The sequence below is a fragment of the Pieris rapae genome, chromosome 8 (genome assembly GCF_905147795.1).
Source record: "Pieris rapae chromosome 8, ilPieRapa1.1, whole genome shotgun sequence".
In the NCBI taxonomy this organism is placed as follows: domain Eukaryota; kingdom Metazoa; phylum Arthropoda; class Insecta; order Lepidoptera; family Pieridae; genus Pieris; species Pieris rapae.
Window position 1 is genome coordinate 7,619,987 of NC_059516.1, and position 144,179 is coordinate 7,764,165.

Consider the following 144,179-nt stretch of genomic DNA (forward strand, 5'->3'; position numbering starts at 1 on the left):
TTTTTTATTTTATTCTTATACTTTCATGTTTTTAATTGTACTGAGTGATTATCATGCCTTAAATATTCTAACACAAAATGGGTTTTGTATTATGAAATAATATTTTCGTAGAAAACGATTTGGACTTAGATTGAATGATGTTTTACTGTTGTGATAATAATAATTACATACATTAGTTCGTCATTATTATTATCTTATTTAAAATACACGTGGAGCAAACTAAAGGGTTGCTGTAACATGAAGTACCTAATTAAACAAGTACCAAAATCCGATATCAGGACATCGTAGCGTCACGAGCCCCAACCACCTAATAAAGTAAGCAGTCTCACGTTCCTAATTAGACCGTTAATTATAAGCCTTTCATGGGAGCCTTAATTTCAACATAGAACACTATCTCGGGCTTGTATTTTCAACTTGTTATAAGAAATTTCGTACATATTTAAGAGATTGTAACAATTTTTGAATTTAGAACACCTTTGAGTCTACAGATTTAAATTGTAGGTTAAACAAAAAATATATACGATCTTTCTTTATTTTTATCATAAATAATAATTAGTCAAATCTATTCTTTAAGCAACATTCAACACATTTCACACAACAACATTTCAAAAAGGTTAAAAATATTTTATTATTATGTATGTAAAGAAGATCAATTTGTTTATTAGCTTACCGATTTTAAACGGAACTCGCGAGTTCTCTGACAGATCGTATGTCCATTGGCTTTTTTTTTTTTTTTTTTTTTTTTTTTTTTTTTTTTTTTTTTTTTTTGAATGGAATCTCGCTGTTGGCCTTAAGGGCCTTTACAGCTCAGCACGGGCTGTTTGGCGAGCTTAGCTCAGCCGGAAAGGGGGGGTTTCCCGCGACTCGCGCAAGGGCGTCTCGAACCTCGGCTTGGGCCGTCGCGGGGGGGTCAATCGCCTGAAGGGCAGGACGGAAGCTCACTGGAGTGAGCGAAGTGCGAAGTAAAGGTCCTCGCCTTCCCCGGTGAAGGCGGTTTTTTACCCTAATCTGTCTATTGCTACTGCTATTATTATTGGCCGCGCGGGCGGCTTTTAATTTATCGTTAGCTACTGTGATTGGATCATCCGGATCCGTTAGTACGTGTCGGGGCCTCCTACGAGCCTTTTTAGTCGGGAAGGGGTAGTAATTGATGCTTTTACGCACCAGTGGGTTGGGATGGTGTTTAGCCTTGTCGAAGTGGCGTTTGGACGCCAACTTCATCCATTGGGCTATGGTAGGGAGCTCCAGGTCATAGTGGAGATCGACGTTTCTCACGTAGAAGGGTGCGCCGGTCGCGATTCTCATGAAACGCGACTGTAGCACCTGTAACCGGTGGATGTACGAGGGGGCACAGTGCGCGAAGACTACGCTAGCGTAAGTCATGCACGGTCGGACGCAGGCCTTGTACAAGGTTACCTTGTGTCTAAGGGACATGTGACTCCTTTTATTTAGGAGGTAATGGAGGCGAGAGAGGACAAAAGCGGCCTTCTTGCGAACGGCGGCTACATGCTTACGAAAATACATGCCGCTGTCGAGCGTGACTCCTAGATATTTGACGGACTTTTGCCATGGAATGGCTTGTCCGTAAAGGGTGACCTCTTTTTTGAGGAGAAATTTTTCCCGAGTATTAGCGTTAGCACCGGGGTTGCCCCTGGCAAAGAGAACTGCAACGCTTTTCTCGGGATTTAATTGGGAGCCCCATTTCCGGAACCATTCGCCTAGCGACGTGGTTGCGGTCTGGAGTCTATCCACGATGACACCTCTGTCTTTATGAGTGGTATAGAGAGCGGTGTCGTCGGCATAGAGGGCTAGCTCCACATTCGGAGCCCTAGGGATGTCGCCGGTATACAGCGTGAAGAGAAGGGGCGAAAGGACCGAGCCTTGCGGTACTCCGGCCCTGATTGGACGAGGAGACGATAACGTTCCTTCCACGCGATAGCGAATTGAACGGTCGGACAAGAAGTCGTGTACGATACGCACGAGTCTCAGTGGCACTTGAAAGTGGTAGAGCTTGTAAATCAAGCCGTTGTGCCACACCTTGTCGAACGCCTTCGCTATGTCGAAGAAGAGCGCACCCGTGGCTCTCGGTTTCAGTGAGCTGTTCATCCCTGAAAGGATGTGCTCCGTGATCCTATGGACTTGATGGACGCACGAGTGGGCCGGCCTAAAGCCAAACTGCTCATCGGGGATGAGCCCCTTCTCTAGGGCATAGTCTAGGAGGCGCTTTTTCACTACCTTCTCGTACAGCTTGCTCAGCGTGTTGAGAAGGCTGATAGGGCGGTAACTGGTGGGATTGTTACGAGGCTTGCCCGGCTTGTGAATACCTATGACAATGGCCTCTTTCCACTGCGCCGGGAAGGTGCAGTTTTCGAGTAGGCAATTGAATATGGCCACTAGCAAGCATATCAGATGGGGCGGGAGGCACCGGAGGACCTTATTCGAGATGGCGTCGAGACCTGGAGATTTACGAGGCAGTGAACTCTTGATTAGAGTTTTGACCTCGGCGATCGACGTAGGCGGGAGCGGCTCGGGAGAGAGGGGCAGTGCGACTATGCGTTCGACTTCGCGGTTCACGTGTTCGACGTGCGCCGGGTCGCTATGGTCGAGATACGGCGTGCACTGCTCCACTAGGTTGACGGCTAAGCACTCGGCTTTTTCGTCGTCATCGAATGCGTCAGGCAGATTTGGACGCTTGAGAGGGGGCATAGAAGCCACCGTGTCGGTTTTAAGGGAACGCGCGAGAGACCAATAGGCCGTATGCGAAGGTGACAATTCGCTGGTAAGACGGTCCCAGCGTTCGTTTCTTATTTCACGCATGCGCTCTTTGACTCGGCGCTGCGAGGCGCGGAGTGCTCTGCGGTTATCGTCGGTCGGCGCTCTGGCGAAGGCGCGAGTCGCCGCGTTCTTCTCGGTCAACAGACGCCTCGCGTCCGGGGGAAGCTCCCAGCGTTGAGCGAACTCATCTGGGACCTTCCGGGACGATTCGGCGACCTTGGTCTGAATGTAATTTGTGACCGAGGAGATCGCGTCTAACGCGTGAGCGGACGAGACTAAATCGTCGGGGATGTTAGAGAGGTCAGAAGTTTCGACGGGCTTGAGGGCCTCGTCTAGCTTCTGCCAGTCGACAATGGACTTGTACCTCTTCTCTTGGGTATTAGGTGGGCCGAATTCAAATTGAACCGGGAAATGATCTGAGTCTAATTCGTGTAGCACTTCTACGCTACGCGGCTGTAGTGCTACGTTTCGTAGAACCGCTACGTCTAAGACGTCCGTTGAGAGAAGGCCGTTACAAGTTATGCCGCGACGAGTCGGTTGAATGGGGGCTATGACATTGAAATTGAGCATGTCAATAAGCCTACTGAGGGCTCGCCCGTTAGGGTTTTCTTTTGAGCTATTCCAGTCCCCGTGCTTGCTATTGAGATCCCCGACCAATAAGACCGAGGGGCCCAGCGCAAACAGAGTCCTAAGATCGCTCTCTAGGATGTCCTTAGATGGAGGGAGATACACCGACACGATAATAATCGGCTGATGACCGGTCATAGCCACGCGTAACACAGAGCACTCTATGTTTGTTAGCGACGGCGGGTCTAGCGGCGAGCAGTGAAGCGCACGTCTATAGTAGATGAGCGTTCCGCCTTTCGCCGTAGGTCGGTCGTTTCTAACCGCGACGTAATTCGCGAATCTAGGTGCGCGGACGCTGGGTTTAAGAAACGTTTCCTGTACGAGGAAAATATCTATTTGGTGGCGAACGAGGAAATCTCGGACCAAATCTGCCTGCGGCTTGAAACCGTTTGCGTTAAATGTCACTACGGACAGCGATCGAGCCTTGACCCTAGACGTGGTCGTAGCTATTTCGGTGTGTTAGATTGTACAAATTGCCGCACAAATTGTAGTAGCAGGGCATGCTGAGAAACGACGTCAACCTTAGCGTTCACACCTTTAGCTGACGTATAGGCTTCGTGGAATGCAACCAGGGCATCCAAGTCTAACGCGCCTACAACGCTAAGCGCAAGATTAAATGCGCTGTGAACTTTTGCGGACTCCGCAGATGCCTCCGCGGGAGGGCGGGGGGCTTGAGGAGGAGGGCTCGCCTTAGGGGTGGTCCTCTCCGTTATGGCGGGTGTTGGCGCTGGCGCCTGGGAAGGCGCCGCAGGTGCCGCTTTGGTTGGTAGAGGCGGGAAGGCCTCTGACGTGAGCTGGGGAGGGCCCTCCGTTGCCGGGGGCTTGACCCAGGGGCTATTTTCGGGCTGCGGGGCCGGCACGTAAGTGGGCTTTGCTCCCAGGCCACGGCGGGCCGCGTCACGCCCCGCCGCGCGCCTAGACGCCGGCTTATGCGCCTTGGGGGCTCGAGGACAACCGCGATAATTCGCTGGGTGCCCCCGTTGCCCGCAAAGCACGCACACCGGCGGCTCGGCGCACGGAAGTGTGCGCTTGCAGTCCGCGGTGCCATGGTCGCCTAAGCACTTAACGCAACGCGCCCTGGCGAAACAGTTACGGGCTGCGTGCCCGTAGAGTTGACAGCGATGACACTGTCGTGTAAATGAATGTTTGAGGGGAGTTTCGACCCTCAGTCCGGAGAGCTTGCAACACTCTCTGAGACCGAATATCTTTTTCCCGCTCGGAGTGAGATCTAGCACTACGAGTACCATATCGTACTCTTCCTTGGTAGTGCGTTGGAGCATTCTAAATACCTCCCTAACGGGGTACCCTTGCTCAACTAAGTCGGTTTGGACTATCCCGGAGTCTATTTCCTTCGGAATGCCCTTGACAACTACCCTGAGGACGCGCTCCTCGGGTAGGGGGAAAGTATGTCCTCCGATACCTTCAGAGCGAAGGTGGGAGGTTAAAAAGCGGTGGTGATCCGACGAAAACACCTGTACGCATAAATTATCCCGCAGCGTACGGGCTTTGTAATTTATCGACTTAGTGTCGAGGAGCTTAGAGAGGGCGGGCCATACACCCTTGTCCCTAATGTAAACGGGCGGCGGTGTTTTAATACGGTCCGCGGGAGCGGACGGCGCGGGTTTTCCCGATAAAAGGGAGCTAAGATCCCTCTTAGGAGGGCTTGAGGGCTGAGTTGGCCTCTTGGCCGGAGGACCGCCTTTAGCCGAGCGCTTTTTCTTGCGCCCTACCGTTTCGAAGCCGTCTGACTCGTTCGACGACGTTTCGTTTAATGATTCCGCCCGGGCGGATTGAGTCGACATGCGCGACGAAGGCCGTGATTGGCTTTTTAACTCATCGCTTACGCTTTCCGCACGGAGCGGTGAGCGCGAGCGCGAGCGAGACCCTGATTGGTCGGTGCGCGAGGTGGTACCGCATTCATCGATGCGCGTGCGAGAACCGGATTGGTCGATAATTAATCGCGATGCCTTCGCGGAGGCATTTTTATTATTTACCTTACGCGGCGGCGGTGACGGCGAACGCGGCGAGTCAGCGACAACGGACTCATTAAAGGCCCGAATAACGTCTGGATAACGTTTGTTTAAAAAGAGCATTAAACTGCTCATGTCAGGTGGGTCCTCGGACGCCATTCTGAAGGCGGGAAGCCAACAGTTTGACGACGAGTGTGTACCTAAGCCTACTGGTAGTGAGTACCTAAGCTAGTGATTTGCCCTAACGTGTATGCGTCTCCGCTGGTGATAGCGGAGGTGTGGTTTGTCACCGACCTAACCAGCCCGTAGGAGTTTGGGTAAATAGAGCCCCTACGGATGTGACAGGACCCGTCCAACAGTGGACCTGTTTTTAGCCGGTTGCTAGGAAAGTAGTTGGAGTACCTACTCCCTATCGCGTGCCTACTAAGAGGCCCGGCCGCCAACAGGACTTGGAGGAAGCGGAGGGGCTGTTACGCGCCTTGAAAAAGGCACGGTGATTGCACCCCGGACAAAACACTCCCGCACAAGGCGTTAACCGACAGATAACCGTTTGGCACCGTTAGGTGGCTATCTGAGCGGCCGCAGGTAAACCCGCGATCATAAATTGCAGCCTTCAAAGCCCGTTGTCCACCGAAGGCGCGAAGCGACCAATGAGAGCGCAGCAGGCGGCAAAGGCAGCAGTCGGAGAGCGCGTGCGCACTGTACACAGTGGCAAGCGGCGATGACTCACACGGAGCGAGCGAGAGAGCACTGGAGCAGACGTCCGCACGGGACGACGGTCGGTTGTATGTGTCCATTGGCGGGGGACGCTAACCATTTCATGCTCAGTTCTTTAAAATATTTACTAACCCAACTAACATTAATCTTATACTAAAAATCACAGAAATATCAATACCACAGAATGTTCTATTTTCAAATATGGCGAGGTACCGCAGACTAAGCACATAGTCCCCAAAAGTGGTTACTGGGCGTACGGTCGAGCAAATCGCTAAATAATAGCAGTCCCTCACCAGGTGGACTTGAATCATTACTCCAACTGTAATCCTGGAATACAGGCTGATTTATTGCGGGCCCAGACGGACGAATTTACGGTTTCCATAAAAAATGCAGCTTAGTTCCTCTCAAGTAAATCATACTTTAGATGTGCTTAAGCTTTTCTTGTATTTAAATAAATTGGATTTTTTAAAAATGGAACTGCGATTTTCCCCTTTAACTAATATGCAGTTTAATCGTGGTTAACATTTTTTTTTCTATTAAAGAGGTTTAATGTAGGATATTTACATGTGGGGCACTGTTCTGATTAATTTATAGTTTTTATACCTATAATGGGCATTCGATACCTATTAAGCCATACCTATAATATGTTTTAATGGTAATTAGAATAGAAAAACTTTTCTACGTAATCTCCACAATTGCTATTATAATAATAAAATATTAAAATTAATCAATCCAGCGTTGCTTGATAGCCTATGCATAACTTCATAGCATAAAGGTCAGATAATTTATAATAATATAAAAATAATATCGACGTATTAAATTCCTATCCGATTAAAATATCTTTAAGAATGTTTACAAACATACTTTAATACAGTTATAAACTGCTATTATTCCAGCAAAGCAGTAACTTACCCACTCGAAATTTATTCACGACGTACAATAAAACTCTTGCTATGACGCGTATGCAAATAAAGCTGAAATTTCGCTAGCAAGGCATCGAACCCCATATTCTTCGGCCTCGTATAAACTTCCTGTTTGGCACGACAACACGACTACTCCTCAATATACCTGCCAAGCTGTATTATTCTTCCGAATCCACTTTTATTTTAATATTCTTATGTAATGTGAAGATTTAAGCTAAGATATTATTTCTAAACAATTTTTATAGGTTTAAATAATAGAATAAATTAAATTACTATAATATAGAAGATTTTGGTAATCTATGATGAAGAGTAGTCACTTCGCGTTTAGTGTAGGTACCAATGGCAGAAACATATTGGATATAATATCCAGGGCTCTTGAGATTTGACTCCCGATTCTTACATATAATATTTAAAAAATATCACTTAATTATTTCTATTTTTGATTTTAAAAATAGAATTTTGATAAATGATTTTCCCTGTAAAAGCCTTTTTCATCTATCACTTACTACACTCATTGGCGATATAACCTATTGTATCACCTTACAGCAAATTGTAGGTATATAAAAGTAGTAGTGTTTTTTTCTAAGATTTGTAATTGACCGTTTCTTTCACAGTACGAGAAAGTATTAATTGCGCTCACAAGTAAATTTCAGTTTATTATATAAGTGAATCTGAATAGATTACGTAGCAGTTTTAAAATATTATCTATATAAAGATATCTAATTGATTTTCAGTATAATGGTTAAGATTATGTCTTCCATAATAACAATGTTTAGAGCCACGGAAATTATGTCGATATTGAACAGCTGATAGGTCAAGCTGTGTTTTCATGACCTTAAAGGGGAATGACCTCAAGGTTGAGTTTATAAAATGATATTTATATTGTGTTAGGTATGTTTGAAGAATTTGTGTAGCATAATGTGGGACTTACTTATCTCTACTGCTCGTTATGAGATTAGTTCGTTTTAATTCCAACAGAATATTGTTCTGTCTTAATTTTTAAGGTTGTAATAAAAATACAAAATATACAGTAACAGAATTTTATTCAATGCAAATTTTGCACTAGTTGATATTGTACAAAAAAATTATCGCATCCCATTCAAATATATATTATAAGTGATAAATCGTATAATTTTATACAACATTTCACACAGTACAATCATCAAACACAAACATATAAATCATTTCAACTAGATTTCAAGTTTAAGTATTTCTCTATAATCTAATTAATATTAATTATTATACATTACTATAAATTGTGCCTAACTATTTACGTATGAAATGCTTCAAGGACCAATTTTACGTATATAATCATGAGCAAGTTTAATTAAAATAATAAATGTACTGAAAATTATTTTTACTAATTGATACAAGAATTATATAGTGAACCAAAACTATCGTGTTTGTAATTTATTTCCGAAAAAATAAGGCTTGTAAATTGAAATTGTTATAGTTACGGTATTTGAATCAATTTAAAAATCGAATTCGGATTAATCAAATATTTTCAAGTCTCGATAGTTTAGATGTATTCGATGAAACATGTTCTCACTGTACAGACAAAACATAGAGTATCTAAAACCATGATTCTAATACATACCCCTATTTAAATGAGAAAGCTTTATAAATATGTATATAATCCATTTATTTACAATATATTCAAAATAAGTCACAAGAAAACTTAGGCTTAGATTCTTTCTAAATAAATACGTATTAAAATCCATTCGTATGTATAAAGGAACTCTGGGTTTAAATTATTGTAAAAAAAGAAAAATGAATAATTTGGCACAATGCAATATTTAAGAAAAAATACGAAAGAATCACGGCCAAATTTCAAACGACTTTTAATCTACATTGTGATATTACACGTACGTATGTTATAGGAATCCAAAAATATTACAACTACTGTATCTTAAAATAAATTATATTAGATATAACTTAATTAAATTAGCTATTCGTATACTGGGCACAACTAGTTTTGTTTGTCATTTAAGTGAGTAAGCTAAGAATAAGTTAAGCTATCGACTAAGTAAATGGAATATTTTTGTAATAAAGCCTTTTTTACGTATTTCGACTGGCAAATGTGACGTACGCTACGTATCAATAAGCGTTATTCATATTTGTATTGGTAACAAAATTATTGATTTTATACCATATTTGTTTAATACGTCACATTGCCAAAGGTTTTCCACAAACATTTAATTATAATATAATAAAGATAATTCTGACCGTATACAGACGTTGTACATGAGTTTCAGATTAAATATACACTAGTAAATATTTACATATTCATTAACGCATTCTGACCATTGAAGTGAAGCGCGACCAAGCGTTTATGAGAAAGCAACTACTTATACACCAATGGTTATCGTTAAATGGCAAGTCATCAGAAAACCTGACCTATTTGTACATTTATTCAAAATTGAAGCAATAATTCCATACAATTCGAGCCGAGATCGCGTTTAGCAGATGGAGTGATCGATACGGTACGATTCGCACGATAAATAAAAACACAATTCTATTTGAAGCTGGAGGCAGCTCGGCCGCGTCTCGTGTACCTCAGCAGGCGTTCAGGATTTATGCTGGCTGATGCTGAACAATATATCACGACAACGCGGGAACTCGACCTATGCCTAGTGGAGCCACCGTATCAGATTAGCCTGACTGATAGCAACTTTGCACTCGTACACGCCCCCTTTAAAACCTACCTCTCACGATCGAATGCTAATTAATATTAATCAATATTAATCATTGGGATTAACATAACTCAAGCTAAGCGATAAATAAGCGGGCTGTACGTGTATTTTTTATATATAATTTATAGTCGACGATATTATCGCGACTGGTTCTTTTATTTGTGAAATAGTGATACGCGGAGTGCTCGCTGAGCGTTACTAACGGGAAATTTTTGACAATAAATCTTCGGTAGTCGATTGCCTAAGCGATCGTGTGGGCTCAAAGGAAAATTTATTCGATATTTGACTTTGATATTTTGACCTCGTGATGTGAAATTGTGTCAGGCGAGTGGACACGAACGTTGGCTATATGCCTTAACAAATGCTTATTTTGAACAGGTTAATAAATGCGGTTCTTCAATTGGTATGATACAATTTAAGTGCAATTGATCAAATAACTTCGTGTGTCGAATTAAGCCCGCTCTGCGTTTAGGCCTACCAAGCATACATGTTTATTAACATGACGACCACCTGAAACAAAAGAAAAAGCAAAATTAATATGATGTTTGGAAATTAACAGTGATATGCAAAGAATAAATAAAATAATTGTGGAACTCGATTGGGAATTCGAGCCTTGCGGGTTCCATATTTAAATAATAAGTCATAATTGCTACGAGTCGTTGATTTTAATATAAATTAAAAATCTTGACAACTACAAGAACTATTTTAAATATAGAACTCAATTGTACTTTTACATTGAATTTCATTCATACATTGTAAAACCATACAATGTCCTACAACAGCCACACAATCAAAATCTTATTTTACGCAGTTCTAAATTTAAAATCTCATAAAATACAATAAGAATAAAAACCATCGTATTCTTTATCATAATATTTGCGTCACTTAATTTAATTTCGCATTAATTTAAACGATTTTGATAAAGGCCGTATCTGTAGCTCGCAGGCTCCAAGTCTGAAATTAAGATGTAACATGATGCGAGAACGAGCAAGAGCTGCTAGATTTATTGCTATACCACTTTGCATATGCTGATTTACAGAGACCAAGGATATCCATAGAGCTGTATTTAATATTCTTTACAGGAAAACTTAACTTTTATTTGGCCTTCAAAGCTGTAACTAATATTTAATATGAACGTATTTGAGTAAAATAGGTAAGTAGGTACTACGACTACTGACCATGGCTTCCGCGTAATAATTTAGTTTTTGTAGCAATTAAATATACTTATATTATATTAAAGCTGATAGACTTGGAGCTTCTGTTATAGGTAAATATGAATCTATCCATTATCAGATAATATTGGAAGAGTAGTGCAGACCCGCTTCTACTTCACGTAGATAAATAATAATAAATCATTTATTTACAAGCAAGCGGAACATATTTTGGATCTATCAATTATAAATTCCACACAATCACAAGAATGATGTCGTTTAACAAATGCACTTTAAATTGCTTAAAAGTGAATGAAATCGTTGAAGACGTGGTGCTCATTTTAGTGGAATCAAAATCTCTTAAATCTTTATACATATAGGCGTTATTATATCTAAAATCCTATTTTATACTTCTTTATAGAAAATAAGACAAACGGGACGGATTGAAGGGCTCATCGGATGTTAATGGATACCGCCCATGGACACTCTCAATGCCATACGGATCGCTCGTGAATTGTCGGCATTTAAAAAACGGTATTCTTTTTTCTGAAAGAACCCTAAGTGGTTATATTGTAATAACAGCTCCATATAGATGGCGTATGCTGATGTAGCCGATTCGCGCGGTATAGCGTCTCGGCTCGTCCGCACTCAGCAGAAAGAAACAACGAAGCTACGTATTTCCAGTTTACTTGTACATATAACTCAACACTATCACAGATTAAATAACATCTAAATCTCTGCAATGCATGTATGTGTGCACAATAACTGCACTTTAATGCGCGCTGGGTTTGTTTTGTGAAATCAGAACTGGATGGGTTGATCTAGACACAGAAAGTTAATGAGGTGATATACGAATTCATAATATGACATAATTAGATTAATATTGTTCAGTTGGAATTGTGATGAAGTCTTAATAGTAAGTGAAGATGTGCCTAGTGTTTAGAAAGTTTTTTATTTATTTCAAATGTTCTATATAGTTCCGATGGTTGGCTAGATTTTAAACATTTATTATTACTTAATTATATTATGTAATATAATGTGAAATAATATTTGTTCAATTCAAAGGATAAATTTAGGTTATTCAGTAATTATTATTAAAGTGACACTGATCACTGTACCTTTCTTTATCGTACTTTCCGTATCGTTATGAGTTTTAAGTTTCCATTTAGTTTTAGTTATTATTACTGTTTTTAGCTTTACTGTGGTGTTTAATTTTTTCCCTTGCTAGAATGCTTATGTTCTAATATATGTAATTGATAATGTATACAATCACATGAATTCACGTTAAACAAAATCTTTTATTTTTCTATGGTAAGTAATATTGTTAGGTATGGATTAGAAAACATAATATACCTAATTTCTGAAAGTAACGCTCTAGTACAATTTGTTACATTAGAGGCAAAAAGCTCAGCCTCTACCTTCAGCAGAAAGTAATAAAGGAAGAGGACGCCAACCGAATAATTGATACTATTATCTGTCACTGTAAGGGCTGCCGCATACACGAAAGCGTTTAAGTTTGTACACAGTTATACGAAAATACACGTTGAACTTTTGAACAAAAATGCCACAATTCGTGAATAAAAATTATGAGCCAATTTGTAATTAAATACCATAATTTTCCAATTCACCTTTAATTTCACAAGAAATCTTTTATACTTATTATAAAATGCTTGCGCTTAAATAATTGGTATATTAATTTTTATTTCATAACCATATGAGTGAGATTGAGTAATACACAGGAAATGACGAAAAAGCATACGCATAAATCAAATAAATTAAGTTTAGTCGAAAAGCGAAGCAATTAATTCGCACCCGTCATACGACGTTTGCAGGAATCCCTAAATAGAGTTGCGGTTAATGACCTAGACTGTATCCTGAATGTCTATTTCTGCTCTGGTCAGGAACAATGAAAGAAGGCAAGCGCTTCGTCAAGTGAGAGAGACCATAAATCGAGTAGGACGTGCAATTTGTTGAATTACAGCATGCGCCCAGCCAGCCACCGGCCCGACGCGGAATTAGCTCCCTCGGAGATAAATTGACGGCGGCCCGCTAAATAAATTATTTGGGAAAACCGAGAAAAAACCGGCATCTTCCCTTGATAAGGGTTGCCTGGATATAATGAATATCGACCGTCTGGTCCAACAAGTACAATTGTTTATACAAATATAATGTCCGGAATAAACCGAAATCTAGAGAAGAATTAAAGTATTAAAAATAACGAAAATAGAATTCAATTTAATCGTTTAAGTATATACAAAAAAATGTTTTAATGTATATGACTATGATTATTAATTTAACAATAACATGTATTTTACTAATAAATATGTACTTAAATGTCAGTTTATTACCTATCTTTATCAAATATAAATCAATAAAAGGCCTACGAAAACATTGATTAAACGAATTATAGCTACTACCATTTGGATTCATATGTTTTATATATGCAGAAATAATGATACCACGACTAAAAATATATTCTATATGTTCAGCGTGTTAGTGTTATGAATATTAATTAATAGCAATTAAATGTTTGACAGTAAAAATCAATAAAACGAAAAAAACCCACACTACCGGTTCAATTTCCACCTTTAAAAGATTTATTGGCCGAATCGAGCTTTAATTTAAATTCTCATTTGATGTTTTGAGAGGTTTCAAATTGTATCTCAATTGTATTTCATCTTATCGTACGATCAGAATTAAAAGATGTATTAAGATGTTTCATGCGAAACAAGTGCTTGGAACTTAATCAGTGAATTATATCATGGTAAATTAACACGCTCACGATAAAATCTATAAAATATAATTTGTATATTTACTTTTTAAGTATTCATCTTAATGGGATCATTTAAAAATTGATTTTTAATAACTAAAAATATGGATGGTTTTACAAAATGCGCTATAAGCGACAATAGATTGATATTTGTACATAAGGACGGTGTGGGTCAGGCACAGACGGCTGATCACCACCTTACTTAATTCCTAATACCTGCTAAACGTTTGTCGCACCGTTGGTATATACCTAATGGATAATATTAAAAAAAAAAACAAAAATTACCTGAAGATCTTTCATTTGTTTCACACTTTTTTATACATTTTTAAAAATGACCCGAAAAAGTGGCTTCTACCGACAAGATTAATGTAGATAATAATCTGGTAGTTATTATTAAACAAAAATAAAAATCAGTATATATTCTTAACAATTTCTTTAAAGGTCATTATAATCTTAACAGTGTTAGTGTTTATAATCTAAAGTCTATTGACATAGGGTTCCAGTTGCTAACCGTTTAATGTCTATAAAATCCACTTTTGGCAAATTAAAGTATGAAACATCACCGAATTATTTATCTGATAATCACAAAAGCTTACGACACCCTTTCTTTCAACGAGATTAATCTTACTTGTATATTCGAGATTTAGCTGGCAATAAGAAAGACATATAGGTGGGCTTAGAGGGGGCGGGCAAATTGTCTCAGATTCGGCCCTTGTGAAAGGATTTTATTACATTTGTTATCACATTTCAAATTATGGTTGGAGAAGAATTAACTAAATTAACAATAAATTAACCTAAACTGTGATGAATTAAATTCAAAATCAGTTAAATTATATAACTCGTTTCGCTGAAAATGTAAAAATATCTGCTTACTATAAAAAATATTTTATTGCTCAAAGAATATTTTAATTATTATTGGTACTAAGGTTTATCCATGTAGACAAGTGACAGACCCTTACAAATATGTAAGCAAAATCTTATTATGAATCCTTTAAAATAATCTTAAAAATAAATGTCGCCTTTCAAAACGCTCTCGATAAGCCGCCATTTGAAATAAAATTACATAACACATTTCTTTAGCTTATTCCATTATAAATGTACCTTCGCGGGGTGTTACCAACCCCTGCCCATTAATCCATCCCCTCCAACGTATGCTGTGACGGGCCCGAGTGAAACGCCATTACTATTTCGATTATCCTTTCTACCTGCCTAAATTTCTCAGCTAAAATATTTTAATTTGTACAGCTGTTGTTGTGTATAAGAAAAATTTAGTTTTCAAAAATCGAATGATTTTTTAATGCCATCTATTTGTTTGATTTGGAGATGGAAAAGTGCAAAAGTTATTGAAAATATGTTGGGTGTAAAACTGAGCTGGGTTTTCATTTATAATCGATACAGTAACAAATATTTGGACCGTAATCCAACTCGTTCTCTACTTAGACCATTAATCAGGATTTTGGACAGTCAAAGCTAAAATTTTGCAGCCAGCGTAAATTTCTTAAAACATGATAGTTCTAACAAGCTTTTAGAAAAAAGTGTTTGAATTCTCAAAGGGTTTTTGAACCAAAGCAAATAGCAAGTGAACCAATAAAGATTTCGTTGTATTTCTTAATGTACCAGCTGTGCTCGGAGTTATGAGCAAACGTTTAACCTATCGATCTCAGACATAAATCACTACATATCTCTCAAGACGGCGACCATTACGCAGAACTGTTTAAAAGCTTAAATATGTCCTTTGTCGCCACTATGAACTTTCACACTACGCATATGAATATTATTTTTAGATGCACCGACGCTATCCTCCTTTTTGATACTAATTCTGTACGCTTTCGTCGGCATGTGGAATGAACATGGGGTGATAAACTTAAAGGACTCACAGATTTCGTGAACGATTTAACCGTTAAACATTACGCAAACTCGGCTGTTAATAAATCAATGCAATAATTCATTGAATGTATGACGCGATGTTTGCGTATAATGTAGACTATATTAAATGTCAACAGTGCATGAACATTTATCACGTCCCTATTTAAAAGCGTAAAAAAGATACGTAAAATAATTTTGTTGCCAAATATTGAAACGAGAAAAACTATTTAATCCGAAAAGTTTTGTAGGTTGAAATAAATCTGTGTGTCGTCGTCGATGCCAAAGAAATAAGAATTGAGTTGGCAATGGGGTTACCATAATCCGTCAGTGCTCGGTGTTGCGATACAACGAGAAGTATGCGCTATTAATTACAAATAATCCGTTTCTTGTTATAATTTATTGGCTTATTTATCGCAGCGTCGCCCGGAGCGTACACTCGGTAGAGATAGTCAAAACAGATAAATGCATATTCAATGACTTTATAGAGGCTTTATATTATTAGCTGTTAAGTAAGCAATACGAGGTTCTGAAAAAATATTAGCGAGTTATTTATAAGCAAATTTTAAAAAAATCTAAGCGAAAACTGAGCGATTCAGAGTGGTAATTTACTAGTAAAGTAGCTAATAATATATTTTAATGGATATACATAATATCAAACACTTGGCATGACGCATATCTATAATTATCTAACTATAAATCCTTGTCATAGAATGAATGTAAAGGCTAGTTATGTAATTATCCCAATTAATAAAAGTAAGCAGCCTGTGTTGAACAATTAATAAACAGATGGAAGACGATAAGAAATCAGAAATTTCTAAGACTTTAAGTGTAAAACATGCACTACCTATACCTGAAGGTAAACGTTATAAGTTAAAATATTTTTATATGTTCTTTTACGAACAAAAATAGTAGCTTAGCACGTATGTTACTTTAGGTTATGTCATTATATATATACAAGGTTATATAGCATTGCATCTGTCACAAGTGATGTGCCTTGTTTTAGGGGTTGAAGCTTTACAGTACATAACATTACCTAGACTTAACATTTTTGTCATGATTTGATGACATGACATTGGTCAATGTAGAATATCCTTTACCTATATTTTCCTTTACTAATTTCCTACTAAAACTGACTGAATTTCTAAGTATTCTATTACATCACTGCTCACAAACATGTTCCACTCTTTTCCGACTTGAAAAATATTTTAGTTCAATCGGAGCTTTAGAATGCCCGCTTCCATGGCCTATACAGTGAAATATATTATTTGAAGTATTTATATTAAACTGGACACAAAATCCTATTAAATGTAAGCATAGCACGTTATTACAATTCCTCATTCGTGAACAAACAAGGGAAAATATAAAACAATTTCTCGGAGCGAAGATTACTCCTGGGATGTGATCTTTATTACCACGAATCACGTGATACAACAATAAACTATTTTTCATCTCAAGTTATTTAGTGAAGCGCTGTGTTCACACTTTTTATTTTTTCCCTCTATTTCCTTAGAAAAATAACAATCAGACCCATGTATCAACGTCGCTGGAGCTCGTTACCGAAATCACGTTTATCATAGATCACATTTGTCTAAGGCTTTAGATTTTAATTGTACGTAGAAGAGCGTAACACGCTTTATTGCTTCAAGGAATATTGAGTCTTTTCTCGTTTAGAAAAAAGAGGAAAATCGCGTGAGAAAACTATGGTTCTGAAGTGAAATTATAAGAAAGGTTGGAGAGAAGAGTCGCGAGCCACACACGACGAATTACGAGCGAACTCGGGACGCGAGCTTGAGTTATGTGACCGCGATATATAATATTTATGAATTATGCCTTATATTTCGTGAAATTCCTTTTGTTTAAAGTATTTTTCATAAATCATTTGAGGGGATGAAATAAGAAGAAACAAAATTACATGACAAAAGACTTCAGCTAAAAGATAAAACTGAGGTAGCCCCCGTAGAGTAGACTATTTTTTATATTGTTTTTAAGGTCTTCATAGAAATTATGAGCAAAAATCTGCTACTTTCTCAGGAATCAAATCTTGCTAAATTCTGTATCCCCCTAGCATTCTGTATAGCAAAAACAAATGTATAAAATTAAATTACAACGACTAAACTTTTATAAAAACTTAATAACCAATAGGTACACTTACTTAATTAATACTCTCCACAAAATTTGTAATTAACATAAATTGTAATTAAAATTGTCTTATCTATGAAAATAAAACGAGTTCTTTCAAAATGATAAATAGAGGTGATAAATATTAAAAAGCTACTTGCATTAGTCTAGGAATACGTAACTTGTTTCTACGAGTATTTGTCTAAGCAGAAGCTTCGCGGAAGGGAACACATTTAGGCTGTTTATACACCCGACTTTATCCGCTATTACTTGATCATAAATACTACAAAGAGTATAACGATAATTTGTCTATTATATGCCTTTATGTGGTACTTCTAATTAAATCGGTCTTACAATGAATTCAAAATAATTAGATAGACTATTGATTATTCGCGGGCTTTTCAAGTTCGTCATAACAGATTCAATTCTTTTAATTGACGCTTTTTGACTTATAATATAGTTATTAATCTTAATAAGACGAGACCGGTACTATAGTGACCTTAATTACGCAACTACAAACACAACTACAAAAAAAAAAAAAAAAAAACAAGATGGCGCTGGCCTGTAAACAATAGCTCCGTGTATTTTATTGTTTATAAATAGTTTCATTGCATTATTTCAATCAAAAAGTTAATCAGTGAAGTTTGTAAAAGTTATCTTTGTGATGGTAATATTAAACAAGTACTTCTTTATGAAACAGTGACAATATTAACAATAAAATGTTTGGCCCCTAACATTTTACATAAAACCATATTTTGCTTAAAAATACAATTCCCAATCAATTTACAAACTTAAAAAGTGACAACCTTACCGGTGAAGTGCTACAAACTAGTAAACTGCAATAAAAGTGAAGAAACTTAAAAATTAAGTGAATCCTTTGTTCTTCGATGTGACTCACGTCAGTTGAATTCTAACGTTTTTTCAACGCAATTTACACAAATATAAATATAATAGTTAACTTCGAAGCATACGTAATAGGCCTGTTGGCTAATGGTACTATCGACTTACCTCAGATACATAGGTTACTATTACGTGTCCTGGTTCGAATCACGTCGGTTCAAGCCAAACGTCTGTTAATCATATTTTCATTTTTTTTTTTTTTAAATAATGGAAAACGACTATGTTACCAAAAGAAGAAAGCAAAGAAGATCTATTGAATCACTTAACATTTCATCTAGTTCTGCTCAATCAAACTATGACTTTTCTGATCCAAGAAGTTTACCAGAAATATCTACGAGAGGTTTAGATGAACATTACGAATTACTGGAGCAAATAAAAAAATTAAAATTAGAATTAGATTCAGCACATCAAAAAATTAAGAACCTATCACTTGAAAATTCCACCAAAAGCCTTGAAATTATACAACAGAAGGAAACTATAAATAAACTAAAACAAAATTATTCTTCACCTTCCAATAATATTACTGCCAACACATTACCACAAAAGCAAAACCAAGAAAATGCAGAATCCGCCTGCAGTCACTGCCCTTCCAAATATAAAGAACTTAAAAAGCGCAGTATACAAGAATTCCCACCAAATATTGAAAACCACAATCAGAATATTAGGGAGCTGCCAATAGATGTCACTATAAGAACAACAAAATCAGATATTCAAAACGACAATGTCAAGACGGTAAATGGTCAAGCAATAGAAAATCAACCCAAAATAATAATATTTGGGGATCAGCAAGCTTGTGGCTTAACACATAAACTAATAAAATCAAGATCAAATATGCAAAAGGAAAATTACAAAATAACTTCGTTTATAAAGCCCAATGCTACTAGTGCACAGATTCTTAGTAGCTGTATTGGTGAGATTAATAAGTCCATAATTAAGCCCAAGGACATTGTAATGTTGGTAATAGGTGCAAATGATAAACGGCCTTATGCCTTCATCGCACAATTGTGTAATGTGCTATACCAACTGCGACAGCAAAAGGTGTTTATAACAAATGTACAGTATAATACTCACTTAAATGTAAAATTAATTAACTTTCATTTAGAATCTATAATATCTAATTATAAATATTGCCACTACTTAAAAATACGCCACTCGAAATACGATAAAAACACACCCTATTCTCATACAAAACACCTCTTCAATTTATGTGATAAGATAAACGCGGAAATCGAGTACATTCGATATTATACACAGCATAAGACAAATCTCAACAATAAATCCATCCATAGTCACACAAACTCAACTCGCACTGTACAATTAAAAATAACAAATTTTTTTAAAATGCCAAGTACCAATATTATAAATAAAAACCAGCCTTCCGGTGAGAATTTTTTTCGTTGCAACTAATAAGCAAAATAAATTAAGACTCATCCATCAAAATATAGCAGGGTTGCTTAACAAACAAGATCTGATTAATATAGCCATCATAGACCTGCAAAGAAATTTAGGAAATGTAGACATCATATGTTTCACAGAAACTTTTATTAAACAAGGTAGTGAATCCAACGTTAAGATAAATAATTATAGATTAGTCTCTTCATTTTCTCGGCCTAACCAACGCCGAGGAGGTTCGTGCGTCTTAATAAAAAACAATTTAAAATACAAAGAAATTTGTTACCCTAGACTCGCAATACCTCTTCAATTCGAATTTTGTGGCGTTGAAATAAGTAAATATAACTTAATAATAATATGTATTTACCGGACTCCTAAGTTAGATGTAACACCTTTTTTATATAATTTAGAACAACTTTTAAGTAACCTATGCAGGAAACGCAACAAAAAACTAATATTATGTGGAGACTGGAACATTGATATTTTAAAAAATGATAAAAATTCCCGAGAACTTATCTCTATTCTTCAAAATAATAATTTACAAAATCATATAAAGCGCCCAACACGTAAAAACGCCTGCTTAGACTTAATAGCAAGTAACATAAATGACACACAAGCGAGCCTCCACTACTTGGCACTTTCAGACCATGAGACCGCACAATCGCTGACTTTTACACTCGAAGAAAACGAAAACTTGAAAGATATCCCAAAGTACTGGTATATATACAGACGAGAACTCAATAGAGAAAACACTAATACATTTATGAGGTGTCTATCAAGCCTTACCTTCTCGGACGTATACAGCTCCACAACAACAAATGAAGCATTCGATAACTTCCATGACACTATAACATTATTTTACAATTTGTGCTTTCCGATCTTAAAAATCAAAAATACATTCAAGCCTATCAAAAATAGATTCTTTACTAAAGCGCTAAAAAAATGTTGTATAAGAAAAAGAACGTTATACCTAAAATATCATTTAAATAAGCACAATAAAAAACAAAATAAGTCTGCATATAATAAATACTCATCTATCTTAAAAAAATGTATACATAAATCCCATCAACTTAATAATGCAGAATACATAAATTCCGCAAAAAACAAAACTAGAGCAGCCTGGAATGTAATTAAAACTAATACACGAGACATGACATTTAATTCAGGAATAGAAGCAATTAATATCGATAACAAAACATATGAATCACCGCATGAAATATGCAACTTTTTTAATGACTATTTTACCTCACTGCCTACTAAAAATAAAACAAACAATTTGCCAGAAGCTAAAATCCCTCTAAACCATAAAAGTATTTTTCTTTCCCCCATAAATAACACGGATATACTAAAAATTATTACATCGTTGAAAAATACAAAATCTACAGGATACGATAATTTAGATACCAAAACAATTAAATCATGCGCATTATACCTACTTGATCCACTGACATACATAATTAATCTATCGATAGTAGAAGGGATCTTTCCTGAAAAACTAAAAATATCAATTATCAAACCATTACATAAAAAAGGAGCAAAAACACAAATGACTAATTATAGACCAATAACTTTAATTCCCATATTATCTAAAATTTTCGAAAAAGTCATGTATAATAAAATAGAGAATTTCTTTTTATCATACGATATTCTAAAAAAAGAACAATTTGGCTTCAGGAAAAATCGTTCCACTACCCTTGCGTGCTTTACCCTAGTTAAACAAATTACTGAATGCTTAAATCATAAAATGCTTGTAGGTTGCATCTTTTTAGACATGACAAAGGCTTTTGACTTTGTATGCCATGAAAGACTTTTAAAAAAATTAGAATGCTACGGAATAAGAGGTAATGCCTATAACTGGGTGAAAAGTTACCTTGAAAATAGAATGCAATATGTGGAAATAACAAAGATTTGTAAACTAAAACAAAAAACCTATAGATCCAACTATAAGAAAAATGAGTACGGAACACCTCAGGGCAGTATTTTGGCCCCACTACTTTTTCTAACATACATAAATGACCTCCCAGATGCTATACACCAGAACTGTATACTATTTGCTGATGACACTACACTTATAATAAAAGGCAAAAACTACCAAGATTTAAAAAACAACTTAATTAAATCTCTAGACGACGCCATCAACTGGATGAATTCAAATAACCTACAAATAAACATGACCAAAACTAACATAATTCATTTTCAGACATATAACTCTAAAACACTAATAGACGTACAATATAAACACAATAAACTGGACATAATGAACGAGTGTGTATTTTTAGGTATAACGATAGATAAATTTTGTAATTGGAAATCACATATTGAAAAATTACAGAACAAAATAGACCGTTTTGTTTTTGTGTTAAAACGACTAAGGGAAACTGTTAACCATGCTGCGGTATTAGCTGCTTATCATGCATATATTGCATCTATAATTAGATATGGAATTATAATTTGGGGAAATTCAGTCGAAGTGAATAGGGTATTTAAGGCCCAAAAAAAATGTATTAGAGCAATTTGTGGAGCAAATTGCATCGATAGTTGCGTGCCTCTATTTAAGAGACTCAAAGTGTTATCTCTTCCATGTATTTATATATTAGAAATGTCCCTGTTCGTACACAGAAATATACATATTTTTAAATCGAATGTAGTAAGTAGTAGACATGGGGAGAAATTGGCTGTGCCAAAAATAAATTTAGAATTATTTCGGAAAAACGCCTTCTGTATGGCAATTAAAATTTACAATAGATTACCGAAAGAACTTAAAGATCTTCCGACAAGAATCTTTAAAAAGCGACTTAGTGCATTACTTTTAGAAAAAACGTACTACTCAATAAACGATTATTTGTGTGAGACATGGTAATTTATATAAATTTAATTATGTATAATAATTGACTTAATTGATATGAATCTGACTAATAATGTAAAATCTAAACTAAGATAAATTTGCGCGCCACTGTGTGTGGCAGAATATGCGAACGACTGACAATTGTACCACCTTGACATTTTATACCATATTCGTGCAATAAATAAATTATTATTATTATTATTATTATTATTACGATACACTTAGTTTCATAGTCTAATTCGTACATATTGAGCGCTGTCAAATATGTCAAACTGCATACAGAAAAAATAATTTGATAGCTCTTGAAACTAGGTTTGAATTTGGCTCACTAGGAAATTGATTTTTACTGCAGATACATATTTAGTCCAAGTCTTTACTCAATTGAACTTGCTGTTATTCTTAAGTCAAGATTGCACGTATAAAATCGCAAGTGGATGCTCAGCCTAGGGTCGGTGAAGTTAGGCGGGACAAGAGCGCAACAAGAATAATACAAAATGTTTTTCATTTTCTTTATGTCACCCCCGGCAGTCGTAAAGGCATTAAGCGTGACCAAACTTTTGTTTGATACCAACGATGTATGCGATACCTAAGAACATGCGCTTAGCAAAATAAAATTATGTTTAAACTTCCACTATCATACTTTACAGCAAGATTGTCAAAATGCAAGTATACTAAAGCGTTGTATGTGGTATATGAGACCCACTTACTTAGATAAACAAGCTGAGAGCCAATGTGCTACTATGAGTGAGTAGCCACTGAAAGAACCATCGTGTCGTTACACTGACGATTTCAAAGCTTAGTCATAAAATTAATGTAACATACAAAAATCTCTGATCAATAATCGAACTTAAAAAGAAAGTTCTATATTTTTTTGCGTAATCTTGCATTCTTATCTTAGTGTGTAACAATAAAAATGATAAATTAACACCCAAATACGTGTGCCAGATAATTTTGTAAAACAATCCCGACTTTCTCCAATCTTTGTAGGCGTATACGTAGATTTCGAGTTTTGTCACGAAATGTAATCTTTCTTTTGGGGGACACGAAGATGTATGGATATTGAAGAATTAACTAGATTCCGGTGATAAAAATTTGGAAATGGTATCTTTGAATACACGTGATAAAGTCCTCGTGGGTGGCCGATTCTTCCAAAAACACATTAACAATGAATTAATTAGGTAAACAAAGCAGTCATAATTATTTAAAAGAACAATTAGATAGTTAATTGCCCGGTAATTTTATAACGTTCACATCATTATTAAATATGATTTGTGGCTGCTACTGTTTTCTACTAAACACCTATATTATATCAATAAAACTGAGAAGCATGGCCATAAAAATAAGACGAACTCATAATGATTGAGTATTAAAATGCTAATTTGGTGGCGTCGAGCGAAGAATGTTAGTGTCCACTTAAAATGTATAATTAACGTTGAAAATCTACTTAAATATGACATTAATTTTAAAAAGGAACACACATTTATTTAATTTTTATACTTTGATTACGTTTAATAAGGTATTTTTAAAGTTAAAGATCAAATTAGTGACTTTACACCTTATAATATAGTCGTATATCACTTAATTTACTGTTAATGGACATGACGGTAGAGATAATTAAAATGAATTGTTTGAACAATATCTGTGAACCCTTCAAATTGGGTTCCCAACTATTGGGCGGTTCGGTAGTCTCAGTAATTACTACAGTGTTTACACGCCCTTACATCATTATCTATAACGGCTATTTTATTTTATGGATTTAAAAATATGTATTTCTTGAATAATTTTTATGTTAATATAAACCAAAAATGATAGATAACTTATAACTTTAAAATTACTTAAAACTAAATATTATTTTACAGAACAATATTAAGAAGTTAGAAATTTCATAGTTAGTATTGTTGCGTTCTTTATATAAATATTGGACACTCACCTATATCTATATCAAAAGTTCGATGGTAGTTCTAATACGAGAAACATTTACAATCACACAACGATCTCTCATCTCCGGAGCAACAAAATTAAATGAATTATAAAGTAACTGTTCTGTGCATCTGCACTACCTGCAGTTGAATAGCCGAGATATTTTATGACCATTCTAATTTGTGCAAACCAAACAATCGAATAAAAAACATAAAAGATTTTTAAGTTCGACAATTGTTCGTAACAATAGTTTTATAACAAGAAAGTACACGGCTTTGTATAGAAAGAACGGTTTAGAAATTTAAGTTTTTTAAGGAGAAAGCATGCTTGCATGAAAGTTCTAGGAAGTAGCTGGTATGGGGATGTGCCAAAAAGAGATAAAGTCGTTTTATTGATCTATACGGACATAGACCAGTGTGAGTTGAATGGAACGAAGATAACTTGCCGCCCCAAAATCATTCATCCTTGTTAGACGCCCGGATTTTTATATCGCCCCATCCCTTTCGGGCCACGTGACCTAAGCAGGGTGTAACTCACCCTACAGCGGCCATAACTTACTCATACCGATAGGCGGGACGCTTGCGAAAATCATGTACACTATTAATATTTTTTTTTTCTTTTTAAAAAATTAAAAAAAATTATTAAATGATAAATATTTATACGTCAAGTTTTATGAAAAGTTTATCAGACAGTAAATTTGAATGTAGGACGAGTTACTGAATCGATTTAAAACATTATTTTACCAGAAATCTACATTATATCTGACCATTTTATTTCATTGTATTTATAAAAACATGGCCGTCATTAAAATGTTCAATACATATATTTTTTATTTAATTTAATAATAGTTCTGGAACCACAAATTTAGCCGGTATTATTATAATTGTAACAGCTTGGACCAAAGGATGTCAAAATAAATAATCCGATTATAATTTTTGATGCAATAACCAAATTGCATGCCATAAATAATGACAATTTATTACTCTTTCATGACATATTTCGTCTTCTTCCCCCACAAATTGTTAACAATGTCTGTCCTCTGGGTCCTATACGATACTTGCTTTGAATAAAATAAAAATCTGATATCTTTCTTCTATAAAGTTTTATACCAAAATATTCGGAGTAAAAAAAGAATATATACAACTTTCGTCAGTAATATTATGAATATATGCCATAAGAATATATGCCATAAGAATATATGCCATAAGAATATAAGCCTAAGTAAAAGTAATTTAATTTTCATAACAATAAAGAAATACAATGACCTCAAAGAAGCTGTGATGCGGCAAAATTTGAGCCGCTGAAATATCGCTACAGATTTTCAGTGTCTTTTAAATAAGACAAAATCTGTGAAAATCTTTATTAAAAAAAATGAACAGGTTAATAATAGAAGTAAATAAAATCACTGCATAAAAATATGTAAACGATTTTTATGTGTATACACAATTAATTTAAAGTGGCAGTAAGCCCCAATCTGTACAAGGTGTTAACCGATCGTAAATGTCGAACGAACGATCACGATTATCGTAAAACGTCTCGTAAAACAAATAATTAGCGATCGTTAAACTTATGAGGGCTGTATCTCTACTTGGTCGTATTCAGTATAATAAATATATCAGTAATTTTTAAGGTTTTCAGTGTATTGTTATAAGTATTTATTAGTTTTTTTACTTGCCAATATGTTTAACCACAAATATTTAATTCTTTAGAACGTAAAAAACATTTATTTTAATTAAATTAAATTTACAATAACTAACCTTTTGATAAGAGATGTATGTTTATATTTTACTCAATTATAAATACATTAAGTACTACAGTACTAGATAAACTTTACAAATATGTAAGGTTACTTCAATATTTTTAATTATTAATGCGCGTACGCACTAAGACGCTCACAGCGCCATCTATTATGGAGTAGAAAATCATTTTTTTTTAAGAAAAAGTTTGTAGTAAAGTAGGTAAAAGTAATTTTTAGGTAATTATTATTTGACACTTCATCCAAAATATATTAATATTTGATGCTTTTTCCACAACGATAATTTATAAAAAGTACGAGGTGTAAGCTTAACAGAGATCATAACATAGAAATAATGTGTAAAAAAAGTTGTGTCAACTACATATAGTGAAGTATTATCCTATCAATTGTTTGTCAATAAATAGAAAAGCAAGTGCGTCACATCCATGTGCCTTTATCTAAAGATTTTAAGACCTCCACAAACTAATAAAGCTTGGGAATAACGAGAAAACATCCATCTCATAATAAAAAGCACGATGGTGGTAATAAAGTGATTTATCCCATAAAATAACAGCTGATCGCTTTGATTACGCACAATACGAAGGAACTCATAATTTTACAACCAATTTACAAACAATAAAAGTCCATCTTATGCACACATTCACCCTCTGATATAACTCCATTGAGAGGCGAAAGCCGCAGCTCATAACTTTTATGGGCACTCCAATAAAACCATAACTCAATAGAAATCAGACGAAATTCTTTATAACCCGATAATAGAGGGCGCGTGTAATTTTGTGAACAGCGCCATCTCTGTTAGAAACGATGAACTTTTTAAGCGTCCACTCGAATGTTGACGCGTCGTAAAATAAAAGATACTTTACGACCTCGAGTGATGACGCTAGTATAGCGATTCTGTTACTAATATACATATTATTTTTTCAAACATTTTTTAAAATAAGTATTGAATTTGTTGATTATTAATGGCATTGGTGTCTTACTGTAATATATTCATAGACAAATATCTTGTTACTATATAATTCTTGAATTAACTAATTACAGAATTCAACAATTATATTGTAGGTATCAAAAACAACAATATGTACCGAGAAAATTGTTATTGTTTACAAATTTTGATTGATTATTAAAAAATGAACCACTATATTATAATAATTTATTTTAAAATGTATTGCTTATTTCTCCTCTATAGTTTCCATTAATGTCTTATAATTGTCGATTATAATATTATTGCGTTTCCGAAGAGGTGTAATAGCGCCATCTCTGACATTATAGCTGAACTTTTATGGTCCCAATTGAGAGTAATGGCTTGGCGAGTATCGAGACCATAAGAATAAAATGTGATGGTGATTTTAACTCAACTGAAACCTATACGATTTGCTTTTTTCAAACAAAATATATAATATGTAATATTGTGTATATTTAATGTATACTCAGAGGAATCAAATCATGTTTAAAGTAAATAACGAAGTGTAGTGTGCTAATTGATGATTTATGCTTTCGATGGTGTGATTTTTAAATGAAATATTGATTATAGTTGATAATAGATGTCGCGACTGGTCCCTTACGTAACTTATAGTGTAACAAAATAATTACAAAGCGTGTTAAAGCTCGGTATAAAAATAACTTTATATTCGTAAAAACATATCAGTCCTAAGATTTATTAGTATTTGAGAAAAGTTATTAAATAAAAATGAGATTATTAAGAAATATGATTTCAACATGTGTCTGTAATAGATACCTACTCAATATTTATACTAAATTGTAAAAGATGTTTATAGTATCTGACTAATGTATTAAATAAAAATACTAAGCAATATACCTAATAACAGCAGAAGCGTTGTGTTTACTTATAGAGAAATTGATTACTGATATGAATTTAAAACTTCCGAGTCTCTCGCTGACTAGTACCTACCGATTGCAGTAAAGCTCTTGAAATCTGGAGCTATAAAAAAATGTGATAAATTCACATTAATATCAACTGTTAAAGAAATTTTTATTTTATAGTTCTACCGTATAGACAATATTACCTTCAGATATGTACACCATCCTTAGTAGTACGACACAACACCGCTTAAGACCACTCACACAATTCTAAAAAGTTGTAGGGTAATTATACAGTGGGAGGGTGACAAATCCCCTAATAAAACAACAGAGAAATAATTCCGAGGATAAATCGCCCTCGGTGTGAATGGAATAGCAATTATATGCTTGAGTTGTTCACTCCTTCTAATCGTTACTATTTTATTTTCCCTCAGAGCCTGGACTGAATTGTTATAGAATTATTGGAAAAAATATATATGTTTAAAAAGAAACGTTTACTTTCACTTAAGAAATAAATATACCTATTCGCTTATTCAGTTGTAAAGTTTGTATATAGCGTCTAAGCTTTCTTAGTAAATAAGCAATTAAACCAGCAGGGTCCTCAGCTCAACCAAAGAAATTAAGTTTTAAACTTTGTAATTTAAAAAAAATGCAATATATATGTATTAATTCTAAATTTAATTAAATACATTAAAATTTTCATATAAAATAATTCTCACATAATACGGAAACAGATGAGATATCTTTATCACACAGCACCCAGAACCCATGCACTTATTCAAATTCAGCGATAACACGATATATTATTCGTAATAAATCACCGACGCATGCGCAACGCATAAGAATTAACTAGATATTTCAATTAACCGAAGATTTATAATTAATTTATTCGCTTTTGCTGCGTGGACGCGCTTAGTGGGCTCCCATTTGTTCTGGTTTGCGAACTTTTACGTTTTTAAAGCTTTGTAAACTAGAATGTATTAAAAAAACTAATTAATAACAATAACAAGATTAAAGTTTCTGTAAGTCGCTTAGTTTAGTGGTTTATTTCTATAACGTGTAGGCCGTAACAGATTATGAACTATTTATATTATTATAAGCTTTAAATTATAAGTATCTAAAATTGCTTAGTTATTAAACTTATATTCTACGATAACTTGTAAATAACATACCAATTTCTTATGCAATCTGTGCCTGCTTATAAAACTATAAAGAAGAAAGATTCCTTTTTTCTGTACCTGTAATGTATGTTTGTTTTTACGAAGAATCCCTGTCTATCTTTAATTACCTCAAAATGTTAAGCCATAAGAGGCCAGGACTGGGAAGTACATTCGTTTATGTTTACTATAATATAATTAAAATGAATGTTAAATGGAAAATTAATTTATAAAGGTCACCTGTATGACTTGAACATCTATAAGGTTATAACGGTTATCGTTAAACATTTAAGATAAATTTCAAAAATCGAAATGTTCGTTAATGACCCATAATTTTAGCGATTTAATCAAAATTGATGTTATAGTTACTTCAAAAAGTAACTGGTTATCTTGTGACATTATAAATAGGCGTGGTTCGTGTACTGGGAAAAAAAACTTTCGAAAACACTTGTTTTGGGTTTTCAAAATCGGAAAACCATTTCGCTGTTTAAAAATATTATTTAATTTGGTTTTATTTGGTAGGAATAATTTACGTACGTCGATAACTGTTGCCCACCTAATTATGATTGTACAATTGTTCTGAACATTTATTTAATAAAAGATTATTGTAAAAAAAACTTAAATATGTCTATAACAAATATTTAATTAACATTACCAAACTATTTTTACACTGCCAAACCGATTAATTGCTTATGATCATTAAATAAGACTTCAAAAATAAATTTTATAACACCTACCAACCTTATAATTAACTACACTGATCATATTTTAATTTTGTAACTTCAGAAACGTCAAAATATCTTAATAATATTACTTTTTACTACAAGTTTAGATTTTTATTTAAGCAACCAAGCCATGAAATGAACATGATATCATTTTTCACCAAAATGGTGGATTTAAGAATTAAAGAAAAATCCAAGTAATATTAATCAATCGTAATCAGTAAGTATAGCTAAGTTGCTATATAAAATGATTTAACGAATTCTTAAGTTACATGAAAGAATTCATCCTATTTATAATTATTGTAGGATGTACTAAGTGAATAGCTTGCATTTAAACAGACAAAACATTCAATTATTTGATTTATCTCCAAATAACCTGCATAGGTTTTATAGAGTTAGTTTTATAGTGTTATAATTATCTCTTCACAGCTATAAGGTAAATTATTATTCAGGTACAATTGCAGTGACTGCAGTTTTCAGTAATTTGGTCGGAGTGTGATCTTATTTAACTTAAAGCTTCTTTTAATAAATTGATTATCACGTCCTCGATCAATCAAACTTCTCAGCCTTACAATATAAGTTATATTTGCGAATATCAATCCTTGATTGCTGACAAATCTCTTTGTTTTAAAGACCATTTATTCCCATTACACATTGTAATAAAAGGAATAGCAGTTTGTCAGAGCAATGCACGAGCTTTATGGCATTCAGTGTGGTGTCATAAAGCGATAAAATAGAAGTTGGGAGCGCGAACAAACCAATAGATAATGAAGTTTTATTGGTCAGTTTTACAACAGTCCCTGGGCGACAGTGAGGCCCAGTAAATGGCTGTCCGTACACGCAATCGCCCCCGGATTGGTGTGGGATGGTACAATGTAAACACTGCAGACTTGCAATTTAATTTTGTATTACAACTAAAAGATGCAACTAAATAGTTTTCATTGAATTTAGAGTAGGTACTAAGAGCAGACTAAGTCTAATGGCTAAACGCGTCATTATCATTCCCCCACACTGTTGTTTGATCTGTGCACAAAGTGCATTTCTATGTGAACATGTATTTTAAAATTTTATGTGTGCATCACGCAGTCATGGAAATTGTCAGAAAACTTGAGCTATTAGGATCCAAAAATCGATTTTAGCAGTTTTAGCAGTCAATTCGTCTTGCAGTTTCGATTTACAAATAAATGCTTTTGGCAACGTTGTCTGTTATTTGACTTATTTTCTCGTTATAATATGTATTTCATGAGTCAAAAAGCGTTATAATAATATTAACCAAAAAACATTCAATGGTCTCAGAAGCGATCTGTCAACTGGATTTGGTAGCCAAAACTCTTGTCGGTAGCAACAATTTTTTGTAACTACGTATATTTTAAGAGCCATTAGCCATCTTTTTATAGGGACATTTTATCGCACTTTTTTGAAGTTTCATATATAAATCTTTTGCTATATAAATCTTGGAACATACCTAATGAAGTAACAAGCCTAATTTATATCCTTTCAAAGTCCGCAGATTTATCGCTGTGACGAGATAAAGGACAGACAGTCTGTCCATGTAATCTTTCTTATTCTGGTTTAAATATCAATTTACTGGTTTTGAAAGGATAAGTGGCTGAAAATTAATTCTGTTGAAACACCGCAAATGTTTTTCACTAAATCGATTTTGGCTTCTTTCAAAAGACTAAATAATATGATATACATATTTATTAGATAGCTTCGGGTATTATTTTGTACCGGAAGAAATTAATAAACCTTTCATAATATGGATTTGTTTAAGTACATAATTAACTTTCGAATATTAAGAAGGTCATTGCCACTGAATTCTATTGTGTTATTTGACTGTACAAGGCCAGGATTCTAAACCATTTGTAGTAGCTACACGCTAAAATATTGTAGAACTGTTTTCGGGAAGCGAATTCGACAACTGTTTCTATCACGGTACCGCGATGTTTTCATGTTTCGAAGAATGGTAAGCAGCAACTCCAAATTATTTTGGGTATATAATTTAAATATCTACTCTAAAACATTTCATTTGTCTCATATATTGTGCGTTAAGCTGACTAAATACTAAATCTGTTTGAATACGTGTCTTCCTCTGTTATTTGTATTAGGTAGTGTGAAAGTGTAACTTATCAACAGCAATTGTAACTTTATTGATAGCTGCAATTATGGCAAAGTGACTATTAAGTAGGCAGTATGCGGCTGAGTTGAGATAGCGAGCTGGTTTATAGCCTCTAGTGTGGTCCAAAACAATTAATGGATCCCGCTGAAAACTGCTTTCAGAAGTTCTATACAACAATTGATTTATTATATAATTTTGAATTATATAAAAAAATGCTTCCTCAACCGATGTTTTTTATCATATAACTGCTAGAATATTTGCTTATGTAGTCTACATGCATTAAAACATTATAATGAAATAAATTGGCACTACAACCTTTTTAGGTCTGTGCCTCAGATTTCTATATCTATTCATAATTTGTAAATTGTACAGGCAAGTAGGTGACCAGATTCCAGTGCCCGACACACACAGTCGACTTTTTGTGTCTAAGGCAAGTTTCGTGACGATGTTTTCCTTCACCGTTCGAGTGAATTCTAAATGCGCACATAGACAGAAAGTCCTTTGATGCACAGCCGAGGATTGAATCTTCGCAGGGACGAGAGCCGAACGCAAAACTAACTACAACACCACAGCTTTTGCTGCTATATATAATTAAAACCATTTATTTCAACCAATGGACCGTTTGGTGAACCAGTATTTTAATCAAATATTACTTCAACTATAGCCGGCAAACGTTTTGAAATTCATATAAAACTTCATAAATATATACATGTATCAATATTAATTAAATTTATTCAAGCAACTCTATGTATAGAGGCATTATACAGAAGCAGGCTCGTGCGCGGGTACAGTTAATTAAATAAATTGTTATCGATGAAAGCCTCAATTCGTCCGCGTACGAAAGTTCAATGACCACAAACACACCACAATTTTGTACTAACTAGGACATTTTGCTATTCAAAGATATAGCCTCCATCTGATAGGTTTCCAGTTTTGAAAGACGTTGTTAAATGATATCCTGGGTTTATCAAATTTATGGGCATCGTACGTACAGTCAAGTCGTGTGCGGTGGGGCAGGCCGGGTGACGCGATAGTATCACAGCACGAATGTACTTGAACAAGTACCCACAAGGGCTGGATTTTCTACTTGCTAAGAGTCATTGTTTATGAAGTATTATTTATTTAGTCACATATAGGTACAATAAAAAATATTTATTGATGCTATTTTTATGTATGAATTTTCATGTACATAGAATAAAGTCAGATGTATTTCTTTGTACGGGATACAAGTTAACTACTGCGTTAACTTGCGTAAGGGTCAATATACTGTGAATTCTTGGTGTATAATATTTTAGGTATATAAACAAAAGACAATTATTAATATACTTACTTAATAATAATAATTAAAATTATATATAAATACGTCATTGTTTCAATGTAGGTATTTTATTGGCGCAACACTATTCATCTTGATTAGTATAAACATGATTTTTTACTTATTAACACAACAATGCAGTCAATAAAACAGTATAGTAATTGATTATTTGCACCTAGATATTGTCTAGATCGTGTGTGAACAAAGTGTAGTTAGTGAGATAAGATTACCTGCGATAAGGCAAACTATCCATTAGTTAACTAAGGCTTGTAAGGATGACCTTTAACTATGATCCCTATCTTCTATTACTTATCTACTAATTAATTGAACATTTTAGCTATACAATGCTATATTTTATACTACGATATTTAAAATTTATTCGGATATTGTTATAATACTTAGTATATAAGTAATTTAATCATTAATAAATAGTTACCTAATTACATATAACGTTAATTCGTTATATAATGACTCTGCTGTATTTATGTCATATAATTTTAATTGTTTGTGTCAACCTTAAATTGCAAAGACTTTTTATGTCTATATGACTTTCGAATGCGTTAACGGTTTTTAAAAATTTGTATTTTAAATGATGCGTAGGTATATTTTAGATTAGATGCGTGACTGTTTTCTATCTAAAAGTTCTTAATACGGTTCAACAAATTGAATTAAATGTATGCGAGTTGACGAACCTCATTAATCTGGCCGCTTTCTCGCGCGAGAAATAACTTTCCGTTAAATTCTCAAAAGTGAACGAGTAAAAAACGCCATCGCTAAATAACTGATGGCTCGCGTCTGGTGACCACATAAGAAAGATCACATCTCGACTCAGCTGCCTCGGGTATATAATGATATATGCACCGATACATACGAACAGGTTCCGGGAGCCTTATAAAATTGCAATATAACCGCCGCTGAATATCGATTAATAAAAACCCTTCGTATATGATTAATCGATTATGCATTATTCAAGCTATCGGCTAATTAACTTACGAATTTCATGAACTCAAGTTGTGAAATTCAGTTTTAAAATATAGGTAGGTATGAATACTTTTTTGTAAGTAACTTTAATTTAATAGCTTAAAATAATTTATTTATATATTAAATTTTGGTCTAGTATGTATTACTATTAAATATTTAAAAACATTATTATGATATAATAATAATAATAATCGAGCGAATGTTAAATGCGCAAAGAAAGAAAGTCTATTGGTGCACAACCGGAATCAAACCTACGATCTCACGCATGACAGTCGCACGCTGAATCTACTAGGTCACTACAATCTTTACTATTATTATAATGAACTGTTAAAACAAACAATATAATATAAGGATTAGTATAATTATAACTAAGAATTAGTATAATTTTGGTGTGGATTTAAATTAACTAAATTGAGTCGTTTGAATATTAATGTTGCGTCGTATTAATGTGGCCAATAATATTTCTTATCGGACCAAATAATTATCAGTTATCGTTGAATTGATTTAGGTGGAGGACCGAAAAATGGCGACCATATATGTATGGTTAGCAAGTAAACAGTAAAGGTTGATTTTCGCTGTTAATTTTAAAATTTTCTTACGTTTGATGTGAAATTGTTAAGCAGCTTTGAAGTCTTTATATAGAGTGTAGTAGTGGTATAGAAAAGTAAATTCTTGAACGCAATCAGTATTATGTAGCAGGCATTAGTAGCCACGTCGTATTTTTAATTGAAGCCCTAATTTAATGACTTAACACGTCCTACGTATCAGCTATTTGACATTTCTCGACATCAATAACGTGTCCAAACATGAAGCAAAGTATTTCTGTGGACCTGTTTTACTGACCGTACGCCCAGCTCGACTCAAAGAATCCACTTTTTAGTGTCCGTTTGATGTTTCTTACCGTATTGGGAATGCGAGATGGAACTGACCATAGTAAATTTAATTAATAGACGTGCGTATAATACTCGTGATGAAGCCATTACAAACTTCACCAAATAAAAGACTACAAAGTATTTGTATTCAAATGTATCACTCCCATTGTCTAGCTCTGTTTAAGGCAAGCGATATAATTAAAATTTTTGGTATCGATTAACGAGGACGACGCAATGAAAATAATCTTAATGAATTTTTCTTTAATGATTAACTGCTTACAAATATTTATTAATTAATGTTTAATTTGCGGTGCATGCGCCGTTCACGTTTCGACTATAAAGAGACGGTCGGGAAAGATCAAAGGGCTCTCGAAACTGGCTTAGTAAATTAAAACATTGCAAAGCAGCTATCCATAGATGTCTCGCTCGGGCGATTTCAAAAATGGCGTCGCGGTTCGCCCTGTGACGAGTAAGTTTTTCGCAACCGTCTCCACTCGATAAATAATGCCGCGGTCTTTGACAAAAACTCACCTAGTCCTGTTCGGTGGCCGGCGGCGCCCTCCCGCCCTCTCCACTCGCCCTTCACTGCCTCTCTTTGCCCGCACTCCATCCGAAGCCTTTTTCTGCCCTTTCCGAGGCGCCGGCGCATTCAACATCCTCACTTTCACGATTATAACCCTAACTATTTACACGGCTATGCGCTAAAATAATACCTACTTATATTTATGGCAATTTGTTTAACTTCACCAACTATTACAACTGGAGGAACACGATCACGTTACACTATACTTATGCGAGAGTATTGAGGGGTGATGGCGCGGTTAGACTGTTTGCACACGACTCTGGTACGAAACGATAATCTAACTTAATATGACTCTTACTTAGCTTTAAGGGTACGAGACCGGGTCTCTTTGGTAGGCATATTAATTTGTACAATGTTATAGTCCATTTCACCGCCAGCGACGGCCTCTGCTCATATTCTACGATAGAGCTACACTATGATACACGGAAGAGATTTCTACAAATTGCACTGGTTTTCCAAACGCGAACATCTAAGACGATAGCGCGATTTAAAATATATGTAAATAATTCAATAAATCAACAAAAAAACAACCCAAAACACAAAATAATACGACCCGTTTCTATTCTAACATTAACAGTTTATTCGTCATACAAAAGTGAACATGTCAAAATCGAGTTAATTAATTTAAAAAATAATCACAACAACCGAACAACACTTAAATAACGTAAAATAATTACAAACAATTTACAAACACAAAGGGCTAGGGATTGTTTGTATTGCATAGTGCAATCGTATCACTGTAATTATTATTATTATAGGTAGTACGCGCGCACCTAATGCTCGGGATGACCCTGTGCTGCCGCCGCGGCCGCAGCCGCCGCCGCAGCAGCCTTCTGTGCTTGCGCCTGTTTCTCTTGTTCATTTAACTCCTTTATTGCCTGTATCTCTTTCTTTAACTTCATCCTTCGATTCTGAAACCATATTTTTATCTGTCGCTCCGTGAGACAGAGCGCGTGGGCCATTTCGATACGTCTCCTTCGCGTGAGGTAGTGGTTCGTGTGGAATTCTTTCTCTAATTCTAACGTCTGATATCTTGTGTACGTTTGTCTCCCTCGTCTTCTGAGGCCATTTGCTCCTGTAACAAAAAGAAAGAAGTTGTGGTTATTGATTTAGGCGGATGTTAGGTTGGAGAAAAAAAGGTTGATGTGTGATGTCGGTGCATCGTTTGATCGTCATTGAATGGGTTTCCTGTCACCGTGTATTTGAAATGACGTAACAATTGCTTCTGGAGACAGGTTCATTTAGTCTTTAGTATCAATATTGATGAACGTTGTAGCTTGTAAAACTGGTTCTATTTCTAAAACCATATTCAAATAAGCCTTGTTAATAACAACATAAAATATTCAAATCATAAAAGTAAATAAGGTGAGATAAATTGACTGAAGAGGTGTTCATTTGACCGTGTTTGGTATATAACAGGTTAATGTAACGAATGTTATTAAGCATCGTTGGGGCCGGTTACTGGAAACGACGCTGAATTGGTTCCCGAGAATTCGATCTGAGATAGCCGGCTACAGTTTGATGGCCGCGGGACGTGAAAATTCGTAAGTAACAACGCAAATAATATACAGAAAAATAACAAAGAATTTAAAATTAGGAATACGAGTAACTAATTAAGAACATCGCAATTTGTATAAAAGCAATGAAGGCTATAGTAAAATATGTTGGGTATATAATTATTCGATATCCAAATGAAACATTTAAGTGCTGCATTCGGTTTTTATGAAGCCAATGTTGATAGATTAAATTTCAACGATCGAACGGAAGATAATATTCATATACGAATAAACCACATAAATAATGTGTCAAAAAACCAATCGAGATGTTAAAAGACTAAGCACTCAAGTAACACGTTGCCTTTGAAGTTGATACAAAAATAAAAGCACTTTAGAACGAGGCCGAAGAACGCTTCTCACAGTGTAAAAGGGTTGGCAAGCGATTTAATGGCTTAATTATCTCAAGTGGGAGCGGGCAGCTTAAAGACCACAGTGCATGTATGCGTTTATCTATTATATTGAAGGAGTTCAAGTCACGGGGGATATATTTATTGAACTCAACTTTAAAATATATAAGAATCCTAAGCTTGAGCAACTAGGATTTATTTTGCAATTAATTATCGTCAACCTCAGTTCTTAAATTTAAATTTGGAAGACGTGTACATTTTGTTTAGTCTCGTTAACTCTTTATTAAGAAGAACGGATGCGGAAAGAAGCATACACTTTTAATAGTTATTTTATCATCTATTATATTAATCATTTATTTATTATTAACTCACAACTGGTATTGTTTCAAATATCGAACACGCCCCGTACAATGCGCATTAATACAAAATTCTTATATTTTGGCGGAACTTTAATTACGAGAATTAAGCTATGTCCGTTTTCTAAGAGCGTACTTTAAGTGCAGCCTTTTTAATAATTAACAAATTTATTTCAGCCAGAGGAGGTGGTGCTTAATTGAGTGACGCTAATTGCCTAAGCCGTAAAAGCCTCCGCCACGAGACGTAAATACTGAACCTTTTCTTTGTACGTTGTAATAGTACCTACATAATTTAACCAATTGACAATGTTCATTTATTTAGAGTCCACATGAATGAGCAAATAATAACAGTATTAGTTTATTTATACACTTCATATAAAACTGCAAAATATTCCGTTTCAAGTTTTTCTGTTTGACTTCTGACAACGTCAAAAACTGATAAATCTTCTGCAACATTGTAAATGCGTCCAATTAAGAGAAAAGGCAATCGCTTTCTCAACGGATGTGCAAACACCTTTTAAACAAATAAATAAGAAAGACATAAATACATATATGTATGCAAATAAATATTTTTTTGTTTATGCAATTAACGTCAGTGGTTTCTGTCAATTTGCGTCTTGTAAATTTAACTCAAAATCTGGCGTTCATAAAAGCAATAAACATGACACAAACGACTTCATTAAGACGTTGGGCGGGACTTTGACAGGCAAAAAAGATGTGTGCTGCCTTAATAGGTAAATAATGACAATCAAATGTTTCCGTAAGCTACAAACCAGAAAAATCTTCTGCACATCTGTATCGAGTTCCGGCGTTATAGGTTGTGCCACCCTTTTGCATTTCATTTCTCAAGGAAATGTTCAAATTACATCAAAGGTTGTATGTAACTTAAATAAGAGTAACAATTGGACATAAATAGGAAACAAAATATTAAATAAATAAATTTGATGTTCTTGAACAAGTGTCAGGACTCGGGACCAACCCGTTTTGCAACACGTGTAGCGAACAAAAGAAACTCGCCATCCCCGCTTTCCCTCAGCTGGGCGACAAAGGATTGCGCAAGTTTATATTAGTCGTAAAGAATTTTGAACTAAGATCTATAGTCTGTAAACCGCTCGTAATTCTCAATGGTCCCGCAATTGGGGAACATTTGAAACAACTGTTGTTTGCTTCGATATTTTAATTGTTCCTAATTCATAAAACTTTCGTGATTAACACCCGCTGCGTTGAAAACCGAAGAAATTTTTTTTCGAAACACGTGAAACATGTTTGGCAGGATGCGCCTATTTATTTTGTGGGTTCGTAAAACAATAATCACGTGTAAAGAGTGAATTAAGAAATAAAGGCGTTGGTGTTTCGTATAATACTTAGCTTAATATGCACTCATGCCTACGCTTGTAATTTTCTATCATTGAATTATGTAAATTAAACGCGCTACGAAGATTAAAGTCAATATAGACGTGTATGCAAGTACTATAGAGTTATGTAGCCTTATTCGTTATCTGGCCTTCATTATATCGATATGAATCTTGAAATAATTTGATTCGTCCATATAAAAAATTACACATGTAGTAAGGCTTTCACGTAAAAATAAATTAACGATCAATTTTCACGAAACGTGTTTTTTAAATCAACGAGGACAGAACGGGTTTTTATATCAGCCTCTTTCCCGAATTTTGCTTATTACATATTCAGAGGTAACCAGTTCACTGAGATAATAACTCTTATTGGTAAGACGAATCGAAAATTACGAAATGAACACCTTCAACGACACTGAGAATCGAGGTACCTAAAGGCGTACATATAAGTAATACATGAGGTAGCTACAGGTAACGTAACGGCCTACCTGGGTGGTCCAGCCTCAGTGATCAGATGATACATAATAGCTATAAATATGTATAACATTTATATCGGTAAAGATTCGTGTCGCGGTCCCTTTATTGACTTGTATTAAGTACATTGTAAGCAATTAAAGTCGTGCTTAATTTTAATTGTTGTTTTTGAGATTGTGTTATTGATATATTTTTAGATGAGAGTTTTCGTATAATTTACTAGAAGTAAAACTGTGTTAACGAAACATAAATCGGAAACACATGAAAATACGTGATAAAGTTGATAAAAAAACAATATCTTTTAGCAATCGGTAAATACCAATAAGCAAAAATCAAGCCAGAAACCAATAAGATTTCTATTAGATTATTTATCGTATAGAGTTTTCACTGCAATGAGAAACGGAACGAACTCACGTTTAATTTATGATAGTTACCATAATGCCGCTATCTGCACACTTCCAATCAGAGCACTAGATGTGTATCGAGAGACTGCTTGTTATCTCAAAAACACAATATGAATAATACATTAGTCACCAGCACGGAATACTTGAGTACTTAAATTGGCAAAGCTTAATTGACTCAAAGTTGAAAATGAAACACTGCCAACGTTTTCTTACCTTCGATCGGGAGCTTTTTGTCCGATATCTTCCCGCCACGGAATCAATTTAAATCGCTAATATCCTTCTCTAGATGGAGTGTACGAAAAAAGGAATGAAAATTTGAAAACAATAGTGAAATTAAGTGCCTCCGAGATAAACAACTTCTTCTGTTGATTCGATCTCGGACGTTATTATGACATTAAGTTAAACTATCCGTTTTTTAACAATTACTTTATGTTCATTGAATTTTTACTGTTGAACGGTTATTTATGACAAATCTTCGTGAAGAAATTTCATAAATTTTGAAATATAAATGAAGGTAATAAAGCGAATCGGTATTCAAGTCATAAATTGCACGTTAGTGGTTCTTAAGTTGTTTTTCACGATATAATTTCAAGTATTATTTAGTTATAACGATAAAATCATTTTCTTTAATACTATAGCCATTTTAATAAGTAGTTATTGTATATAGAGACTTGTTAGCTTTACAGTTTTATCATTTTATATATTGAAAGGAAACATTCAATTACAATACTGTTGCTAAACATTCACTTACGATTTATGTACCTACTGAGTTATTATAATAATTGCAGGCCATGCAACAAAATTCCGAATCGATTAATAATAAAAATTATCATATTCGTTTACGGTCGCCAAAATCTCGAATTCCTTGGAAAAATTAAGTAGCACTCACAATAAATGCAAATTGCTAATTGATGGCTATAAGGCCCAGTTACGTGATTTATGTTAAGCTCGTAAAACGTACATAATGTATATAAACACTGCCCTTTACATGGCAGTATGTTTTATTTATATCACGCACGTAATAAAGTTACGCCTCCATCGGCCGCAATTAATAACTGGAGATATTAAACTTTAAACGTATCATACAGATCTTGGATATGTACCCCCAACAATATGTGAACCCTTTTGACATAGCTCTTTGATACTGGACCCATATTACCTCATAGATCAGGGCCGAAAGCAATAAAAATTGCCCATCCCTCCGGGATTAGGACAAACCCTGACGTATGTGGCATGTAAAATCCTGAGACTTTTTCAAGGGGCCCATTTGAACTTATTTAAAAATCAATTTGGTCCTACGCCCTCGATACTAACATAAACCTATAAGCATTTCCTTTCGATAAAATACAAATCAATATATTCGTTACTCCAAATATATGAGGCATAAATCAATAACAGCGTACTGATACAGAATTTACGAGATCATTCAGCTTATAACACGAATAACATAATGCATGATATCTATATTCAATTCAAAATTGTAAAAGGGAGCGTGTTATTCGAAATCGCACAAATATTATTTCGAATTATTGATGCGAATAATTTAAAGCAAATCATTGGAACCACGTTAACAAGATGCAGCTGTTATGCATTTTGAAAAACTCGTTAGTCCTCCAAAATAGAATATGAAGTGTCACTCCTTCCCTAATAAATCAGGGGTGATTAATGTTAGTTAGGAACGAAACTCTCCGTGTGACGGGGCAGTACCTCATTGGGTGGCGCGGACGCCATATTGCTCAGAACTTGTAGCTGTCAAACTTTGAGTTATTGCTGGTCGCCTTTCTTCCTTCGGATTAGTCTATGTCTTATCTTACATTAACGAGATAAGTACGAAAATCGCGGGCGTATCACCTACCTGAGAATTGAGTTTGTAAAAAAAACTCCAAGGGTCCGATTTGATTTCATGGATATGTCTGATAAATTTACGTTTTGTTCTGGAGGTGTAAAATTATAGCGCTACATTGACTCCAAAGGAATGTATTTTGATTTATATTTTGACGTAAAAGCCAAAACATTAGTATCTATTGTAAAAATCAATTTATTGGCATAATAAATGTGACCGTTGTATCGCATAAATCTGATTTAAGATAATTTATATTTTTCGAGTTGGTTGCTATCTCTATTATTTATTCCCAGTAGAGGAAGGAAATATCTTGAAACAATAGATCCTACATTACAGTCGAATAGAAGATTTTAGTTTACAGCTTTGATTACACAGCGAAGTTCTAAGTAGACGTTTTGCCTACCGCCCAATAGCACATAGTAATAGATCAAACTGATGTAGTCTTTAAATTGATTCAATAGAGTCGGTTATTCTCAGAAGAAATTTACGTGAGTGAAGTGATGGAGAAAACCTACAATTTTCGATTTAACGTATGTAATATAAGCACATAAAGGCAAATCGTACAATTTTATAAATTGAAGACCGTTGTTTTATGTTATCAGGATGGCTATGAAGATATTGTAACCAGCATAAATCATATAACTGTTTTATTATTATTATCTATATAGCAATCACGTATTTTTAAAGGGTTAACAATTATTGTCTACGTTTGGTAGATAAACATTTCATTATATATTTACTTAGATTTAAATATGTTTTACAGTGTATTCACCTGATATTATAGACTTCGCATTTAACGTTTGCCACGGCAAGTTTCGTTAGAGCAAGTTTCCCCACTAAGTTTAGACTTGGCAAAGAAACCACAAAAGCTCAACTTAGTAAATCTTCAGATATATGAACTAGGGAATTTAATAGACAATAATTCTTTGGAGAGTTTCATTCCTATTAAATACATATTTTGTTTACTTACCTGTTATTTTTAATGAAAATCTATTTTACGTATCATATTTGCATTACGTATATTTTTTTAATAACGGAACATACAATTTTATTCGTAAGTCATAATCTGTTAGTAGGCAGTCAAATAATTAGTTAGCGTTGAGTTCAAAATTTAATCCCCGAAGGTATCCTAATATACCTTATTTATTATATACCTACCTATATTAAGATACATATATATTTTATGTAATTCAGAAATTTAATTTCGGTAAAGCTATGGATTAATCTTGTTATTAAACAAGTAGTACATCATGGGTAAAGTATCACTAGTAATAGTGTCAGAAAGTATAAGAGAACTGCATTGTATGTGAAGAGCATCCTTAACAGTTTAAAATAATATATAAGATAGTTATGCGAAAGTAAATACAGTTTGCATTATGCTTAAATGCAAGTTTGGTCGTTGAGGCAGGGATTTCGCTAGGATTTTGTCTGCGTTTGAAATAAATTAAGCAGATCTGCAGTCTGAATGCGTTGAGACATTGCAGTTTTTAGTCTAGAGTTATAGTCTAGGAACAAATAAATATTCCAAAAAACTCTCTATTTATTCGAATTCTTAAGTATATTGAATTTTTTTGTAAACATTGTTAACAGCAGCTGTGAATACCTAACATACGCAGATGGGAATGAAAATTACTTCAGGCTTCTACAAGCATATTTTAAATATGCTATTAAATTCATATAAAACTTATGTGAACTTCATATCGTACGTTAATTAATTACACACCGATTATTATTATTTGTTTTACTTATGAATTTAAGTCATTTTAATAAACATATTTTTTTAATATCACATTATTCATAATAAAAAAAATTTAAGAGCTAAATTTTGGAAATTCACGTTTATGTATATGTTAAAATTGTATTTAAATTGAACCTCAGCTGTATATCACTACTTTTTGGCAAGATTCTATGACCTTCACAGCTATATATAATCTTTATTATAAATTAAATAAACCATAATTCATCACTACCTCAGGTGAAAACTGTCCATAAGCCGTTTGGCGTTCTTTAAGCTTATTGTGTTTATTAATAGAGAGTGACATGATTATAATATGTACAGATTAAAAACCCTAAAATGTATGGTAAAGCAAAGACATCGTTACATCACGCAGGCTATAAAACATCCGCCCCAAAACCTGTGTCAATAAAGATAAAGGAAAACTAATATCAAAACAGGAATAGGTACGTGATAAGAAAACATTTATTCCCTATGTTTAATGCATGATTTGTCATAATTTTCCAGCCTCCCTTGTCTGTCCGTTGTTTTGTATCTAGCGGGGAAATGGCCGTTGATGATTTATAGCTTATCTTATTTATTTTAAACGAGAAAAATCGTTTAGGGGAAGAATTGTATGTCAGGTTTATTAACAGGCTGCTGCGACGGGATCACGCAATTACACGATCTACTTGCTTATTTATTAATGTTTACTCAAGCTTAGGCGATGTGAGTATTTATTTTATATGAAATTCAGAAATGTATATAAAAGACAAATACTTAATTAACAACTATTAAATTAAATTACCTGTCAAAATAATGAATACAGCTTTCATGATTATTTTAAATTTGAATAACGAAGATTCAAAAAAATATTAGGCGGTTGGTATTTGGTTGGGTTTAAACTGCAAAACTGTGCATCAAAAGTTGGCGATAAATAACAATATGGCGTCCGCTGCCCCGTGTTTGCTCTCGCCCACATAATCCGTTCATGCGCCTGTAAATCCATCCAACGATGTCCCGTACTACACTAAATCATCATAAGAGAATCCCTACGCACACATAGTCTTTTACATGCTTTTAATACTTGTATTTAAATTCTAATAAACACTCATATTTACTAACCATAGGTAAACATTTATTTATCTTAAAAAAAAACGTTCGGAAAAATTGCAGAATCATTATCAGATCGTTCCCTGTCGCGTGGCACCGTGAAAAACTACTCAATATATTCCAATGGTTTTGTTCGATTTTCGCAACGCTGCCACCGTTACTGAAAAAGTTTGCATCGTAATGCAATCGCGTGGCATTAGTTTTGCAGTTTATCAGCGCGTTCTCGCCGCTGCAAAAGCTTTGAGGGATTAATACAGCAGCGCAGTGGAATAAATTGTTTACAAAATACAAGCTACGCTGTCTCGTAATTATCATGCATTTTTACATTAAGAGAATTTCTGTAAAAACCGCTGACGCACAGAATCTTGTAGATTTAAAAATTAAATTTCGCATTTTCCCCGTATGATAGAACAAAAAACTCACTTTCGAGCAATTATGTGCACTTAGCTGAGCCGGAATTTCAGTACATCAAAAATAAAATGAAGTTGTACATGAATAAAAAGTTGACTAAACAACGAGTGTTCATGCAATATTTGTTTGGACATCGCAATTTTTAGTTGAGGGCAGTGAGCTATCGCCGCAATTTGACTTTTTGGTCGATTTATGCGCGCCACTCCGCGGAAAGCGGGCGAACAAGCGGAATTTGTTGCGGGACAGGGCTATTTTTTAGTTTTCCGACTCTTTATATCAGTCACATGTCTAGCCGGTGGATTGCGACGGTGATTGATATGTTTACGGTATTGCATCGCATGGATAACATGATGCATGCGTGCGCAACAAAGCTAAATTGTAGTATTGATTGCAGCAAACTTGCAAACTGCATGCGTGTTTGTAAACTAACTTTTACACTAGACTTTGTATGGAAAACTTGTCACGAATAATTAAACTTGGCGAACAGCTCTTTCCCCAAAAAGAATAAAATATATTTGAATAGATCATCCAATCGTCTCATATTTATCGACACGAAGAGGGTATATTTGAGTTACAAATAAGCAGTTTATACCTAGAATGTTCTACATAAAGCCCTCATAAAAAGACAAGAATATACACGTTTTACTAGAACTAGTCACATTTACATACGAGTTTCGTAACAATAGCTTCTGTGATCAGTTAAGTTTGTTAGTACTACGTCAGTAGTGGACATGTAGATGAGGCGATAGTGGGCCGCCAGCGTCGCAATACTAAGCCGTTTTGTTAAAGGAAATTGTGAAATATATTCAACGAGCTCTATGTAGATATAAGAAATGTATTTAGATATAAAATTAAATTTATTTTTGTAAACTATTTGTAAAGGGCACGGAGTGAATACGTAACGTCAATATAAAATATTAGCGTCTAAGTTTAGGAAGAAAACGTCAGTCTTACGAACGGATAACCAATGCGTTAAGCAAAGGTTCCATATAAGAATCTAAGAAACATAAAAAACTTAGGAATACACAGATATTATGTAAGAAGGCTAATAAAAGAAACAGACAGAATATTTGCTTATATATCTAATACATATAGGCAAAAGTTTCAAAACATTCAGTAACTTTTATGATAAATGGTTCATTGGCGTGTATTTAAAATTTACAAACTTGATGAGAAAACAAATAAGGTAGCGAATAATAACATAAATTTCCCTTACGTCTCCCGCGGGAAGCATTCATCCCGGAAGGTCTGATACATTTTTAACTGTATTTTAAATAACATGTTTTCTTTTAAACAGACTGCAAATTAAACTTCAAGTTGAAATTAACAATTGTAAAACGATTATTCAGAAAAACTGTTTTAAAATATTTCCCTCGCAAACTTTTAAATCCCATTTGGAATCTTAATAACTTTTCTTTTTATTTCCGTCTACGCGACAAATTATCACTGGCCAGTATGAAATAATATGACAAGATAAAGAACTCTTTCGTTAAACATCGTTTGGATTTTTTCATATTTAATTCTTAATTTAGTCTATTGGTTAAACGTAATTTAGAAAAAAATCAATATTTCTTTGTTATAAATATTATATTACAAAATTAGGCATATATCCTGAAAAAGACGTGCGGGATTGTATTTGTATACAGCAGTGCCTTAGCTTGGTTTAGTCAGAGATAAACGACGGGCTTGAACAATATTTCATATCCAATGTCTACAAGATACTCCACTGAATCATAGTATGCAAACCGACCTAGAGATTACTCATGTTTCTTTCGTCAGTCGTAATTTGCAGTAATGTTTAATTCCTCAACAATTTATTGCCAGTACTTTTATTGCTGTAATTATTTTAATTGCATACTATTTTAAAAAACGAATACTTTGTTCCATGTTTAAAATTAATAAGGAATTAATATGGGTATGTAAGTGTCTACATCCCAATAATGTATTATCATTACTCTCTCGTAATTTTTCCTTGTAAAAAATTTGATTTCTTTTTGGAGTGTTTAAGATATATACTAAAATAAACATTAGTTAAATGGATAGAATATAAACATACATTTAAATGACAATATATGGTTACCTAACAGAGCTTGTGGCATGCTATTTCTGATTGTGCTCTATAATCTATTCTTAGCTAGACAAGTATGGTATGGCGACTAGATATATGCGATCAAGAAAAACAATACCATTGCATCCTATTACCTTTTACGTGTTGTAACTCGAAATGGAAGCCTTATCCAGTACTTTCAGCAAAATATTTATATTAAGCATTAAACATTACATTCTTGGGGTCGTGCATTCAAACCCACTAAGAACTTTTCTTTATATGTATAACTTTTTCATATATTGAGCACATAAAAATCAACTAGGTTTGTCCCAATGAAGAGCCAAGGCTCACAAAAGATTGTAGCTCTATTTGATATATTAATCAATAATGAACTTCAAATATATTTTAAAATTTAAAGATTATTTAAATGAGAGGAATTGCTTTAATTAAATTTGTCAAAGATGTAAATGCGTAAATATATATTAAACCATAGAGTATGCATTCAGTGTTGTTAATTTGTCACAGTGAATTAGCCACGGACGGGGTAAGTGATAGCCTTAGCATGTTGCACCCTGCATGGCGCCAATATGCTCGTAAATGTCGTTACAGCACAATTTAATACCTAACTATCTGCCTAGATGCGTATCTGTTTATGTATTGTAACTAATCAATGCTGAACAATTGAACACATTTAACATCGTAATTTATCTTTGAAGAAAAAATATTCAAATTTCGAATATATACACAAGAGTAATTTTTGCATTGGTGTGAATCATACCAACTGCATTTTATCTAGGGAATACAGAAGTGTAACATGTCAAAACATTCGATTTTTAAATTTTTACATAAAAACATTGTTATAATTGACATTGGGTTTTTTTACATTCGTGTTTGTATTAGGAACAAAAACTGAATGTTTGCAAAAATGTTATGGCCATTGTACTGTTAGAATGAACCGTAAAAAACTATAAACTCCTTACCTTTGTGCACAAGATAAAGGGAGAAAGTTGCACAACGAATGGTCAGCTTTCTAAAATTCTATATTGTTGAACCATTGTTCAGGATAAAACTCTTTAAAGGAGTTACCGTTAAGTCTATTGCCTTGGGACAAAAAAAAAGCATTATGCAATAGCGAACTCATGCAATTAACCAGTGCCATTTACGTTATAAAAAGTATTTAAGCAAAGGAAGATAATTAAGAGGAATAAACAAATCGATCAATATTGTTAAGCTCGTTTTAAATTCATAATGTGAAGGCGCTAACAGTGACCATAAACAATAGTCAGCGTGTAATGTAGACATTTATGATTGTCGAGTAACATGACAATAATGCATCAACTATATCAAGCCTCATTGAGCTAGATGCGCGGTGCATAAATCATCGAATCGGACTCGAATAAAAACTACGCAATGCGCTTTCATCGAATGGCCTTTGTTTTAGATCGGAAGCATAAAATCGATAAGTTTTAGATTATACGATTGTGCTGTGCGCTTTTATTGCGGCTTTAAATAATAATTATTTTTTATCTGCTAGAATGTGTATAGTACAGTAGTGACGAGTTGGCCTAGTGGCTTCAGCGTGTGACTCTCATGCCTAATGACGTAGATTCGATCGCCAGCTGTGCACCAATGGAATTTATATATAGTATGCGCATTTTACATTCTCTTTCGGCTTTATTAGACCTAAAATTGATCACGGAACAGATTAGGAAATCTGAGGCCCAGACCTAAAAAGATTGAAGCTCCTCTGATTTATTTTTAATTTATAATACCTAGTAGATACATTACCTACGTGTTTGCTCGGATATCCTGCCAGTCGCAATGGCGTACGAGTTTATCAATAATAAATAAAATATATATATATAATATGCCAAACAACTTTAGATATTGTAATGAAATTTATTCATTTTATTTATGATTAACGTTTGTTGTTACAAAAACAAAAAGCTTACAAATTGAGAAGAGTCATAAATATTGCGAAGCGCTCGTCATAACTCTCACGAAGGCTGGATATAGTGCCGTATACAGAATTTCCACCTAATAAAAGGCCATGTTACGTGTAGGGAGCGTTAGACACGCAATTAAGGGGCAACCAGTTTAATCAGACACACCACCCGCCCTTGTACAAGGAGAGCAGGGTCAATTTATATGAAGTACTGTGGGCCAAGTTTGATTGGTGGGGCACAAAGTTTCACGTTCAACGTTAATTAGCGCGTGCCTCACGTTCTTAGGTTTAGGTAGATATTTTGGAGATAAATGTCTACAATGAAAGACCTATACAAAATTCATTCGAAATTTAAAAATAAAAGAAACAAAACATCTAAAATTGATAACAGATAGAAACTTCTTTGACGTAAATATTACTGGCCGGAATTCCATAATAAAAAGTATAAATCATGTAAATTAAGACAATATACATATTGATCCCAATACGCAGTTAGATAGGTAATTTGATGTTGAGATTAATGTGCGTGACAATTTATTGTCAATTATCGATAGTAACGGGAAGGTGCGATCAATTAACACAAAGGCAATTGCAAGTTACAACTAACTAGATATATGTGGTAATATGTTAGATAGTGTAATCTCACTGGCTGACACGATCACTATTTATATAGAGGTTTGCTGATATGTTCTTGCATGCAGATATTATAATTCTCAATGTAGGACAATTCATCATCAATTTAATAAGAATAAATACACATTAGTCACCAAAATGTATTAAAGTACTTACATCGTGTAACAGTCAAATGCACTAATTTAAATAATTTAAATAAGGAATCTTGTGTTTTTTTAATAACCCCTGAAGTCAAAAAGCACAGACAAATTTAAATAAGAATCAATTAAGTGCTGTTGTTATAGAGTACTGTACTTCCATATTCGAAATTTAAATTTTAGTTGAGAAAGTATTAATTTTCTTAAACAGAATTTATATAAACAAGAGTCAATATTTCGTAGACAAGTCATTGATTGTGAACTGATTCGGGCTTGGCTCTGCTTCTGAGGTGGAAGGGTAAAGTTCGAAGGTGGCTATTAGATCGTGCATGCATGACTCCGAACCTCGTGCTTGTGACGTTTGCTTGTATATTTTTGCTTTATTTCCTTTGACAATTTGAAGTTATATTAAATACGGCTTAATCATTATTTAAATCTTATATAATAATCGTAGTAATGTGATTATCATTACTAGATATCCCTGAAACGAAAGATTTTTTTTGTAAAATATTTATTTTTATATTGATTTAAAATTATTTTGAGGCTTATCTAATATAAGGTGATACGGCCGCCCAAGAACACTCACATTACCAGAAGGCTCGCAAGAGCGTTGCCGGCCTTTAGAGAATTGGTACACTCTTTTTTTGAAGGACCCTAGTCGATTTGTTTCAAAAATTTTAAGTAAATCCTAACTAAATGCAGTATTCACAATATATTTAACCTTCATAATAATTAAAAATGAATAAATATAAAATTAAAACTGATTTTAAAAGTTTGGTTTCTGTTCCACAGGCATTTATTATTAATACTAGATTTATTTCAGTTTTATTTAAATCATTAATAGTTTACGAAGGTGACCAATTAAAAAAAATTACGGAGGTAATCAAATAAAGAAATGTAGATAATTTATTCAAAGAGAAACATAATTTACATTTTATATGTATCTTAAAGATATTAAAATGAGTTATTAATATATTTTGGGCAATGACATAAGAAACGTATGTTCCATCAATATTATTGTATTTCCTATAGGATGCCTAAATTTAGTTAATAAGTTGAATTCATATGGTAAGATGTTTATTCCATTATAGGCTGCACAAACAAGTGAAAAATCCACGTTGAAATTTATTTATGTACGTTTACAATGTAACCAATTTAATATGAAACTTAAAGACACCAATTAATTTTTTTATGAATTGCTGCCAATATAAATAAAAAGGATCCCGGCAAAACAAACAACACAAATAAGGCCTGACTTTTAATAAATGTAAGGTGCTGAATAAAGTATAATAATTACTTTTTACTCATACATACTAAAAATGCAGCTGTTCAACTTATATGAAGTTACCTATTTATAATAACGCTATACACCTTGCAATATACAAAAATGTAGATACAATATTTTACATAAACCAAATCTAATGAAGTCCTTATCTCGCACGCCAATAAACACGTCCAGTCTAACTCGATACATTTAAAGGCGAATTTCACAAGCATTAAAATTCAAGTCGAGAATTAATAAAGAGATAAATAAATTTAAGAGCAATGGGAATGTGGGCCCGCCGTTACCAGTCCGGTTCGCTTTATGTGCATATCGAAGATGGATGGCGGGTGTTCGCGGCTCGACTCCGCGGGGAGGGGGATATGAATGCCGCCCCCCGTCTCAACCCTCCGCCGCCGTGCCGTAATGGCCGCGACCACGCAGCCCCGTCAGACGACAAAAATGCCATAATAATGGCCCCTGAATACTTTTTGCTGCACCGCTCCAAATACCCACTCCGGATCCAGTACGTGATAACTCGTCGGTCATCTCCCTTTTATTGAGAAATTCGTCAGTTTTATTTCCCGCAAAGAAAAAGGACATGTCGAAAGGGATGGAATCCAGTTGTGTCATTTCAAACACTTGATAAGTATCGCTCGGGCGGTTTTTCGATGGAGAAATTCAGTGAAGCCCCTTTCGTTAGTATTCGATGAATGCTCACTTTTTATTCGGCTTTAGGAGTAGAGGGTCACCTTCGAGATGCTTTAATTGCGAACCAATAAGAAACTTTATTTCTTCTTGATGCTGAGCGGGCCTTGACGTTGCCTTATTTGTGAAAATTAATTCCGTATAAAATCCACGCCGAAGAAAGTTTAATGACCATTAGGCACATTAGATAAATATTTTTATATCTTTATTTGACGTCCTTGATCAATGTAATAAGGCTTATTGAAAAGCTATTTGATGAAAACTGAAGCAATTATGAGTCCCGTTTCAGTTTAATTGGTCTCACGGAAGCGATCGTGAATCACGTTCTCTTCGACAACCAAATCAGGGACTCGATCAAAATTCAGCAGCAATATGTTAAGAACTTACCCAACAGCTAATTAAAAGCAACGATCTGCTAATAATTGGTGGTGTTATTATCTCAGCGGCGATATTGGACGTCACAAAAGGCCCCCAATTAAAAATTTCCCCGAAGTAGCCCGAAAAGAAAACAGTGTTCGTTGCAATATTTTTTTAATATTCGTCGAAGTCTTTTCATCTATATAACTGATACCTTGTTTCAGTATGATAAAGCCCGTTTACTTCCAATCTTTATAAAGGTTGAATATACAGTTTAGACTAGAATATCCTAACTTCCTCCTACCATTCTTCACCAGTTTAGACCTCTTCAAATGTTTTCCGAATATAGTTTACAATTATAAAATCTATTTTGTCCAAAATTAGGGTTGTGATTGCGGAAGTGTACACAGCATAGTAATAAAAAAGATAATACAGGTTTGATCAAAAACTAGTTCGCGCGTTATATGAATCATGACGTGTTCCCGAGAACAATCACCGGAATAATTCATATTCCGTACGCGCTGCAATCAACATCGATTTATGACGGGATTCCGTTTTGCTCCCAGATGAATTTGCTCTTCACGTCATTTACTTACAATATACTGTATTGAAACGTTTCTTTTATTATATTCATTTCATTACTTTTTACAGTTCTTAAGGTACTTTTATAAGCACTTAAATTTTGTAGTTTGTAAACGTAAATACGGAAAATAATGAGAGCTACTATCTTCCTCACTATTAGTGGCATAGTTTGTATTAAAAGATCCCCTATTTAGTTCCCATCGGCGGCTTATTGAAGGGGTGCCGAGCTTGGCGACACCTGTATACGTTATTGTGCCACATAAATTCTCCGTCCGCGATTCACTCGCGCTGCAGCATCGTCCATGGTTTATTGAACTCTGTATCAAGATAAGGCGTGTATTCCACATAATAGCAGTGAAAATATCCTTCATTTTTCTTCGTTTGCATTTCCTGCAAGCGAGACATCGTGAGCGAGCCCTCGGCGGCTCATAATTAATGCAATTCAAATCACTTCGCCCACGAGGTCTCCAATTTATTTGTAACTGGTGCACCGCCTTGTATGGTAAACGATTGTGCATGTTGCTGTACTACTGAGTAAATATTTCGCTTTTAGATCAAGCATATATACATCGCAGCGTAAACGTATGGCGGCTTATTATCACACAATAAACTCTATCGGGAATAATCTCGATTCTCAACGGTCGTTCGCCTAAAATGTTTATTTTCTGCGCTAGGAATGGAAATGTCGCCGAGTCTGGTATGAACGGGTGCGCGGGCGCATGAGAGAAATAGAAAGGTCTCGTTCTAATGAGGCGCGAGGCTTTTGCCCTCACGCATACTATCACTTATATATTTACGCCCCATTTAATATGAATGTTTTATAATTACCAAAAGGATTCTATTACCCATGACCATTTTATGTAGAAACTTTACGATAATATAACATAAATGTTTATGAAATATAATTTACATATGTATAAGCTATATCTACCATTACCTTTGAAGTTTCCGACGAAGAATTGTAACACAAGAAGTACGAAAAAATAATGATTCAAAATTAATTATAAGAACGAAATGGTTAAGTCAAGTTTAATTAGAAACGTTAAACCTAAGCACTGCTTAAGTATATAATTATCTTATAAATTTTTATCTATGCATATAATATAAAGTATAGTTCAGTACAGCCGATAAATCAAGATTACTAAGTTTCAAACAAACGTCGCAGCCGCTATGTCGTATATCACTCTGACCCAATGACATTAGTGAGGTGCGTCTCTCTAAAATATTTTTAAAATATCTGCTATAAATACATTCTTCGTATAAAATCGTATAGCTTAGTCTCTCAATGATAGAGCAATATGTATGTGGTAGTGACGTAAAAACAAAATTGCTTCTTGAGCAATTGAACATAAGAGCCGCATTAGAGAAAGATGGATATAATTTTCTCTACCCATAAACCCGGGAAGGGCCATAAATATTAGTAAATAGGTATTTCGTACGCACCAACTAACCTTATTCGCACTAGCTTTTAAATAAATTGCTCGGCATAACAATAAAACCGTCTAGAACCTTTCACACATTCTGATGTGCCGAACTCCTTCATTTGTCGAAGGCTCGCACGCAGAGGAAATATTTTCCCAAATCCATACGGCCTTAAGGATCTCATAAAGCAGTGGCGCCCTACGCGAAAGTATGGAAGTAAGATTTATTTGGGGACTTTGGTCGCAAGCCCGGGGCTTTGCTATGATGAATTGACACTTTTTCAGAGTTGCCTACAAATTTCAAGTCGAACCGAGTACGAACTCTGAATGAACAATGAGCCGGAGACTTTCCGCCGTTTATTACCCACAAAGTTTTAAGTGTCTCTAATGAGGTAAGCTAGTCATAAATTTTTATTTATAAGATTAGTGGTTCTTAACGGAAGTAGCGTAACATATATCTGTTAATTAAATCAAATTAATTCAATTATTTCAGGTAAATATTTCTTATAATTTTTGAAGGAGTTTTGTGGGTGTGAGATGGGGCGATAAGAATTGTTATTAAATGAACTCCGTAACGACTTAGTTATTCATATATTAGACCACACATGAGTGGGGTGACGTGCTAGAGGCAACTAACAAAAAGTATGAAAATTATAAACACAGTGCCATGACTCGGCGTCACGAAATCTGCCGCATTCTTGCATATCAAATACCGCTATGATTTCAAAATACAACTTGAAAATAACAATGTTATGAGAGAACTCAATTTGTTTTAAACAATTTCCTTTCACCACACATCATAATATTATCTTAGAAAAATTCATCTCATTGTCTATAACTTTGTAAAAACAAGTTGTGTTTTTTTCGACTAAATTATAACATTTCAATGCTTTATGTTCAAAAAGAATTTCAGCCTAACACATAAAACGCGTGTATATTTTCTAATAAAATATTCTTAAAATAAAACAGGTTATTCTGATAATGATGACTTCATTCAGTCGGCAAAGCTTTAGGCACTCGTTAAATTATAATAATAAGCGGGTGTGAGCTCATTCCATACACGATCTTAATAAAGACATTACAGAAATGTGATTTTAGGAATAGCTAGATTCAGGGTTAAACACCATAACCAATACCAAAAAAAAAGATACAAATGTGCCGAAAATAAGCTAAACTATAAGCGTGATATGTAGTCTTATTCATAAGTTAGTTAAGTACCTACTAGAAGACAGCCAGAACATCTGTATTTAAACAGAAAAATAATTCGAATATATTTAATCGCTTAGTAGTCTATTGCAAACGTGTAGAGGCCGATAGGTTATAAATAAAAGCGTATAACTATAAATATGTTTAATAGCTATGATCAGCATTGGTCTAATTGACTGCACCGCACTATAAATTGGGTTTTCGCGTACCAAAACAAACAGCCAAAACGTAGGTACCTACGACACAAAACGTAGCGGGAGCCGTAACCGCTGATTTAAGCGGCCACTACACAACAATAGTTGCTTCGTATGAATAAAACGATATACAAATTTAATCAAAGAGAAATCTATTAGTAAAATGAGAAGCACGGAAGGGAGCGCACCTATACATATTCAACGAGGTACTGCATCACGAACGGGCCAATTTATGCGGCCACTCTTGAGAGTATCGTACTTTAGTTCAGCCATATGTAAACCTGGACTATTTCTTTGGCCGATCAGATTGTCACCTGGTGAACCGGGAGCGTTTATTTATTCTATTCCATTTCAAAACCTATTTCGAATCTCGATTTAAATAGTGCGTTATTTTCGTTCGCAGCTGTAACTCAACGCTTTTAATTTAGTATTGCCATATATGGATGACATTTTACTTTTATTAAGGAAAAAGCGTTTAGAATTACAATGAAGATATAAAACGACTCGTTTCAATGTAAATAAACTGGTTTAAAAAGTAAACAAGGCAGGAAAAGTTATCCAACATTTAAAAAGTTGTAAGATAAATTCTGGGCTGCATTAATGTTTCATCGGTTCGTAATATATTCGTGAAACAAAATAAAGATATGACAGCGTCGTGATAAAGTGGATATATGAGTTAAAAGTAGCACAGTTGAGATGTTGTATGTTGCGCCAGACAGGCGCTGTGGTGAGGATCGATGTTTCATCTGGGACCAAAGTTGAGTGTATTATGTAATACTAGAAACTTCATTCAAAACTAAGTTTCAAGATTTACTAACAAATTAGTACAGCAACGGTTATAATATATGCGTAACAGTTAATGTCAAGTTAGTATTACTCTTTGCGTACCAATGTTAATTTTTTGGTAATAGGACGGAAATCTCATCTGATATTATGTGATACCGCCGCCCCTATACACTCATTGCCAGAAGGCTCGCAAGGGCGTTGTCAGCCTTTTATTAGTTAAGACAAAATAAAAAGTGTTTTTATAAAGAGTACCTTACTCAAGAGGAAGTGTACCACAATGCTCTATAGGTATTTCTACCAATAATAGTTATAAATATAAAAATTTAATAATTGCATTTAAACAAAGGATAAAAGAAGTCGATAGAATCCAATTAACAATTTAGTGTATATTCAAATTGAATTCAGGAGTCGTATCGCTTTATATGGCGGTATAATAGCGGCCTTAGACATATTTGAATATCTTGGTTAACATCGGAGAGTGGCCATTGTTGCCTGCCCCAAGTATGGACTTAATTAAGAAGGGAATAGGTGGATCTGAAGGCATTTAGATGGTCGCCACACGAATTTAATAATGTTTGGTTTTCGAATTCAATAAGAAAAATGTTTGTGTGTGTGTGTTGTATTCAAGTATTATTTGCTTAGTTTATCTCATTAATATTTTCACGCATTGTATTTGAACATCATAGATTTTAAGACTAGACTTTATAATTTTAAAAGGCACATAATGTAATGTAGTACCAACTACAAATTATATTTTATTAAAAATTTACCACTGTATCAACGAAATATATATGTATATTTATAATACTTGAGTTAAGAGTTTAAAACTTAAGTAGGTAAGTATGTGGGTTTTTTTTCATACCTACACGATTATCATTATTTTTTTATATCACAAATTACATTAAAAATATATACATATATACCTATTTATATTAAATTCAACGTATCTTAAATATGACAATATGATTATATATCTGGCATAGTATTGTATTGTGTAGGAAATATTTCTAAATAAACTATGGACCGGAACAAATGATGCAGAAATTAATGTAAGGCTTTATACGATCAATTACGCACATTATTATTTCAAAGAAGGAATTATAATTAAAATAGTTTATTCGAGCTGCTCAGCTAAGCTTTTTCTGTAAGAAAATATTTTGGTACAAAATAAACGCGTCCGCGTCGTAATTTTTTTCTAGTTAGGATATACCTACATGTCCCTATTAATACATTTATTATTTAATTACCGCCCAGCTGAGCACTCCTGTCTCTTTTAATCATATCGTTAATAGTTATTCACAGAAAGAGACGAATAAGTATTACCTTATACATTATATTGTTTTTCTTTAAAATTTAAATACTTACAAATCAATTGATTCATTTCATTAAAAAAAATTATTGTAATATATTACGAATGCTACATGACTTGAAAGAACTGAAGTTAAGAATCCGTGGAACTAATGTTATAAAATAAATTGTTCTAATAAAAGTATTCTCTGGCTTCAATTGAGATAGAACAAAAGATATTTGCGAAATTTATTTGTGCGTATTGAATCGCTGTTCTTATATGCTTGTGGCACGCGAGCTCGCGGACTTTACTGCAGGGATATAAATTAAATGCTTACGTTTCGCTCCACTAGTTTAATTAAGCATCTTCTCCATTGTGCCTCTATGTGCGTACACATTCAACATGTCGCCTATCCCTCGGGCTACCTCTGACATACCTCTATATGCCGACTATAAGTTCATAGAATATATTGCCGACTATAAGTTGCAGTTATTTCGGTATATATAGTATATAAAATTATTAATCTGCGGTTTTATAATTTAAACCTTATTTTCTGACGTCTTAATACTATAGTTTTGTTACTCCTTACTACGTACTTCCGTACTACATTATCTGTCAGTACGGAAAATTTTGTATCAACACATCTTAATATTAATGTACCTACTACTTGGATACCGGCAAAAATTAGCCAGTCAAAATGTATGATCAATTGCCAGTATTTTTAGTATAATCTCAAACGTTATAGAAACCACTGTAGATATACATGGCTACGGTCTACGCGCCGTAGCACCTACTTGTACTTTGTTCTTAATAAATTTTAATCGCTAAAGATAATCACTTCTGTATTTTCCTATTTGATTTAGAAAGGGACAAAAAGTCATTTGTATGTCATCAGGAACAGTAAGTAAGGTTTATAGTTTAAATTAATATATACGTACCAATATTTTTAAATTATTCCTTTACACTTATATTCACTAACAACACAAGTATTCAAGCAGATGCTTTATCCAAAACTAAAAAACATCAAGCCCTTGACTCTGGTTTCGAATACAAAAGACTTTTTTATCTAACAACCGCGACTTTCTCTCGCACAAGGGACCGATATTGCTCAATACATTTTTACAACTTTCTCTATGCACAATTGCATTTGAGCAACTAAAAACTTTATAAAAAGTTAGTAGAAAACCAGCAGTCGTCCTATTCGAACGGACAAACGTAACGATACTGAAAAAACGGTATTCCTTTATCCAAAAATCTCTAACGAGCTTAGTTTAGGCAGACTTTTGTGATGTGATCTTTTTATTAAGTTTTATGAGATTCGATGTAACCCTTTCAAAAAAAACCGGTCGTTCTCTTCACACAAACTGTGTATGCGCATGAGTGAGCGTGATAACTATACATTTGACACTATTGCTAAATGGAACGGAGAACACGTTAGGAAAATAATTTGAATACCGAATGCGGATGGCTTCTTTTATCTGTGCTCTTGGCCGCCACAGTAAACAACATGTTAATTAAGGTATGGCCATCAATTAAATATTGACTTTTAATGTTTAATAATGATGTATTATGTATGTGTGTTCCTAGTAAATTTGTAAGCAATTGTCAGAAATTGTCGAGTTGTTTTAAGTCCTATTACAAATAGAGAATCGAAATGTCCAATAAATAAATGAGACGGAAACGCTTACTCAGAGCGGACAAATACTGTTTGGTAACTCATAATCCGGGGCATAAATCGGTGCGGTCAGATCCCGCACATTCGTATCTGGGACGATGCATTCGTTCACTGAGCGAAACACCAAAATTTATTGGGTTAGTAGTTGCCTAGGTCGATAAAACTGGCAAGCAAAGTCAGAAGGTCGTAACTCTCATATCGAGGAAAAAATATACGACTTTCCACAAAAAGAAACACAGTGAGATTTTCTCTGTTCTTGTCTAAAGTCTGTATGACGGAAGTTGATTGCGCAGTGCAATTTTGTGATATCTTTTTCACTCGTTTAATGTTAAGGCGACATACGGACGTTATAGTGTTGAATTAGCATATTTATTGATAGTTACGCGACAATATACATTTATCTCGGCCCATTGGGATCTGTTTAGGATATTTTTAGTCTATGATTTTGGACGAAACAGAATTTGTTTACTCAGTATAGATATAAATCGCTATATTATCTTAACTGGTTTGGAAGAAAAATAGACGTGAACTACATAATTATATTACTACAAAAATACACAAAACATTATATCTGTCTTCTTATAATAATGCTTGATTATATTAAGTACCTATAAAAATACTTAGTAAATGACTACCGTACGTAATAGGTATATAGTATAGGTATACTTATATACATTAATATTTTGGAAGACGATGTTTTATGTCTTATAAAAATAGAATCTCGCCTCTTGAGTTCATACCTACATTACGCAAGAGATGTAGAATCAGCTGTTCAGCTATCTGGAATGAACCTACACTATGTAGGTACGAAATTTTTTTTTATCTAAATTACAAAATACCTAGTTGACATAGGTATTTTTTTTAAAACATTTGAGTCAGATATTGAGCAGTTTGTTCTTCATTATAATCACCTTATCAGCCAAATATTTACCTTACTATATCTAAATATTTAACGCCGTAAGTTTTCCGTACCTGAAAATAGAGAAAATAAAATTTAACAATAATAAACATTTACTTAAAATAACCTCGAAACAGCACGCGCTCTGCGATACGATCCGTCATTATAAATAGGTAGCGTCTACCTGCCTTCGACACATAGCCCTCACATACACATACGCAAACGCCTCAGACGAAACCGGTCTACAACGCTGCCAGCATACAAATGTACCCATCTCCCATCTTTTATTAGCATCATGACATCTATATATATCTATCTCGCTCTCACGACATGACTAACTTCACTCCGTATCGCGCGACTGCCAATGAGAAGCGGTCGCGCCATCGCCATATTGAATGACGCGATTGACCTGCCATCTAACTGAACGAATGCCAATGACGCGTTAAAGTATTTCTCATTTGTTTTAACCAATTTTCATAGTTTTTCAAATATTTTCAGAATGTTATAGTGTAAATATTGTGGTTACAAAGTGTTATAATGGTATTATATATAAATTATAAAGTTATTTTGTACGTAGGTGTGTTAAATTGAGTGTGTTTGGGGGACGCCAAACAAATTTCTCAAGATGAAATTCAGAATTCATGTTTTGTTTACAAGTGGAGGATCATGAAATGTTTAACAATATGGCGTATGATAAACATATAAACAAATCAAAAGGTATTCCAATAAGAAATTTATGTAAAAACTACAATAAAAATGTTATGGAAGGAAAATTAGGTATCTAATTAAATATTATAATCATCATGGTGTTAAAAAATGTAGTATTTTTTATAACATCCTTTGGAATATTATTACAAACGTTAAAATAATCATAGTAATCGTCAGAAAATTGTTAGTGTTTGACATAATTTTACAAAAATCTTTCAATAGATATAACTTTTAATGATTTTTATAACTATTAAGTCTGGATTTAATCAAACCCTTTATAATATAATCTATATGAAATTTGTTTTTTTTAATTCTTTAAATCATTCGATAAATGACATGAAAACATCTCTCCGTCGGCCGCGCATGCGTAGTAGAGTCCGCCTACTTAATTAGGTAATTCTTTTAGTAGGTATATATCATATTTGCCAATTTCATTAAATGAAACCCATTTTCAGTGCTTTGGAGTTTGTATATTTATTAATATTAAGTTACATTTATTTTATTAATTAATTAGTGTAGACAACTGTGAAAAACAAATTACTACTATATTGGTGTTATTTATGTGTACATAGGTTTCATTTTAGGACTGAAATCATTGCTTTTTACCACTAATAGACATTGATTTTTATAGCATTATCTTACATTTAAATTATATTATTGAATATATAATGGAACTGTCATTGTCCTAGAAGATAAATCAACTGCATAGTTTTCAATTCCCTGATCTATCTCATTTTACCACACAGACACAATTTGACATTTAATCTGTATATTAAATAAATAAAATTAAACAAGAGGATGTATAAGTGCTCTTATTTAAGTTATTTTTCAATGTGATTTAACTGTTATAGGTACCTATATCAAGTATTGTACTTGATAGTAAATACAAATAAAATATCTTCCTTTGTGGTTTATATAAATAGTCAAATCGAATGAAAACATTGTAATAACATTACGTTTTAAGAAATTAATTTCATCCCATTAAAATTGTGAATTGTAGCGGAAAATGTAATTTTTCTCAAGCATTTCATTCAAAGTCCGGTGAATATTCCTTGAAGTTGCAAGTTAGATAAAGATAAAACTCAATGTGCAGTAGTGCGATATTGTGAAACTTAGTCGCGTTTAACTTTCAATCTTAAATTGTATTTTGATTTATGATTTTAAGGAAAAACTTTAGATTATTTATCCTAAGGTTCTTTTAATGGTTTTACTATCTTAGTATACCTAAATAGGTATAACACATTATGTTTGATTATGAGATTTGATTTGGATATTTTATATATTGTAACGTAGGTATAACTTGGAAGTACATATATAAGTACTAATATAGATAATAACGCGTTAACAGTTTAACATTTTTATAATTCAATAGTTTTCTACGTGAACCTAACCAGTTATAGGTATAATAATTTTTCGTAAAAATGTGCGTGTTTGTTATATAAACTGTTTTACTATTGTAAGCTATTTCTGTCTTGTTCATAGTGCAAAGCAAGCTTTGCAGAAATAAAATACGCTGCCAAGTCTTCCTTAGCAAAAGAAGTGAACTGAAAGCCAAAGATTTACTGAAAAATTTTTGGAAGTAAGCCGGACTGCATTCGCGGTTTAAATTGATAGTCTTACAACAAATAACATGAGATTATTAACATTTTATTTTTACAAAAGCTCTCTGTTGATATTAAGATTTGTAAAATTTATTATTCCAAAAAAATCTTAAAATATTTTATACAACATTACCTAAGAACACTCGCCTTAATTTAAACAAATGTTTGCGCTAAGCCTACTTAAACAAATTTACAACGACCGTTACTCTTAAAGGTGACCCAAATTACCATGAAAAAAAGTTTAACAGCCCTTTATTTCAGTACAAACAGAGGCTGTTGGTGGAATCCCGTGTAATCCAGGCCACTTATCACGCGTGCAAAATGCAAATTCAAGCCGGGCCCAAAATTAACGAAACCTCACGCCTGACCGATGTCACGAAAATTGTCAAAGTTCTGTGAGCTTATCGAAGAGCTTTGTGCTAAGACATGTTATCTGTATGGCTTAGTTTGAAAAGGTGTAAATAGTTTTCTATAACTTGGCAACTCAGAGGATATCGAAGCGTGCGTTAGATGTATTATGTAGCAATTACTTGATGTGGTTTTGCCATTTTTACTGTACGCCACAAACGTCGAAGCCAGTTATTCCACTTCATTACATAGTTAAATATAAGGCATATATGGTGATATTGAATAGTAAAACATCATTAACGCAGACACTTTAAAACGAACTTTAATTTGCAAAAGCGGTTTTAATATGTTTTTCTATCTGTTATTATAAATCGTCAATATACATCGACGCGTGTGGAATTTATTTGTAATTTACTTATGCAACAAGTAAATTGTGGAGATGAAAATTAATATAGGAATTATTCTTTATCCAATAGTAGAGTAGCAGAATAAAAATGTAGAAAGGGATATTTTGTGATAGAATATATTTTTACTTGATCTTGATTAATACGCAACTTCCCATAGTTGAACCCGTTTAGAAAGTTTCAAATGGCGCCATAATCCGAGCACTTTAAGGGTATATTAAGACATAATTAACCGTAATTTGAGATGAAACATTTTATCCGCAAGCCCAATAACGGCTAATCTTCGGCCATTTTACCACGGCATGGTCTGCCGAATCCCGAAGCTTAGCGCCTGTTTGTTAGTAATACGATTTTAACACCTGCGTTTAGACTTATGTAACGTGTGAATGAGATTGTATATATTAATGTAAATAACAAATTTAGCCCTATAAATAGATTACATCAATAGTGTTATAAATATTTTTAATAGTAACAACTACGTTTATAAGTCGCTTATTATAACATTTATATATTGAAGTTTATCTCATCATATATACAGGAAATATTACTAAGGTATATTTTCTAAAATTTGTGACAGTTTTGGTAAACATAATGTTACTAAAATAAAAAATACATATAATAAAAATACTAGCAGTCTTTGCTTATTGTTAAGCAAAAATATAAAATAATAAAAAATTACACCAAAACAGCGGATTAGGTATGAGATAGGCAATTAAAAAAACTTTCTTTATTGAATAAATTATCAAATATGAAAATATAAACACGACATTTATAATAATAAAAAAACAGTTGTTGCTAGAGTAGTTTTTTTTTCAACAGCATAACGATGTGAATTTTTTAGCTGTTGCTTTCTCTTAAAAAACAGTATTTTGTGTACAGACTACAACTTGTGTATTTATGAATTGGGTTTAAGTACATTTAGCTCTTAGCGCTGAGCTTTTGAACGTTATTGGAACTAAGCAATCACTAAATTATGATAAAGTTGACATGTGATAAGAACATCAATGTTTACTTTGAGTAATTAATGACTAATGAGATAATTGTAGAATCTGTGTTGCTTATAATTAGATCACTACGTCAAACTGTCAAGCCTTTCATGTTAATAATTTGCTCGTGTCTAAATAGAAGTACTGACTTGATTTTCTTTTAAATTTATAGAAATATTCAATACAAAAGTTCTTGCAGTCATTAGCGCATACATTTGGATATATGTCGACAATTTCTTTCGTTATAATCTTACAATTAGTGTTGGGCGCTGTGTCTTAGTTTATGGGAACTCTGTATAAAGTAATAATAATATTTAATATTGCGTGACTTATTTCAGTGACAGAATTGTGAATTGTAACAGTGTTACATTTTATGGGATTCCGTTTTGATAATATTCTCGATAATAATCTCCTCACTTTTATGGGTATAAATTAATAATTACATATATGTTCATTTATTCTATTTCAGTGTAAAGGATATGTCTTTTTTTTTAGTTTTCCTACAATTTTTACTGATAAGGTTTCTGATAATATTCATAAGTTTGATCAATGCTTATAAGTCACGTATATAGGATTAATAAGCTAATAACAACATATAAGTTCAATTGACGCATTAAAGTCAAAGGAATTATCTACTAATTAGTCTGCAGTTGACTGATTTTGTGATCGATAATATTCATGTAATTGTAAAAAAGGCTAATAGCGGGGAAATAAACGTTTTACTATCTCGCAAATCTCTATTATTGGCATTGTTTCTCACCTTACAATAACAATGTGTAATTATGATTGAATCGCAATGAGTCCTCGCATAATTTCCTATTGATTATAAAACAAATAATCGTAATCATGATATCGACAGCTTTTTATGCTCCTCTTATTACACTATTAAAACGGATGTTGAATAGGATTATTACGTCCTTATAATAAGACTTTAATTATGTTAAATAAATCATCACTCAATGACATTTAGGGACCACGTTTAAATTGGCATTTGATTAAATACACGTGATGTAAATAAATGGGTATGCGCAATGGTAAAACGGAAATTCAAGTGACTATTTAAGAATAAATAAGGGCTAAATTCTATCTATTACGTAGTCTTTAACCCAGGTGAACGTATATCTACATATTTATGGCCCCGGAAACCATCTTAAGGGGAGCGTCTAAGCTTAAAAACGGGAAAATGTACGAGTTTTTTACCGCAAGTTTTAACAAGATCCGCCTTATTTATATTGCAAGGGAGTTTAGGCAGATTTATTAAGAGAAGCGTGACGAATCAGGGAATTGAGTAAAGATAAGTTTAAGCTGAATTTAAATTGCATAGATTTTTATCTACCTCGTGCGCTGTCTGTTAAGGACTTATTTCTATGGATAATTGTATAACGTTCTGACTTAATACAAGTTTAGATATCGATCTTAGGACCAAAACTGCTAATCAATGTGACATAAAATTTATTTCATTTGTCAAATATTATATCTTCATGACTGTATTTTATGTTTTAATTAAATGTTAAATTTAAATTAAATTATTACATATTACTTTAATTTCTAACAAACTAAATCTTCAAAGTCTCCAAGAGCTGTCTTATACAAGTAAGAAAGGAACTGAGATGTCAATACCAATCAGTCAAGAGGTGAACAAGGGTCAACAATTTGATAAAATTGAAAAATACAAGCGAAATAAATTAGATATAGAGTTAAGTACCACATGATTTATCTAACAGCATGAATTATTAGGTAATATATAATTATTAGGTAAATACCTATCGACTATATGTTGTTACATTCAACACTACAATAACTAAAAATATAAACGGCAGAAATCAATTGAAACTTAAAAAATGTTTAAATTTATATTTTAAATATGAAATATATTCGGTTATGCTATATATTTGTAAATATAAAATTTTAATTATATGAACATATTTAATATGATACGCCGTTTATACATGGGTTGAATGGGTAAGTTGTATATGATTTAAAATAAACTTATACGCCGTTAATGAGTAGGTAACCCAATAAAATACGTAGTGTTAAATGTGTAATTTATTAAAGCCACTTGCAGTTTTTTGGCTTAGCCCGCGAACGGCGAAGACTGCCCGACTATTTACTGCGGCTTAACTTAAGCTTTTGCATTTTTATCCGACTACTGTGAGGCATAGGCAAGATCTCGAAACACCTACATAAAAGTTTCTATATGAAACTGAGCTTCGTAAAGTTTTAAAGTTCATTCGAAATTTAAAAATAGGAACCAAAAACAAAACTGGACTAAAATAAAACGTACGCGATAAATCACGGCTTATTTAAATAAAAAACACATGCAGATTTATTTCGTGACCGTCTTTTTGAATTTTGTATTAGTTAATAAATGATTAAAGTTTCATACCTAACAAAATTTATGATGTAGGTATGTGAGACAATTTTAAGTTTTGATTAGTTTAGTAAAACAATAATATAATTAATATCTTATTCATAATGCTTCATTCGTGTTTTAATTAATATACATTTAGATTAATAAAGTATATTTTAAATCCTAAATATGTACAATGCTTAATCTAGTTTATTAATAATTCTAAATTAGTAATAAAAGCTTAAAAAAATCTTTTCCTTATGTACCTAGTATAAAATTAAAATAAATATACGAGACAAAGTGTTACATGTGTCAATTGTTCCGATATGCATAAACAGTTATGAATTATGTAACGAGCTCGCTAGCCGACTGTTTTAAGTAAACAAGTTGTAGGTTAAATCTTTTGGATGAAACGTAATAATATAACTATTTTATATTATGTCCTCAAAACTAAATCATTATTATTCATGTCACCAACAAGGATTTGTTCCGTTTTTTTAGGAATGACGCAATATTATAATAGTCTGTTTCTATTTTGTAAATTTATCGAATACGCGCTGTCTGTTATTGCTTAGTTAAATATTGGGAACGTATGTGTAAATTACTAATTTCGCTACGCACGTCGTTTGTTTCAAATAAATCATATTTTGAATTTCGAAAACGATATTCAGTACGTGAGCATAATTGGAACTCAGCACGGCGCCGTTAGGAAATTCTGTTCGAAATTTGAATTTTAATAAAACATAACATGGCCGTGTATTCGTACGTCACATCAAAGCTTGTTTCAGGGCCTCTATGTCGCCATTTACGTCCCTCGTGGGAGACGAAGATTAATGTCGATGTAGGGAAGAGCAAAAAAAGCTGAGTCGAACGACAAGTTCAGCCAATTATAAACGACAAGGATCTGGCTGTTGGCACAAATTAAGGCTCGCTCGCAAGTACTCATTTGATTCAATTCATTATAGAAGCGTTAATAATGATTAAATTTAGCTTTGTTATCGTTTTTAATTTCTATTATCGCATCCTTCATTAAAGGTGCGTTCCGAGTTAAAAAGTGGCTCGGAATGAATCATGGCGTGCGATCCCCATGATATATTACACCAAAGCTGGCACCATAAAGCAAACGGCATGGCACTGCGATACAACGATAGCGACACAGACCCGACAGACACCAGAGATCGCGTCTGAACAGACGCATAATACAGGGTGTCCAAAATATATAACTAAAATCTTAATATCCTTCCAACATACAATGGATATTCTGATACAAAATAGAAATTAAAACACACATATAGGTGCCTACTACATTTCTCATATTATTTTATATATATAATTGCATACAGTTATTTCTCCAATAATCCTAATTGGAATTATAACAAGTCGAAATAATTAAAGATAAGTGTTGACTGTATATAGTCAAGTTACTTTTTGTGTAATCATGTCCTTTAATTTACTTTTATTGTGTTTAAAATTACCACAAAGAATGTCACACCTACACGTACACCTGCCCATAAATAGCACTTCTTTAAAATTGACTGCATATAAAAAGCTAAGGAGGATTGATAGAGAGAGCCTTCAAGCAAGAAGGTATACATAGTACATATGTGTCGCACTTTTTCTACGCAATAAGTTATTAAGCGACCGCTGTAATACGCGAGTGATAATTATGTTACAGACAAATAAGTCCTATCTACCTAGCTTTGATGGCGCAACAATATTGCTCCAAAAAACTAAAGAAACGCGTTCAAATATTACCTTTCTTCTTGTTTTAACGATAAAAAACAAATATTCGATTTAATTTTCGAATAATAGATATCTATATTTGCACGTCCTGTACACGACTCCCACATATTTTATTCACCAACACAAGAACGTAATGAAGCAATTATATATCGATATTTTTATGCATAAAATACTGGTATCTGGTTAGGCCGAGACGGAATAAGAAAAAGAAGGTATTGTTGGCCCGGGTAGGTGTGCGAGTCTCGGTTATCGAGCTCTTAACCCGACGTGCGACATGCCAAGACATCGACAAGATTTATCGCCTCACTAGCAACACTCATTTGTATTTCCCAAGCAAAATAAATCTTGAGTATTTAAATTTGAATATGTATAGGCCTAAACACACTGTAAGAGTATATTAAAAATTATTTTTTGTAGATAAAATGTTAAAACAGATGTGTTTTGCCTAGTGGCTTCAGCGTGCGACATCCTCATCCCTGACGTCGTAGGTTCGATTCCCAGCTGTGCTTGCTTATTAGATTGTCAAATGATCATGAAACATACAGAAAGCTGAGGCCCAGACATAAAACAATGATGAAGCAACTGGTTTTATACAAGAAAATGTTACTAATCAAGGTTATCTTTCGGAGGTAAACATTTTATTTTTAACAAAATATATACTGCTATTGTGTACTGACAAACATTCTACGCAGAAGAAATTGCGTGCGTCCAGTAGTTTCAATAAACTAAAATGATTAAGTAGACCATTAATTGTATACCGAATAAAGATAAAGCTATTTTTATTTCTCACCTGTGTTTTTCTCACTTCAGAAAATGCGGATGTCGTAAATACTAACTAAAATGGTTATATTTTATATTAAATAAACTATCATGTGTATGTGGTATGTCCACGTCATACTTATAATGAAGTTTACCTTGATTAATATTTGCCAGTCTTTTCAATGTAGGTACTAAACCTTAAAGCAAAAGCTATGTTAATATTTTTCCTAAACAAGGCCTTTGTTAATATTTTTATGTTCTTAACAGTTAAACAAAAATGTAGTTGACGATATTAAGCTTTCATATCCTTCTCGTATTATATTGAGAAAGTTGGTATCCCAACTTCTATTGGTTTCTTAGTGATAAGATGGGCCTAATACGCCTTGAACATTTATCTTAAAGATTAATGAGCCAATTTTCTTAGTTGGCTATAAAAAGAATTGCTACGGCCTCGCAGGCAATCGATTTTCATGAAACTTTAATAAGTATTCAAATTTCTACAATTTTATCCGAGTTATAATTAAATATATTTTCAGATCCACCAAGGACACATATACAAAGGAAAAACGCAATTATAAGAACAGAAATTCCCCCATCCCTTGAGTGGAGGGATACAAGGAAACAAATTGGATTAAAGTGTCAAAGGTGAAATAAAAAATTCGCATATTGTTTATCTTTACGATATCTGTGAAGCGTCAAGTCGCTGAAGCGATACGCGTAAATGAATTTTGATTCGGGAAAATCGACCTTCTATTCATACAATCTCATCGTTGAACGTATGAAATTCCTATGGATAAGTCGCTCTAGCGATACTCATATTTGCATTTAAAATGGTAAGTAAACAGTGGAGTGTTTTGTAGATGGGCGACACGAAGTTTATGTGTCGTTTATGACCTGGTAATGTAAGGTTAGCTCGTAAAAGGAATAAACGGTCAAGTCTTTGATTATTATAGCACGTTTATTGATTGGTAATTGATAAAACATTTTTTTTTTTCTAATATTCAAAAGAATTATTATGGCTTTAAAATTGGATTAAATCAAAATAAGTTAAACATAGTACCAGAACTCTACATAACTCGAAACTAAATATACTGTACCAATGAACTGAGTGCTGCAGTTTATCTTAAAAATAACTTAGCCTTTTTTGACCGCATAAATCGGTCGCGTACAAACTTATTTTTGTTCGTAGGTACCTACGCAGGATAGATGGATCCAATTCCAAATTATGTCTATCTTGGGAATTAACTTTGGGACGGGGATTCCTGTTTATCCAAAAAAGTGTGGAGCAAAAGGGAGCCGAGTTATTTCGAAATTATGATTCCGAATGCGTCCAATGCGTTCACGCCTCGTTCCACAGTGAGTAAAATAAAATTAAAATAAAAGCGTAAGCCGTAATTCATAAGTATATTTAGTTTTAATACATTAAAAATCAATAACAGCGAAACAAGTTAATACCTTAATATGTATTAGGTATAGTATTTAATCAGCCAGAGGGCTGGTGGTTTAGTGGCTTACGTCTATGAGTGCTCCAAAAATGATAACTGGTTTTCAAATTTACCTAATATAAATAATACGTTGAAGTATTAAAATTTATAATACACATTTATATAAATGTCTTCGAATAATTAAGGTACATTCTCAACTGCAAATAGGAATGCACGCCCTCCCTAAATTAAAATATCTAACCAAAAATGCAGTGTTTTAATGGGGTGACACCGGGTTCTTAAGTATTCCACCCTATAATACCCAGACCAAGGAGACTGGCACGTCCTCCCCTTGATATATTGGTCCCAGTCGTACATAATTCTGCGAGGTGGCAACCCCCCTAAAAGTCCAATGGTTTGTTTATTAGCTTTTAATAAGCTTACCTTATCTGTGATCTAGTTATGAGGTAAACAATTGCAAGTTAAAATAATCGAACCTTTTCCTGGTTTTATAAAACCTTAGCTAAAGAATTTTTAGCGCTATTTTGTTGTAACACAAACGAGATTATTAAACGCGAATATTAAAAAGGCTGTGGTAAAATCAAATTCAGACTAACGCACTATGTATTGGCCAATTAATGCAGATTTTTTTAAATTATATGAACCTATACTATTACTCATATCGTTTATACCCTTACTCAGTACGCAGTCCTCTAATGTTTATAATGTATACTAATATAAAGTGCGATTATACTGGGCTGTGTGACGTCAAACTAAGAGCTATGGCTGCACATATTGAGCCAGAACAATAAATCTTTATTAGTTATTACTCTAGAGGTGCATCTATCTTGATAGTCACGTGTGGGAATATTGCATCAATAGATATTATCGAAGGTAAATAAGAGAAAGTAAATTTTATTTTAGTATAAATTGTGATAAACGGCGTATAAGTTAAAAAAAATTGCGTAGGTATAATGACGGAGAAACTAAGAACGAATGTTTTTATGTGAAGTAATATAACCTTTATCAACCAACAATAATTAAAAATAATTACCCAACGACTTTTAGTTCCCATTGAATTATATATTCTAAAATATTATATAGATGCATTATTTCTTGAGATATTATAGCGTCCAAAGTTATAACACAGTTTAGCGGCTCTATATCTCAGTTAACATTATTTAGTCCATTAGTTAAATTAAGTAGGCTTCCCCCACAAACTCGAGTTATTTGTCATAATATGGGGACGCACTAAGTAACCTCGCGGTAAAGTCTTCTCGCCGGCAATAAATTTTAATTTTGATACATCTCCACTCTCCTTTAAATAGACCGCAATTTTTGCCAATTGTACTTTGTTCAATAATGTACGCAGTACATGCATTACAACAATTCAAGTTGTAATTTTATTGAAGTATAATAATAACTTCTCTATTAGAATTATATGGTGCTTAGAAAACTTTCGGGAATATTAAATTAAATGCTCACTGATGTCCAGATAGAGCATTCTGATAAAAAAAATAGGTCTGGATATGCATAGTTGCTCCTCTCACACATCTTTTCAGTTTTTGTAATTTTAATTGTTTCGTTGTAATAATTGTTTTGATTTATTATCTCTTTGTGTATTTCATGTTTGCCTATAATCAATAAAATAAATAAAAATAATCTAAATCTTGATTATGATGCATAGTTAAATGCGTTCTTTTGATTTTTTAAATTTAAATAATTTAAGTTACATTTTTGTAAGAATATTTGCAGAATCCACTGCGTTTTCACCCACTACACTTATAAATTTCAGCTTTACCATTATGATTGTTTATTGACGATACAGATATACGAAAAAGGAAATACAACTTATTTATTTATTATTTAATTAATAAGAGTATTAAGTCATTAGAAAACAATAGGCATACCGCATTGTAGATCAACGCACCCACGCGTCACCGCAACCTAGTTGGTTTATTGCCGCCCTACGCACCAAATTATATTGTTATATATGCAATATGGCTACATACAGTTATTTTGTTGATATAAGTAAATAGTGTTTTTGTTGCTGATTTACTTAAGATGCGTCTGATCATTTATTTCTAAAGAGTATTTTTTTAGTATTAAATACAAGCATGATGTATAGAATGTAATGTAATATTAGCCTAAAAAAACAAGCACCAATCTGAGAAAAGTCAAATGCATCATTCACACATCAATCTACAATTGTCGCATAGAAAATATATACCTATACAATAGTTAACAAATGTATTTATTCTTTTGTATAAATTTAATTCGTTCGTCGTAAAAGTTTAACAATTGAAACTTATGCTATTAACATACCTAAAGCTTTAATTAAATCCATCAATCTACCTGTCGATACAAATATAAGGCAGTTAATTAAAAAGGAAAGCTGCAGGGATAAGGTATATAACCCTATAAACCATACGGGCATCCGACTAAATTATTTAACATCTTCATTCCCCATGGCGCACGCAAGTTGCATGCCGGCACGAAAGATCGTATAGCTCTTTGCATAAACGTACATACTTGCAGACGTCGACATGGCAATGTATCATTTTCAAGTAAATTGATTTTTTATTTTCGTAGTTCATTAATAAACTCACAGAAAGATGGTTTAAATAGCTTTAATTACTGCAATTTTATACTTAACTACCTATACTTTTTAAAACAGACTAACTGTGAAAGTAATAAAATATCTTCTATCTCGATAGAGGCGTATGAGGAAACCTGTTCAAAAGCTTTGGAAGCGTTTATATACGTTATTTAATAAGAACTCAAAGTCATACGTGTCAAGTAAAGTCCTTATAAAGTATATCTTGATTTCATACTTTCGTAAACCAAATATAAACATAATTTAAGGGTGATCTAATCATGGTTTATTGTTTAATATTAAAGATCTTAAGGTAAACGGGTGGAGAGTCTGCAATTCCGCGATAAGGCAACCCCTACCCTCCTTTTTGGGGGGAACGCCTTAAGAGCCGCCATACTTCAAATTGCGTTTAACTTAGATAGCTAGTTTGATACATTGCTCCCATTATTGCATATCAACTACCTTTTGTGATAAATCGTAGTTTTACTCACGTACGCGCGATAAGCGTTTATTGTTACCTGAAACAAAAAGTTTTTATAAATAAATGATATTGAAGAGACAAATAGTAGGGTAACAAATGAAGACGATTTAAAAGGAAAAGCATATTTTATCGGAAATAAAATCGCTCAAAGTTGATTTAAAGAGTTTATTTAACTCATAAATGAAATTTAAAGTTTATTACCTTGATTTAGTTAAGATTATATTCTCTTGCTTCATTATGAAAAAAAATTTTATTTACTTTTTTATTGGACGCGAATCTTTGCTATATATAATACATATATAGGTGTTGTATAATTTAGAAATTATATTATTTAAGTTGTTTATACGTTTTGAACTATAGCAATTGATTATTTATTATCCGGGTAACATGATAATGAACCAGACGAACGAATCGCAAACCTCATCGGTTTGCTCTCAATGTGACTACCGACAGGCAATTGATAGCGATTTTTGGTTCTGATTGTCGTTGTTTAAATAGATCGTATAGTCATATATGATCTTTTTTACTTTATAGCATTTTAAACTCGTAGGCGGAGGTGTAAAGTGAAAGAAAAAATGACTATATGTTTCGTTTGTATCATCATTAGCAAGCATTTCTATTCTAATTGGGGTTGTCACGAAACTTGATGCGTCATAATATTTCGTCCGTTTGTCCAATCAGGTTCATATGTTATCAACATTTATTAGTTATTTTACATGACACTTAGTGGCTTCTTGACGTTGGTATCTATCTATCTATATCATAGATTATATCAAATACAATGGATTATTATTAGTCAATTGAATGGATGATTCCTTAATACGTTTTTCAATGTTTCAGGAGATATACGGTTTAATATAAATGACCCACAAAGTATGTGCATTATACAAATAACTCTTTCATACATATCCAAACAACTTATTCATTGCATTCCAACAAACATATTTAAGTTCCGATATTAATTTTCTATACAATCAAAATTATCTTTAATTTTTTAACGAACACAGAACAGCAGAGCAAACTGAACACGGAATAAATAATAATTGTAATAATAAATAAATTGTAATAATAAATAAATAACAATTAACAACCTTAACCTTATTTAGATGATATGTTTCATAACACGAACAATTGAATTATTTTCAAATTTATTTATTAAAAGCTAAAGCAATGAACAGATTAAACATCGAATTCAAATGAACATGATAATTTATCGCGCGTGCCCCCATGTGTATTAGCTGTATCCGACTAATGCCGGCTTTCGATATTCGGCGTTCGGTCGCGATATTTACGAGCGAACAGCTCGCATTAGACTGTCCGCCGGTAGGTAAATTAGCACAGATGCTCTCCATACAGTGATTCATTCCAAATTGGCTTTTCAACGAAAAAACAGCGGCTGCGGACGCTAGGGATAGCTAAATAGCTTTTAAAAGCTTCTTTCTCACACTAAATAGGGAAAGATACGAAATGTTTTATTTCAGGAGTTGTATCGAAATAAAACACGACATAGAGACGAAGAGCTTTTTTTAACATTAAATGTTAAAGCGAGTGATTTCTTCAGTTATCCTATAGTTAATTTGAATCTGATAAGCAACTTATTTCAAGTAGTTACAATCAAACAATAAATACACAATTAAAATCAGGTATCAGCCGATACAATGCGCTATGGGCGGGAGCCTAGTTGTAGGTTACGCCTTGTGATTACCATCGCTTTAGTACACATTACTACTGAACAAGAAATAACATATAAGAATCTATGAAGGATTCTTAGTAAAAATTAATAACATTATTGCATAAATTTCTCGTTTAGATTTTAGAAGGAACATTGAAACGATATGAACGATTTATTTTATTATTTACTGTTTTTTTAATGAAATATGGAAATATATATGATCCGTCAGTTTCACTGTTCAAATTAATATCAATAAACGATGAATGTCATTAGCAGGATAAAATCTGAATCGCTATGAACGATTAATTGCGGTTTCAGCTTATTTTTAATGAACTGCAAATGACAGGCCGTGAAATGCACAAATGTTGCATTTCCCAATAATGAACCAGCGAAATTACCTTTAGTATAAATAATCCGTGCCAAAGGGGGTTCGATGCGCCGCTACTGCAAATCAGCCTCCCCCACTATACTCCCACCACGCTGTCGACGATAAATAAAATTCACGTTTTAACAATAAAATGCATTTTCCGCAAATGCTCCCAGTGAATTATTGTTCAGGCTTTACGAGCTTAAAATTATATGGGCATGTGAAATTTTCGATGTCGATAATGCATGCGCTCTGAATCGCGACATAATATTTTTAATGATACAAAACGATTTTATATCACCGAAGAATTTATATTTTTGTATGCGATGGCAATTTTATTATTTCCCCGTCGCTGATGACTTCGAAAACCGTAATGGGACCGAGGCGGAACACCCCAAAATAGAGTCACGTACGATGCTTAAAATACATATAAAATATTGTAGAGGGAAAAGTAGTAGTGTTTTATATCCAGCAAAAATAGATCATACGGCCCGTTGATGGAAAACCAATGGTGGGTGTCCTTCGGCACAGATGGCGACACAAGCGCACAGATAGCAGAAAAATGAATTGTGGCCTTCGATATTTGTCACTTGAATTACAACTCTCTAGGGAGCTTTCATTTTCGGACTTTGGATTTCGATTTTATGACAGATTTACCAACGATTTTTAGCCAAAGTATTTTCCATAATAATATTATGGTTATGCGGCTTAAAACTAATTCAGATAGCAAATAGTACGGTTTTGTATCTGTAAGTTAATTAGAAGCAGCTTAATTAACAAGGGATTAATTATCTGATGGCTCATCTTTTAGGTTCATTTTAATGCAGCTGCAAATATTGTGTAGTTTCAAAATGCTTAATTTATACAAGCAAACACAGTTTCGTGCTAATTATAATAATCACGTGGCCCTACAACAAAGGTCCCTATTTACTGAAGAGTCTTAAGTTTTTAATCATTTATTTATGCTGCCAAGATATGCCGCGTTTTTCTTTAATGTATAGTTAATTAGTGGGCTTATACTTATATTTATACTGCCCGTAGATTTATTTAGAAACTATGAGCAGTATAGAAATGCTTGTGGTAGGTATATATAGCATTTATAATAAATTGTCTTTGGAAAACCAATTTGGAAGGTATTTGTAAATGTCAAATATGTTTGCGCGCACCTATTTATTGCTAGCATCCCTCATGTAAGAGTAAATAAAGGAGACACTGCGACAAAGTGAAAAGAGATACAGAGAAACTGTACTGTTGCGTTTAAAACTCCTATCCTTTAATGAGAAATATGCACCTTACGTCGTTCAATATAAGAATTATTTTTGTACATTAGCCCGTAATCCTAAGCCGTTCTACAATAAGGCGCAAGCGTAGGTATACAAGTGGAAAACTGTGCGCCACGTGCGAATGATATATAGCCATCCCTTAATTAAAGAAGATTTTAATTGTATCGGATGTCTGTGAAAGCGAAAATAATGCACTCCTAAATTGGGGTTGGTCTCTCGTCCAAATTTATATTCGGGAGCCGTTCGAAATATTGCTTTGCGTGTTTTACCTAGCTCTTATTTCTCGTATAAATAATATAGTTCTATAATAGCTTATTATCACGTATTTGCATTCTCCACTCAATTACGTCAGTTAAATAATTATAAATTAAATTCCATAAATTCCTTAAGCTTGGATTAGATTAAATCGCAATAAATAAACAAAACTCCGTTTAACAAAAGTTGAAACGCAGTTAATCCAGTAAATTCATTTCGCGTAGAAGGCAAGCTGCCGCCAGCTTAAAATATCTTTCTTAATTACAAAAGCCTTTGTTGAACGTATCTGATCTATGTAAACAGACGGGGCGAATGTTTTAAATAGCGGCCCAACAAATAGGTTCCGGTTGTGCGAAATAAACAAAACTCCTTAATGAAAGAAAATTTAAAGGGTTCAAAGGGTCGATAAACTAATACGTCCTTTAATTAACTTCTTGTAAGATTAATGGATAGTAATTTCGCAATAATCAAGTGCGAATTTCCTTGAATCGTATAATATTATTCAGTCTTTATCGCGTTCGACAATCGTATTCGAATTTCCCAATGTCGTTAGCAATGTAACTATGGTGTATGGTTCGTCGCGTAGTTCATTTGGCGAACAATAGTGAAGCCGGATCCGCTGCGCGACACCGGATAAATTGAGTCGGGCCTCTAGCGCCCTCTCGCGGAAAATTGAGGAAAATCGATTTAAACATTTCCAATGGCCTGCCTTAATACGATTTAACCCCTTGAAGTATCTTTTTATTTACGCCATTGAAATTTGAGTTTAAAGCAAATTTCTGTGTCAGATTAGTAAAGGTAAATTTTTAGTCAAACTGTTATTGCGTAATTATTCAAGAATATGGCTATTTATTCGATTTAAGGTATACCTAGAATTTTATATATATTTACTAAGTAGTTAAAATATTATTCGCAACTATTGCGAAAGGCATTTTCCTTATACAAGAATCCGTACATTAAAATCAAAGCTCGGAAGTAGTCTGGATTAATTTAGAAGAATCACTTCCCAGTATTGCCATTACATTTTTCCCCTCGACTTTTGGGCCGTACGGGAAAAAGGCGTGTTCACTTGAAGATAATAGTATATGTATGCGGTCGAAGGTTTATAATTAACCATTTGCCCTACACACTACACTACGGCTTGTTACTTAATAAGTTAGATATGTACCTATATCTTTTATTTCAGAATCTACGATAACCTTAAATACACTTTTCTGATGCTATATAAAAATGTCAAATACAGTCGATGCAGTTGAACATAGACAAATTGGAGCCACATTAGGGCTAGGTAGGTAGGTATAGCGCAACCAGCCCTTTGCAATCTCTTAAGGTAGATAAAAAATATTTCAATGTAATAAGTTTATTGAATTAATCATGCGCAAATATTTATCGATGGGGACGAGGGATGGGGTCAAAATTTATTGAAATTGGTAGCGGATATATAGGTAAAATACACATTGACATTGGTAGCAATCAGACAAATTGGCTCCGATCTACCCTATAGAATTAATCTAATAAACGTAAGATTTCTTGGCTAAGCCACATAGGAGACATAAGACAAACTCGACGATAATTTGATTGAGGAATCTTACTCATATGAACATAACTTTATTAAGCTACTTTAAAATCACAGTATTATTATACAACTTGGTCACAGTATTATATGAAATCCATTATATTTCTTTATGAATACTACAAAGATATTAAAAATTAAGCAAAAAATTAAGCAATTTTAGATTTATTAAGTTGTAAAGAACAGGACATTTAACAGGCAGAATCCCAGGGCAGAGGAAATTGACTGCATTAAACACATGTCGATACCCAGCCATTCAAGTTTTACCCTAGCAAAACAAACTTCTCCGTCCATGATAAAAGTTATTTTTACTGGATAAGTAAAATAATAGACAGTATGATGATGATAGAAACATTTACTAAAATAATCAAGTAATGAAACTCCATTCTTATAATAGTATTTAATCATTTTATCTTAATTTTATCGAAGGAATAAATTAATTAAAACTGTCGTGTTTACCCATTAAACAATTAATTAATATTATCAGATTAAGAACGACTCCATTATTTATTTACATATTTGTCCTAATATAATAATGGGTATCTCAAAAATCTATTTATACATACAAAGAATACATTTGCCCCAACATGAATAAATATTGTAGAAATCCACCTTTTAACTTACTGTATGGGGGAATACGTTTTTGCCTCTTTCCAAGTAAACGATGCTTAAGATATTTATTACGGGATGAGTTTTTTAAGTAAACGTTTTACATATTGTTTTGTAACAATGTATGCAGTAATTTACATTTAAGAAAAACTTACTTTTAGCATAAGTATTATTGTGGTAGCTTCAGTTTACGACTTTCATCATACCTAGGTCGTAGACTCAAACGCAAGTTGGACTATTTGGCTATTAAACGTTCGCTCGTACAGTGAAAGAAAATATTGTAAATAAAAAGATTGTAGACCCAAAAAGTCAACTGCGTTTGTTAGGCACAGAAGGCTGATCATGACAGAAAAATACATGATCACGAAAGAGATATACCAATCAGAGGTCCCGGACTAAGAGATTGAGGTTTTCGTTTCTGGTATTAGAATTATAATCGATAGAAAAATACATACTAAACATAATATTAGTAAATATAGACAAATATCCTTGTTTATATTTACTAAATTACAAATCTTACAGTCGAACTAACAATCGTCTATGACAAAGTTATTACGCAAAATTATATCAACAATACCCAAGTAATAAATGCACTGGTACAAAACAAAACTGTGTAATGTAAATAGCAATTAAGAACGCCCTCTTAAAGTACGCCATCAATATGAAGCAAGACAAATCCCTAAGAAAAACTGATTATCTAATTAGAAGAAAACCTCTAGTGCGGGCTAATCACAAATTAATGAGAGCTTGTACTCGGGTGTCGTAGCGCGATGATAATTCTGCGCCCTGCTGTGCTAAGAACCTCATCAATTATGGTGGAGCCACCCCCGACTGAGCCCTGAAGGCTACACTGCACCCCTTTGTCACAATCCAGCTGTACAGGCTTCGTGGATTTATCTAGTGTCTCTCACAAGGACTGAAATCAATCTAAAACTGACCGTCATTTCGCTAAACATTCGTTGTTAACTTTGAGAGGTAATCTTTTATGTATTCTGTTACAAAAATTATAATATAATTTCTACATAATTAAATTTTATTATGAAAAATAACACAAATACGTGTTAAACTTATATTATCAACAGTTAATTTAATATATGAATAGAACTATATTTAGACAGCAGATTGGAATCGTGACGACATTTGGAATCCGTTTGTCAAAGACATAAAATAGCTGTTGTACCGGCACTAAACACTTCCGGCCCAAACCACAGCTGATTTGTAGTTCCGACGCCGCTAGAGTTACTGCACGATATTTCAAACATTTGCTAACATGTTCTCGTCCTAATCACACTAATACTATGCAAAATAATTAATTCAAACGCTTAGAATGGCGTTATTTATTTATGACAATACCCGTATAGATTTGTAGGATTTGTTGCACAGCTATGTGTCACCTATCTATAGGTGCTATTGGTTTTAGTTATATCAACGTTTTAAGTAAGTATATAGTTTTTAAGGATAATTGATTGGTAAGTATAAGATCTTATGTATTTTTAATTTAACACTGCTTTGGTATTTGTTATTTGAGCGCTATCTGAATGTATCGCCCCAAACAGGCTCACTTTGTTATGCCATGAATATAAATCGTGATAAATTCCTCTCAGAGCGCGGATGGTGAGGGGCGAGGTAGAGAAGCCTCGAGGGGATTTTTCTTAAAAATAAGTTTTGTCGAGGCATTTCGCTGGAGCCACGGGATTTATGTAAAGGTGGTGTCACCCCTGTAATTAGTTTTTAACTAGTTGTGATAAGGGTACATTTTATGGCCTGGCAACGATAAGATTCAGTAGTCAGCGGTTACTGGGTAGGTACCTACATACATTACGCGTGTCATAAGTTTTATATTTTTAAAATGGGACTGCATACGCACGCAAGAGCCGGGTTCATTGTTATTTCTATTATTTTTGTTCAAAATTTTTAAAACTTTCACCGTTACAGTTATGCAATTTTAAAGAAAAAAGTGTCACAATATTTTATTGTTTCTATTTCTCGTCCCATCGGACGGTCATATCATACGATGATTTACGTCTTGCCGGCAAAAAACGAGAAAGTTCGTACACGAAACTTCTTTTATTGTTGGAGAAAGTTGCGTAACTTGAGGCGCTTAGAAAAAAGCAATTTCCTAGCTCAGGTGTGTGAGATGTTCTTTATCTAACTTTGCATCCGAACTGCTTTGTTTATGAGGGAATATTTTTTCCAAGTTTTGAACATTTTATTATATCGCGCCGCGGGTTCACTTTTGTTAAACGTTACAACGGTAGAATAATTAATGTTTTGTAAACTGCTTTTTTAAATTAGCTACCTGTATTTGCATTCAAAAGGCGGCTTTGATTTACAGTTACGTAAAACGTTTTGTTATTTTACCTAAAAATCACTTAAAAAATAAACTCCATCTGCTTTTAATGGAGAATATAATTTGAAATACTCTTTATAGCTTCCATAATGTAACCAAGTGGGCCAAAAAATGGTTGTCACCGTCTGGCGTAGTACATTAACATAAAGGGTGTGAGGTAAGGAGGTTTTATCAGAAGGGCCTTTCCTGAGGGAGGACAAAATAATGTGATATTGCTCGTTTGTGCGAAGCCCTATTTATCTATTAAAAACGCAAGATTTATGGCCGAGTATAGAAAACTCCGCGAACTTTTTATGTTGTTCCTCTAAGCTAATATACAAAATTGATGTGTATTATTTTACTCTGCGGTAAAGAAAGACGGGTATAAATGAAGATATTATAACTGAAGCCTAATATAGTGCCAATCGTTTTATTTAGCTTAATATTTTTGTATTTTAACTAAGGCCAACGGGTGGACAGGCTTATCTCTTATTAAGTGATACCGCCGCCCATAGACATTCTCAATACCAGAGGGCTCACGAGTGTGCTCCTGGCTTATTAAAAATTGGTTCCTAGGCTCTTTTATTGACGGACCCCAAGTCCTTCAAAACTCCTTAAAAATACTCTCAGTTGTGGAACGATGGACGTCGAGGTGATACGGGTGGAATTCCGTATTCTGCCTCGACGTCCGATGGTAAAACTCAATTGCCTCTATTAATCCGAACAACTCTTCTGTACAATCTCAGTGAGTGGTTGAAGATGCATGCAGCTTTAATAATATTCTAAAACAAATGACAGTCGAAATAAGTCTACTGCCTAATAAAGTATGTAGTTTCGTTAATCGCTTGTTATAAATGCTATATTTAGACAAATAAATGGGTTAACGGAGGTCTAGAGTAGGTATATCATGTTTGTCAGATCGAACTTCAGTCACGACCAACGTGCATATCATGGCTTTCGAGTATTAACTATCGTTAGACGCTTTAGGAAATTTTCAATAGATAAGGGAACATAATGAACGGCCGGAATAGTCATACGAGTTGTTAAGATTATCTAGGCATTAAACGATTGAGGTTAAAATTGATACTTACTGTATAAATGACTTGAAAATGTGTATTAAGAAGAACACTTTATTTTATCCAAATAAACAAATAAACAAACGCTTCGGGTTTTTTTTCTGGCAAATCTACACACAAGAATGAAAGTAAAATAAAATTTATTCCGACACTAAAACAACATTTCGTCATTGATAAAGTTAAGTGCATGAAAATATGGATGTCCTATTCGTGCCCTTTATCTCCAAAGCCAAAAACTCAAAGCCTCGAGGCCGATGTTAAATTTCGGACACATAATTCTCTGTATTATACATTTGTATAGGTTTAATATGAACAGGGAATATTGGCTCGAAACAGTGCTAAATTCACATCGGACAGACGATAGCGTGGAATTATCTGCCATTATTTGTCATCGGATGAACAATGCCCTCGCCGGGACCCTATCTTACTATATTTGTCACCAATTATAATTTACACGAAATTTTAACTAGAAATTTTATATTACAAAAGTGGAATACAGTGTTGAATATCACAGTTAATTGTGCTCTTATGATTCGTTCGAATTTCAAAACCGTTCAAGTATTGCTTACAAATAAAATTAACACCATTTTGAACCGTGGACAAAACATGGGTCCCGTTTATAATACATTAATTAAATTTGAAATATAAATCAGTGGCGCTGCCTTTATTTTTGCCTCAGATTTCTGTATCTATTTCGTGATCATTTCTCTAATATGCAAGTTGGTGATCAGCCTTTTTAGTCTAGTCTGTTGGCGCACAGCCGGGGATCCAACCTACTACCACAAAAATATGAGCCGAACGCCGAAGCCATGAAATGAAATAATCTTGAACATTTATCGTATAATACAATAGATTTTTTTCAAAAAGCAGATGTTTATTATATAGGTAATTTATTTGGTCTATTAAGGATTGTGACCATTCCTTACTTAATAAATAAGTGGGAGTTAAGACCTCCTAGCGGGATGACAAGCCACGAACAATATTTATACACCTTTACAACATACAACGTTCTCATTAATAGAATTTTCTTTACCACCTAAGATGATACTTTTAAACTCCCCAAAAATTTATTTAATAGACAACTTATGAAAAGATCATTTATTTATTTAAATACATATATTTTTTAATATAATTTTAAAGTTTAAACCAAATTGTATATATATCACGCACACAAAGTTCGAACTTTGGCACAGTAGTAATAAATCAAGGGGTGTTATACGCCATGTTCCGCGATTGTGTGCGATCTCTTTTTCTCATTTGTTTATTGGCATTTCTCCATCTCTTTCTAATACCCCTGGGTCCGCGGGAGGGGGCGCTGTCTAGTCTTGACGTATTACTCCGGTGGCGCTCGGTCAGGTCACTACAGTACCTGTGTGAAATATTGCTTTGTTTTCTTTATTAACTGACGCAATGTAAATTATTGGCGCGTTTTTATTCATATACTCGTATAAAGTTATTTTTAATAGGTCGAATGCGATTCACCGTTAATTGATTGATTTTTAACAGTTTTTGTAATCGATATAATCGATAACCAACAACAATTAAATAAAATATAATAAATTTTGAAACAATATAAAATTTTAAAAAAAGATAATCAAATCATTATCATCAATTTATAGCCCCTTGTGGCCATTCGTCGTTATACTCGATGGTGTATATTTCGACATGCAATCTATTTCGTGATTCTTGCTTCCAACTTCGAATACCTATTATTCGAGATACTTGACAACTTCATCCCACCGACGCAGTCTACCGAGTTTTCTCGCCATATAATAAAAATAATAAATAAGCCACTTTATTTCTATACTTATTAAAAACTAATTTTTTATTATTACGAAACCGGCTTGTCTTAACCCCAAACAACATGAGCTCGATCAACTACTTGCCTATTAACCAGATGAACAGATTCAGAAATCTGAGGCGCAGATCTAAATCTTGTAGCACCACTGATTTATTTTATTTATTTACAAAATTAAATTATCTACTTAAGACTATCTTATTTAATTATAAGAAATCTTATAGCTTATCCTTATACGTATTATAAGACAGAACACTAAGACAATACAGAAATCCAAAACAGATTATATAGATAAACTATAAATTTGTATGAAACAGAATACAAGAAAGTGCATTAATAGACAAAGATACATTAAAAACCTAAAGAAAACTGAAATTTAAAATTTTAACAACAAATAATAAAAAAAAATTAAAATTAAATTTATTTTCATATAGTCAAAACATTACAGTTCTCTAAAGAAGGATCTATTTAGTAATTAGGAACTATTAGTGAATCATTGTATAATAATAATGAGGTGTGCGATTAGAATATCGATATGGACTCTAATTACTTGCCAATGTATGCCGAGTAGAGGCTCAATGCAAATCGTAGTTCGATTCGAGAATAGACAATGCGAATAATTCTTTATAGGACCACCCACACTCTTTTGATAGGTTCGTTAGCGGAATCATGTTTATTTATTGATAAAGTATAACTTTTATAGATAACCTTTATCAAATCAGTGTTTTAGTACACGATGTGCGATTGTGTAATTGGTAACACCTCAACATTTCACAGTCTAGTCATTTGTAAATGCGAATGATGGCTAACGCGTGATCAGATTTAATGAATGGAAATGGCAACTAATGAATTGCTAAATGGAAATTTATTCACAATTCGTCTTAAACTTTTGCTTTTATCGACCAATGAACTAAGTTACAAATAATTATTTACCTTTTAATTAGCTATGTATTCGTTTCATAATTTCATTAATTTATAACGGCCTTGGGACCTTTTTCCTATTAATAAATTCTTAAAATTTATATTAAAATTGTAAGTTTCACAATACTACAATTTCAAAACATTTGTTTACATTACCTTATATATCATTAATGACACTGATATATACCTACCCTATATATTAGATGTACTTATGTATATTGTACTATAAAATATCAAATACTAAGTGGATATAAAAAAGTCAGATAAGATCTAATAAGTTCAAAATGAGAATCATTACATCTAATTTGTAATTAGATTAACACGAACATTATGGTTTTCTGTTTAATCAAATTACCTTCGTACAATAAATAAAGCGCTATCTTTCGATATCAACTACGCACCGCCCAACCCTCACATTAATGAATTACACAATGAACTCTCATCTAAATACAGAAAAAAGCTTTTAAAGGCACATATCAAAAATGCCCACAAAGCCTACTAAGACAGGCTTTAGATTTATAGCACTGCCTTTGTTAAATCACGTAATCTCCACGCGGTGCCACGATACAAATGGAGTTAAATGAAAATAAATGTAGTTCCTCATTCTGCTCACCTATTTATGTAGGATTGAATTTGGGTGAAAAATTACCTGTTAAATTTAATGGCTATAAAGTATTGTACGGGTTATGTAGATAACAGATTGGTCGGTATGTGTTTGTAACTGTCGGGGTGGTATATGTATACTTATCTAATTAATTCTTCGATTTATTGTTATGAATAAACTAATACTTAGTATTAGGTGGCTAATAGAGCTCTTTAATAAATCAAAATATCTATGACTTGAGAAGTGGGCGAGAATTGTATTCAAATTAATGATGATTAATAGATTCTAACAATTGGTCACGTAAAGTAGAAACATATTTGGAGTTCCGGTTATATATGATAAGCGTATTTCATGGTTTAATGGGTATGTGGTATATAACACAAACAGTTTCTAAGTAAACCGTGATATGTTGTTGACGGTTGATTTTTTTAAATTATGAAAGCGTTATCGTATGTTTTTATCGATAAATACGAGATTCGTCGCATCACTAGACAAACGCTCTCGGGTGCGAGCCTACAAATCATACCGATAGCATCTTCTACAAATTTGAATCGGATCTTATTTATGATTTGCCTTTTTCACGGCTACATTTTGGTAAATTTTAAATATAAATTAACGATATATGGACATTGACTTTGTTTTTACGTTTATTTATCACAATAATCTAATAAATAAAACGACTTAAATCAACCCAATTGGTAGAACCAATAAAATCACGTACCTAAATGAAATGAATTTAAAAGATTACCCACAAACCTCTTATATTATTCGTAACAACATAATAATCATAACAAGAGCATGTACAAAACCCCGTACTTGGTTAAACAGCGATCGCATAAACAAACCCCAACAATAAAGCCAAATAAACGTTCAAGCACGCCATCCAATCGCACCTTGAATCGCACATAAAGCCCATGAACACCGGTTGAATTAAATACTATAGTCCTCAACAGTAGCACCCAAACATTAGACTGCCAACTCAACTCGGCCGGATAATACCGGCCAGAAGTGGAGCGCTCATAAAATCGTTTACGAGCTGCCGAAGAGCCCACTCCGATTTAAACGCGCCATAAAAGTTCGGTTAAACTCAGCTAGATGGCGACACTAGTGGCCGTTTCAAACCATTCTCACGATTTTTACTGCCATCTATCGAGCGTTTTAGTGTTTACAGAGCCGAGGGAGATGCAACGAGTGCTTTGTCTCCTTCTAATGTAGAGTGCTGTGATGACTGTATTTTCAGCAGCTTTTTTTCCAAATAACTTTAATTGAGAGTAATTTGTGTTTTTTTTAAGCGAATTGGGACAACATTAATTTATAGCCGACCTTGAGATGCGAAACAATAGGTAATATAGATAAAATATGTCATTTAAATTAATAACACTAAACTGTAGTGTGAAAAATAATTGTTGGTACCACGCATTGTTTACTAAATGTGAAATTTCATAATGACAGTTGAATAATGGGTGCCTAGATAATAACTGATTTCATACTTATTCATTATTTAAAAGTTTTTTTTAACATTGTTTAAGCAGAATAAATGGCATTATACATCAAAAAATCTTCAAGTGAAGAGCGTTAGTGTAGAGTCTACACATAAAAGTACTCCAGTGTGATTATAGTTAAATTATTATTACTATTAAAATATTACATGTTTTATTAATAAAATTATTTAACTATAAAACCAATAATAATTATCCAGTTGCCCCACAACTCTATATGCCGTATATTCAATTAGTTTCTTTGATCATTTTTATTTTATAGGTATACTGATCAGATCAGATATTTAGATCAGCCTTCGGTCTATTTTTGGATTTGAGACATACAAATAAAAACGTTTCACCGTACAAGCGAGTGTTAAAAGCGCAGATAAACAGTCTATTGGTGCACGGCTGGATATCGAAACTACGACCTCATGCAGGCTGAAGTCACTGGGCCTACACTGCTGAATTTCTGATGTTTCGCTTCTTTGTAGTTGTGTTTGAGTGTGATTGGACGTAATAAGATGACGTAGGTCACAAGATAACGCGTATTTTACTAGGGGTACCGTTGACCAGTCTAATTTGCACTTAAGTCAGTAGGCCAGCACAAGAAGTGTAAAGGCTCTTAGGCTATTCAAGATATTAAGCGAATAAATTTAAAACGATATAAATATACAATAATTAAATAATCACACATTTATTTCCATACCCTTAATTCTCTTCTCTTTAATCTAATATTCTAAATTTAACGATTAACGATTAGATTATTTTTTTAAATTTTCGTCTACTAATTCAAAGGTAAAACCAAATGCAACTTGAATGCTGTGTCAAAATATTTTTTAGTTAAATCATATATGCAAACGCTTAACTAAAACTGATTTGAACTAAGAGTAGGTACAAATGTTAAGGTGTTCTTCAGAGTTCGCAATATTTGCATCTTTAAAATTACCTATCTAATAAGCAATATTTCTAATATTATAAAGCCAGCGTTACTGTTACAATATTACCTTAAATTCTCGTTGTAATAACGGCTTTATTTCTTTATTTTAACATGTTATACTGTATAACAATTTAGAAAAAACGAATAAGGAAGTTTAGAATTGGGCATAAAACTAAACAAGAGTTCTTAAGTTCTTACTACGTGTAGTATACACTAAATTTAACGTATACCAGCATAATAATAAATATCCAGTGACACTTCGACCTTTTTAGCTCTGGGTGTCATAGTTCTGTAAAGGTTTCATGATCATATAATATTATGTCAACAAAATAGGCAAGGAGGTGATAAGCCTCCAATGCCTGTGACATGCTCTCGAATTTAGGTTCAGCAAGCCCGTTTCCTCACGATGTTATCCTTCACTGTCCAAGCGAATATTAAATTCGTACATAAACAGAAAATCCATTGGTGCACAGGCGAGAATCTAACCTAGGACATTCGATCGAGCCATCATGAATATCTCTTTAAATTTTTGACTTTACACTTTTTTGTATTTGAACGTAATAACAAGACGTATCGTTTCTGGGAGTTCCGTTGACCAAACTTATTTTCACCCTCCTAATTCATACTTTATATAAAATTTAAGTTGATTTTAAGTATGGCTCTGTCACGGCATATTTTGATTTTTGGTGTATTTAAAAATCACGTTTTTATGCGGTGAATAAATAATTTACATGAATATATTGTACGTACTAATAATAGGGTCTATTTTTGGTTAGCAATCTGTGGTAAAATCGATTTCTTTCAATTTAGTTTCACATGTTTTGCATCGATTACAGAGGAGAGAAGCTGAGGCAAATTACAGCAAAATTATATGAAAAACAGAAGAGCCATGTGAGGCTTAAATAACTTAATGAGTTCAATTAGACGCCATATTTAAAAGGTTCTACCTATAGAAGTTATATGTGTTTTTAAGATTTAATTATAGAAAACTAATTATTGCTTGCGTATAATAAAAACGTTAAGAATTCAACGATTTTCTATATGATTTTCGAAGTTATATTTTTTTTATCGATTCAAAATATGTAAAAAATAAATTTACACGACCTAGCGATTTCTATCTGAATAGTAAGAATTAGTATGATTTATCAAATACAATAAAACACTTTGTTTAATGTTATAATATCTATGTGATGTATTTTTATAGAGATCTTGATGTTTACCGAACACGCGAGGTGATATATGAATATTACTATCCTCACTCCTTTTATTCGTAAAAAATCCCACTATATATATTAAAATTACGATGATAAAGAAGATAAGTTAAACCGTGCGACTCTCATCCCTAAGGTCGTAGGGAAAACATCGCAAGGAAACCGGCTCGCCTTAGACCCAAAAACTCGGCTGCCTATGTCAGGCACAAAGAGGCTGATCACTTACTTGCCTATAAGATTAAAAAAATATAATAAAACATATTTATTAAATAAAAAAATATTCATTATTTTTATACATACACAATACAATATTCTCTGATGAAACGTGCATTCAAAAATAACTATAAAACAAGTATAAACAGTTTTTAAGTTATCGTGTATCAATATCTGTAGCTTCGCACTTTTTGCATTATACCAATTTTTATTGTTCGATATGATGGTTGCCATATGCCGCTCCATAGTAATTTAGGTCCAAGTATACTATATAGCTTATGCAGTAGTATTCAATAAGAATGAATTAAATATTTGTATGTATTGTATTAAGTTAACCACACGCCCTCTATCATTAAAATAACCACTGAATATAAAAATAATATAGCCATGTTAACACGTATTTTGCTATACAATTTGAAGTCGGCGTACTTCAAAGTAATTAAAACGTTCGTGTTGTCATACAAAACGAAAGCACTCATAAAAAATAATCGCTCGTGAAAATAATTGAAATAAAACCCTACTTTTATAGATAATAGTTCTGTTATCTGACATTTGCTCATCGCTTAATGAACGTGTTTTTTCAGTTGGCGTGTAGGAATAAATCTATAGCTTTTTAATATCAACGAAACTACATATATTGTTCAGTAAAATCATTTAAATTGAGAATCGTATGTAACAAATGAAACAAGCTAATCTTTTTTCCATTTTTGTGCCAGCGGTATCATTATCTGACATGTATAATTATAAAATATCGTTTTTTACTTCCCGTTGTAAAATTACTATAAACCCGGAGCGATTCGAGACCGATTACAGCAAGCAGCTACTATGAATGAATGTCGTAAGTTAACGAACCCCATAAACCAAAATAAACCAATTCGCAACACCTTAAAGTCCATACTCCAATAAATTATATCTGATTTATGAAAATTTATCATATTCTTGAGGCTTAATTTTGAAATGATATTCTCTCATTACCAAAAAGACGTAATTGCTTTGTTAATTTTAATGAAACTAGACCTTGCGTTTAACGGTTTAAGTGTGAAATTAGAGCAACGAAGATTAACGAAAAGACGTTTTACTTTGCGATGTTAGAAGTGTGTCTGTGTATTGTTTTGATAAGCTGTAGAACGGGTTTGCGCGATTTACGAGTTGTATGATTTAATGCGAATAAACTACTCGGATCGCGCTGACTGAGATGAATACTATATTTTTAGTATTTGGCCCTGAAAAAATATTTAAAGCACTTTCTTTAATATTAACATAAAAGGCTGTAATGGTAATATGATGTTTATGAATTTATTATATTATGAAAGCTTCAAAACACTCCTTACACTGATATATTGGTACAAGAAAAATAATATAAAATTTCTAATTTGACAAGCACTTATAGGCAAACACAACATAGCCGAAGAGATAAAAAAAATTAAACAGTAAAAATTGCAAGCAAGTATGGATATAGATACAGCTCGTTTATCGGAATGCTCAATCTGGATATCGGTAAGTTTTGGACACAATGCGTTCTTCAATACAGTCTTATTTCATAATCTGCATCAGTCATACATAAGTGTTATAAAGAACGTTTATTGACACTTCGGTAAATTATTCCTGTATGTACAAAAACACGTCTTATATCTGATGATGCATTTATGTGCTTAATGGAATTCCATTTTTCTATTATGATGATACAACAATTAAATGCAGCGATTAATTTTTTCCATCGAATGGCCAAGTGAGCCTCTGACATATCCGTTTGACGCACTGACGTAGAATATATAATACATGTCTTACCAGCGATGTTAAAGTATTGCCAGTTTAAAATTTCATAAAGCAAATACACTTTTTCTTATAAGGCAACATTACTAGTACTTTCATATTTAAGTATGTTGGTACTCGCAAGTGTTTAACTTACTTTAATACAGTTTTATATGCCTACTAGTATTTTAGTAAGTAATTGTTTGTAGAGTTAGATACTGCATTTTTTCGTATACTATATTTTCAATGAAAGAAAATTTCAGTAAATCAATCGTAATTATAGCCTGTAAACTTGTACTGAGTAATTGCAGGTCCTAGTCCTTGTTACTTCAGATTGGCAGCCCTAAAGCCTGAGGGCCGATAGCGATATTGTAATGCGGCGCCTGTGAAAAATCGCCCGCTGAGTTCAGTACAAACAAGATAAAAATTATTGATACGAATTTAATGATTAGTAATTAGAATATTTTATATATGTGAAGTTTTTATTTGTGCATACAGATCGTCATAATTTAACTATATAGAGCTGTTCTTTTCTTTCCATAAAAAAAGCTAAACATTTGCTGTAGCAAACTGGTTTGTATGGAAAGTTTATGTTTTTACATAATGCCTCACCTAGTGAATACGTATAAAATTGCAAAATAAAAGTAGTGTAAAAAAGTATTTTAATAATTTGCTTCACAGATACAAATATGTAAGTAATATATAATATAATTTTGGTGACGCTAGTAGGCGATCGCTTTCATTCTTTTCAAATTGATCCACGACTTATGTAAATGATATTGCATTTTAAACGAAATTCCATTTTAAAAACAAGCACACATTGAATTACTGCCCCGAAATTGATCTAGAACTATGGTAAATTGTTACATATTCATTGCAATAAATCAAGCGCAGTTAGAGATTTGCGTGTCACAACTGTAAAATTTATTACAATCGCAAGGTCGAAGAACATGCATTGTTTGTATGAAATTCTTATTTAATTTTTACTGACATTATTGAGTTTAACATACGTAAAAGTATCTATTTCTTTAAATAATTTAATAACACTTCACTAAATTCAAATGCAATTTTGTAGATTGAAAATCTTTTTACCATTTTTTAAATCTCTGGATAATATTAATTTATATTGTTTAAATATATTTTATTTGTGAGTTATGACAATTACATTAATAGCTAATTAAAGCTCAATTTATTGACAAGCTGTTAATTAACATAAAAAGCATAGTATATCGTTCAATAACATCAACGTTATAATTCTATTAAAAATCAATCTGATACTTGAATTTGTAGTTCTTATTGTTAAAAACCAAAGTTTTAAGGTAGAATATTGTAACAGAAAAAATATTGATGACGTAGTACTTCTTTACAGTAGTTATATTAAGGATTAAAATCAATATCTTTGATTAATCACTTGGTAAACTGTGGAGACTATATTTCAGTAAACAAATACACAAATAAGTCCAGGTATGGTTATTGCACTATGCGTCAGCTTTTCCTGTCACAGGAAGCAGACATCATGATTCTGTATTTTAATTTTTAATAATGTAGCTACTGGTTTCAAACGAATAAAATCATTTAAGAAAAAAGATAGGCTGCTCTGACGTAGGGTGCGTGTGTCTATATTGGCATTGCACACGCAAACTAGTTATAAAGACATAAATATGATAGTAATGGGCCAGTAGTGAAATATTTTGTCGGTTATTGTGTCGGGATAGAGATTATATTCAGAACCGCTATCTTTTATCGCCATAACAGTATGTTTACTATGATTTTTTTAAGGGCTTCTGATTTTTAATGTGTTAAAATTATTAGTATTCTTTCATTTGTAACATAACCTCAATTAAAAGTATTACCCACACTTGCGGACTTTTAATTCTAAAACTTATTGTTTGGTGTATTTTTTTATTTATTTAATGATTGTAAATAATTAAAAATAATTGTAATAATTTATTCTTACATATGTTTTAAAGTTACTAATAAATACGGTAATAGGGTTAATAAATAAAAGGCCAAAACAATAACTCATTTATTAAAGAAAGAAAAAATAATACAAATTCTCAAGTAATGTTTTCAGACTATTACAGTGTGAGAAAACAAACAACTGTTGTCTTTGCATAATGTAAATTCGTAGAGGGGAACAGGAATAACTAGTTATATTCAAAACATATCTGCTCCTTATAAGCTATAAACCTACCTTGACCTATATATAAAAACTTTAAAGAATTAAAAGCCTTTAAGATAAAAAATCTACTTTTTAGTAAGAACTAACCTAGTTCATAAAAACTAAGTCTAATGTCAACGTTTGAATTTTCTGTCTCGTATCATTACAGCGTTAACACAATTCAATAGACAGAGACAAAAGATTGCTGTAGGCAAAATGAGTACAATTCTATTTATACACCTTACACACAATACAACTTCGATATTAATATCCTTTTATGAATTAAAACTATAGAATAATAGGAATTGAAAAGATTTTTGGTTCAATCTGATAGTGTCATTGGTAGTTACAGACAAATTGGTGATTTAATAATACATTTACTATTTATCTATTTACAAATAATTAATTTAATAGAATATACAAGTTTCTTAAAAGTTACATGAGACTAATTAAGAGAACAATGAATATTAATTACCCTAACTAATCTTAATGTGCGCGTTTTAGGCGCAGTTAGTAACAACTTAATTAAGCATTTTTATTATTATTTTATTGCCCTATGATAACATTTATACGTATTAAGAAATTTAGATCGTAATCACGAAGTAACTTGAAATACAGCTCTTAAGTAAAATCTGGCATAATCAATTAAGGTTCTGTAGGTATATTTGAGATTGTATTTGCGTCAATTGTCATTGTCAAACGTCAAATTTACTAGTCAAAAGCTCTAATTTTTAAAATTTAAGTCAGCCTATATAATTTAAATTTTTTCGTAAATATTAATAATTATTCATTATGTTTAAACTGTACAATAATTAATGCTTAAAATAACTTAAGTTAAAACTGACAGTTTTTTGTTTACATAATTTTAAACAACATATTCCGTAATATGTGCATAGTTTTAATTTTAATAGCGGTTACCGCCATGGACGGCTGCACATTATGCAAACTTAAACGGCCAGTACGTAAATTAAAACGTCTATTTTATATATTCGATATACAAAGTGGCATGAAATTAGAACGAAATGGAAAAAAATAGCGTCTGCACTAAAACCCTAAATAATAATGATAAATGTAGGAAATTAATAAATTCTCTAGAGCCGAAACTAGCGCTCTAACCATGAACTTGAAGGCAATTTGTTCAATAATGCCGCGGTTAAATTTGAAAATGTGATCTCATAAGTTGTTTGTCTCAGTTGGCCTTGCCTATAATTTCCTTGTGTATTTTTTAAGATTTCAGTGATATTATTTACGCAAATAGACTTTTGTGCCTTCTTATAAAACATTCATTGGTTTTTCTACTTTATAAACTTCAAAAAAAAGTATTGTCTGAAATTTCTATATTATACTATAGGTAGAGTTTCTAAAAAACTGTCAGACTATCATAATTCATTTATCGGAATCTAGGAATTCGGAATTAAAAAATACAATGTTTCGTTTGCATTCAAATATACGAAATCAGGTTTTTATCGACGGAAGATTAATGTGGAGCCAAATACTAAAAATCACGTTTTAATTGTTGAATGCGGTAGAACATCGTGGGTATGACAATGGCAAATTGGTGATCTTTGACATCGTTGGGAACAATGGGGACGAGGTTTCAGATTTATGACGTGCATGAGTGTCGGTTATACTTCGCGGAGGAAGCTTGCTTTCGAGCTTGCAAGACACAAAATCATTAAAAGTTCCTACTATATGTATTCTTATGTATGGAAAAATAATAATTAAAACTTTATTACGAGCTGACTCAAAATCTTAAATTTAAAGTAACATTTTTGTCTAGTACAGGACCCTGCATAATCAAGCATACAAAGAAACAAACTCGTAAAAAAAGCATTACACGTTAGGGGGTTTTCAACATCTAGTCGAGTCAACGATAGGTATTTTCTTAATTTAAAATTTTCGTATAATTCTTTTGTTTTCACTCTACAAATATAATTATCTATTTTAATTAATACCTTGGGTCTACGCAACGATTGTTACAGTATTTTAAGGAATTTGCGGGAAATATCCCGTAGCTTGTTACATTGTCCATCCATTCATAGACCAGAACAACCACAGTCATAAAAATTGCACAACCTTTTTAAACAATTAAGTTTTTAACTGTTAAACAAATACCTTTCGTTAAAATTTATGACAGTTACCTGTAGAGTGTTTTTTGTTAAACCGGTTACGTAATTTCAATGGCTTCCAACATGTCCATTTTAAAATATTACAATTACCGAGTTAACTAGTTATAATTACAATTGTATACCTTCTATTGAGGTTTAGATTTCTTTTCTCCGCTCGTTTATATAAGAACGTTATCAAACCATTTGTAAAACAGATAATACTGCCTTTTTTAACTTGATATATAAATTTCCTATCACATTGATATAATACTGTACAACTGCGCTACTGTGGAATCCTAATGAATTTTAAACAACGAATTTTCCTATCATTCTAACATCTGTAGTGACGTAATATAACAGCTGATCCCATAAATTGTGGAGTGACGTAATAAAATGGAGGCCTCGCGACATTCCACCCGACCCATATTACAACATGAAGCTTTTCTTTTGTATATTATGTGAATAACTGTAGTAGGTACTATACCTAGTTGATTGTGACTTGCATCGATTTTAAATAAATAATATACATATATTATTTATTTATAAGTCACAATATAATATATCAATAATATATTATAATGTCTATATTCTCTCTCATGTACTTACTTATACTGTAAAAAGTTATTAAATTGTGTTCGGCAGATTAAATGTTTAAATACTTTTGATTTCGACGAAGCGTTTTATTTTAAACATAAAATTATGTAAGTCACAATTTGTATCATGTTTATACATTAATAGTTTTTGTTACGCCAAAAATATCGAAGATTTATAAAAATATTGTGGACGTAACTATTCTAATTCCACATTTGAAGCCACGTGCTCAATATAAAACTTACGAATACGACATTTGCATTAATTAAAAAACAGCTTACAAAAAAATAGAATTAATTGGCGCAATAAAATCGATACAAGCGTATTATAACTAGATCGTAAAATTAATAAAAAATTAGCCGCGTTCGGTCGGGTGTCTTTAGGGTCATAAAATGTTGGAGTTAGTGCTTTGGTCGTGCGTTTCGACGTTTGTACAAAGCGGGCAGGTGTGAACATTATCTTACCGCTACCGATCGAGGTAAGCATCGCACATAAATGCGGCAAATTAGCTCGTTTTAAATCTTTTTCAATATAATAAAATTTAAATTTCGAATCATATTTGTACGAATTTAATATAAAATGTACGAAATTATTTGATTGTGATAAAAGTGTATATTGAGTTTTTGCTACCGTCTTGAACATACAGTTTGTGAGATGATTTTCTTTATTACTAATAATATAACCTTAAATTCATAGCTATAAGAAAATAAATTAAAAAAAAAGATTTTAAAGAACAAAGATAATATACATTTGTAGAAACTACTCGTTTAAATATGTCTATGTGTGTGAATCCCAGAGGCTTTTTTATCTCTGCCTTTTATTAAATTTAAGAAATATATTAAAGAAAAGCTGTGTAAAAGGCTTACTATAAAGTTAGTGATTATCTAGTTGATAAAAGGGCCTGGGACTAGTGCTGGGCCGGCTACTTCTAAATAATTTGCTATATTTGTTTTAAATATTGTATAATTGTTTGATGAGTTGCTGTTTTTAAAAAAGAGTACCGAGAGTTTTTTACGCCGGCTTTCTCTCTCGGCCAACACCCTCTGTCTTCTTTGCCGATGAGTAGGGATGCCAACAGATCCTATGTTCCAAAATAAACGTATTTTTTTATTTTTTTTTTATTTTATATTAGAGTAAGTACTTTTATTAGAAATAATTTAAATTGAACCCTATTTATTTCGGATATTTTTACACTTAAATTAAGTATAGCGTGAAATATATTGCTTATTGCTTTTAAAAGACGTATTTAATTAATTAGCAATAAGAATAAATCTTATCGCGAATTGCGCGGTTTAGCTGATCAATCTTTTTGAAACCTAAGCTATTCGCCGTAAATGGCTTAAAGGATTGCTAATTTATTTAAATTACCTGTTTCTACTTAATCGAAATGGTTATTAAATGAAATAAATGTAAGACAATTAATTGTATGCTTTAAGTTATTCCCAGATTCGTTTGATCGTAAGACTTGGATTTTTTTGTTATATGAATTATCTTGACTGAGAATCATACAACATTACCATTACAGTAGTTTAAACTAATAAATAATTTTAAATTAAACAATAGTACGTCTAAACGTCAAAATGAATGACATTGTATTCGCGTGTATTTACAGTACATTTTAATATAAAGTACCAAAAAAGTACATAATTTCAAGAAACCATGTTATTTACGGTATGGGTATAAATCAATGGAGATTTTACTTGGGCGAGTTGATTAACTGGGGTCTAAATAGTTTCAGTTTTAGTGAGGTCAGCGGGACAAAGGGCGGTAGAAGGTAATTTCAGCTTAATAAGGAATCGCGTTGTATATTCTAAATATATCCTTAGAATTATAACCTTATTTTTTTGTGTTTTAGTGCAATTATTAACGAAAATTAAAAAAAAAACGAAGTGTTAGATATGTACCTCTGCTCAATTTTAGCAGTTACGGACTATATATTTTAAAGTTTGCCAATACTAATGTAAATGTAAAGATTTCGTTAATTTTTCTTCTTAGGCTACATTATCAAAGGGGTCAGGCAATTGCGGCCGCGATTAAAATGTAAGTACTGTCTCTAATGACTACATAGATTTTGTGGTGATAATATTACATTGTAAAGTGCATGTAGCAATTATGTCAACATTGTGCTTACATCCATAAAGCGTAATACATAGCAATTACATTAAATATAGGTATATGATGGTAAATTAAAAATATTTGATTACATAGTGTCCACTGTCCAGTCAGTCAGTCATTATACATAATATTAGGGAATGAAAACCGCAATTTAAAGCTATCATTGTAATCAGATAACGATAAATTTCCTGTAAATACCGAAAGAAAAATAAAACAAAAAATACTTAACTATAAATATAAATTAATTCCTCAAATGAAATACATATTAAAGATGAAATATTAATGTCTTTATTTAAGTTATTCAACGAACTGGTATTTGGACTTGAATTATAAGGAAATTCCTTTGAAATCTAAGTCGCGTATCAACTACTTTTTGTTCGGAATGTGAGCAATTAAATAGGCGTACTTCATTCTATCGCTAATTTTTAAATACTTACATATATGTATTATTGTCAGTAGTTCATATCTTATTATAATTAATTAACGTTACAAAGACGAAAATATGTATACAATTTTTACTTCCTTACTCGCAGTACGATAGTGGTTGGCATCGTTTGTTTGTGGAAACATTTTCGCGGCGTCGACTCCGTGCGCTCGCATTTATAATCTCCGCGGTCTTTAACCCTATAAACCTGACATATTTCAGTTTCTCACAAACACAAAATAAATATTGAAGACATTAAAACACTCAATCACGTCCGCTTTATACCTTACTGGAATTCTAGTTATTTAATATTTTAACTGCTAATTTAAAACGCATTATGATACTAAGCTTAGCACACAGCCCGCGACTGTTTTCCGTTGTAAACACGACAGCGAGACATAATGTTTTATGTATCGCCAGTATGGTTCAGAAGGAAATTCGCATTAGAATTCTGCGCAAGCGACGATGATTCCAGCATTCGTGCTATGTTAGCCAAACACATCTCCCGTGATGCGTGTGAAAGAAAGAGTAATTTAAACACTTCACTGATACGCTTCGAGGTTATGAAAACGTCTTATTTTCTTTGCTTTTCGCATGTTTGTATGTGGCCACAAAGGCTTCGTACACAGAGTCGCTGATTACACGTGAATCGGTGCTACGTGTGTCGCATCGCATGATCGGAACACTTTGCTCTACCGTCAATGAACTGTGGTAGGTCACGCCTTAACAATTCTGACGGCATGCATAATGAACGGAATGCCTCTCACAATTTGCACTCTCTAAACTCTGCGCGTCTGATACAACCGAACACTTAATCCGAACTGATTATTTTAGATTCCAAAGCACACCGCCATAGAGACGATAGATAACTTAATTTCCTTCATCCTGTGGGTTAATAAATTATAATTTACGATTGTGTTTCTGGACCTTGCCAGTGAAAAAACGGTCTTCGTAATAGAAACGTCGGTTTTTTTGACCCGCATACATCGTTAAAGGCCGCTTGGACCGCTGCAACTGTTGAGGACCTTGATTACCATAACTGTCTCTTTCTAGAATATTATTAAATATTACCAAGGATAAGTATAAATCCAACGGACGTCAATATTAATGACGAATGGGCAATAAAGAGATTTATTACTTGATAAAATATTAATTAAATACATGTTACCGTGTGAGAAATATAAACACTATTATGGAATATTTATAATTGTATCTAGTTTTAATTAAATTATTATATATATTTATGATTCACGTTAAATATTTCGTTATAATATTTCTATATCATTGTTAGCTTGAGAGACAATCTAAGTAAAATATTTTGATAAAATGAGACAGGTATATTTTAGTCAGGAACCTCCCACATCAGAAGGGTTGATTAGCTTACGTGGTGGGGCCATCCATCATTGGTGTCGGCGCTAGCGCAAGCTTTCTTTTCGATTCCCGCGGCGAATGGCCATAATCAAATTCATCGATTTGGTAATCTTATAATTTTGCCGTAAGAAATTGTAAAACAACGGTCAGCCTTTCACATGTCTGATGGCTCGAACTATAAAAATTACAATCGAAGCATTCATAAAATTTTAGTATCGGATAATTATCGATTCCTACCGTAGTGGTGTAAAGTTTAGTGGTCGTTCTAACGAGAGGCGAATCAAATCTTTGAGCGGCGTGACCGATCAACAAAATTTGCTATGGAATATAAAAATACGAATGGATTGACTAAGAATAATTAAAGAGTAGCGACTTTGTATCGAGGTAAGTGAACCCCATGTTTATCAGTTTTTATACATTATAACTGTAAATAAATGAATATTAATCACATTAATAGGTATAATAATTTATAACAATTACTGTTAGGTTTCCAGTGTCAACGTCACTTGACTATTTTGTTCACGAGAGTGCATCTTTTAATTAAATTATATTTGGAAATAGATGTACCTACCAAATATTAATGGCTTAACGTATAGATTGTATACACAATTCCACTTCGCATCTCTAATTGCTCTTAATTAATACGACGAATAAAAACAATAGTGGAATTTGATAATGAAAAGAAAAATGAATTTTATGTGAAATTCACACTGGAACAACACGATTAACCGACTTAGTTCAAAAGACACATTGTTCTGTAAAACGCTAGTTTCGGCACGAAGCCTCTTATATCACGGAAACATTATAAAATGGCCTAAATCCTTCAAAATGCCAACCAATAAAGAGCACTATCACCGAGACAAAAGGTTCAAGGGTGTATAAAAGGATTTCAGCTCGTGTTTATGAAAAATGCGCCCTAAGATGCAGTGCTTATAAATTAAAATGTGTCGTAAAAGCTATTCATACACTGTAATACTGCACAGTTTACGAGAAATTAAATATGGTTTAATAGTTTACTGGGAACAGGTTATCGTTATAAAATTGTTTAATACAATTTTCTCGCGGCTGTGTGGACTTTAACACGTTTAACTTGATACAAAAGATCGAAGACAAGCAATAATCGAATGGTAGAATGATCAATTATATTGAATCCAATCGGATATGTTAAAATCCGTAATTTTACTTTTATGCACAGTCGGTTAGCGATTGTAGAGCGGTCGGTGAGTCGTGCAAAATTATTAATTGCCTTACTCTTCGGAGTCTCGAATAACACTGTATTCCATGAAAAGCGATACTATGAATGAATTACATATGTACTAATTGTAATTTACACGAATTTCCTTAACTATATCATTATGTTAATCAAGTTAGGCTGTTGTTATGTAAAACATTGTCTACTAACTTGTATTATGACAGATAACTTTACTTTCTGAATATTTTTCTTAAGAAAATGGCTACTAAATTCCACATATTTAAACTATAACACAAATATGAATTAAAATTTCGGAATTAAGTAGAAAATAAACTCAATAATACGAATTAATAATGAACTATTTACGAATGCCTGTATCCTAATTCTAAGGAGACAAAATGCCGGGCGCAATTGTACAGTAGGTAATTAATACATAGAAAATTAATATTTTTATGATAATAATACATGATTTAGTTCTGTAAAAACATAGTAACATTATTCATAATTAAAATTGCCCTTTACTGAGGTTGCTTAACATGTATACAACAAGTAAACAAGTTGTTGAGGACTCTGAATCAAAATTAACACTTACTCTGTTAAATTCTAAATATTGCTGTGAACACAAATTTCTCAAATCAAAAGTAAAATAATATTGCTCGAATACCTTCTTTTTGTTAATTAAAGGTAAAATCTGTACTATTTTTATAAAACCGAAGAGATTGGTTGTATTATTCTACCTCGCGGTATTGAGTCAACCTATATGACATAACGCCATCGAATAGATGATAGGTACATCTAGGTAGAAACATAATCTATGTTTATGATACTTCATTACCTACTGGTAATAACTAATTATTTTATATTTCTTCATTTATTTAAAACAGCCCGATACACTTAAGGTATAAAGAATAATTGTTTTAAAATTTGTTTCTTCTTTTCTTGGATCAAAAGCTTTATAAGCTCCCTGGGGCTGACGTAGTTGTTGCGATGCACTCCAATATTTAATAACACCTATTTACTTTCACAACGATTCTCGATTTGATTTATGTTAGTTAAAATTTTTCAAAAATTATTATCTTTGTTATTAACGTTTAATATTTTTTGTCGTATTACGAATTTTAATTATTTCCCGGTAGAAAAAAATTATAAACGATGCCATTTAGATTCTTTAGATAACAGTTACTATTTACTAAATATTTTTCGTATGATTTTCACGTCTCACTCAGAATTCTTGGAGTGTCTGGAAATAGAGCTTCGGAATAAAAATAATTGGAAGCAAACAAAGACTTGGGAGAAACAATTGTAAGATTGCAGAAGTCACGGATCGGGTATAGATAACCAATGATTTTCGTTGCACCGTAATCTCGACTCGCCGGCTCCCATATAGAAGTGAGTTATGCAAGCTGTATGTCATGTTTTATTGAGTGTGGTATTTTGAGGATTACAAGCCAGGACTTGTATGTGATAATCCATTCAAGAAATGGTTATTATTCATTACCGGTACTATGTATAGAGACTTTTGATACAAATATTTACTTTACACGATAACTATAAGTAATTACTAAACTTACACAAATATTAGTGCTAGCTATACTCAATCTATTATACACAATTATACCTACATGGATTTTGTTAAATAACATACAATTATCTAACAAATTACAATTTTTTTTTATATATATGCAAAATACAAATTTTACCGTACAAATAAATCTAAAACATTGAAATTGTTTATTTGCAAAAGCTTTGAAGAGTGAAGCTTTCAACGGTTGCACACAAAAAGACAAACGCACACAGACAGGAATCATATTTATCACTTCACAGCTGCACCTATGATCGATTTAATCCAAGATGGCCGCCTCGCGGGAGTATGAGCACGCGCATTTTTACAATTACTTTTAATACAATTAATTAAAATATTAACAGCACTACGAACGTGCTTACCCGTACACGTTTTTGACCTAACTAAAAAAGCTCGTATTCAAAACTTGAAAGCCATAAAACATATCTCCCCCATTATTAGTTTGGTTTTGCGACTGTTACGGGCTATTATGTTATTTTTCTGTTGTCTTGAATGACCAATTTGGGGCTTTAAGCAATGCTATTGAGACTAGAATAGTGTTTGGTATGAAGAGACCCATATTTTTATGATTTCTTTGTTCTAAGCGCGGGTAATATTACAAATAAGTAGACAATACTTGCGTTGGAAACTTAATAAGTTATTTAGTTAATAGCTAACTATATACATTGAATTAAAAAAAAATATAAATATAATTGATTTTCTCGTTATTCCAAGCAAGGAATTTAAAAAGTTAAAACTATAAATATTGTCTACATTGTACGCTTCAATACATTTATTTATTCCTTTTTTCTCACACCTTTGTTGGCCGCTAATCGATAATGAACAGTAATTCATAATTCCTTTTGAATAAAATTTATTGCAGTAAAATAATATCGTAGCATTAGATCGAAGACGGAATTCCCTTGACGTTTGAAATGCATAAGGCATACGTGAAGTGGAGCAACCTTCACATCGGACGGTCATGACTCACGGATGCACAGTGCATAATAGTTCTATCTCTGAGTTAGTTTTGAAAATTTGAATTTGGAATGATTTTTAGTTATAACAAATTTGTCGACTAGGTTAGGAGAAATGTTTTTTTTTTGTTTATGTCAGTTATAATTCGGGTTTCTTAGTTCTCGAAGACTTTCGAGAAATCACTTTCACTGTGTTATAAATTAATGAATAAATTGTAAAAAACTGAGCTGATAAGTACCAATCCTTATTTCAGGTACAAAGTTAAAAAACCAGGGAGCAAAGAAGAACCTTCAAGTGAACTAGTGATTACAAACTCATTTCCCTTTAATAAAGGAGCATTTAAGAAATTCGGCCCCGAGCAAAATTCGCTCTGCAATTTTGGAACCCGTTTAGAAATTATAGAGGCAAAACCAGGCGTATGGTTAGATACGGCAACCAAAGTATATAAAGAATATAGCAAGAAGTATTATAGTAGGTACTTAGGTATATTTTTTTACAATAACAAATTAAAAGTCGATATTTTGTTCCTTACCTATTTATATTATTATATTAACGAGAAAACATAATTTCTTATAGACATTCCAATAATCTTGCCTTCGAAATATATTCTTTTTAATTTTGAATTGTTATATTTCATTTCTTAAGACTTAAATTATGAGTATTAAATTGTTCTGGCCACAAAAAATTCGATTTCTAATTGTATCGTATTAAACGTTAGTTTATTTTTCTAAATATAATTAATTCAAAATAGTAGATATAATATATATTATACGAACAAATATTATTTGTACAATTTAAATTAAATTTATTACTATTTTTAGAATTACCTTCTTGTTATTTCATTAAATTTTAAGCCTTTGTCTTCTCTCTCACTCATAGATTTGGTATGTTAATTTTGAATACTAAATTACTTATAAATTGAGATCAGCGCCACCTATCAGTGAAATATGAATTTAAATAACTATTCGACTCTGGATTTTACTTAATATAATATTTTCACGAAATTTCCTGATTATATTTTTTTTAAATCTCTTCTCTTACAAATGTTTTTTGTTAATACTAACAAGAGAACTACTAATAATAGATGAATACTATTAAGGACCTACATAGAAAACTAAAGTTCTCAAGAAGATATATACATGTAAGTAATCTTGCCTCGGGATAACTTATAAATTATAAAAATTATGGACTACAAAGTTAATTAGCTACTAACTGCACATTCTAACCATACCATAATACTACGTACAATTATCTTTCTTAAGCGAATGACATTTGCATAATTATTCATTCATAATAATAGAAAACTATCAAATCGATAATTCAAAGTGAATGAAGATATTAACATTTTTAAGGTAGAAGAAACATTGTTTGAAACAGACATAGTGTACAAAAGAGAAGAGGGACGGATATCACAATAGATAATAACTAACCTAACAATTATTTGACAATCTCAACAAAATCGAAACAACTTAAGGTCCTTCAAGAAAAGCGCGTAACAATTCTTAAAAGGCCGGCAACGCACTTGCGGGCCTTCCTGCTTTGGTCAATATGATTGTCCACGCATCACTTAATATCAGATGAGCCTCTTCCCGTTTACATAAAAAGAATGACGGAAGGACCATTTGAATTGTACAATCGAAAAACCTGAACCATCGGCCTTGTATTGTTTTCGCGGCCATCGCGTGAACTCCGGTGAAATACGACGAATCTTATTTTTACTTTTTAATTCCCTTAATTTTATCAAACATGAGTTATGAGAATCGAGACCACACACGACTCGCGTTAATTACGAGTAGCGAGTAACCTGTCTTATTCTAGTTGGGTGCTTTGCTAATGGAATTTCTTACTGGACTTTTCCTATCACCTTGACCTTATTAGCTTTTGTACTTGGGGTTGATAATTGCTCAACATTAACGGTAGCTATTGATTTAAAACATTTATTAGAATAATCCTGCAATTAATATTCACGGTATTCGTGTAAAGGAAGCGATCGTTGTTTCCGACCACTCCCTTCAATCACACCCAAGGCCAACTTTCGCTGTAGCTAAACACACGAAAGGCATAATTTCGTTGGTCAGTTAAATAATGCGCCCAAACTAGATCGGGCCATTGACCCGAGGGCCGGCGCCCGCGTTGCGTTAAGACGTTGCATCCGCAATGTTTTTTTCCTATTTCTAAAAACAAACTCAATCTCAATATGGGGCTATGGCGGCCATTTATTTTTGCGTAAAACCGTATTGTATCTACTGGCTACTGATTGACATATTACAACTGGCAGTATCCCAAGATATTCGACTCACATGTCAATCACCGTAATGGCTTAGAAATAATTTAATAATTCATTTTACAATATCATCAGACCGTCGTTATAATTAGCGGCGGCTAAGATTTGTAATGAGGCACGTGAATAAATTATATACAGTTAATGTATTAATTACCTTGGATAATGAATATAGGATTATAAAATTTGTTATTTCAATTATATATAACTTTTGATATTTAAAACTATAATTTACAAAATCATTTTCACTTAACACAATATAAACAAAATTATCACTGATCTTTTTAAATTTTTATTATATTTTGAAAGATACCATATGCAATAAAATCTCGTGTTAATCGGGAGTTAACGAGGGTCTTCGATTTTATGTGATTTTTATTGGCACTCAATGAATTGCGCTCCCCACTTTATTGTCATTCATATTAGTATCTTATTAGAATAATTTACATGCAATTTATTTAACTGGAATAAGACATTTTAGGACTCCAAAAAAGTAGAAATATATTTTTAAGAGTGTCTTCCGACTGAGAAATTATTTTCTACACTTTTTAATATTTGCGATTTTTTAGCTTTAGGATTTTTAAATAAGAACATACCTGCAATGGCCATCCAAGGGTAGAAGGTGTGGTTGGTGGGTTGATGTTGGACTGGTTGAGCTGCTGCTGCTGACCCTGGTAAGCCGCACTGGTTCCCCCAAGGTAGAGCTCTTCCGGGGCTGGATGATTCGCTGTACCTCGCCTCTGGGGTGCACGCGGCGGGCCTTACTAACGCGCCCAGCCCTGAACCCCACGCTTCCTTCCCTCCATAGCCATTCTGCTGTTCTGCTCCAGTCTTTGAGCAATCTGCTTTTCCATACTGTTGTTCTCCGGCGTATAACTTGCAAGCAGCCGCTACAGACGCATCGTACGGCGAGTCCTGTGGCCTCGGCTGATGGAGAGCATGTGGCTGGGCGTACGTGAGCCCCAAAGGAAACCCACGATACTGGTCTCCACCGCCACCGCCCTGGTGCACTCCATGGGCACCATAGAAACCGCCCTGTTCAAAATATGAGTTCATGGTGAAGTCACTGTCACTATCGTCACTCAGTTAGGGAACACTTATGTCATTGCGGCCCCACGCGCCCTGATAACGCGACCTCCGGCGTCACTCCGAATATAGACAGTCAATGTTAAATTTTATTAATTTTATTGCCTATTAAACGTCACTCGAGCGTCATAATGGGCTTCGTCGGCGATAAAGGCCGCTTGACGTGTGTTTACTTTTTACGATTATTTTACGACTTTGAAGCGCGTGCGGTTTTACGAGTTTTTAAACGGTCCCGCGTGTTGCGGTCGGGAGGTGAGAGTCACGTGTGAAGTGAAGGGTTATCGTTTCAGGGATTCAGTATCGGACATGTGGTCGAGCGAAGTTTGCAGTCGCGTTTGCAAGAGCGCGCCACTGTATGTAGTGCGACCGGCGCGGCGCGACTCACGCAATGTACTGAGAGCCGCCACGGGACCACGCGCGCCGCCCCGCGCGCCGCCCGCTCACCAACGCCGGCAACACTGCCGATTGTTCCGTCCCCTTTTCGCTAATCACTATAAATATTATCAGTCACGCTCTCTTTTCCTTTCTTATCACTCCTCCTAAAACACGTGTTTTCATCGTGTACTTGGTATCTCATAAAAAAATTAATAATTTAAGTGTGATATTTCAGTACAAAATATAATGATTACTATTCAATACATCAATGCCTATTTGTTTTATCAATTCGAAGTCATAAAAGACCGCCACAAAATACAATCATCCCAAGCAAAAACGTTTACAAAAGGTCTATAACAACTTTGCTACTGAAAAGTAAAGCCACAGAAGTCATAAACTCATAAACGTACAATTAGTGAAACGGGCCAGTAAAGAAAAGATTTTACAACCACTCTACGGTCGGGCCACAATGAGCTCGCAGTATCGTAACAAGGTGCTGAATAGAGTGAGAAGTCGTAAAGATGATTATTATTTCTTCTACTAGGTACCTGTTTTTACGACTAGTGTTTGTATCTTGTTCGCACAACGGCGATACGAAGAGGTGTGAGTGAGATGGCGCGCCATTTGTGGTACGCGTATTGCGTGGTCGGCGTGGAGTGTGATATACCTATCTCTGTCTGGCGCAGAGTGGCGCGTGCATCAAAAGACGCACTATCGAAAGGTAAACAATAGCGCATTATCGCAAAAGCACTCGGTTCGCGCGACCAAATGAAGACATCAAACGAATGAATGGCCCTCGGTGAAGCGGTCTACCCGGAGACAGGCTCGCATTTTTATTGCAGTCACCTCTTTAAACAAATATTTACCGATAAAAAGGGCGGGATGGCTTTAGATTTTTTTTATTCCTTTAATTGGTCAATTTAAGACTGTAGAGATACCGATGCGTCCTAGAAATTGTTGATAAAAATTGAAGAGAGATTATCAACATTCCTGAAGTCTACCGTTTTTGCGTCAACAAACATACGATTTCAGCTGCTTTACTTTAGCACTTAATTAATAGTTAGATATTACCAAGTATACCTAAACTAATAAATAAAAAGTAGAGGTTTCAAAAGAATCCAGAACCGTCGAAGCCATCCACAGTCTTAAGGAATAAGAAATATTGTAGACCCTTAATATATAAACATATATAATCAAAAATGAATAAAGCGTATCATTAAAATTTAAGCTTTGTTTGTTTTAATGTCAATTTGTTGCCAGAAGTCAGCAACAAGTCTAGCGCAATCTTGGGTATTCATCGAATTTCTCTTGTCTCATAGAGGATGTCTGATGCTTCTTTTTTATCTTCTTATTTCGATGATGCTCAATTATTTAACGAAACAAACTTTAAACAGACAGATCAATTGTCAATCCTATTTTTGCACATGTAACACACAGATATCCTCAAAACTTAACATAATCTTATGAAGACTGGCAAAGTGGAGGGCACCAGACCTTAGACCTAAGTAAAGGCCCTTACAACTCTTACCAGGAGGAGAGGCTCGCCGAAGGTGGGTGAGAGTGGAGGATATTATGCGCTAGGTCGGTCCACAAGTTGGTACGTAAAAGGTGTAAGGGGAAGATTCAGAGTTAGTAATAATTAGTGCAGTGGGTGTTGTAAATCTAAATGTATGCTATAGGTTATAATGCTCCTCTAACCTATCAATCTGCAGTAAACGACTCTTTGAGTACGTACGAAGCAAATCCATTTTATGACAGTGTCCATGTCTTCAGGCGTTAGATGATACAGCCACTATCTGTAACAATTAATCACAATTGCAAAGTAGAAATAATTTAAATATTTGTATTTCTTAGGGCCTGTTTCACAATGTCCGGATAAGTTCCAAATAAGCTATTTGTTACTTATTGGTATGATAAATAATATTTTTGCGTTTCACGACTGTCAGATAGCGCTATACGTCATGAAATTCGAAGTATCTTATTTGGAACTTTTATCTTTCGAATAATTTATGTGTTGCATAGCTATTTGGCACTTTATCCATACATTGTGAAACAGGCCCTTAATCTAGTTTATTGTCTTTTTTGTATAATTTATTTTCTCTTTTATCATTGCAATGTTACCCTGTAAATGTTGTCCGCACTTGTCATTGATGCACATTTATAAATCTCTGTAAATGTTTGTATGTGTTTCGATAGTGTGACATTTAAAATAAATTAATAAAATAATTTTACGGACTCTATTTCCGTATCAGTTCACTCCAGGTAAACTGAACGCCAACAGAAACGCTTGAATTACTGAAACTACTTAAGGTGCTTACACTTGCACTCAAAGGCTCCTTCTTTTAGCTATTATACCCCTTCTAACAACTTATACTATATTAGTTCGCTCACTTATGGTATTTTAAACTATGTTGCAAACTATAATATTTTTTTTTATAGAACAGGAGGCAAACGGGCAGGAGGCTCACCTGATGTTAAGTGATACCGCCGCCTATGGACAATCTTTTTGGTGGCAAACGGACAGAAAGCACTCACCTAGTGTTAAGTGATATGTAAGGAACAAAAAAGGTTTCAAATAGCCACTCGTTTTTGAGTCTTTATCCTACCGTGTAACATAAGTGTTAGCTTATAAGTGTATCACAATACCTCTTAGAAGTTTAAAAACAATGTAAAGTAATATCGCAATAATTTGATGTACTTACGTAGTTTCGTAAATAAGGGCTGTATTAGTTATAGCAACTTAATATGGTGTGTGTACGCTACAGGGAGTCAGTTTTGGTTCCGGTATGTTGCCTTACAATCCTTCATTTATTAATATGTTGGTATATTTCATACATAAACCTCTTTACTTTCTATTGGATGCTATACCGACAGAGAGACATGCAACCCTGCTACGATGACATGATTGGTAATGAGCTCTTTTTTGCCGCAATCAGATATCAATCGTGCATTTTACGAGTTTGGTTGGTTTGTAAGTGTGTGTTTTGTGAGTTTGAGTGTGTTTGTGAGTGTGTTTGTGTGTGTGTTGTGAGTTTGGTTTTTAAGGTTTGGTTGATAAATTAAGATAGAGTAACGTCTTTGACCTCGGACAGAAGAAAGGCATCATCATCCTAAGAAGATATCTGTTGAAAGAAAGAGAGTAGTAATATGTGATCCTGTATTTGGAGTAATATAGTTTATAATTGCCTTAAGATGTATTAATAATACGTTAATATCTTGACCACGGTGGCTTTAAACGTCATGTAATGTAAATAATGTAGGAATTCGCTTCTTTATCAGTTAAAGATGAATTAGAAAGTACTTTATAGCATGGTCATTATAACAATATATTTTTTTTGGATACCTGCAGCTGAGTTTCATCATCGGACGTCGAGGCAGATTAGATACTCGAATTTCCACCCGTATCACTTCGACGCCCGTCGTTCCAGAACTGAGCGTTTTTAAGGCAGTTTTTGCCGCGATCTTTAAACTAGGTTCTAGAAACTTCTATTTAATAACATATAGTACCTAATAGGTTTTGTCGTTTATGTCTTTGAAAAAATTGCGTTGTTAATATATATTAATAAATAAATAAACCTATAAGGAATATATGGAGGACCGGTACATCTAAGTATATCCATCAAACGGCTACTGCAAATGTCGTGTAATAATATTATTTACCTATCTACAGTTCGTAAAATTATCTAATAACACTTAAATAGCACCAGAAGCAGCATTAAGGCTTTTAAGTATTATGTTAATCCAAGTAAAGCAAAAAAAAAACAAAAACTCATTCGCATTCGTGCGACAGATGCGATGATATTCGCATGGCGGCGCCCGCTCACGCGTCATACGCTCATAAACACGATTTTTACTACCACTTGAACGATCGTAAACGTCACGTGAATTGCGCCGTTTGTAGAACTCACAGTAAACACCGCTCAGATTATTTCGTATACGCCTCCGGGGCTAAACCTCGATATAAATTCGAAACTTTATGGCGGCAACGGACGAACACGGGTTATTATGCCGCACTTTAGACATTTATTGAACCATTATTGACTTGTTTAAAGTATCAACCGCTTAATAGAGATAAAGGAGTCGTTGATAGTTTATGTCTTCATCGTGTGAGGGTATACCTAACGATGCTCGCGTCTAGCAGTCTGCCCAGACGCGATTGCAGGTTTATGGCGGCAATTTTCCTTTTTATAAGCCAGCGCAGCCTGTTTGATTGATATCAATCAATGCGATATAATGGTGTTGTCTGCTCACTTAATTAGTTTATTACGTGTGTGGAGTCGTTAGGGGCCTAATAAATCAGTTCTAACTTAATTATCACGTTTGCTTCAATTAGTGTTTTGTATGTAAGCTGTAATGTGGGAATGTGAATGTTTATAATGAATTCTGTCATTCACGTAAACCCCTTTGCTGAATTGGTCAAGTATTTGAAGGTAATAGTATTTTTTTCAGGTTGAAAGGTGCAGAAGGCTGTTCATCTGACCGCATATAACTGGACATTATAAGTAAAAATAATATATACCTTTAATTACCTATTCAAGTTTAAACTAGTAAAACTTAGAAAATAAAAATCAAAGTAAATACCGTTGTGCAAGATCAGTCATCAATTCGGAATTAAATTACTCAAATAAGTAAATGATAATTCCAGAAGCTAATTTTACGAATTGTCAGCTGGCGTTTGTTATCTTGCAACATATCCATGTATCCAAATATAATTGAAAGTTAACTTACAATCTTAAAGTTTATAATTAATATGTATAAAAAAATCTTACTAATCATAGGTACATATAAATACAGCACTTATTGATACGCGCCAACTTTGTTTACTATCTATTTTACACAGACTCCATCTATGGTTGAGTTATTGCACCAAAGAGTTGCAATAATAATTTTTAATGTCATATTTGTCTTTTACATCAATTAAATATCTATTCCATGCTTAATATGTCTTAAATAAAAAAATTGCAATAATCTTTCCAAAATATGACACAATTAAAAAAGCCTAAAGAAGGAGATTAGAAATCCTTGTTATTACTGCCATCTAGGGGAGCATGATAATATTTATTAAGTTCATCATCCATTTTGTTCTACAGCTATGCTACTGAATGTATAAGGCATCCTTAAAATTACCTTGACATTGCTTTTTGTACGGATTATATACATACTTTTATTACTAATACACTTATTAAGATAAGTATATTATAGCAAATGTATAAATAAAAATAGAATACAAGATAAAGAAATCAATAACCCCAAAACAGTTTTAATTAGCTATTTAATTGCAATCATAAAATGATACTAAAATTAATCAAAATGATTCAAAACATTATAATTTTATTGCGAGCGTTATCACGTGTTACATAATTTTAATACGAAAAGGTGTCATAACAACCAATATAGAAACGATAACGCGATCGTAAAATCTCAGTTTATTACTTTATTCATCATTCGGCAATATAAATTCATCAATACACTTGTTAATCGTAAAATAAATCTTACGACATAGTAAAACATTGTTTAAATAATTGACGACAAGACTTTTATTTCGTCATAACAATAAAATTTATTTTTATGAGGGTGATGAATAGTGTCGTTTGCATCAGCGCCACCTAACAGTGAAAGAGTGAACTACCACCTCAAGACGATTTGACGTCATTGTATTAGTGCGTGGCGCCCTGAGTCTTGAATAGTGTTGTAATATTATAATTTACTAAAATCAGTATTACAATGTTGATAATAAATTGTATCTTTAGTGGCATTTTAGATGAACTCGTCTTATTTTTATTCAGATTTTACTGGAAACGCAGAGAAAAAAATGTATATAAAACTATATTAAAAAAATTAAACGAAACTATATTAAAAATATTGTTATACGCAGTTTTTGTCAGTAATTTATATATTTACTACTTATTGAATGTTGTAATTATCGAGTCAATGTATTTGTTATCCAAATTGGTTCTTTATAAATATAAAATAATATACAAACTACACAATCCAAACTGAAGACTGCTCAGGTCGAAATCTTTGTGAGCTGTGTCGTAGAGTGCAGAACAAAACTTCCCTATCCATTAAAACTAGACTAACTTAGCATAATTGTCTCATTCACGCACATGGGATCGTTATGATGCTATTCAATAATACTATCTCTCTTCCTCATGATCGTCAAAATGGCCTCCAAACGGGATATTTTGAAGCAACATTGCGCAAACTTTTGTTGCTTAAAATAGGCGGAGCGTAGAAACAGAGCCGAACTTGCATCTTTTTTTAGAACACGTAATTCGACAATGATATTATAAAAAACTAAATAATTCTATAAAAATTGTGCAATTATTTTTATATTTGGATGCTTTTATACTGCATACTCGAAGTTTGACCACGATGTATAGCATTTTTTCATAAGTTGGTTTATTAGTTAGCACTTGCTATAGTATTGTAAGCATTGTACAATGTAATTTTTAATTTCAACTCTACTATACTTAATCAATTTAAACTAAAACAAAAGGATATTCCTAGAGGTAGCTCCGTAAGTACTTATATGTAATGAATTGTATATTGTGACTTTATAACTATTTTTGTAAATTTAAATGCATGGAAACTTCAACAGTAAAAATATTTTCAATTACCTATTGACTAAAATTAATATTGTTAAAAAAACCGTCCTAATAGTAAATTCGGCCCTGGTTAGCTTGCCCCGCTCGGATTACGGATATGGCGACCGATAGCTTGGTGTTATAGTGAATATTTGTGATTGTGTGCGTCTTAAAATACTATTTTTGATATATATTTAGTTCCAACAGTGCTAAATGTTAGTTTATAATAGATTAGTGCTTATTTCATGTGATTAATTAAGTTTATATCACAAAATGTCTGAGAACATTTCAGCTTTGTGTTATTGTGTCCGCCATATTGTCATCGCTGTCTCAGATGTAGGTTGTCTCTTTCATGTTTGTAGTATTGAAAAGAAACAGAACGTAAGTTGGAATGAGAACTTTAATATTAAATAAAGCTTATATTTAAAAGATAATAGTTTTCATATTTAAAATACTACTTACATTTGACAAAAATGCATACTTTTTAATTAAAATATATACAAATACTAAACCATAAATATAGGAAGTACAGATTAATAAACCACCTGACCTTGTGTTCAACACACCACAACTACAACATCAGCGCGTGCCCTATCCTGTAGACCCTGAGTTCAATAATGGGTGAACAATATTTTGCTGAGCTCACAGTTGAAACCACTTATAAAAAAGCTCTTAACTCTCGTGACAGATATTCAAACAACAAATTAAACTAAATACTTCAGTGACTATTTTATATTTTGTTTCGTCCATATATATTGTACTTGGTATATTACTGCTGTAGTTCCTTGCAAGTGTGCACTTTTAAATCAATAAATGAAAAACCGTAGTACCTACTAGGTACCTAATGTAATAACCAAAGTAAATTTAATATGTTTCTAATATACAGTACAAAACGAAAGCTTATTCTGAATTAAATTGTGATATTTATTCAGTTTCAAATTTAAAAATAGAACATCGACAGATGATACCAACGATGGTATTGCACAGTACTACACTCTGTTTGACAGATCTCAAAATATTACCCAAACACCGCAGAACTAGATGTAACACGCCATTTACATCAAACCAAAAAAAACATAAATCAATCAACAGTTTCCCGTAATTTTTCCATCATTTTAAGCGTAAACACTTCAACGGATGTCGGGAGGCGCGTGCGACGCCGGTGTTTTAAAATTCAACTCATGCGCAGTTGTTTTAACACTAACAGATGATTGCGTGATTGTTTTATTGAGTATTTATTATGTGCCTGTGAGAACATGATACCTAGATAGGAAATACTTGTTAAAACACAGAAAATCTATTAAAAAATTAACATTTGTTGATAAAAAAATTAAATGTTTAATCATTTTAATTTTTTAGTTCATACATAAAGAAAACGCAAAAAAACTTTTATACTATATCATATATATTTAGTATAGATCAGTGTTAGCTTAGTGGTTTCAGCGTGCGATTCTCATCCCTGAGATTTTCATTCAATTCACTTTCTTTCTATTTGCGCGTTTAACATTCGATGGAACGGTGAAGGAAAATATCGTGAAGAAACTGGCGTGCCCTTGACTCAAGAAGTCGTCGACGTGTGTTAGGCACTCTAGGCTAATCACCTACTTGCCTATTAGATTGATATAATATGTTCATGAAATTGATACAGAAATCTGCATCCAGACCTAAGAGGTGGCGCTACTACTGATCTATTAATTTTTAAGTATGCATATACCTTTACATGTCTTAAATAATAATTTAATACATTTAATTATAATACAATAGCACTTCTATTAATTATGTTAGACCACCTCTATTGTTTGGTTAAGTATTCCGTCGGCGGTTCGTAGTCCATTGAATGAAAATTAATGTTTTTGTTTATTCATTTATTTAGAACCTTTAAATCTCAGTATATAAACACTGTGTATAACCTTTGAAACGTTGGTCTCGATTAAAGCATATATAGGTGAAATATATGGATTTAACTTCATTTTAATTATTATATCGCACTAAATATATTTCAAGAATAGAGCGTATATTGCTAGCCTATTGCTAGGCTAGCAATCCTCCTCTGGCATATAGAGTTTTCATATGGAGTCACTTAACATCAGATGAGCCTCCTATTCTATAAAGATATAAGATAGGTATTCTTGTTTAATATGTTATATTCATTAAGTACCTAATAGTCGGTAGGTATACATTATAAAACTTAGTCTATTTATTATAGAACAGTATATATATACCCTTTATAGGTCTAACCTTTTTTATCTATGGCAATTTAAAAAAAATATTAATTAAAAAGTTAATCATTGCTTTTATTAAATTATGTACCTACCTACGTACCTATGCGAATGTTTGGCATTAACTCCACAGTTAAAGTGGTTATTTGTTATTTCATTTTATTTTTATTATAAATAGATACAATAATTTATAATGATTTTACAATTTCAAAACCACAGACTGGAGTCACTTTTTTTTAAGTTTATTTTAAAATTGTCTACCCTATTTTAGATTTGGTGTGTAATATATAAGTAGAACTACAATATATTTTTAAAATGAAGGCTTAATTTCACACTTTTTTTATTTAGATTTTTTATCACAAAATCTAAATAAAAAATTGTTAGACTCTCCTATTTTTTATTTAAAACTATCGCATAATTTCCTAGGACTAAACAATTTAAGATATATAAGTTTAAAGCGATTATTTCTCTTATTAAACCCATAACTATTACCTAAAAAGCGGCGGCTCGCATACATTAAACTAAATCAATGGTCTTAGTATATAAATTGTAAAGTTTTATGTCAGACAGAAGTACAGAAATAGTCCAGTTTATGTTTACTCCACACTATTGTAAAGTTATTTTTCTGATTATGTTTACAATAAATAAAATAAATAGTAAAGTAATATTAAATAATAAAAAAATGGCTATTTCAAGTTCGGCATTTACTATTCTAAATCGTTTAAATCGATAAATTCATATTAATTTATATAGTAATGTGTTAAATAGGAAGGCTAAATAGGCGCCAATGTGCGTTAGAAAGTGTTCGTGTCGCCATGTCTATATCTCAAAATAACCAAACATATAACCCAACACTGCTCCCCTGTATCGGGTGGGCTTACATGCATTGAATATTTTTTTTGTGGTTAAATCATGTTCTTTTTAAAATATACATAAGCCGTATTTGTGTTATATAATTATCAGACCTGAGTTAGACATGTGTGTTTTAAAAGTAATACATAACAATTTTGAATTATATATACCTACCTTTTATCTTCTGTTACCTACTTAATTTTTAAGGGATTTTTTTATGAATTTTATTCGTACTAAACATATATACGGTCGGTAATAAACAAATATATCACTTTACAGTAAATATATAAGTAATGCGTAATTAAATAAAATCTATATACCTACAATTATAAAACTATTTTTATAATTCCACAGTTGAAATACAAATAAACTTATCATAATATTTCTTTGATAGTTCAAGTTAATCCCTTAATTAATCACAAAAGCATAAAATGCGCTTAAAGATTATATTCCAGAGCTCTCAGCAAGATGACGGACGACTCATGTCTGCGACTAAAAGTCGGCCATCTTGGATCCCTATGTAAGCCGCGCATCTCCCGCCGCGCCGGTAGTGGGGAACGCAACCCCAATAAAAAAGAAATTTGAACCTTATTATGTTAGTATAAGGGTTATTATAGTATTTATATAATTTGGTTAGTCGAATACTGCCTGTTTATGTAGCCGAAACGGTCGCTTCATACACTGATGGCGTCATAGCCATCACTTTCATTATTATCGGGCGATTCACGATGTTTACCGAGCACTTGCTCGAATCTCGGTTTTGTTGTTCAATTAAAACTTCTTGATTTTATTAAATTTCAAGTATTATTTGTAAAATTGTATAGATGATAAAAAAATTGTAATTCGATTAAATAATTATTAAATGCAATTATTGTGACCTAAATATTTTAAATTTTTTTAACATACTTTATTTAGTCATGGTGTGATGTTTCGAATATTTTTTTAATAAATTGGGGTTTTAATAAGTATTTTGATTAATATTCACGTTATAAATGTAAAAAAATTTTTTTAACTAATTTGCCATAAAAACTCTCTAGCTAGTAAGCTGAAATTAAGCAATATCACAAAATATAACTAATTATAGCTTCTATTCTACAAAAAAATCTGCTGTCTCTCTCCATCACAGTGGAAGCGTGGTTCGAGTGATAGAGAAATAATAATGATAGTAGTGCTTTTAGAGCATTTTTTCATGTTAAAGACTTCTTTAACAACAATAATTATTACACATACAAAATTTCTCACCATACAAGAATTTCTAGCTACGTGTATATATGTAGATATATATTTCTTATTCTGCTTAGTTTTTTATATGGACAAAATTTTCATAGATCTATCTTAAACATGGGAATTTATTGATGCTTCATACCTAAAATTCCACACAGTATTTTTATATAGCAATAGTACATTACAAAATAACTAAGCACATTATAGAAACAATACCTACTGAAATATATTTGTGGTACATAGATAATATTCTATACCACATCGTTTTGGTTTTCATCCAAACCGAAACGCGAGGCTCGTTCTTAATTACCCATCCTTATTAAATTTATACTAGGCACAGTTAAATTTCAGTTGTTTAATTACTCGGAATTTTGGCCAAGGGACACCGCAAACGATCGTTGCTACGGACCGTAACAAAATGGAGTGGTTAAAACTACTGCAAATATATTTGAAGGCTTTCCTTAGCTAAATATAATTTATTAAATGTAAAAAGTTGGTCGGTATTTGTCTCTCGTCCGAACACTTGCACATATGAACATACTTTATTTATTTTACAAATATATTTTTTATTTTTGTTACAGTTTTACAACAATAATTGTTTAAATTCATAATTAATGTTTTTTTTTGCTTTTTTGCTTAGACCTAATTATAGAAATCATTGTGAAGCATTCTTGGCTAAAAACAATTATTCCTACTACTACTGTTTGTTAGTAATTTTATTGGATATATTATGTATAGGCAAGTATAGAAAATTATTTTTATTTTCTGTTTGATTATAAACTTGAAAAACTATATTTTCTATTTTTTAATCTTAAGAAATAGAAGGAAAACATGTATAACTTACCTACTGGTATAAATAAAGCTTTAAATATTAAACAGAATTTTATAATTTATTCTAGGAATATTAACATAGACAAATAGTAATAGTTGAATACAAAAACAATTAATCATAAAGACAGGCAAATAAAAATCAAAAAAGAGCTGTTATTTATCTCAGAAAAAATATTATTTTCTTCCTTGAAGTCAAAACATATATAATGTAATTCTTATTTATGTAATATACTCATTTATACGCTGATTTCGTTTAAAAACAAACTCAATTCAATTCAGCGTAAGACGTTTGACACTTTACGTTACGAGTCCGCCATAAAATAAAAGCGCATCGGCCATCGTACGCGATTAACCCACCCCAATGAAAAACGCAAGATATCGTCCCACAGCCGTCTACACACCGGCCTTCTCAACTAGGTAGCATTATCGGGGTTCGTTTACGATTATTTAGTCGTAAAAATCAAAGTTATAGCCTATTTACAACCGTAACTGTATGTTAATCTTTGTTTTACGAGTGCACGGTGGCTTATTATTTAATAGTCAATCATTTAACGCCTCAAGATGTTTCATGTTTATGGACTTTTTATTAACACAAGTAATTACGTCTTATACTAATTTTTATTTAAGGTTAATTTGAATATAAATAACTGGAAATCGGATAGGAATCTCGATAAAATTTATTGGATAATTTAAATAGCGAAGTCAATTTCAGATAGTAATATAATAAAGCTTACACTATTGACAGTCGCAACAAGAATATTGTTTGTGTAACTCAACGGTTATCGCAATGCAACAAAGACATTAAACACAATGTCAAGATCTAAAACAATATCGTACACATCTTTTAGTGCGTTATAAATCTGCGTGTTTCATGTAACAAAGCATTTTCTACGCACACAGCAATATCGCCTTTATATGTAAACAGTATGAGTAATTTTTGATTGAGGCTAATCTGCGCCGACGCATACAAACTGATGAAGAATGCATAATGAGTTAGTTGACCTATTGTGCTATCGGTTAAGATGTATTTTTATTGAATGTATAAAAAACAATAATTTGATCTAATTAAACTTTTGGACTTTTTCACAGTTGCTACTTGTAATTGAAGCAAATTTATGTAAAAACTATCGTTATAAAAGAAAAAAAGAAGGCACCAAATGTGTTTTCTGTATGAGCGCAATAGAAGTCTGAATTCTATAAATTTTTTTTAATAAAAGTGTTCAATTTTTTGTTATAAAATATAGATTTCTTTAGGAATGCATGGGATGTTAAGACGGTTTTTTCTTGGAAAATAGTTACAAGTAATATGTTGTTTAATATTTCTTGTTTGTTTTTCTACACAATTTTTGGTAGTTGTATATACGAAATAAATAAATAGTACTAAACACGTTTAACTTTACATATCGGATCTAAATTTCATTAATTATTTTTAAATTAAAATGAATTAAATTTTTAAATGACAAAATGTCACTTGAGGTTTCGCTTCACAACCCTTGTTGTTCAGTGAATTTTAAAAAAAAGTCCCGTACGGCAAAGGGCAAAGAACAGTTATCGTAGCCCATGGATACTCATTTTATTGGGTGCGTAGCCAGTAAACTCTTTTTTTTTAACAATTGGAGGTCGTATCTACCAGGTAAGACCTTCGTCTGGTTCTTCTTTCTTCTTCGGGGTCGATTCCATAGTTCGCTAATTTTGAACAAATTTTTCTTAATTTAGAAACAAGTTTGATTGACAATTGTACTTATACGTGAATTTGTAATAATTTGTCCAAATAGAGAAAAACTGTGTTTTTAGTCATGTTTTGATTGACGTGTTTTTATATAAAGTAGTAGACGAAACAGATAGTAGACAGAACGATACCTTTTACGTGTAATGGGTGGGTTTAGGTGAGGGCTTCTAACGAGTTACCGACTCTATTACCACCCAATGCTATTAGGCCCTAGTGTCTAGAGAACCTTATCTCGTAGACGTGTATTGCAGTCACGTTGCTCTCAGTCGTGACGGAATACATCAGCCGAGATAAAAAAAAACATCGGGACCCCACTCACGATTTAAACGAACCTTTACCCTTTAGTGTAAGAAATGATAAGAACACTATATTCAATTAGAGGTGCTCTTTGATAGGAACGTCTAAGAAACTTGTATATATAATTATATCTAATCTAGTGAACGGAAAACTTTTTACTACAAAGTGACGATCGGGGATCGTCACTTGTTTTGGCTAAATAAATTGGTTCCATGAATTATCTTAATATATATATTTCTTGTGTGCGTGTGTATGTGACTGAACTCCTCCTAAACGACTGGACCGATTTAGACGAAATTTTTTGTGTGTGTTCAAGGGGATCTGGGAATGGTTTAGATTCACAATTTTGTCCACTGGACAATGTTTTTTTAATTAATTTTCAATTTATTAGTTGTTGTTGATTTTGGAATGTTTTACATTGGATCCGACAGACGGCGCTACCATCGCAGTGTCAAATTTTAAATAATATTCGAATTTTAATTTTAGTCTGTCCCGAAATTTAAAAAAAGTTTTGTTATCATTGTGTTATATCGTGTGTGACCATGTGCTGGATCGTTAGATATTGTCATAACATTTGAATAATAATTTTCATCAAAATGGCTTATTAAAAATTGAAATTTTGAAATTAAAGACGTGTAGACAGGACAACGTCTGTCGGATCCGCTAGTAGCTTTATAATTCTTAATTCAAAAATTTAATTTTTCTTCAATAGATTACATCTACTTATGGACACAAATGTGCCGTTAAATCCTATACCGATTTTGTTAAATTATATGATAGATTGCTTTTGGGACAATGCTGTCTTATCCAAACAGACAAAGTCGCCTGCATCTGAGTGTAAATCTTCAATCAGCGTATAAATCATTGATCTCGCGCGTACGCGATTAAAAAGAGGCAACACTGAGAAGCTGAAATCGAATAAGCTGGCAATAATTTATTCGATTGTGAGTTATATGGTATTAAGTTTAGGTGGGAGGTGCGGGGGCTTATCAACCGGACAGTTTGAGTTATTGCGCAGATATCTAAACGTTATATTACACCCGTATTCTTATACAAATAAGGTGCAAATTAAGAAGAAGAAATTCCTTGGAATGCAGCCATCTTGTATTCTCTGTTTTTTGGATTCTGTTTTTAGCGTCTGTCTATTACAGCTAGATTATAAATAGTGATTATAAGAGGACAGTGGCTTAATTGCAATTGGTCTGTCCTCATTATATATAATTTATTATTCATTGTTTCACTTGTTAGTCGCTCACAGGTTTGATAACAATGTAATTAATAATTAAGATTTTCTTAATTAAACTTACCTCAAAAATAATACACCAATCACTCACTTTAACCAATAAATGTACGAGCGAACACTAGAACGATTTTTTCGAGACTAAAAATCTTTCGAACAAGTTACCTCCACACAATAGCCCTATATTTTGTATAAAAACAAAACATTACAAAAAGTTATATCGCGCCGCGTTCGCAGAAGACAATCATCTTTTAAAAAAGCTAAAAATCTTTGTTAGGAAACAATAAATAACCCTTACAGATTCGGACAAAGGTCTGCGTTGTTTTCAACATAAATGGGTTATAGATGTCCTTGAATAAATCGCTTAAAAAAGTGTTTTGTAGTTAAGAATCCCGCAATGTTTTGCCTTAAGTAAATTTTATTGCCGCCAAAAAACACCTTTCTTTACGTAGAAAGGTGTTCCGTTTAATTTGTCTCGTTAAAAAAATATTATGAAGAAAGTCTTTCACCCATTGTTTGACAATTGCACAATACCTGTAATAATTGTTATTTGCAGGTGAATTATGAGGCGTAAAGATTTTAATGGCTTAAATGTTTTCTTTTATAATGTAGTTTGTTGAGTTCTGTGGTCGTGGCCAGTCTGTGTGAAGTGGTGAGTGATTTTGTTCTGATCAAAATTATTTAAGCTATATTTTTCACATATAGTATTAAGTATATCATCGCATGTCATAGGTTACAAGCAATTATTCATAGACAGTTTCTGAGTTTTATTTAATTCAATATACCTTTATGGGTCAGTCCCTCAGATTTCTCTATCTGTCTGTATTAAAATTGGCAAGTAAGCAAGCCCGTGTCATCACGACGGTTTCCTCCACCGTTCGAGCAAATGTTAAATGCGCACATCGAAAGTCCATAGGTGCACAGCCGGAAATCGAACCTACGACCTCAGGGATGAAAATCGCTCGCTGAAGCCACTATGCTAACACTTCTCTTATTTATTTAATATACTCAATATTTTGCGTTCTTACCGTCTACGTCTTTATATACCATAACCCTCTTACTGATTATGAATTTCAAACAAATTCTTCTAAAGCTGTTTGGTAGCTAGAACGTACTGAATAATTTTAATGTACATTTGCATATCTGGCCACACAGCGTCTAAAGCTACAAAGCCGGTTAATCGCGCGACAATCGGAGCCACATTTCATAATTATCGCCTATTTTGAACGCCCTGTATCGAAGCCTCCAGGCCTTGCTTGATACGCAGTTTGCATTAGACCCTTATTAAACCTTATAAATATGGGGATAATGGGAACTTCATTCGAGATGCTATTTCGATATATTTTTTGATCATTGCGCTCTTTGTTTTGTATATGGAAGCTTGGCGTCATTTATTTTATTATAAAATGCCGTATAATTTTAATACAATGAATTTGTTAAAGCAATATCTAATAAACTTATTTATTCATATAATTAAAATCAGGCTCATTTCAGCCTTTACTCGTATATGGGTATATTTTCTTCCCATACCTACTGTGAAAAACGAGATGAGTTTAGTTACGGAGTAACACTATACCGAATATTGACTATTAATAAATTGATGATATACACTATTTACATACTCCATATAAAACGAATTTTAAAAGTATGCCACAGGGGCAGTGTACCTTTAATGCTTGCAATATTTCCTCGCAGTATTGCGATATTTATTCGTTGAGCGAAGAAAGCAGCTCTGGGTTTACCGGTACCATGTACCAGGGGCCAACTTAATCTTTAATTAACGCCTGTGCACTTGAACCCTGTGCCCAGCCCCTATTGCAAATTGGAACTAAATCAAAGTTAGAGAAAAGCCTCTTATATTTGAGTCGTTTATTATTATCCGCCAGATTTTGTGCTCTGAAGAAGGTGAAACGGGGCTAACGTCTCCATACAAGTAAATAAATGATTGATAACTGACTATGAATTTACCATAAAATATCCCACATCTATATCTCTTGATATACGCATATTCAATGGTAGGCGATGTAAAGGTGCTAGCTGGATGGAAACAGAATACTATACATTCAAAGTTAAATAATTTAGTAATATAGTATTCCTAATATGCCAACAATACAGAATGGACCAGAATTATTTGTTCGACGTATCGGGATCACAATACCGTTGCCAAATGCGTCAATCGGACAATGTCACTTTTAATGCCAGCACTAATCGAGCCTAATGGCAGCTATACTAATATATATACAGAACTTCCGCGTTATTTAATAATAGTAGTATTATTCTAAACATTATCCTTTGTCCTACATAGTACCATACTTCTTATAAGATCATTCATACTAAAATGCCACGTATCAAGCATTATGACTTATACTAAAATATTTAATTACCTACATACTGAAATATTATATTACATACGTAATATTTTTATAGAATGTACCAATAATTTCGACTACGCACATCAACACTACAATTCTCCAGCATCAAATTAGCAAACAAAAAATACCTATTCCTAAGTCAATAATATAATAAAGATATATTTAACACAATACCTAATATACATTTAAAAGTATTATTTCTCATAAAAAATTCATGATTTGTCGTATTTAAATCGTATGTATATGTATTATACTTATATTATAATTATACTTTTATGTTATATTTATCGACTTAATTGCATGTAATACTTCCAAACCTTTGATATAATTACATTAATTGTAAAACAAATTAACTCAAGACGAAGGGCAGATAAATTGTGTAAATTGAACACTTAGATTAGGTCTGTATTCGTATGTAAATGGTTAGGTAAACGTAGTTTGGGCCGGACGGCTTGGCTCATTACACTTAATTGGAGTACCATTCGCGGAACGTAAGGGTGCTCTCACTACTAATCTGTTAGAATATGTTATGATAGCTTATGTTATAATACCAGCAAAATGTTTGTACATAAACAGAGACATTGTAGTTTAGTATTCAATAGAATGTTTAGGTAAGAATACACTGTCTTAAAAGAGTTATGTTATGATTACTTGATGTTAATAATTTCTGGTCAACAAATAATTAATTCAATGGCACTACAACCTTTTTAGGTCTGGGCCTCAGATTTCTGTATTCGTTTCATGATCATTTGTTAAACTAATAGGTCAATTAGCCTTCTGTGCCTAACGCACGGCCTCGACTTTTAGGTTGTCAGGCAAGCCGGTTCCCTCACGATGTCTTCCTTCACCATTCGAACGAATGTTAAATGCTCACATAGAAAGAAAGTTCATTGGCGCACTGCCGGGGATTGAACCAACGACCGACCAACACTTCTCCAATAATTTCTAATAAAATTATTATTTTTTGTTACATAGAAAACTTTCTGTTTTTTTTTATCTTAGATTGGTTAGCAAATTTTTAGATTTTTATATATTAAGCAACATGTATAAAACACTATATTTTTTTTAACTTTAGAAATCTCTTATAATTCAGAATATGGTTTAATTTTCTTTTTTGAATATTTTACTACACATTTTTTGCAACATTTTATTTATTTCTTTCTTTCTTAATCCTTAAGCTAACATAAATTATAGATATATAAGAAAAATTTACCAAGATATTGCCAAATATTGAATACTTACATAATATGTATTTACAAAACGGTAAAATCTTCATGGTAGCTATTATTGTAAAGTAGGTAGGTACATTGCTATAGAGTTACGTTTAAAGAAAACTATGGTAAACAATTTTACACTCACTTAGCTCTAAGCGACAAGAATACACGTAAAGCTATATCAGACTTAATAGGTTTTGTTCAGGCAATAAGCGTTTTTCATAATATACCAGAGTTTATGAAGCATTTTCTTACAGTTATGTCTGGTTAGGCGGAAACGTTAAATATTGGCTTTCATATTCCATTTACTTTCCTATTTCAATATTATAAATCTACTGTGTATGAACAGAGTAGGTACTGAAAACGTTGTAATTTATTCTGTTCTCCTTCTGTGCCTATTTTGTTTGTACAGTTACAGTAGGTAGTTACAATTCATTAATGGCACCGATTGTAATTGCCTCCAAGCCAATCAGATCTTTATTTACATACATACGTGCACGGAACGAAATTAAAACCTGGCGCGCTATCACAATTGGCAATAAGCAATCTCTTATCCGAACACATCTCTATAGGCCTTTTAACATAAACGAAGTGCGCGGCCGCGGGCGGCGAACTAATCTCCATAACTTTAATCCTTTAACCCTCGCAGTACCAAGAATCCAATCAAACAGTACAAGTACCCTCCTTCCGCCAGTTCACACCCCCGACCCCCTTCACCCGCGGCTCGCCTACGCAGCCTGTCCCGAGTAATTATCAAAGCTTTAATGACGTCATAAATCGAGTGTATAATCTAATCTGGAAAGCCCTGGGCTCCAGCGCGCAGCTTAATGGTGTGAAAGCTGCCTTATCTCCCGCCATGTGTGAATAGAGCTTTATACGCGGCAGCCTGAAAGCTCACGCCGGGAAACTTTGGAAAAATATGTCGTAGAACATTCAAGATAAGAATGTGGGACGTAGAAAGCTTTCAAGTTTAATAGAAAATCGAACATTATCGTAAACGGGATGTCTTTACTAACAAATTCCTTGGAAGCGTAGCGACGCTTTAAAAAGGTTACAATTAAAAGATAGCAACCACTTTGTGTTAAAAGTAAAAGATACCAAGACTTTGAATGAATTCCTAAACATACAGGCGTGCCAAATGCAACAACTTTTCATAAAAAGTTACTATAAAATTGATTGACGAAAATGTTTGTATCAGGAACCCAGGCCATGTCATCCAACAATCTAATGGTATTATATTAAGTGCAACAATGCTTAGGTGTAGAAGTGTAATATACCATTAACATTGCAATAGCAGTATTTTAACACATCTTTAGATGAAAGTTGCATCGTGATCTAAGCATAGGTCGATCAGCGATGTTCGTATCGAATTGATGATTACATATTTTAATGGTTCGACGTTGTTAGTGCCGCCGGTCTTGGGGACTATTATTGAATTACACGCCAAATTCAATCTAAAACCTTTGCATGAGAATCGAACCGCTTTGGGCACCCATTAGGGTTGCCATATGTCAGGTAGGTAGACGAAAATAATGCGATATTAATAAATATTTTTTTGTATAAATGTTATAACTGTTAATCAAGCTATACATACTCTTTGGAAATTACTCAAATTTCACACGAGTATGTAATTTTAATATAAATGTGAAACAGATATTCATGTATTAAATATAACAATATTCAAAAACATTTACTGTTAGTTTATTAAAATGAAACTGATAGGTAGTTACTGCGTGATTAGACTCGTCCAAATACAACTTAAATGTCATTCAAATTAAGGTAACTAGACTTGTTTTATCCAATAAAATTTCAGTAATTTAACTCATTGCTCAGTATTGGCTATAGGTATAGAAAATGGAAGTTATTAATAAAGACTACTTTAAACACAATAGTTAAAAATTGAGTTTTATTAGTAATAATATTCAGCATAATAACTATTGTTGAAAATCTTTTAATGCGCCCCCAAATTCCGTAACTCATATGAACCAACCAGCTGAAAATCGTCAAATCGATAATGGTCGCAGACTACGCGAGTCCCATAGTATTCCATAATGGAACGTTTTATTTTAAACTGATTTTTGTCGTTATTGCATTAGACTGTGAACGTGAGTCAACTTGTTAGTTCGATTTGTTTTTATATTTCGAGAGGCGATTCATATTTAACTAGCTTTTTAAGTACCGTATCGAATTCACTTCGTTCTCACGTTTTTCTTTCGTTAGCCTTTCGTGTCCATACAGATGAATTAATCAATTCGCTATCGTAGATTTTTATTGCTTTAGAAATTTTGCACATTTCAAATCGATTTGAACTTTGAGCATTTATTGCAATTAATAATTAAAAGATACGTAACGTAATACCTAGTTTGGTATGGTTAGCTAAAACTTTATTCTTTATAAGTAGAATAATTTAAATAATGCAAGAATCAAAGTCATGTCGTTTAGAAATTTGTATAAAGAACGTAGCGAAAGTTGTCAAACATTATTATTAATGTGGTGGGCTAGCAATAGATGCTTAATATTTTATTAATATTTATGCAAAATCACAATAATTACCTAAACATAAGTATGTCTAGGCTTTGGTCATGCCATGCAATACACACAAAAAAGTATTCAAATATAAGCACCAGAATTGAGTTTTTTCTTAATAATATCTGTTTAAATTCTTACACTACATTTAACCATAGATATATCAAAACCACAGGCGCCAAAATGCTCATTTAGCTGTATCTATAAGTACGCAATCAGCCATTATCCTAAAATTCGCTCGCTCCCCCGCCTCGCTTAATGAACGAATAAATAAATTGAGCCCTTCTTGTAAACAACATGATACGTGGCCCACTGTAAGGGGTAAGTGGATTTTGGTGTTGTACCTCCGGTACATTATCTACCTAAGTGTATACGCGTTCGTATAGCGCAGGAACATACGAGTAGGGTAGGTTTGTCCAACATTCTACAAGAATTCTTCGAAATTTAAATTTTTAGACTTTAAACAAACCTTAACGTATATTTGTATGCCAACTAAACGTAATTTTTATAAAAATATATTTGGACGAGTGTTGTTCGAAATTTAAATATTTAAACATTGAACAAACCTTACCTTGATGTATATATTTGTGAATTAAAAGTTAAACGCGTAGTTGTTGTTCTATGTATATTGAACCTTTTAAACAAAGAATTATTGATATTATTACCATTAATACTTTCTATTAAAGAGAGTAAATTTAGTTCTCTGTTCTGTGAGAGTGCAATACTCGCGAACGGCCAACGTCTTAGTCAATTTATAATACATTTGGCGCTTGAAAATTACTTTGCTAATAAATAATTATATCTTCGAGTAATTTTACTAAAATAATGGGTTCACTTTGAAATATTTTTAAGACCACAAATAATGTGCTTATTTCGACAACGTGTTGACGGGAGCCTTTCATTGAAACATCTTTCCGATACCACAAAACTTGTTCAAGGCTGCCTAATTTTAACTTCCATTTATTGTGGAATGTCTGGTTAATGTTTTGACATAAGAGAAACGTGGATAAAACAAATCATGTAAGTAAAGGATTGCGTTTGATTTTTTCATTTCATTTTGAAAAGTAAATAATAATAATAATCCAGTAGTGCTGTATATGAGTATTAATTTAAAACGTTTATTTTAACTTTATTACTTTAAATTATAATGTGTTTATTGTCTTAACATCCATCGTCTCAATGTAAGACATGCCAAATTGTTTCCCCTATTTTTCTTCAGTGAGCATTCATTGGGAAGATTTTATGACACTAACTGGATTCAAACTCTCGATCTTGGTGATGAGAATCATGTTAACACTGCTCTTAAAAAAATAAAAAATTGTTTGAAACACAGCCAGGCTTTCTTTGATTTTGTAACTACTTCTCATTATTTCCAAAATCTATTTAAAACCTCACGAATGAACGCGCAAATACTTGTCGCAATAACGTGACAATCAATATTCAGTCATTTAACGAAAAAGCGTCGTTAATTTTTGTGTGACATTATTTACTAAGGCAAGTAGGCAGACATGGAACGGGTTTCAGATCGTAAATCTTTCGTTGAAAGGCCGAAATAAATCCTTTGAATACACGATAAGAATCCGATGTCTCACGCGACGTAGGTATTTATTGCAGCTACACCTATATACCCGGAAGACTCCTGAATAGGGCTAGCAGAATATTTTTATAATTAAAATTCACATCGTCAAGCGCTGTAAGCGAGATCAATGGTTGCATATATCTACAAGTGAAATTTATAAAGTCTAGCTTAGCTAGTCTAGTCTAGCGATTTGAAACGCATTAGTTTGAAATTAGCATGTACCTATAGACTTATTTTATAAAAGGACTACCCAACACTACATTCCATATATATATGACTCGTGGACTTTCAACTAAATAAATATTTTTTATTAGTATAAATAACGACTTCGAAGGAATATTTAAGTTTCTTTTATAAACTAATTTCAGTACTAGATTATAATAAGAACAATAAATAATTTGATTTTACACACTATTTATAAATAATAACTTCAATGTTCGATTAAAAAAAACCCTCTTAGGTTCATTACAGTTATGAGTTATTATGAAAAAATATATGACCATTGTTATAGCCCTATACAAAAATTTTCAGGAAACTACGTACTTACCTACGTTAAGGTGCCTACTTTCCCTTTAAATAAATATTCATTTTGACAGCCGAAGTTTTTTTATCAAATAATTGAGGTCTCCTTTTGCATAAATCAAGATCAGTTAAAACAAATTGTGAGACTCCAATTTATGTGAATACCAATTATTATTGCAATTTTATTTTCGCTTATCGTGAATTATCTTTGCACTCGAAACACAGAATTTATTTGTAAACAATATATTATTTTTTAACAAGACATTTCATAATTATAAATACCGCTACGTAAAATATCTTTCACAACTAGTTTTGGAGCTTTGGCATGCTATAATTTACAGTCGCGGAGGAATTTTATGTTAAACCAATAAAATAGTAGATAAATGGGAAAGTTATCAGCTTTAAAGCTTATTTACTATTCAAAAAATTTACATCACATGCTTTATATACTAAAATATGAATGCAGTGTATATTGTTAAATGTTTTTTTTAATGTAATTAAATAATAATATTAAATAATAATATTAAATAATAAATAACAATAAAATTACTTGTAAAATAGATTGTAAATTATAACATATAAGTTTCGCCAATGAGTCATGTACTTGATGCTAGAGTTTTTGTCTTATATATTTTTAAGGGGTTAGGCGCTGTATGCTGAAATACAGGTCACACTTAGTTCAGCGTCAGATAAACCTGACTAATTTTGTTTATATAACTAGCGCAGTTAGATATAAGATTTTCTTGTGAAACAAACTTTAAATAAATTATTATTATTTATAATATATGATTATAACAGTAGCCTTGTTGTGTTTTAAAACTAACCATCTTTGCAATTAATACATACGAAGGAAAATCACTAATATGACTCCTATGAACTAAGCAAGCTAACTTATGACCAAAACCTAGAGGAAGCAGTGCTAGCTTGTACATATTTAATACGCATTAGTTATCCAAGAAAGCCTATTTTTATTAATTATTACAAAACGAATTTGCTTTGAAATGTATGCGCAATAAATTACATTAAATCTAATCTTGGAACTGCTAGGTAATTTCTAAAAGCTTTATATAATTTGGTAATAGCCGAAATAGAGGGCATTGACCCGTTAGGGAGTGTGTCGGTTGGTCGAGGCCGCTCGAAACGTTTATCATTGTGCTACAATTTTTTATTAAAAGCTTCCTCATTTTCTCTGCATAAACATAATGTTCCAAATTAATAAAACGCCTCATTAACTTGTAAATATATGCTAATTGTTATTTGGAGAAAAAATGTAGAATTCTAAAGAAAGCATGAATAGACATCACGTTCATTAATTTCCCATTTTGAAATAAATTTAAGTTGAATAAGTAAAATGATTAAATTGTTTTTAACATCTCCAGTGAAGCGTAGGAACGGTTGTGTTTAAATTATCAATGATATACTTTTTTATACTATTTGTAGATGGCCACTTGGCCCAATGCCATTGTGCGTGAGGTGAGATGCATGAGGGTGGGAGCCACGAATGGAAATCAATACTAACTGCACACTACCACTGCATTGCTCCAGTATAAATCACCCCTGCCTGGCACCCCGTTGCCAAACTTTCAACCCCTAAAACGCAAACTTTATTCCAAAAAGATAGAGTTCATTTTTCCTTGCACCCAATCGTAAGAATGGCCGCGAAGCCATTAGAATGTATCTATAGGTAAGTCTTAGATGTTTTAAAGGGAGTGTATTGTCGGAATTGCACTGTTTGCTCTATTTTACATTTACTGTCTTCTTGCTCTATGAATTTTATTTGGTATGCTGGTTTTGTAGCAAGAAAATATATTATTTTGAAACTTCCTGAATGGGTTTAAGATATATATAATAGTAATTTAATCATTTTAATATCATTTGTTTATTTATAAAACTGTTATTAAAATTATATAACTCAAAAGTCGGAAGCTTTCATCATACAAAATTTGTAAAGTCAAAACTGGGAACAACAGATACTTATCAATGTCAATGTAAATAATTATCAAAGTAGGAATGTAAATAAATTCTATATAAATTCTACTCTATTAATGTCTTGTTAATCAACACCGCCGGTTTGCGTGTGATCGTAATTTCTCAAGTACCAAAACAATAAGTCAAGGTGCGAATAATTTAAGTAGGCAGGTTTAAACTTAACACCCAAACAGGATAGGGTTACAAAGCCTAGAATGCTGTAGATAAGGAACCGGGGTGTTCGCGGCATGCACTAACTCTTAGCCTTTATTTACTGCGAGCTACGTGCCTCAAGCAAGTAATCTTGGTACCACAACATTCTGCCGGCATCAGCATAACGCGTATGGGATATTCGCCCTTATTTACATGGCGATAAAATCCGAGTTCCCTTTCTATAGATCCAACGGGCATTGTAATGTCTTCTAATTGATAAGGTGCACTATATCTGGTATTGCCATGATTTAAAAGCGCCGTCATACCGATATGCGATTTATCGTCTGTCCGTGATGGTACTGAGAATGCGCATAAATACTTTTTATCTGAGACCTAATTAATCTTGTTCGATACGAAAAATAATATAGAAAGTAAATTTATATGGAGAAATCTTATACGCTTATGTAAATGAGACGTAGGTATTGCCTACGTAAAATTTACATATCTAATCGAATTAATGTTCACAAAAAATAAAGAACGACTATACGTATAGATTTTCATATTTTATTGATGCGTGAAAGAGATAGTTGAAGACGGATTACATTTTTGCGTTGGCAACTTGTTTTTTGGCAGTTGATACAAACTTTTTTGATCGAATTTTTTCTTACCTGGACTATGATCCGCCATACTTATATTTGAGACTTTGTCCCCTTGATAAACAGTGGTAAATTCTTCGATGTTATAATTTAGATTAATTATAAAACCAGTTTAATTCTCACAGTGAGATTATCAAAGTTTCAATGATTGGGTCCACTCACAAACTAAGGGAACGGCCTAATTAAAATGGGAAATTAATGTTAATTCATGCCTTACTAATTAATAGTTAAAGGTCACCAGACTTCTTTTTAATTACGTGGTACCGTAATTATTCTTCATTCACAATGTTATTTATTTATCAACATGGTGTTTTTTTAAAGTATTTGAAACATTAGTATGTACATTCCTTTGATTATTTACACGTAACATTGGAAATACATATTTAAATTTCAAGGTTACATTGATTAAAAAAAGTAAATATTACATTTTACATATCCTCCAAATTGAGGAAACACAAAACAATATATTATGCAGTTATGATTTATTACACCTTCAAGGTAAGGGAATTTATTAACGACATATTTATACGAATTTTTACAACGATTATTTAATAGGAATAAAATCTAGTACAGTGAGCTCGTAAATATTTTTAAAAGCGTAAAGTTGGCTCGTTGTCAGAGGGCAGAGTGTTGTGCCGGTCTGTGCCATAAGGCAGTACACCAGGCGGCGTAATTTAGTGGCTTTCGAAGTTTGAGCGCGACAGCCTCCGACAAATTACCTCATTTTAATAAACCTTCAACGTTGCGTTTATTTATGACTTATAGTTTTGATGAATTTGTAATATTTGGTATGAATTATTGGTTGCATATGTTTCAAGCATATTTAGTTTTAGCAGGCGAACTATAGCTGAGTAGGTACCTACTAGAAGTTTACTTGCTCGTAGGTATCTGCTTTTCGACATGAAAGAGAAGCTTTTGACACACAAAAGATACAGACAGACCATACAAAAGACCATTAACAAATTAAATTAAAAATGCATATTTATGGTCACATTCCTTCTTAAAAATAAGGATATCCATAATTATGTAAGTTTAATAAATATTTATGATATTGTATAAAAAATTGAGCAGCCATGCGAAAAATTTCAATTAAAATTTATAAGTATATTGCTGCCATATCTTTAATATATTAGTCAAGGTAAAACTACGAATGTTTATACTGTTTGTTTGGATCATGAGCATCATCATTATTATTCTCATATCACACGATGTGTAAACTATAAAATTGTACCGGGATCTAGGAATTTATAGGCTTTAATTACCGTTTAAAGAAAAATTTCAATTTTATACACGTTAAAAACACTTAAAGGTGTTTTAAAATACCTTAAGCGGTGTTTAATAATATTTTGTCCGTCATACTTCACGTAGAGCTATGTGCGTACAAAAAACTTGCATGAGACTCCCGACAGGTGTTATTTATAAGCTCTGTGTTGAGGACAAAAACTTATTTCCATTATTGTATTTACTGACTTACTAAGGTCACTTTATCATATTGAGGTGATAAATATCGTTTTTACTGCCAAGTTGTATACAAAGAAAAAATAGTTATGTAAGCATTATCCTTGGCTTATACATATATTGAGCTCTATGTGTTTTGCTAACGAAATAATGGAGCATAGGACGGACCAGTAGTGCACCTATGGTTATCAATATTTTAGGCATTTAGGATTAGCTAGAAAGGCTTCAACTAACTTCCGTATTCATTGTTTCCTTTGGTTCATTTTCGTCTTAAATAAATATCTATAATAAAACTTCCTGTGTCCTATATTTAATATATCAATGAAACGTACAAATTAAAATAATTATTAAAAATTTTACTCAATATACCAATTTAAAATATATGTTACCATGTATATAATATGTAATATAATGCATACAATTGTGTTAACATGTTAATAATACAACATTATCCTCTCACTTGATTATTCGTTTATTAAACCTTAAAAATAACAATCAATTAAAAATTTTATACCTATTGTTAGAAACCGACGTCAATAAAGTAATATTCGTAATAAAAAGTGAGATAAAATCTTAATTGAAACATAATTGCATAAACTCAGTTATGTCAAGAACGAAAAGTCGACCTTTTAAGATAATAATTTATTTAGTCTATTCACAATGGAGCCTACTATGGGTGGTGATGGCAAAATATGGAGGCTTCATGAAATTTATCTACACATCAATGGAATTCCAACATGTACAGTACAGCCGCTTATGGTACGTTTAATTAAACATGTTTTTGTGTATAAGTAGCAGTTATTTACGCAATGCATTATCTATTCAGGGGACTTTTTGCGTATGACTGGAAAGTGAAAATTCTTTGACCGTATGTGTAATTTTTGATGAATAAATTTGCGTAGACTGATCTATAGATAACATACCAATGCATCGTTTTGTGGTCGATTTATAATCAATTTTGCAATTTTGTCGATTACATGCAACTCAATTGCTTTAAAAAAGAGTCCACAATTCATCGAGAATGTATGTATTAATAAAATCGCAAAGTACAAAAAAGTTAATTGTTTATTATAGAACTAATACTACTATACTATATATGTGTATTTGCTTATTACCATCATCAGTTTTCGAATGTGTAAGTATGTATTATGAAGTGAGAACTGTAATTATATTAAAAAAAAATGTTTATACATATATCAATAAAACCCGTAAGTTATGGTAAAAACAATCAATAACTGGTTCCCAGATATAGGCATTTATGGTAAGAATTCGTATGTCCCGATTTTCACTTCTTTTGATGAGACCGCCAGAATTCCATTGTTTCATGGGTCAAGCGAGTCAACTTGCGATTTATACAGACACTTGACCCCAATATTTGATTTAAGCACAGCATAATTTTCGTCTTGAAATCATATATACTTACTGGCTGTTCCATTATTTTTGTAGCACCAATAAAGTATCGATATTGAGCAGCCATATGAATTACGTAATATTCAAGTGAATTGATTAAACGTATAAGGAATGCCCTCAATTTATGTCGACGTAACGTCTCAATCTTAGTACTAGTAGGATCAGTATCAGAAATCTATTGCTTTATAACGTATTTATTGTAATTCAGACGTTTATTTACCACTATGCCAAGTGATTGATGGCGTAACATCTTGGTGTGTTTAGTTTACAATAAATAATTGCTTCGGGTTCAAAGGCACAAAATGCTTGCCAAAAATAGTAAACACAGACGCCTTTCTTCGATATGGACTTTGAATAAATATTTTTTTTAAAGCCTACCCTGTGAAATATATATACAGAAATATGAATGTGTAATTAGCTAGCTAGTTTTAAACCGTCAATTAAACACTGTAACTATTTCACCTGTAATGAGATTACGCTCTCCACTATATGGTTAACTTACTGGTTGATAGTATATTTGTAATATATATAAATGTCTATTTACGAATTCCCTATGCAGCTCAACTCACGCAAAAGGCTCAGCATGACGCGGGAACGAATGAATACATTTAAATAGTAAACGCGACACCAACGGAGATTTAGTATGGAATAATGTAACTACATAACTTCCATTACTCAAGCCTATAACTCCGCTTGTCTTGTAAATAAGTTTTGTACGGACAACTTTTAGAGTTACTGCCAACGTTAGTTCGCTCACAAAGGGTTTGTTAGTTGAAGTTATGAAATGCCCACGCGCGCCATATTTAGATTATAATAGAAATATATACCTTTCTAACTTCAGTAACTATTAGTGAAATTGTTAGTAAATATTTTTAAATTCGTAATGTAACTGTTACAACTTTGTATTATGTGAAAAACACACACATCTCTGTCTTTGTTTATTATTCGCCCATCTTTTGTATCCCTGTTAAATGGAGCAATTAATTCTTCCCTGGGAATTCAACTCGGTACCCTACTGTACACATGAAGCTACATATGTAGTCGAGTTGTTATTACAGAAATCAAAGGAGGAGAACTCCTATTTATATGAAGGTTTTTATAGAAACGTTTTAATTTATATTTCATTTCTCAAAACATATTTTTACTTATTTAAGTGTACTACAATGAAACGAATTGCGAATATATATTTTGATACAAGAATCCGTTTTGGTCCAAGCTTGTTTCCTTCATATTCCTTTCAACCAATACCTAACATACCAGTTTTCACAATATAAATATTTCAGCATAACCGTTCCTCGCATGTCCTGAATTAGTCTGGCCTGCTTTGATCTGCACTCCTTAAATGTCCATGACGTGGCCATGCGTTTAATATGCAAGTGATGGAATAAGGTACAAAACGTAAGTTTAAAGCGACTTTTAAAGGACACATTCTGGAAGCCTAATAGCGATTGTTTTGTCCCTATCATTTGTCTTAATAAAAAACAAAAGTGTTGAATACTTTTTTACTGTGTGAGGCCTGTAACATTAAGATCGGGATTTCTATTTATTTTATTCTTGTTTCTCGAGCGTTTGTCAAAGATTAGGCGAAAGTCTTAAATCTTTATTATTTTTTAAGTTTTATTTGAAAGTTTTATCCTCTCTTATTTCCTTGTATTTCTAAGATTTCTCAATCCAAAAAAAATAGTGTCGCTACAACTTTTAAGGTCTCTGAACTGAGCCTCAGATTTGTCAATATGTTGATTTTTCCAAAAAATCAACGGTTTTCTCATGCCGCCGTTCAAACGAATATTAATGCGCTCATAGAAAGAGAGCCTATTGGTGCACAGCTGGCGATCGAACCTACCTACTAGACCCGGTTTTCTAACGATGTTTCCTTCACCGTTTGAGTGAATGTTACGTATACAGAAAGTCCATTAGTGCACAGTCAGGGAATTAACAACCTCAGGGATGAGATTCGCATGCGGAAGCCACTAGGCCAACACTGCTCTTAATACTTTCAGATATATACTTTAAAACAAATATATGTATATATAAATTAACCTTACTGACTGGGTGTCTCTGCAACCCATAATGTATTTATTTATTTATCCACTACATTATTCTACCTAAACATTGTCTACTAATTCGATAGAACGCCAAAATAATAGCCACACCAATTATCCTACATAAAAAACATTAAAAAATCATTCCTAACTAACAACTACTCAGTGAACTCAGCCAGTGTACAAACAATTAATGTGTCTAATAGCTCAAATGTTTAATTTCTCATGACTTGTACTACACTCAGTAGTCTAAATGAAACTTTCAGAATTTATACGAGTCTGTGCTAACACGTGTTTCGCGTATATTCTGAAGCTTTTCCTTTACAACCGATGTCTTTAAGTACGCTACAACTTATACTTACTATACATAAGTATGATAAATCTTCTTATTGAGCTAAAACTTACGTATTTAATAATGTATACTTTGAAAGTACATATTAGTAATATAATGAAATCATTACACTAATTTTAAATCATAATATTTAGTTCCAGTATTAGAGTTTTTGAGTTTATATCGATTTCCATAGAATAATTGTTTCTGAATAAAATATATAGCTCATATAAATAATTTCACGGGTTAGAAAAAATTATCACTATTTGCTCTATTTACAAGTTACAGAACTTTTTTTACATACATATCGATAATATACTATTTTATGTTAAATACATATATTAGTTTTAAAATAATGTATGTATAAACAACATTAAAAAATACATTTCGAAATAGAAGAGCATTAATTTATTACCAATAACCGTAAACTCTGAATGTAAGTAGGTGTGAAATAAAAATAAAATGAGCATTATAAATTAAGATGACCATATGTTATTGAAATTCAAGCCGTGAATATTAATATTTATTTATTGAAAATTGCTGTTCCATGTGCAATATCATAACCAAACCTGTAGCGATAAATAGTAGGTAACATTTGGGAAAAGAGGTGAAAACGTATTATTATTATTCAAATCAACGGTAAAATAGGTTAACGTTGATGAAAACTTTCTCCGAGTATTCGAAAAATGTAATTGTATATGTACCTATTGTTAACCTATTTATATTTTCATATTGATGAAACTATTGTAGATTCACTTTTAGAAAAGTTACATTAGCGTTTGACAAACTATTAAATTCGTAAAAAACATTGTCTGTAAATTGTTATTATTAGGATTATTTTAATCTTTATTAATATCATTTGTTATCTATGGTTTAGAAATAAGGAACAGAGCAGGATTGGACCAGGTGCTTCAGACAGCGACTCTCATCCTTGAGGTTGGTAATTCCATGACTGTGCACCAATCGACTTTCTTTATATGTGCGCATTTAAGATTTGATCAAATAGTGAAGGAAAACATCATTAGGAAATCGGCTCCTCTTAGACTTAAAAGTCGACGGCGTCTGTGACGCACAGAAGGCTGATACGTGCCCATTAGTTTGACAGGGGACCATGAAATAGATACGAAAATCTGAGGCCGTGACTTAAAAAGGTTGTAGCCAACTGATGTATTTTTATTAGAATATATTAGATTTAGAAGAAACTCGAAAACAAAATAACTTTTATTGAAGAATACACAAATTCAAGTATTACAAAGCAAAGACGTTTAAAATATTATTAAGACTGAAATGTTTCATTCTTGTCGAGTCACGATCGAGTCTTTTTAAATATTTAATCTTTATAATCTTGGTAACGACGTGTTGGAATTCTTATTGTTTCAAATTTTAACTTGTTAAGGTGTCCCTTTATGTAAAGAATAGTAATAACATTTATAAACAGTATTTAGACTTGACTCAGATTTTTTTTGTCACAAACATAGGGCATAGCTATGCTATATCTATAGTTCTCGCTCTTCATAGGATTCGCTTTTATTATATCGCTGCTGAATATAATATGAATTATGCCGAACTAACAATTAGTCGCCACTCACGCGAGAGATTGGTACATTTAATAAATATAATTTCTATCGAGGTAGACCTATTTGTTTGTACAATGTCTGAGTTCACAAGAGTCCCTTGCTATATTATTAGTTATAAAATCTTGGAGTATAGTATATTTTTAAATATTCACTGTAGGATTTTCAGTGTGTATTATTGTGTAGTTCTATTGGATTAAAAGGATCTAACTATTAATATGTAGTAATTATGTGGAAATATATAAATAAATATTATAGATTTATAGTTCTTTTAGGCTAAAAAGAGCTCTATTATATCTATTTTCTATATGTTCCATATCATGTTTGGACATTGTGTCTTTTCGTTTTAAAAAGAGCACTTAATTTCTTCATCTGCTATTTCAATTAATAATTGGGATTGATTGTATTGCAAAATCTACTCAAGTCTTACCATTAGTAGGTTAAATTTATGTGTATTTATCAGTATTAGTGGATAAAAGCGTTATAACTTACAGGGCAGAGGTGATAGAATTAATTTAGACACAAACTGATAAAGAGTACCTACTAATAATTGTATTATTATTAAAATGTACGGGATATATGTATGGGATACTATTTTGTTTACAACATTGAATATGTACTTTAGTAGTAGGTATTTCAATACACGATTTGATCATAGAACGCTTTTGAATTACCTTTTCATTTTAATCTGTTATTAACTTTATGGTTTTATAATATCGTTATCTAAGTGTATAGTGTACCTTGACGCTTTACGTACCATACTTGAATTACAGGGTTTGGTGCACGACGAAACAATACCTAATTGTTTCGGTTCATCGTTAAAACGAGAACAGAAATCGTTATAAAATCTTAACCAGAAGCAGGTTAGGGACTTTAGTTAAATTACCATTTATAAGTTGTTAAGATTTTTGGAATATCTCTAAATTAACCAGACTTTCAAAAATACCTTAACTGTTCTCTAATATATAGCTATAGGTATATTTATTTTCAGTAATTGCAGCTTTGCGACAGTATCTATAAGTTAATGCATTGCATTTTACATATGACTTTTTAAGCAAACACAAGGCGTTCGCGTGGATAATATGCATTTATCAAGCCTGCACGGTGTCCATAGATCTATGTCAGTGCAAAAGTGGATTGTAGTTAAAATACGAAGCTTAGCGTCAACTCATAAGTTCCAATTTGTGTCTGCCCCTCGCAACGTCAACATACATCAGAGTTAGCGACTGAATCACAAGCGCTAGGATGTTTTGTTGGTATTAACGTGGTTTATGGCATAAATAAATTGCTTTATGTATGCCTTTACTATAGCCAACGCTTGACTGGCTTAGTCTTTAGTTGTTGGTTCTGTTCAAACGTAAAAATAAAAATCTATATATCGTAATGGAGATTTGTTGTAAAACAATTTGTTATCAAAAATGTAATTCGTTGTTAGACGTTGTATTGTTACTTGTTATCATACTTTAATATCAACCAAACCAAAATACCTATAACATTTTTACACATAAATGTAATAGTACAAAAGATACATATTTCCTAATTTAGGTACCGGCTAACACAAACAATAAGAACACAATTTTTATGTTTTCGTGCATTGTACGTATTACTAAAAAATAAATGTGTGCTACTAGAACCTTTTTAAGTCCGAGCCTCAGATTGGCCAACACACACCGTCACTTTTTTGCGGCTAAGGGACTCCGGTTTTGTCGTTGATAGCGCAGAGAAAAAAAATCGAGTAGCCGAAGATCAAATCTACGACCGCAGGATTGAGAATCGCACGCTGCAACCACAAGGCAAACACTGCTCTTATCTATTTTAGTACACTTACTATATTTATTGCACTACTTATAATTAGTCTACGTTTATATTAATTTGTAAATACGCTAACTTTAATAATATTCTGACGGAGCATCTTCTCTTGTTCAAGATTATAAAGTTAAATTAAACTTCTCCCTGGAGCATACTGCAATTACTCGGCCCGTGTTAATGCAAATAAGTTTGCTACAGCGCACTTTATTGGTCAAATAACGTGTTTTCCGAAACACGAAAATTCGTGTCGGCCTCGGAACTAATCCATGTTAGGAACAGACAACGTTAAAAGCCTTTGTGGTTCAAAGTTTTCGAAACTTGTTGGTGTTGTAAGTTAAGCCGCAGACGGTACTAAACTTTGGTAGACAAATTTGTAAGAGTAAAGTAATAATTTAAAATTGTGGTAATTTATTTAAAAATATATCCATAGATGAATATATATTTTCTGTCTTAAAATATATCACTTTCCCTAATATATATTTCGTTGCCGTTATTAACTGTCAGCGTTATTAACATCGGAAACACAGCGTAGGGGTATTTTCGATTTTCGATCAATATTTTCAAATTTCATACCACTGCCTAGATACCTATGATTTTTAATACACTGTTTAGTTTTGATTCTCAGACATACCAGCTTATACTATATTGTCTATATTAGGTTGCGTATGTAAATTTCATTAATATGGCTGAGTGCCACACTCACTATTTTGTTATATGCGTGTAACTAACCACTACACATCTAAATAAAACATCTGTAACGGTTCGCGTTCAAACGTCTTAATATATCTCGTATAAGATAACTAAATTATCAATAAATAATTTCAAGCACAAATATGTTAGACACTATTGAAGAATGAAAAACATTAAAAGGAGATTTAAAAAGTGTTGATCTATACAAGTTGTTCTTTGTATTAACTAACACAAAATTAAATGCCAAACGCACTGTGGGGTATGAGATACGATTATAATAATTAACATTTGCACATCGTAATTGGGATCGCAATATATAATGCTTATTATCAATAATTGTTTTCGTATGCAAGACACATTTTTGCATAAGATTTACGCACATTTGTGTAAAAATAAATATATTCGCGGCTCTTAAGGATTTATGTTTTCCTTTTACATAAGACAGTGACATACTGTCGAGCGATTTCT

At 32.9% G+C, this 144,179-nt stretch overlaps 2 protein-coding genes across 3 annotated transcripts; one reads left to right on the forward strand and one right to left on the reverse strand.

Moving 5' to 3' along the window:
* Positions 1 to 8,044: 8,044 nt before the first annotated feature.
* LOC110992207 (homeotic protein ultrabithorax) lies at positions 8,045 to 108,606 on the reverse strand. The gene is made up of 3 exons (XM_022257928.2): positions 107,564 to 108,606; positions 35,942 to 37,068; positions 8,045 to 10,215 (listed from the first exon to the last, which is right to left on the reverse strand). Exons 1-2 carry the CDS (start codon positions 108,021 to 108,023, stop codon positions 36,767 to 36,769), a joined length of 762 nt encoding a protein of 253 aa, XP_022113620.2. The 5' UTR covers positions 108,024 to 108,606; the 3' UTR covers positions 8,045 to 10,215; positions 35,942 to 36,766.
* LOC110992208 lies at positions 61,137 to 105,273 on the forward strand. Of its 2 annotated transcripts, none has more exons than XM_045629162.1 (4): positions 61,137 to 61,421; positions 70,140 to 70,248; positions 70,793 to 70,959; positions 104,940 to 105,273. In XM_045629162.1, exons 1-4 carry the CDS (start codon positions 61,346 to 61,348, stop codon positions 104,987 to 104,989), a joined length of 402 nt encoding a protein of 133 aa, XP_045485118.1. In that variant the 5' UTR covers positions 61,137 to 61,345; the 3' UTR covers positions 104,990 to 105,273. The 2 variants fall into 2 exon arrangements, 1 of the variants encoding a protein (XP_045485118.1); XR_006750369.1 differs by lacking the exon at positions 61,137 to 61,421 and adding an exon at positions 69,380 to 69,473 and having other exon boundaries at positions 70,140 to 70,436.
* Positions 108,607 to 144,179: the final 35,573 nt, after the last annotated feature.

Coding starts and splice junctions, on each gene's coding strand:
- LOC110992208 (XM_045629162.1), top strand. CDS start 61,346: ATGTTTTGTTTACAAGTGGAGGATCATGAAATGTTTAACAATATGGCG. Junction 61,422..70,139: donor ACATATAAACAAATCAAAAG/GTATTCCAATAA, acceptor ATATATTTTCAG/ATCCACCAAGGACACATATA. Junction 70,960..104,939: donor CGTTCACGCCTCGTTCCACA/GTGAGTAAAATA, acceptor TCCTTATTTCAG/GTACAAAGTTAAAAAACCAG.
- LOC110992207 (XM_022257928.2), bottom strand. CDS start 108,023: ATGAACTCATATTTTGAACAGGGCGGTTTCTATGGTGCCCATGGAGTG. Junction 37,069..107,563: donor CCCTTGGATGGCCATTGCAG/GTATGTTCTTAT, acceptor TTTTTGTTACAG/GAGCAAATGGCCTCAGAAGA.